This window comes from Ovis canadensis, chromosome 16 (assembly GCF_042477335.2).
Source record: "Ovis canadensis isolate MfBH-ARS-UI-01 breed Bighorn chromosome 16, ARS-UI_OviCan_v2, whole genome shotgun sequence".
Taxonomy (NCBI): Eukaryota; Metazoa; Chordata; class Mammalia; order Artiodactyla; family Bovidae; genus Ovis; species Ovis canadensis.
Genome location: NC_091260.1, coordinates 63171841 through 63316019, shown reverse-complemented (window position 1 = coordinate 63316019; position 144179 = coordinate 63171841).

Here is a 144179-nt window from a genome sequence, read left to right as displayed (position 1 = left end):
AGATCTTCAATAAAATTTTTCAGAGATTATTTCCAGCATTTTTCTCCTGAAATTGACTAGACCCTGAACTTGTACTGAAAGTTAGGAAAGAATAGCCTATTGGACAGTTGAGGGGTCTCTTTAACATCTTTAGACAGCATTTTTCTCCCAGTATCACAAGTTCTTAAGAAGATAAAATGATAAAATTAAATGACCCTTGTAAATATTTAATGATTATACAAATATGACACTTTGCTTGGCAACACTCTAAAGTGTGTCAAAAATTGATCATCCAGCCCAGGACACTTGTAAAAGTGGCAATACTTATATATTGCCTAAGATACCCAGCATAAAAGGCAAATATACCAGGCAGAATCATATGCATCACTACTCAATTATTAGTATAAATTCAGGTGTTGTTTTCATTATGTAGGTAATGAAACAGAGCTCTTCACCACCACCACCACCAACAGAAAAATTCTTCCTTTTGGAAGAATCTCAGGGAAATGACTTCTGATTTAAGTTAAGGACCACAAAATAAATTCATATAAAGCACCAAAAACATCTAAATAAATTTGAGGTATGTTGACTCCTGACATCTCAGAGTATGTTTTGTTTTTTTTTTTTCCTCTTATAGCTGGGACAAGTAAACCAAATATGTATATAGATAAAATGTAGCTAAAATTTCCTTTGGTGTTTAGTTGTGCTCAGCCTCTTCACTAAACTTCTAAACAGAGAAATTAAGAAATGGCTAAATATAGAAAAATATTCAAGTAAGTGTGGAAAAAATGAATGGTGAGAAAATTTAGACATGTGCTATAAATGATTTACATACTAGAGAGCAAGTCCCTGACAAATAGAGTTTCCATTTTATTTTGTTTTCGTTATTTCATTGTGCATAATTTAAAAATTGAGTTCACTTTGTCACACACAAGGATACTTAATCTTCTTTAAAGTGACATTGTTGAGCAGTATAATATTTCAGGTAGAAATTGAAACCAGGCAGCTGAAAAATAACACACATCATGAAAATGTTAATCACAAAATATCTTCCAAACACTAGAACTTAAAAATAAGGTAACTAAAACATATATTACATTCTGATCCTTTTTATACCTTCATATTATAAATATTATCAAATAGTGTGTATATATAAATATATATATAAAGAATTTTATTGCTTGATTTTAAGTTGTATGATAAAAATATTCATGGAGAATAAAAAGTCACATATTTGAGTGTTCCAGAATGCTCTTTTCTATTTTTCAATGATTTTCCACATTGGTAAATTAACAACACAGTTGACAAACATGAAGTATGTTTTAATAAGTGCAAATTCTTTAAGAAAGAGCAGAATACATTAGAATACTACATAGCAGATTTTTAGGAAAGACTGTATTATTAATAAAATCATGTCACAAACATCCAAACTATTTAGAATAAATACCGTATAAAATTTCTGTGAGGTCAGTAGCACCTAAGCTAGAAGAGTCACTTACAAAAACAGTTCAAAAGTCTGTCATACAAAAAAAAAAAAAATCCTTTGATTAGAGTGTGCATGTGGGTGTGAGTGATTGTAACAAAGTGGGGTCTGTCTGGCTGCCCGCCATTCAAAAAACAATAAAGAGACCAGGTTGGTGGAAAGGAAAGTTTGTTTTACTTTGGATGCCAGCAACCCATGGCAAGGGAATGGGGGTGGGGAGGAGAAGTCTGACCAAAGGCCAACTCTCACCTACATCCTCCACGACAGGCAAGAGATTTTCCAGGCTGAGGGAGGGAGTACATGCAGGAACAGCAATCAGCTCTGACAGTTTGCTGGAAATTGATCACTAGTGGTCTGACCAACATCATCTTGATTTAAATACAGTTCGCCTTAGTTCTGGGTCAGTTTTTTCCCATTTTCTGAGTCCAGTGTTCATAATTGTGGCAGCTTATGTTGTGGCTTCAGTCTGGTCAGCCTGTAGTTAACTTCTGCACTAGGTGGAGGCTTCAATATCTCTGAGACAGCTCAGAGGATGTGGCTCAGAATACTATCTATAGTCTTTGAGAAGAAACTAAAGGTCTTTGACTTTGCTTAGTGACTATATTATTATTTACTTGGTCTCTTTTGACTATTTTCCTTTGTTCATGCATTTTCTTACTTCTCTGAAAGTTCAAGTTTTTCTCTAGACAAAAGAAGGCAGAAGGCATGGGGGGCAAGGACCATGCCTCTCTGTTTTGTTATTGAGAAGGAGGGAGGAAGAGAGAGAAAATGGTGAATGAGGAGGGAAAGAAGCAACCCAGAAGGTTAAAAACAATCCAAATGTGATTAAATACTATCATAAATATACTAAGAAATACATAAAGTGTCTTACTACATTTAGTAATAATTTCTATTTAATGAGTAGTTTACTGAAAATTTATCACAATTTTTCTTAGATGAAGTATAAAATTGAGATTACAAATATCCTTTGAATATATTTTACTATTGAACTCCACATATCTGTATCAAAATAGAGTTAAACATAGATTTTATATATTATTCTAATTTTTAAATTGCTATTTATCTGATTAATGAAAACAAATGTTATTGCTTCTCTTTTTTTCCCATTAAAAAAAAAAAACCTGACATACAAATTCTTCCTTCTTTTAAAAATATTCCTCTTAAAATGCTAAAATCTAGATCAAAGAATTTTTAGTCAAACTGGTTTCTACCTAGATTGTACAATTGAATATGTGATATTTAAAGTGCTGACATTATCTCTAAAACCTATTTAATCACTGAGAGATTATTGAAACTTTTAGCTGCAACTCTGATTTATTTAGTAAGAAGAATTCCACATTCCATGTGTTTGATTGACTAACATGATATTTCTAGAAAAACTGTAAATTGCATTACTATGTTTTGCCCTAGCAATGATGCTTGTAATATTATTCACCATATGAAAACCAGGTGCAAAATGAGAAAGAATTGATTTCATTTTTTTTAGCACACAATCAAAAATAAATAAAAACACAATTCTTCAGAAGACTGGAAAATGTGCTATTGTGGAAATATCCCTGGAGAATTTAGGCTTTGAAAACATTTCACATTTTATAATGGCATGATATTATAAAACTCATTCCTAAAGAGACTAGTGGCAAAATATACATGTGTGTGTGTGTGTGTTTGCTGCTTTTTACTAATTTGTATTTTAAATTAACATCTAAAATGAAAGCTCATAGTCCTTTTCTTGTATGAACAAAGGGGGAAAAAACTTCAATTTTACATTTTAATCCTAGAAAAGTAAATTCATTTCTTTCTTAAGATAAAAAAAAAAAATGACTGCTGGAGAAATAGAATTCTTCCCTTTTTGTCTGAAATGCAACAGGAAGGTGGCTTCTGAAGAAACTGCTTCAAAGAGAATAAGCAGGGAGGGGTATTTATAAGACATCAAGTGTGTGGAGTCTCTCTGAGGAGCACTAGCAAAAAATCTGAGAAGAGAGACCCCAGCAGAGTTTCAGGCATGTGCATTTCCAAAGGGCACACACACAATGTGAGTCAGAAAATATGACGGCATCTATATTGTTACCTGGGGGAGGTACTGGATATTTTTTCCCAGTCAGTCAGGTTTAACTCAGGGCCAAGTGGAATTTTCCACATAGGTGCCAGGGAAAAGAACACAGAACAGTCAAGATAGTTCAGGAAAATAAAGCCTTTCATATTTAATTATATAAGAATTCATAACTGTTTTTGAGCCAATTTGATTGTTTCCTTTCTTTATACAGTTCAAAACTCTATTCAGATAAGAGTGATTTTGAACTTTATGACATTGAGCTTGAATTTCAAAGTTTTATGTTATAAATTCTGATTGTTAAATCCAATATGTTGTGATTGCCTCTCTTATTTTCCTACAGGAGCTGGTAATTTCACTGAAGGGATTCAATGGCAAATTGTATAAAGTGATTCACCTTAACAATTCTATTATAAGACAATTTATAAAAGTTGACACTTGCTCAGAAATATGGTTCAGAGGGGGGGAAAAAGTCATTTTTTTTTTTCACTGTATGTGCTTACAGGATGGTTTTTCCATATTGAGTTCCTGTTCCCAATATCAATTGAACAGTGATATTTCACAATACATTTTTTTAAAGAATAGAATAAGTATGATTTGTTTGCCAGGACAGTTTTCTTTGATACCAAGATCCCAACAGTGTAGAATTTCTGAGTGGACACTGATGTGTAGTGAATTCCTGAATAGATGGTATCTGTTGATATTATCTTTTCTATGACACCAAATTTAGATGCCCTTGATATTACACCTCAAGGTTTCTCTGCTGTAACCTCAAAGCTGATTTTTGTCACTAAGCCATGACTGTTCTATTGTTTCTATTTCTATATACATTGGCTGCCTGCACAATAATGAGATTAATTTTTCTGTGTGCTGAAGGGAATTTGTTTTATATGAAAGGAAAAATAATCTTACCCATCAAAAACTGAGAGGCTCTGTATCTGTAGATTTCATTCCTGGATTGACTAAACACATATTTTTGCCATTATATTGTGGTCACCACTATGCTGCAGACATAAAAAGTTCACGACAGAGACTGAGGTGTCATGCAGGCCACTAAATAAAACAAGAAAATCAAATAGCTATAAAATGATGTGATAGTTTCAATGATCACTTGTCTGTTTATACTTTTGTCTGGTTTGGGCAAGCAGAGGGAGGGCCTTCCCTAAAGAGGAGAATCAGGAAGACTGTAACCCCCATCGTGCTGGTAGACCCACTCTTGGCTTTAGATGGAGAAATAGACATGGGAAAAGTGAAAACAGTGGCAGATCTTTTTTTTTTTGGGGGGGGTGCACCAAAATCACCGCAGATGATGAGTGCAGCCATGAAATTAAAAGATGCTTGCTCCTTGGAAGAAAAGCTATGACAAACTTAGGCAGCATGTTAGACAAAGACATCACTTTGTTGACAAAGGTCTGTATAGCCAAAATTGTGGTTTATCCAGTAGTCATGTACAGATGTGAGAGTTGAACCATAAAGAGGATGAGCACCAAAGAGGTGATGCTTTTGAACTGTGGTGCTGGAGAAGACTCTTGAGAGTCCCTTGAACTGCAAGGAAATCAAACTAGTCAATCTTAAAGAAATCAACCTGGATATTCAGTGGAAGGTCTGATGCTGAACCTGAAGCTCCAATATTTTGGCCATGTGATATGAAGAGCCAACTCACTGGAAAAGACCCTAATACTGGGAAAGATTGATGGCAGGAAGAGAAGGGGATGCCAGAGGATAACATGGTTGGATAGCATCGCCAACTCAATGGACGTGAGTTTGAGCAAGCTCCAGGAGATAGAGAAGGACAGGAAAGCCTGGCATGCTTCAGTCTGTGGGGTCACCAAGAGTCAGCCATGGTTTAGCAACTGAACAACAACAAACCACTCGGCTTTAGTGAAGCAGGGTGCAAAGCTGAAGAGGTCCAGTAATAGGGAGCTAAGAGTAATCTCTGGATAAGGGTCAGAGATTGGACAGATCTCAGTTTCACACCCAAAAGGAACTTCAATTCTGCCAACTGTGTGAGCCTGAAAAATGACCTTTTTCCTAGTTGAGCCTTAAGGTAGAAGCAGCCTCAGCTGGCATCCTGTTTGCAGTCTTGGAAGAGACCTTGAACCAGAGAACTCACCTAATCTGGGTCCACAGACACTGTGAGGTTTTAATATGCATGTGTGTTTTTAAATTGCTAAATTTGGGACACTTGTTATGCATCAATAGATAACTAATACAGATTTTTACAAAATACCAGTATTGATTGAGACACTGAATAAAGGGTAGACTTTATTGATGGCAGTAAAGGTGCAGTGAAGAATAAAGCTCCAATTGCAGCACAGTTAATAAGGCACAGAGATGAAAAGCGACAGTACTTGCAGAGGGGACTGGGAGAGGTTTATGCTGCAGGAGCAGGTGTTCAAGAAAGTTTCAGGTGCAGAATGAGGAAGCAGCCAGAGAAGAGGTTATATATCACTTCAAGGCAGCCGGGCTTTTAATCATTCTTGTCATATAAGAATGTAGATGGAGCAGAGGAGAGAGAGGTTTGGGTGTAATTTAGAGAGATCACTCTTATAAAGAAGAAGAATTTAGCACAGGCAAGATTAGTAATATATTAGTAATAGCTAATATTTATAGGGCATTTATGTGACAAGAACTCTTCTACTTCATTTAACAGCCACAAGCCTCCTCCTTATATTTTATCTGTTATCATTTCTAATACTAGGAAGTTGAGGTAGTGAGGAATGAAGTCAAATTACGAAGGAAGCGGAGCCAGCCAACTGCAGAGCCAGGATCTCAACCCAATCAGGTACGGGCCCTAGCCCCTCTACGCACTTGACTGCTGTGTGCTGCCCCCATGTGGTGGTTCCGGAAGCTGCTGCAGTGATAGGCTGGATCTTACTTAAAGGGAAGCAGATAAAAAACCATCCTTTCTACAGAGTCTATCATACAGCCTGAAGTAAGTCAGAAAGAGAAATGCAAATATTGTATATTAAAACATGTAAGTGGAATCAAGGGAAGTGGTACAGATGCGCCTGTTCCCAGGGCAGGTATTGCTGGGAGAACAAGCACGTGGACACAGGGGAGGAAAAAGAGGGTTGGGTGAATTGGGAGAGTAGCATGAACATATATACACTGCCATGTGTGAAAAAGATAGCTAGTGCGAAGCTGCTGTATGGCACAAGGAGCTCAGTTTGGTGCTCTACGATTACTTAGATGGGTGGGATGGCGAGTGGGAGGGCGGTCCAAGAGGAGGGGATATATGTTTACTTATAGGTGATTCACTCTGTTGTACAACAGAAACTAACACAACATTGTAAAGAAATTATATTCCCATGACAATTTAAGCATTAAATTAAAAAAAAATCATCCATTCTACTACCAACTTCCTGATTTCATATCTAGCCATTGGGCCCCCTCCCTTGTGACAGCATGGATGCGTCTCCATTTCTTATCTTTACTTCTCTTCTCAGTTCTGTTTCTTCTCTCTTTCTCTGTATTCTTTCCATTAAACATCACTCCCACCTGAATCACCAAATTGTCCGTCTGTTTTTGTCTCTTCCCGTAAGGATGTGGGCATGTGCGTGCTGAGTCGCTTCAGTTGTCTCTCTTTGTGACCCTATGAATTGTAACCCACCACCTCTGTACATGGGATTCTCCAGGCAAGAATACTGAAGTGGGGAGCCATTCCCTTTTCCAGGGGATCTTCTCTGCTGCTGCTCTAAGTTGTTTCCATCACACTAATTTGGTTGTTTGAATTTGAGTAACAGATCTCCTGCTCATCAGCAATATAGCTGTGAGTAAATTTTATGTTCTTGACCTCAATTTTGCCATCTTATAATAATACCTACCTCACAGAATTTAAATGACAAAATATATAATAATGCTTAAACCAAGCAGTTAAATATTAAAACTAATAAAAGAGGTGTCGAAGCTCCATTCAATTTAAAATGAAGGTGTTTTAATATCATAAGTTAGACCAATTAATATCTTCTGTTTTGAGATCTCTCTAGGTAGATATGAGCAGGTGGAGTAAATTTTTGAAGGTATTTTCTAAAAATCAGGAGATTTTTATAGAAAGCTGTATAATGAATTTAAGAAATCACCTACAATGTGTTTAAGCTAATTACAGCTTATCAAGTTGAACATATATCAAAATTGCTATCAAGACAAAGGTTTCCCTGGTGACTCAGATGGTAAAGAATCTGTCTGCAATGCAGGAGACCTGAGTTCCACCCCTGGTTGGGGAAGATCCCTTGCAGAAGGGAATGGCTACACACTCCAGTATTTTTGCCTGGAGAATCCCATGGACACAGGAGTCTGATGGGCTGCAATCATGGGGTGGCAGAACCAGACAGGACTGAGCGAGTAACACTTTCACTTTCATCAAGACAACTTTCTATTTTAAAAAGGACATATATTTGCATGTTAAAATACTTTATTATTTTTATGTTTTCATGGCAATTATAGAATGTTTGGGGAAAATTAGATATTATGATAAGCATCCTTGCAATAGGATTATTTTTAAATGTGTTTATAGCTCATAAATATATTCCTCTGGTTGATTTTATGATCTCAACTATATCCTTACATGTGATTTGGTTATAGTTTCTCACTTATTCAACCATGAAGCAGGATTAAGAAAAAGAGGAAGCCAGTGAGTTAGCAACATATAATCTTTGGCATGCCTATTTTAATAGTTGAATAGAATAAAATTTTATTGAAAATTCAGACCTGAGGCAGTATAAGATTAATATGAGACTGATATAGAACCTCCTACACCCACTCTTTGCAGAAAGTGACTGAACCTGGTGCTCCCTCAAAGGACAGGTCAACCAGAGCTCCAGCGTATCCAGCCACTCTTTTATTCACTATTCTGGACCATGGCTATTTGATGTATCACACAGCTAGGTTATACCCCACTACAAACTTCATTGGGTTCAATCCCTGGGTTAGGAAGACCCTGAAGAAGGAAATGGCTACCCACTCCAGTATTCTTCCCTGGGAAATCCCATGGAGAGAGGAGCCTGCCAGGTTATAGTCCCGGGGGTCACGAAGACTCTTACATGACTGAGCATAAACTTTGTCACATTTATTTAACTTTGCAGGCTTCAGTTCCTTGACTGGTAAAAAGAAGATGATAATTGAACTACCTCATCACATTGCTGATAAAATTCAATCCTGTAATATGTGATGTGTTTGGCATAAAGCCTGGCATAAAGTAAGAAAGTATAATAACTATAATTTAAATCAGGACACAGAAATGTAGCTCTCTCAAATAATTGACAATCCCTTCCATTCCAGTTCTATAACATGGAACACCAACAGGTTTCCTCTGTGTGGAACAACACCTCAAGAATAGAACCCAGCCATTGAACAAAGTGGGGGAGGGGAAACAAAAAAGGGGAATGGGATGAGAATACGTAGAGATGAAAATACACCTCGGTTAGAGTGAAAAAAAAATAGTATGAGAGAGAGAATGCTGATAGCTTTTCACAGTAGAAGTTGAATTCTAACTTGTCAGGCCTTGTCATTTGTGTTTGTATTGAAAAAGAAACAACGCTTCATGAATCATCCTACAGTGAAGAACAGAAAAACACCTTGCATGCAGATATGATATTGTAAACCACTTTGAAGTTTAATAGCACCATGCATGGGAAAATTTGATTTCTTTTTACATAATCATAAATTATTTAAGATCTTTCTTCTTTAAAAAGTTTACATAATATATCATGTAAGAGGTGCTCTAATCTAACAGAACATGGTATAGTGAGGCAGTAAGTCTTGCAGCTAAAAATTACATACCTGAAATAAAACTCCCTAATGTTTAGAGATGATGAGCAAAGAATTGGATAAGAGAACATTTTATAGGATGACCTACAGTGACTTTGTATTTGGTGCAGAGGACATAAATGAATCATTTTTGTGAAACTTATTCCAAGGCAAAAATATAAAAGGATAGATATGAACATACTTGATGATTTTCTGATTTTGTGAACATTACCATGGAGAGCATATTGATGATTATAAGCAGTCCATTAATTTTTACATACTTTTTCTGAAAATCTGTGCATAAATTGAGTATATGAAAGACAGACAATAGACTCACATGTTATTAGAACAAAGGAATATCTCAGCAAGCAAACTAAAAATTATAAAATCTCTGGTTACACCCTGCTGCTCAGGCACAAAATAGCCCAATTTATATATTAATTTAAGTCATGTTTCATCATTAATCAAATGCACAGCCTCCCAGGTTTAGATCAAATATTTCCAAAAAGGAATAAAGATGATTCATTTTTTCAAGTTTAATGTTTTAATTTTATTTTAATTATATTGTGCTATTAAGTTCTATTTCACAAATGTGAAAACTATCATTCTCTCTCTTATCTTGAGTTTTTAAACTCTAAAATTAAATCATATTTGTTACTTCCAGTTTAAAAGTACAGAGACATAGAAGAAAACAGGTGTTCTCTTGTGTATATATATATATATATATATATATATATATTTGCACACACTGGTAATATCAAAATACAACCAAGTCAAGTTTGGTATTTTTCCTTTTCCCACCATCTATCTGAGGCTGAAATCTGCACCTTCTCTCACTTCTACGTGCACTTTCATCTTCAGGTTTTTATTTCACTTGCTGCTAACAAAAAATTAATTATTAAGATAAAAAATACATATTAATACATGTATGTAAAATCTAGAAAAATTGTACAAGTGATCCTGTCTGCAGAGCAGAAATAGAAACAAGCTTCCCTGGTGGCTCAGATGGTATAGAATCTGCCTGCAGTGTGACAGACCCAGGTTCGATCCCAGGGTTGGGAAGATCCCCTGCAGAAGGGAGTGGCTACCAACTCCAGCATTCTTACCTGGAGAATATCATGGACAGAGGAGCTTGGTGGACTACAGTCCATGGGGTTACAAAGAGTCAGATATGACTGAGCAACTAACACTGTTTGCTGTACTGTAATAGAGAGGCACAGATGTAAGGAAGAGACGTGTGGACACTATGGGGGAAGGAGAAGGTGGGACACATTGGGAGATTAAGATTGGCATACGCACTACCATGTGTAACATGGAGAGGGAGTGGGAAGCTGCTGTGTTGCAACTGTAGCAAGGAGAAAGTCCCAGTCTGTGGAGACTCACATCCCAGAGGAATCTTGTAATTACCCCAAGAGAAGTACTCCTTTCCCCAGTGAAGATTTCCAAGTGGTAATGCTCACAGGGACAAGAAAGGGAAAAGATATTCACCAACACTTCACTCTTCCTTATTAGGAACGTACCAGTAAGCTAAGTAACAGCTTTGCTACAACCATGATAGTTCCCATTTTGACCTGCTCAGGATCATTTACATTTTATTCAGAGCCCAGGTCCTTTCAATTGTTCTGTGTGGAGTCAGTCTAAATATCCCTTGCAAATTTCGCCCTCACACTTGGCCTTGACTTAGCGCTAACTAGATTTATAGGTCACCCTACACCCACTACTGAAAGGATCAGTCTCCAAAGGGGATGTTCTAGTTGTTGGAATGTAGCTCTATCTGGACTTAGCTCAGTTGTGAGATAGCAAGAATATAAGGTCACCTCAGCCTTCTCTAGTCTTAGGTTCTGTCAGTCACAGGTTTTATTGGAAACTACCAAAGAGAAGTACTAAAATGTTTATTTAATGTATATTACAAATTATCTATTTAATATACGTCACAGATTGAATGGCCTATGTCATATTATTACACTTTATTTATCATTGTGTGTGTGTGTGCTCAGCTGCTCAGTCGTGTACAACTTTTTGAGACTCCACCTTTCTCCTCTATCCATGGAATTCTCCAGGCAAGAATACTGGAGTCAGTTGCCATTTCCTCCTCCAGGGGATCTTCCTGACCCAGGGATCAAACCTGTATCCCTTGCATTGACAGGTGGATACTTTACCACTCAACATATTTTATATTACACTGATAAAATTTATATTACCTGTTAAATACACATATAAAACAAAATAGTTCAATATGTATTCCCCTCTAAAAAATCATTTCCAAATACATGCTATACTTAATATTGAACTTATATATCCTCTCAAATTAAGGAAATAAATTTTACACTTAAACAAAATTGCCCATAATTAAAGAAGAAAGATAGCGCTTCTTCTCATTGGTTTTAATTACAACTTTCCTTTCCCCTATAAAATCAGTTTATGATTTCAGAATATTAACTTTATTATGCTATATCATTATAAAGGTGATTCCACTGACGGTTAGTTTAATTCAAATCACAGAAATAGTACATATAATGTCATAGCTGTCTTCTTGATTTATAATTTGTTTTAAATATTTGCTTTCCTAATAAATTTATACCATCTATCAATGGTGAAATCTACATTATTTTTTAATGGCACCATACACTCTGCACAGACATAGTGATTTGAAAAAACATGATTTTCTTATAGAGTTGACTCTTCAACTACTCAGGTCCACTTATATGCAGATTTTTTCACTAAATACATGATACAGTTCAAAAATACATAATATATAAAATATGCTATATACATGTGATTGGTTTTTATACTTCCATCTTTCCCTTAGGTCTCCAGTGTCTGTTTATTGAATGAATTTGTATATAGACTCATTGCAACTGCATTGTTAATTGCATAAGAATAGGAATTTTGCATAGGGCAGGGTTGTTGAGTGCATTTGCCAGGGCTATTCATTTCAGACTATCCAATTTCAAGTATGAATATTAGAGTTAATTATGAATAGCAGAACTGAAATTAGAATATGTATTATAAATTTTTCTCTTGATAAATATTTCACATAAAAATATCTTCATCAGCTGGCTGTTAATACAGCCCAGAACACTCAATATATATGAAATAATATAGATCAGCAATGAGTTATTATGAGAATTAAACAAAATGATATCAATATGTATAAGTCACGTGGCACAAAGTTCTGCACTGAATAAATCTTGCTCTCTTTCCTGTAAAACAGATTATCCTTGTGATAATTTGTAACTGGAGAAAATAAAATCTAAATGTTGAATTTTGTATTCCACTAGGACTAAATAAAATCGTGTTTATGTTTGTGTGTTTATTGTGTTCTCCTCAAATCAAAGTTGTTAAACATATCATATAGATCATTTTTTTTTTCTGATAGGATACACTATCATTCCTGAAATGTGAAAATTGGCATTATTTTTGTTTGTTTTTAATTTAAACCATGTAAGGCTTTTCTTATGAGTGCAAAGAGAGCATGTAATTTGTGAAAATCTCAAAATATTTTTGTGTGATTTCATTCTTGTTCTTAGCTTTTATAATGTTGCTTTAGGTAGGTTAAATATATATGTAAAACATGTTTTAACAAGGAAAATTCCTTATTTTCCTAAACTTTAAAATGAGTGCCCTGGGGTACTCTGACTGACCATTGGTGGTTAAAGACAGCAACAAACACTGAAATCAGTACAAAGGCCATCTCATATTATCCTTGTTCAATTAGGAGGCAGCAGTCTTTGCCATAAAAAAAACAAATAGGGATGCTGTGGGTCACGGTTTGCTAAAGAGAACAGCTACCTCATGGGAGAATATAGGTCCTATCCCAAAATAGCCTCAAAAATGAATATACTTCAGAGAAAGGTGCTGAGAGCTGGAGAACACTGCTTCTGTGCCTCACTCCTTCTCTATACATCCTTGTTTCAGGCACCGTTATATTTAGGACTCAAACTTTATCTCCATATCACAGTTTCTATGATTCTTGAACCCACTCCAGTACTCTTGCCTGCAAAATCCCATGGACAGAGGGGCCTGGTGGGCTACAGTCCATGGGGTCGCTAGGAGTTGGACACGACTGAGCGACTTCACTTTCACTTGATTTTGAAGTTCCAACTAATATAGTATATTCTTTCTCTCAATTTGCATGGTGGCATAACAATTCAATGCTCAGTCTCCAGGGTTCAAAGCCAGCATGCAAAAGAACTTCTTTGTATTATAAATAACAGTTCCAGGAGTTTCTCTGATTAGACCTATTTAGGACAACGTTGTTTCTCTGAATCAACCACAACTCTGTGTGTGTGTGTGTGTGTGTGTGTGTGTGTGTATACAGAATGAAGTGATCTGAATCACTGATGGAGTTGTATGCTCCAACTCTGGGACTAGCGCTAGAGCCCCACCCAGGGCTCAGAACTCTATCATGTGCAGGCAGATGCTCCTGTAAGATAATCTAGGGTATGTCACGAGCAGCAACATGTGATACACTATGAAAGGAAAAGACAAAAGATGCTTATTATTTCTAAGTGAAGGGTTTCCCTTCAAAGTGAGCTGTGCTAACTTCTTCAACAGTTTTGTTCAAGTGTCTTTAAGGAGGATGATTATGTGTGATATTTGAATTATCTCCCAAATTTGGTCCTAAATGGAACTTCTGTCAAATTGTATAAGATGAGATGGTGTTTTCCAGGTGGCGCTAGTGGTAAAGAACTTGCTTGTCAATACAGGAAACATAGAAGACACAGGTTCAATCCCTGGGTGGGGAAGATCCCCTGGAGGAAGGCAGGGCAATCCACTCCAGTATTCTTGCCTCGAAAATTCCATAGACATAGGAGATTTGTGGCCTATCATCCATAGGGTTGCAAAGAGTCAGACATGACTGAAGCGACTTAGTATACCCATGAGATGAGATTATGGAAAATTTAGAAGTCGATAAGAAGTAGGTTTACACTATAATTAATTATATAAATATAATTATGTATTGTAAATGTTGCTATAAAATTAAGAAATTTACTTTTAGTTTACAAAGTCATCATTATACTTTTACTACATCTAGTTTAATAAGAAAATCAGTTCATTATAACATGAAATAACTGCTTTGGTAACTATGATGTAGTTTTGTTCTAATATATTCTGACCTCAAGATCACGCTTTGCCGTGGATAGACACCTATGTAAAAAAAAAAGTATTATAATCAACTATGTCATAATTTATATGTATGAAAGTATCATATAATCCACTTCTAGTATTGCATTTATCCAATTGGGTACTATGAAAGAAAGTGAAAGGTTGCTGCTATAAGCCGTGATCAACACTGGGATTCATGCCCTCTGGAAGAGAGGAATTCTATCCAGGGCCAGAGACAAGTCTTGATCACTTGAAACTTCTGGTGGGGCAAAGTTATATTGAAGTACAAATGAGATAGTGAAATCAGAAGGGGACAGAAAGAATGATCCCTTGCTACTTTTTAGCAAGGAGTTGCATACCTATCAGCAAGCTGCTAATCAGAGAAAGGAAACATCTCAAAACTGAGAGAGTTGCACCAGGCCCCTCACCCACAACATGCCTTTTGAGATAGCATTGGCAAGGTGAGTCAACTCCTGCCATAAAGTGATTAACATGAATCTTGAAGAAAGACAGATCTCCAAGCAAATACACAGTTCATTAACATAACTTAAGAAAAAGCAGTCCCATAAGAAAAATGCAGTGGTTAGCTCAAAGTTTGAGATAAAATTAAGTTCAGGCTGAACCAGGTGTCACCATGACAACACAGGATTAGAAGAGAAAAGAAAGCCCGCCACTTACAGTTTATTTCCTTCTTCTGACTGGCCTCTCTCCTTCTGGCCTCCCTGCTGAGGCTCTAACACTATCAAAAGTGAGCTCTGTCGTAGCTAAGTGTTTTAGATTGCACAGGTTGATCAATTTCTCTGTACATAATTTATAAATGATAAGAAATAATGCTAAAAATAATACATTGAAGATCTCAAAATCCTCATAAAGAATGTATACACCTGATGGGAAAGGCTGTTTCCATCATTAGGGAAATCCAGTAGACATTAGAAGGATAATAAAAGAATATTATCAACTCTGTATCCACAAATTTGACAAGCTACACAAAATGAACCAATGTCTTGAAAGACACAAGTTGCCATACTCCCAGAAGAGGAAGTAGATAGTCTGAGTAGTCCTGTATTTATTAAAGAAATTGAAATTAACTAGTGAATTCAGAGACATATTTAAGAAAAACATTAATAATTCTCAAGTTTATTTCAGAAGATAAGATACAAAGGCAACGCTTCCTAAATCATTTTATAAGACCACTATTACCGTGACAATGAAACCGAAGTCACAAAAAATACTTAAGCACAAATCTGGTAGAACACGTGCAAAACATATGAATAAAATTGCAAAACTCTCAAGAAAGACATCAAGGAAGGCCAAATAAATCAAAAAATATTCCATCTTATGGATAGGAAGTCTCCGTGTTCTCAAGTTCTTCCAGATTTAACAGATAGAATTAATGCAATCCCAAATAAAATCTTACTTAGCAAATTATTCTGAGGAAAAATTGAACCTAGCCACAGATCTTACACACTTCACAAAAATTAACTCAAAATAGATCATAGACCCAAATGTAATACACAAAGCTATAAAACTCCTAAAGGATAACACAGGAGAAAATCTGAATGATCTCAGACATGGCAATAAGTTTTTAGATCTAACACCAAAAGCATGATTCTTAAAAGAAACATTAAGTTCATTAAGGCTAAAAACCTGCTCTGCACAAATTGAAAAAGTGAAAAAACAATAATGAAAGATATGGATTTTTTTTTTTTGCAAATTGTACATCTGAAAAAGATACAAAAATATACAAAGAACTCTTGTAATTCAATAATAAGTAAATGAACAACCTAGTTTATACGTGGGCTAAAGACTTGAACAAACATCTCACCAAAGAAGATATACAGATGGCAAGGAAGTACATGAAAAGATGCTCAACATTATATGTCACTGGAAAATTAAACATTAAACAATGGAATATCACTACACATCTATGAGACTAGAATGTCCCCAAAACAGTGGGAGCAGAATACTGCTAAAAATGTGGAGCAACAAGAACTCTTATTCATATCTGGTGGTATGCAAAATGGTGTACCTACTTTGGGATGTAGTTTGGGAGTTCCTAACAAAACCAAACATACCCTTACTATACAATACAGCAATCATAATTCTTGGTATTCACTTTGCATTGGAAGTTTATATCCATATAATACATGAAGACTTATGTCTATGGTAGTTTTATTCATGATTGCCAAAGTTTGGACAATGCCACACAGTATATAATAGATAGGTAAAATGTGATTAACTCAGGAAATGGAATATTAAGTTCAGTTGTGTTCAGTTGCTCAGTCGCATCCAACTCTTTGTGACCCCATGAATTGCAGCATGCCAGGCCCCTCTGTCCATCACCAACTCCCGGAGTTCACTCAGACTCATGTCCATCAAGTCAGTCATGCCATCCAGGCATCTCATCCTCTGTCATCCCCTTCTCCTCCTGCCCCCAATCCCTCCCAGCATCAGAGTCTTTTCCAATGAGTCAACTCTTTGCATGAGGTGGCCAAAGTATTGGAGTTTCAGCTTTAGCATCATTCCTTCCAAAGATCACGCAGGACTGATCACCTTTAGAATGAACTGGTTGGATCTCCTAGCAGTCCAAGGGACTCTCAAGAGTCTTCTCCAACACCACAGTTCAAAAGTATCAATTCTTCGGCGCTCAGCCTTCTTCACAGTCCAACTCTCACATCCATACATGACCACTGGAAAAACCATAGCCTTGATGAGACGGACCTTTGTTGGCAAAGTAACGTCTTTGCTTTTGAATGTGCTATCTAGGTTGGTCATAACTTTCCTTCCAAGGAGTAAGCATCTTTTAATTTCATGGCTGCAATCACCATTGGCAGTGATTTTGAAGCCCAGAAGAATAAAGTCTGATACTGTTTCCACTGTTTCCCCATCTATTTGCCTTAAAGTGATGGGACCAGATACAATGATCTTCATTTTCTGAATGTTGAGCTTTAAGCCAACTCTCTCACTCTCCTCTTTCACTTTCATCAAGAGGCTCTTCAGTTCCTCTTCACATTCTGCAATAAGGGTGGTGTCATCTGCATATCTGAGGTAATTGATATTTCTCCCGGCAATCTTGATTCCAGCTTGTGCTTCTTCCAGTCCAGCGTTTCTCATGATGTACTCTGCATAGAAGTTAAATAAGCAGGGTGACAATATACAGCCTTGACGTACTCCTTTTCCTATTTGGAACCAGTCTGTTGTTCCATGTCCAGTTCTAACTGTTGCTTCCTGACCTGCATATAGGTTTCTCAAGAGGCAGGTCAGGTGGTCTGGTATTCTCATCTCTTTCAGAATTTTCCACTGTTTATTTTGATCCATACAGTCAAAGGCTTTGGCATAGTCAATTAAACAGAAATAGATGTTTTTTTCTGGAACTCTCTTGCTTTTTCAACGATCGAGTGGATGTTGGCAGGTTGATCTCTGGTTCCTCTGCCTTTTCTAAAACCAGCTTCAACATCTGGAAGTTCACAGTTCACGTATGCTGAAGCCTGGCTTGGAGAATTTTGAACATTGCTTTACTGGCGTGTGAGATGAGTGCAATTGTGCGGTAGTTTGAGCATTCTTTGGCATTGCTTTTCTTTGGGATTGGAATGAAAACTGACCTTTTCCAGTCCTGTGGCCACTGCTGGGTTTTCCAAATTTGCTGGCATATTGAGTGCGGCATTTTCACAGCATCATCTTTCAGGATTTGAAATATTATTTAGTGCTAAAAAGAAATAAACTATCATACCCTGGAAGGACATGGAAGAAAAATTAAATGCATATTACTGTGTAATAAAAAGTTAATATGAAAGAGCTAAAAGCTATGTGATTCTAACAATCTGACATTCTGGAAAGGCAAAATTATGGATATAGTGCTGAGTGTGCTTGGTGACTCAGTTGTGTCCAACTCTTGGCAACCCCATGGACTGGACCCACCAAACTCCTCTGTCCGTGGGATTCTACAGGCAAGAATATTAAAATAGGTAGCAATTCCCTTCTCCAAGGGATCATCCCAACCAAGGGTTTGAACCCAGGTCTCTTATATTTCAGGTGGATACTTTACCATCTGAACTACTTAGGGATGGATACAGTAAAATATTAGTTTACTGGTTGCCCTGGATTAAGGCAGAGAAAAAGAGTCATAGAACACAGATGACTTTAATGGCAGTGAAATGATTCTATACAATACTGTAATGATGATACTTATCATCATTCATTTCTCAAAACCCAAAGAATGTACAAAAGCAAGAGTGAACCTTAATGTAAACTATAATCTTTGCATGATTCAGTTCAGTTCAGTCGCTCAGTCGTGTCCGACTCTTTGCGACCCCATGAATCGCAGCACGCCAGGCCTCCCTGTACATCACCAAATCCCGGAGTTCACTCAGATACACGTCCATTGAGTCAGTGATACCATCCAGGCATCACATCCTCTGTCGTCCCCTTCTCCTCCTGCCCCCAATCCCTCCCAGCATGAGTCTTTTCCAGAGTCAACTCTTCACATAAGGTGGCCAAAGTACTGGAGTTTCAGCTTTAGCATCATTCTTTCCAGTTTGATCCACTGATTGTAACAAAAGAGCCCACTCTTGTTTGGGACTTTACCAGTGGGGGAGGTTGTGGGTGTGAAGGGACATGTGTTATATGGGGACTCTCTTCACCTTCTGCTCAATTTTGCTGTGAATCTAAAACTGTTATAAAATTTATATTTTAATAATTAAAATATTAGTAGTAATATTTACAATCTTGTTTCCATCTCAACTTCTAGTATGAAAATAGAATTAATCAGCTTCCTCAGTAAAAATAGTCAATATTATATGTTGATACAAACAAGCCCTCCTGTGTTATATTATCCTTCTTTGTCCCCATCTCCACTCTATGACTTCCTTAGGTAGCCATTATAATGTGACACATACATGTTTACAAATATGCATGTGTTGACAGAAAAATATAGCCACAACATGAAAGTAGAGAATTATTTTATTTTGTGAGAATGTTTAGGATTTTGAGTCCAGGAGATGGTATCTCGTAGCTCTGAGAAAACTGCTGCAAGGAGCAGGAGGGGAAGTCAAGCTATAGACAAGTTTGCAACAAAAAGAGCAGACAGTCTGAACATCAAAGATCAGGTATTGAATTAAAGAATGTAGCATGCTATTCATGGGAAGATACCAGCCTCGGGGCTCACAGAATTCAATCCTTTCATATGCATCTCAACTATCTGGGGCCAATCCTGTTTCCTTGTTTGCCTTGCTTCTCACATTCCCCCAGCTCCTCTGCAATCACTTTGGAGGGTGGCAGCACCCTCTGGATTGCAGTTTTGGAAACTCTCACTGACATTTGGAGGCCAGAAACTGCCCATGGCTGTGACATTTCTTGTTTAATAATATGGCAGGAGATATTTTCATTTCACCTGTTTCATGGAAAAAAAAGTTTTTCGATGTGTATATATATATATATATATATATATGTCAATTTACATAAAGTTTATTTAGCTGTGGACCCTGTTATCTTTCTTATGATTTTTACTCTATAGTAATATCATTTTGTTGTGTTGTGGTAGATTTATCAAAAATAATTTGGTAAAATTTATTTTTACTCAAGTAATCTGTTATCACAAGCAAATAAAGAAAAGCAGCACAGTATTTTGTTTAGATATTATTTTTGTTAGGTTTTGTCTTACTTTGGATGTTTTGTTTAGAGACAGTAGGTGGGGTGGAAATAATATTAAGAAGACAAGGGATATAATCCCATATCTTTTACATTTGTTGTCATTTAATTCATTAGAATATTAGTTATCATCATCACTCATTTCATGTCTCTCTACAAAACAGTGGTTGACTTTTTGCAGCATCTCCATGATTTAGCATAGTGCCTGATATGTCATACACACACACAACACACACATACATGTATACATATATGCATAAATAATGGAGTTGGACTAGACAATCTCTGGACCTGCTTTCCTCACTTCAGCTGCAGTCTTGTCAATAATGTCCATGATTCCTCTATTATCAGAGCCTCATCTTGTGCCAAATGTTCAAATCAGTATATTTTCCATAATTTGCTGTAATCATGTAATTAATATGTAGTTATATGGCAACAATTGCTTGAAAACACAGACAAGTTCTTTTAATTTAGCAACAACAGAAACAAGAAGGAAAAACAAAAGCCAATCCCCTCATCATTTTATTAGCAAGCAATAGTTACTGCATTTGAGGATTTTTAATGGCACTATCTTAAAATATATTATTATTGCTAACCTTAGTAACCTTTCTGTCCCTTCAATTGCAAATTAAAGAAATTTGCAGTAGTGAGTTTTTATAACAATTACGTTTTTCCTTTTCTTTCTTTTTTTTTAAACTCTTCTCTTTTACAATCAGATACCATATGTGAAGGAGCATATTCAATTTTGAAAAACCTGTTTGCTTACAATTCAAGCCAAATGCAATTCTCACTAATTGCTTTAAAGTATTCTACAACAAGGAGACTTTAAAATTTGTCCCAATATGTGTTTAATGTGAAAAGCTAAAATGAAATTTTAATATAAGATATCTCTATACTTCAATCCAGGAATAATTAGCCATTTTTATTTGCAAAAACCCAACATAATTAACCCTACCACACAGTTTCAGATTCAAAGAAAAGAATAATTTTTAAAAAGGTAGCATTAGAAACAGTAAATCAAAGTTAATGAAGCAACATTAGCACTTTTATGTTGTAGGTTCTAATTAGAAAGTCTGTTAATGAAATTGGGGCATTTACTTAATTGCTGTGAACAATTATTTTCAAATTAAGCTCAGCAATTAAATAGCATGATTAAGCTCAGAGTAGTGGAGTTAGGTAGGGTATGGTAACTCTTTTGCATGCTGTATTAAGGATAACAGTTTAAACTCTTAGTATGTGCTGATTAACAAATGTAAATGGCATGCAGTACTTCTTGGTCTTGGAGATTTATGCAAAGAATTTTCCTATTGCTTTAAATACTTGCTTTGCACAGTAACTTGGAAAGACTAGAACCCCAACCTCCAACATGTCCCACTTAACTGAAATAGATTCTTTCCTTCCTATAAATGTCAAACTTCCTGAAATATGCTTCTACACTTACAGGCTCCATTTGCTCACTTTTCATTTAGCATTCTAAGTCTTGTTCTTAGTCTTCAGAACCATCACTAACAAACTGATTGTCACAAAATGGGTGCTTGCAATTGACTCAGTACTGGTAGATTACTTGATCTTTCATAGCAACCTTTGAGATCATTATTATTACCACTTATCTTCTCCAGGTAAATCTGAAATAAAGAAAGATTGTTTGAATCATTTCGAAGACACACCGTTGATAAATGGCAGAGAGGGAATTTGAACACAAATTCACTAAGGGCAAATCTCATGCATCTAAAGTAAAATGAGCTTCTCATTATGTCTGCTAGGACTATTTCTTCTCCTTGAATTATAAATGTTTTTCATTATCCTCACTCTACTGGATTTCTCAGCATTGAATACAGCTGACCATGCTCTCATTTTGAAGTTTCCTTTACTTTCAAATCACCAAATATCCCTCTTTCTCTTCAATTTCTTCTGTGTCTCAGTTCCATTTGTTTTGTCAAGATTTTTCCCCATTTCAACTATTACAGGCTGTTAAAGCAGCATCTCAAACTTTGTATTTTCTTTAAATGAAAATCTTCAAAGTGTCATAATCATGTTCCATAATATCATTACAATTTTACCAAAAGCTTATGCAGAATTTTTAGAATTAGAAAAAAACTTTAATAGTATAGAAGAATTCTATAAAGGATTGATCTCGTTTAGAATGGACTGGTTGGATCTCCTTGCAGTCCAAGGGACTCTCAAGAGTCTTCTCCAACACCACAGTTCAGAAGCATCAATTCTTCGGCACTCAGCTTTCTTCACAGTCCAACTCTCACATCCATACATGACCACTGGAAAAACCATAGCCTTGACTCGACGGATCTTAGTTGGCAAAGTAATGTCTCTGCTTTTCAATATGCTATCTAGGTTGGTCATAACTTTCCTTCCAAGGAGTAAGCATCTTTTAATTTCATGGCTGCAATCACCATTGGCAGTGATTTTGGAGCCCAAAAATATAAGGTCTGACACTGTTTCCCCTGTTTCCCCATCTATTTGCCATGAAGTGATGGGACCAGGTGCCGTGATCTTCATTTTCTGAATATTGAGCTTTAAGTCAACTCTCTCACTCTCCTCTTTCACTTTCATCAAGAGGCTCTTTAGTTCCTCTTCACTTTCTGTCAAAAGGGTGGTGTCATCTGCATATCTGAGGTTATTGATTTTTCTCCCGGCAATCTTGATTCTAGCTTGTGCTTCTTCCAGCCTAGTGTTTCTCATGATGTACTCTGCATAGAAGTTAAATAAGCAGGGTGACAGTATACAGCCTTGACGTACTCCTTTTCCTATTTGGAACCAGTCTGTTGTTCCATGTCCAGTTCTAACTGTTACTTCCTGACCTGCATATAGGTTTCTCAAGAGGCAAATCAGGTGGTATGGTATTCCCATCTCTTTCAGGATTTTCCACAGTTTATTGTGATCCACACAGTCAAAGGCTTTGGCATAGTCAATAAAGCAGAAATGGATGTTTTTCTGGAACTCTCTTCCTTTTTCCATGATCCAGTTACTTATGTTGTGTCCAATTACTTGCGACCTTAAGGATCATATCTTATTAGGCTCATCTGTCTATGTGATTCTCCGGGCAAGAACACTGGAGTGGGTTGCCATGCCCTCCTCCAGAAGATCTTCCCAACTCAGGGACTGAATCTGCACCCCTTGTATCCTACGTTGGCGGGTAGTTTCTTTACCACCAGCACCACCTGGGAAGCCCTATCCCCTTGGGGTATTTATAAAATTATTACTTCATAGTTCCAAGTTTACCCTTTGTTCCTTATCTGAAAATATAGTTGGGACCTTTAAATATTTGTATTTTGTTAACCGACATGATTTTTAAATTGTCAGTAAAGGAACCTTAGAGGAACAGTGAAGGAAAAATAGATATTTAACTTCCAGGGTCCTTCTCTCAGCAGGTTACTGCAGTGCAGTTTCTAGGACATTCAATTCCTTCAGTAAATGACTTTTTCAGCACCTGCTTCCTGCACTGTTGGGTAGCTAGTAGCTTAGCCCAGCAAAATCTCAAGCTACTTCTCTAAGAATTTCAAGGTATGGCATCTCCTTTTGGATACCTTTTGCAGAACCACAGAGAAGCAGTTCTAACCTCTGTTGGGACAGAGCCTCTGTTTACTCTGACATTCAAAGAGCCAAGATCACACCTTTTCCATTGAATCTCAGATCTGGGGCTTGTCTGTGAGCAAATCCTCTGTTAACTTCAACCTTCAGAGGATGAGTATGCTGCTGCTGCTGCTACTAAGTTGCTTCATGTCTGATTCTGTGCAACCTCATAGACGGCAACCCATCAGGCTCCTCCGTCCCTGAGATTCTCCAGGTAGGAACACTGGAGTGGGTTGCCATTTCCTTCTCCAATGCATGAAAGTGAAGAGTGAAAGTGAAGTTGCTCAGTCGTGTCTGACTCTTCACAACCCCATGGACTGCAGCCTACCTGGTTCCTCCGTCCATGGGATTTTCCAGGCAAGAGTACTGGAGTGGGGTGCCATTGCTTTCTCCAAGAGGATAGGTATGCTACTGCTGCTAAGTTGCTTCAGTCGTGTCTGACTCTGGTATAGATGATAGCTATTTATGCTTAACTTCCCCCTGTCAAAAGTAGGTGTTGTTTCTCTCTTCTAGTAGGATCCAGAATAATGTATCCACAGATTAATGTGCTGTGCTGTACTAAGTCACTTCAGTCGTGTCCAAATTTTTTGTGATCCCACTGACTGTAGCCCATGTGGCTCCTCTGTCCATGGGGTTCTCCAGATAAGAATACTGGAGTGGGTTGCCATTCCCTTCCAAGGGATATTCCTGACCCAGGGACTGAACCCACATTTCTTATGTCTCCTGCAATGGCATGCAGGTTCTAACCTTCACAAACTCAAAATTAAACTCATAAACCAATCCCAAGAATGTTGAAGTTTCTCTTCTGCTTCCTATATTGCTAGTCATCCAAGAAAGAAGCTTTACATAAAATTTGGTTTCAGTTAAATTAAACCCTCTCAATTAAGCCACATTCCCATATAATATGTCGAGTTGTATTCACACACACACACACACACACACACACACACACACTCAATCTTCAGGTTTTGTCAATTTCAGAACCATTCTCAAATTTACTATATGTGATAGAAGCTACAGGTCATCATTTCTTTCAAAGATCATAGCCTTTTATTTACTTACTTTTTCTCATTTGACTCACTTATGTCAATAACTTGTCTCTTTGTTCTACCATCAACCCATTTTAACCAAATCTATCCTAATGGCATTCAAGTTTTCTACCTTCTCCATGACTATAGCTCAACTTCTGAATGCTGCCTGAGAAAAATTATACAATTAGGCAGTTTGATACAAAAATAAACTATTGATCATGCAGCTAAACTGAGCTCTCTACAATGCAATTCCAGTTTCACATTCACCACAAGAATGTTGGAAAATTCTCTCCAAAATTTTCAAATCTCCAACACATTCTTCTCTGCTCTTATTGCCTATCACACATGAAATATAAGCTATTCAGAGGGAGTATCAGTGTATCACTATCTCCATGAAATTATCAGCTCCATATAGCTTTTTTCCTGATGTGTCCCCATCGCATTTTTTTTTCATTTTATTGATATTGTAGATGAAGTATCTCAATGTTAGATTCTTACATAAAACCAATTTCTGTTTTATAGTAACATTTATTTCCCTTTCTTACCACTTAAATGATTTCCTCTGAACCCATCCCTTCCCATCAGCATTTATATGTTTTCAAGTCTATACTTTTATAAAAAAAAAATTTACAACCATGAACACTGACACAATAGTTATCCTCTTTATCTTTTTCATTTTATTCAACATTCTTTTCCTCCCAAAATATCACTACCATAAATTTTTTGATCACCCCTAGAAATCTGGGATGCTTTTTCTCTCACATCTGAATGATGGTAGAGATTCTTGGATCTATTTAATTCTCTTCATCCCCACACCAATATTAAAGTCCATCTCCCATCAAATTATTCTTCTATTCACTTTAATTAACAGATTCATTTTTGAATCATTAAAATTGCCTTAATGAAATGGTAATTAGATCATAGTTTCAGTTTAATAGCCTTATATTGTTTCGTGATGTTTACAGGGAAAAATACTAGAAATTTAGGATTTAGAAATCCCTCATAATTTCTGCTAAATTTTCATAATAGCTATTTAGAAGCTCTTTCAAATTTTTAGACACAATAAAATAGCTACCTTTTCAGTATATCTCTTAAACTAACCCCTTATCTCCTTCTCTCCTGTACTTCACTGCATTGAATTCCATCTCTCCATATCCAGTGTTTCTGAATCTTTGATTTTTTCCCACACACCTGTATATTTGCAAACATGCTTCATTGGGTCCATGTTTATAATTACATCTATTTTATTTTTTTAATAATTAGAAAATTAATTAAATTATACTGGAAATATTTTCAGATTAAAATACAATACTATGGAATCTGAGTGAATATTAAGTAAATGTATGTAAAGCTTTGTTGAATTCCAATGAGCTTGCCAGTCACTCAGCCAAGTCATTTGAACTCTCTTATTATCTGTGTCAGACTTCCCAGATAACAGGGAAGAATCCACTTCTAAGACAGGAGACACAAGAGATGAATGTTCCATCCTGGGGTCAGGAATATCCCCAGGAGTAGGAAATGGCAAGCCACTCTAATATTCTTGCCTGGAAAATCCCATGGACAGAGGAGACCACCAGACTGTCCATGGGGTCACTGAGCACACACACACACAGAGCACATTATCTGTGTCCCTTTATTCATATTAGGTCGTTTTTTATTTCCTTTCTTTTTAAATGTGTTTAATATATTTCCATATTTAACTCTTGACTGAAGATAGAAAACATAAACCATAATGATGTGAAGAAAGCTGAGTGCCGAAAAATTGATGCTTTTGAACTGTGGTGTTGGAGAAGACTCTTGAGAGTCCCTTGGACTGCTAGGAGATCCAACCAGTCCATTGTGAAGGAGATCAGCCCTGGGATTTCTTTGGAAGGAATGATGCTGAAGCTGAAACTCCAATACTTTGGCCACCTCATGCGAAGAGTTGACTCATTGGAAAAGACTCTGATGCTGGGAGGGATTGGGGGCAGGAGGAGAAGAGGATGACAGAGGATGAGATGGCTGGATGGCATGACTGACTCAATGGACATGAGTCTGAGTGAACTCCGGGAGTTGGTGATGGACAGGGAGGCCTGGCGTGCTGCAATTCATGGGTCGCAAAAAGTCGGACACGACTTAGTGACTGAACTGAACTGAACTGAATGATGTTGGATTATAATAAGTTTAAAATAATTCTTCAAATAGACAAGATAACTTTTATTATATCTGTATGTTGCATTCATATTTTTATGTCTTTTTAAAATTATTACTTGGGAGTAAAATTATGCACCCATGAGATGTTAATGTGCCATTTGTACTTCTAACACTCTCTGTACTATCTCATTATTTATAAATGAAATGTAAACTTTATTAAGATGAAACATTTATTTTAGCCAAAAACTGAAAGAAATCCAAACAACAGTCTATGAAGGCATTTTATCTGTGCTAGATATCATACCATATAATTATATTTCAATTTATACTTTATTATATACCCAGTTCCTCTCCCTCCAAATAAGCCATACATATGCATTATGCATTACTATATTATTCTTATTTTTTCATAGATAATTATTCAATGTAAACAATATGGCTCAGAGGCTCAGCATTGTCTACCTAAAATATGTATAAATACATTGTTTTCATAATGCTGTTAAAGATTTTATTAAAACCCATTCACAATACAAACTTTAATTAAAAAATTTCCCTATAATTTATAATGTACCACATAAAAATGACAAGAATTCTTAAATTTGTAAGAGGATTTATATGATTACATTGTACTAATAAAGAAATCCTCCAACCAAAAATTAAAAATTACTTCAAAAAACTATGTTTCTTCTTGCCTTAGGGCTTGCAGTGACTGTGTTTTCTCTGCCTTGAAAACTCTGCTCCATTCTGCTTCCAGCCTTCACCCACATAAATTCTACTTATTTAGTCTAAACACAAATATTTCCTTCAAGCCTTCCCTTGAATGTTCCCCAGTTTCAGTTAAGTCAGTGTATATTTGCGCTGAAATACCTAAAACTGTCTTAAAAATACTCAAAGAAAGCGTTGAGGCACCAAGAGGTCAAAGGACTTATCTGTTTTTCTCCTACTCAGCTTGCCCATCACCTATCAGATTTTTTTCATGTGAATAAATAAATGGCTTCCTAATTTTTCTACCTGCTTTCCAATTTGTCCCCTATGAATTCTTTTTCTAGTCATCACTAAAATCATCTGCCAAAAATACTAATTGTTTACCCGATGACTCCATCTTACCTACAGCAGAAGCTGACTTTCTGTCTTTTAAAAAATCAATGGGGATATTATTACAGGAGCAGATTCTTAGCTCAATATCCCAAAGTTTCTGATTCATCTAAGTGGTTTTCTAAGTAATCTTTGAGAAACACTGACTTGTTGAATGAAACCAAAGTTCCTTTGAATGATGCAAACTAATTTTTCAGAGTCAGAATTCATACTAAAAATAGATATTGTCAAATATAGTCATAAAGTAGTTAGCAATGTTTACTATGATGTTAAATGCTACATGCAAAAATGCTTTCCAACTTGAGATATGTTTAAGAAACCACATTAAATGTCATTCTATTTGCATACATATTAGGCTGATTATAACATTCAGCTCAGTTCAGTTGCTCAGTTGTGTCTGACTCTGAGACCCCGTGGACTGCAGCATGCCAGGCTTCCCTATGCATCACCAACTCCCAGAGCTTACTTAAACTCATGTTCATCAAGTTGGTGATGCCATCCAGCTATGTCATCCTCTGTTGTCTTATGTTTTATTGATTTTATTTTGACAGTTATCTTGCTTTTCAACTAATTGTAATAATTTTCGGAATTCATTAATGTCTCCTGAATATTTTTCTTCAGAAAAGCAGTAAGGTGTTTCATATAACCATAGTATTTTAGAATCATTAAAATTTGAATCTAAAATCAAGGCCCTAGTATTTATTATCTGAGAATGCTTTGGTTGTCTTGGACTGGAGTAAGATCTTATGGTCTGTCCCCCATGTCCTCTGCCTGCCTGTTGTCTGTGGAAAAACTTTGGCCAAAGAAAAGTTTTAATCAGAGAAGTGAGGAAATGTAGGAACAAAGGAAAACAGTCAGAGGAGATTAAAAAAAAAAAAAAAGAAACTAACTAATCATTATGTGCAGTCAAGGACCTGTAATTCCTTCTCAAGGACTACAGATAATATCTTGAGCCATATTATATGAGCTGTCTTATAGATACTGAAACCCCCACCATGTGGAAGAAGTTAATTACATGATGGCCAGACTGTAGCCATGACATAACCTGTCACAATCCTGAAAATTGGCCTCAAGAAAAGGAAACAAACTGCACTCCCCCATTCTGGTTGCTAGCATTCAAAATAATGCAAGTTTCCTTTTCACCAACCTGGCCTCTTTAAAGGCTTTTGAGCAGTGAGTGGCTGGATTCCATTTTCAGTTTCAATCTCCACACATTTGAGCCTCAGTTTCCACATTCATATAATGAATATAAAAGATAATATGTGTACTGAATATTAATTATCATTCAGGGAGGAATTACCCTGTATCCAACCTAGTATTGAGAGATGTTTGAGTTTCAGAGTTCACAAGTCCAGGTGATCTTGTTCTAGTTTGGAGGCCAAGTTCACATCACCATCTAGCAAGTGAGAAGTACTAGGGATTAAAGTCCCCCAGGTTCTGGTCTTAACACCTCTTGACTGTGAACTCAGACATTATAATTGACTCCCTACATTTTCGTGTGTTCATCTTCAAAATGGGGAATAGAATAACACCTCCTAAAGATGTGGTGAGGATTAAAGGAGTAATATATGTGAAAATAGGCAAGCCAGTGCCTTTTAATACAGAGTAGATGTTAGAAACTTTTATGATTACAACATATATCTATATATATGTATATACATGCAAAATTATATTCTCCTAAGGAAAGTTAGTACATTTTATTTGAGAAAAGGAAATGCTATATTAAAGAGGTAAATAAATATTGGGGACAATTCTCTATAATTTTAACCTGTCAACATGTCTTACAAGCAAAGGCATGGGCTGCCTGTATTCTGGGCTGTTTCTTTCAGGACTGGTTTAATGAATAGCCTCATAAGATAGAGATATTATCTCCTTCCAGAGCAAAAATAAATTGGTTTATTTACTGTCAGATGTTTACGAAGGGTAGCATCATAGACCATTATAACAAAGAAAACAAACTTTTTTTTTTTTTAATGTTTGAAGTTTCTTTCCTGTAATCTTGGAGGATTAGCACACATGCTAATGCTCTACCATTGCTGTCTATATATGTAACACACTGTCCCTTTTCTCTGTCTCTCCCTGCTCTCTGCCAGCATCCATGAAACTGCAACAGGCCAAATTGTTAGCTTTCTCATAGATAAAGTCTCATATCCTTCACAGTTGTTGACAGTTTCAACAAAATAGTTAATTTAAAAAATGGGCTTCTGGAGAAAGAAGGATGAGGAACTTGGGGCCAATTATCAGGATTTGGAGAAAATATATGAAAACATGTAATAAATATGTCAACCAAATTGTATAGTCAACTACTGCACAGAAAATGGTCCTTCACCCTCGGCTGTTTATGAGGAGTAACTGAGTAGGTGCTTGCAGCCACAAGAAGATGTGGATTCAAAGATAGCTATTAGAATGGGCTCTGGTTATTAATCATGCTCCTTTGGATGAAATCTGGCCAATCCAGTAGTCTGACTCAAGTCCATTTCTCTATAAAAATTATTAGTAAGGTTCCTCTTTCACTCAATAGTCAAAAGAATGTGCACCTATCCTGAGCATTAACAAAGGGAAATTCATGACTTTTGTGGGTAGAAACCAAGTCATTAAAACTTTGGCAGGTTTAACTGGAAGATGAGAGGACAGAGCATGTGATACCTGTTAAGGAGTCGCAACATCCCAGTAGTCTCAAAGATCAGCACCCCCTGCAGTCCATCAATTTGACCAATTCAAACAGGACTTTAGACCAATTCAAACAGGACTATAAAAGTCTTGAGTTTTTGTGCTGTGGTTCCTGGCTGCTATAAGAGAGATTTAGCCCACTAGGGAAGATTTCCTTGAGGCAGAAGAACTCCAGTGGGAAATCATGGACAGGGAATTAATCTGTGTTCAGTATTTTACAGTCCCAGTGACCCACTGGAGAATGACACACTTACCCAAGGAATTCTAGTTAACTTCTTAGGGTCAGTCCTACAGCTTCAGAAAAATGTTCTTGCCCTTATATTGAAATAAAGCAACAGTGTAAGAGAGTTATGAAAATGGAGCAGCACAAGTCCTGAATTAAGGTAGACCTAAAAAATTACCACTGGATGAGTTGGATGGCATCACCAACTCAATGAACATGAGTTTAAGCAAACTCTGGGAGATAGTGAAGGACAGGGAAGACTGGAGTGTTGCATTTCATGGGGTTGCAAAGAGCCAGACACGACTAAGCAACTGAACAACAACAAACCACTTTTAACAGTATGACATGTTTTTCACCTGTTTTTCACAGGGTCATTGTGTAAATTCCTGGAACTATATTCTTTCTGTGGTAGTTAGATATCAATCTGCCTCCTTTCCAATTACACAGCCATTGGCACCAGCAGGGCGGTCATGAAAGACCTACAAGTATTGAATATTTAAGCAAACACTGCCAGTAGATCATGTGACTCTCAAAAATATGCATAAATTTATCCAAAATCAGACTACCGTTCCTGACTAAGGGATGTGTCTAGGGGAATAATTGACTTATTTGTGTGCAAGGTGTAGGCAGTTTTCCCAGAAAGGGAGACATCCAATTAGAAAAGACTATGTGAAATTTATTCTTGACTTTAGCTCAAGTGATCAAAGACACCATCTTGACCATGGAAGGGTGTTCAGGTCATCTTCAACTCACTATCAGTGTTATTATAGATCAAAAAAATTGTCTTAGATTTTCCCTTTGCTGGACAATATGCAATCACTAACTTGAATTAACACCTTGCACCAAGTGGAAAAGTCAGTAGAAAGACTTGAGGAAGCCATGTGGTTTGTTAAGGTAGATCCTGAATTTTTGAAAATTTTCATTTGGGTAGTTTTAGGACTCCAGAGAGCATATTTATGGTCAATGCTTCAGACAGACATCAGGCTACTCTTTGCAGTATTGTTAGCAGTAAAATTCATTTAAAAAGTGTTGGGACATATTGAAAGAATTTCTGTCTCAGCCTCTGTCAGTAGGATTAATCACAGAGTCCAAAGTAATTATGGAAAAATTCACTGGAAATCAAGATGGCTTAGAAACAAGGAGCAGATATTACTGTGTAACAATTTTCAATGGATTTCTCAGGCATCAACATGCCTTGCTACAAAACTTGTCTGACTGTCTTCAGGACTATCTTTTCCAGGATGGCTGTAGAGTAACTTTGGAAAATGGAAATAGTGTGTCTTCCTATATTTAGAAGGTAGATTCGCTTGCAGTCTAGTATAACAAGATAATAAAGAAATACCAGGTAGGTTTATGTCCAGTGTAATAGATCTGATTCCCTAAACTAGACTTTCTTCTCCTGTAACACAATGAAATTCAAGTGTAGATATCATATGGCCTTGTTATTCTCACCCTGTAGGTGAGGAAAACATACAGGGTGACAGAAAATCAGTACAAATACTGGTGTTCTGGCTACTGTTGTTTCTATGAATAGCAGATGGTCCTTTGTCTCTGGCTCAAGAGTCCACTGAAGGAGGACAGTAAAATAGCTGGCTTAAAACTCAACATTGAAAAACCAAAGGTCATGCCATCCAGTCCCATCTCTTCATGGCATATAGATGGGGACAATGGAAACAAAGATTTTATTTTCTGGGCTAAAAATTCACTGTGGATGTTGACTGCAGCCATGAAATTAAAAGATACTGCTCCTTGGTAGAAAGGCTCTGACAAATCTAGACAATGTATTACAAAGCAAAGACATCACTTTGCTGACAAAGGTCTGTATAGTCAAAGTTATGGTTTTCCAGTAGACATGCATGGATGTGAGAGTTTGACCATAAAGAAGACCGACCAATGAAGAACTGATGATTTTGAATTGTGGTGCTGGTGAAGACTCCTTAAAGCTCCTTGTACAGCCAGGAGATCAAACCAGTCAATCTTAAGGAAATAAACCCTGTATATTCACTGGAAGGACTGATGCTGAAGCTTCAAAACTTTGGCCACCTGATGCAAAGAGCCAACTCATTGGAAAAGGCCCTGATGCTGGAAAAGATTGAAAGAAGGAGAAGGGGATGACAGAGGATGTGGCAGTTGGATGGCATCACTGACTCAATGGAAAGGAGTTTGAGCAAACTCTGGGAAATGGTGAAGGACAGGGAAACCTTGCATGCTGCAGTCCATGGGTTCACAAAGAGTCAGACAGGACTTAGCAACTGAACAACAACTGGAATCTTGTGTTTTCTTCTACTTCCCATGAAACTGTGGAAGGGTATACTAGTCAGCTGGCTAGTAGGATGAAATCTCACACCTTTCACAGTTATGGACATCAAATATAATATCTAAAAGGTGTGAGGTGAAACTCCATTCCTTCATTACATAGTCTAGGAGAGTGATTATCAACATGGAATTTAAATATAGACTGCTGAGTTCCATTGATTTTAACTTTGTGATATGGGGCAAGTTACACCTTTTTTCTTTACCTTCAGTTTTATAGTAGGCAGAGACCTAAGATAGTCCTCAAGATTTCTGCCCTTAGCATGCGCATCCTATTCAGTCCTCTTCCTTTGAGTGCATGAGAGACTTGTGAATATAATGGAATTCTGTTCCCTTAATTAAGTCACTATTCAGTTGTCTTTCAGTTATCAAAAAGGGGGATCATCCTAGAGGACTCTGCCTAACACAATGAGCCATTTTAAAGGTGGCCAAGAGATCAGATGCTTTGATGGTTCTAAATTGTGGTGTTGGATAAGACTCTTGAGAGTCCCTTGGACTGCAAGGAGGTCAAACCAGTCAATCCTAAAGGAAATGAGTTCTGAATATTCATTTGAAGAACTGATGCTGAAGCTGAAACTCCGATACTTTGGCCACTTGGTGCGAAGAACTGATTCATTGGAAAAGACCCTGATGTTGGGAAAGATTGAAGGCAGTAGGAGAATGGGAGCACAGAGGATGAGATGGTTGGATGTCATCACGGACTCGATGGACTTGAGTTTGAGCAAGGTCTGGGAGTTGGTGATGGACAGGGAAGCCTGGCATGCTGCCTTCCATGGGGTCACGAAGAGTAGACAAGACTGAGCAACTGAAGTGAAGAGGTTAGAGAAAGGAAGTCAGATTGATCTGGAGCAGCAGTTGGAATTTTCTTTTTGTTTTGGTAGAGGAGCAGCAGGATAGCTAGTCAGCTTGCCAGGGAACGTGATGGTGAAAGATAGACAGGCCTAGTGTGCTGCGATCCACGGGGTCACAAAAAGCAGGACACGACTTAGCAACTGAACAGCAGCAAAGAGAAGCAGTCATATTACAGACTTTCTTTGAGAAGGACCAGCCTCTCACAACACCTGAGAGCTTCAACCCTGTAACCACAAGACAGAATTCTATCAACACCTGAATGAGCTTAGAATAGAACCCTGAGCCTGCGATGAGAACCACAGCATGGCAGCACCTTGATTTTAGCCAAGTGGGTCTCTCAGCAGTGGATCCAGCCAAGTCGTGACCCTCAGACTTCTGGTCCTCAGTTACAGGGAGATAATAAAGTTGTGTTATTCTAAGCAGCCAACTTTGTGATAGTGTGTTACATAGCCCAGAAAGCAAATGCTGTTTTCTTGTATCCTTAAAATGTAGTTAAAAACAGTTATCTGCCTTTGAGGTTCCCTGGGAGGATTAATGTAGTAAATATATGTTAAAATGATTTCAAAAGTGCCTGCACATAGTAAGAGCTAAATGAAGGCTGGATCTTATTATTATACATGATTGTTATAAGCTTGCTAACATTTGCTTTTATATCCTAATAATTCTAATTGGGGGCACCAGGATAGAGCAGTTTTTCACTTATATAAGAAATTCTTGTAACTTTCTTAAATCATTTATAATACACTGTGAAGAAATTTGGCTACAAGTAAAATGTTAAGTGGAAAACTATTTTTGTTTCTTACAAGCTTCCTGGAACTCTGCAAAGCAGGCACATGCTTAACATGGCCCAATGCAAACTGTGAAGTAGGCAAAGCTGCTCCTTTAGTTTTCAGACCTCTGCATTCCCCTCACCATCCTTTAAAGCTTTTTTTGTATTCATATATACGTATATGTATATCCGTACATGCATATATGTATAAATATATATGTGTGTATATATATATTTATAAAATACCCACACTATTGCATAATTTTAAATTCATGCATAAATGTGACAAAAATATAGATGCTTTCATTTCAGCCTAAATTAACTCCCTTAGTCTTGGGTTTGATCTTTTTCTTCCTTCCACCTCATCACCTTGTCTAAGTTACCTAACCTTCTCAACATCACATGCTCACCCGCATGCTCACCATGAAAAGACTAATATGTATCATCTCTCTCTCACACACACAGACACACATGCATACAAACACACAAACATATGGGTTGTCCCTTCATGGTTTGAGAAATGTATTCAAACTGTGCAGGCATGCTAAGTCATTTCAATTGTGTCCAACTCTTTGTGACCCTCTGGACCATAGCCCACCAGGCTCCTCTGTCCATGGGATTCTCCAGGCAAGAATGCTGGAGTAGGTTTCTATGCCCTCCTCCAGGGGATCTTCTCAACCCAGGGATGGGACTCACGTCTCTTTTCTGCATTGGCAGATGGGTTCTTGACCACTAGTATCACCTGGAAAGCCCTCAAACTATGGATATGATACATATTATTAAAATATGATTTTATGAATATGTATGTATAATGAATATGTATTTTCATATACATAGATACATGTATGTATATGTAACTCATATATTTTGCTTTTCGCACTGAATAATATCTCATCCAAATACCTTCATGCCACCTGCAGATCTCCCGTTTACACTGCATTTTTGATGTCCACTTTCCTCCTCCCAAAACTAAGCCCATCCTTCCCAATGGTCTCTTAGTGGGGAGGTGGGCAGGATGCATCATGGGAAGAAGGAGGTGAGGAGGTTGGAGAGAACCATTTGGAGCTCTGTGCACTACACATACTTCATGCTTAGGATGTGTCACTGTTAAGCAAGTGAGTGTCTTCAGAAGAGAACCAGGGCATCTTCAGTCTTGAAGCCTGGGGTGCTCTGTACATCTTTAGATTAGATGCTGTTGAAATGATGAAGTATATGGTCCCAAAGCGACATTTCAACTCTGAATCTCTTGACCTAGCCAGCCAATGACTCTGATTATAGGGATGACCCATAAAGAGAAGATCAAAGGAAAATACTTCTGGTGACCATGATGTTAAGTGACACAACTATTTGTCCAATTTTTAGGAGAGATAGCGTGAGGTGCAGCCCTATACTGATCCATTAGCAATAGTCAAAAGATGACCAATTGGTCAGGAATTTAACAGAATGTCTTTAGAAAATTGACTGTCAGGAGGAGAGTTTGGATTTACCCTGTAAGTATTAGTGAGCATCTTTCCTCTTCTAACCTCAAAGGGCCCCTGTACGCAAAGTGGCTTATGGCAGCAACAGAGGAAATGTATCAGCCCAAACTGTCCTTTCACAGAAACAGATCTGCCTGTAACTAACTGCTAATTGGTCAGCTTCCCAACAGTTAAGCTCAGTTCAGTCATTCAGTCAGATCTGACTCTTTGCCACCCCATGAACTGCAGCATGCCAGGCTTCCCTGTCCATCACCAACTCCCAGAGCTTGCACAAACTCATGTCCATCGACTCGGTGATGCCATCCAATCATTTCATGCTCTGTCCTCCCCTTCTCCTCCTGTCTCAATCTTTCCCAGCATCAGGGTCTTCTCCAATGAGTCCATTCTTCACATCTGATGGCCAGAGTATTGGAGTTTCAGCTTCAGCATCAGTCCTTGCAATGAATATTCAGGACTGATTTCCTTTGGGAATGACTGGTTTGATTGCCTTGCAGTCCAAGGGACTCTCAAGAGTCTTCTCCAAAACCATAATTCAAAAGCATCAGTTCCTTGGTGCTCAGCTTTCTTTATGGTCCAATTCTCACATCCATACATGGCTATTGGAAAAACCATAGCCTTGACTAGACGGCCCTTTTTTGGCCAAGTAATGTCTCTCCTTTTGAATATGCTATCTATGTTGGTCATAACTTTCCTTCCAAGGAATAAGCGTCTTTTAATTTCATGGCTGCAGTCACCATCTGCATTGACTTCGGAGCCCAAGAAAATAAAGTCTGTCACTGTTTCCACTGTTTCTCCATCTATCTGCCATGAAGTGATGGGACTGGATGCCATGATCTTTGTTTTTGGAATGTGAGTCTTAAGCCAGCTCTTCCACTCTCTTCTTTCACTTTCATGAAGAGGCTCTTTAGTTTTTCTTCACTTTCTGCCATAAAGGTGGTGTGATTTGCATATCTGAGGTTATTGATATTTCTCCCAGCAATCTTGATTCCCATGTGTGCTTCATCCAGCCTGGCATTTTGCATGATGTACTCTGCATATAAGTTGAATAAGCAAGGTGACAATATACAGCCTTGACGTACTCCTTTCCCAATATGGAACCAGTTTGTTGATCCATTCCGGTTCTAACTGTTGCTTCTTGACCTGCATACAGATTTCTCAGGAGGCAGGTAAGACGGTCTGGCATTCCCATCTCTTGAAGAATTTTCCACACTTTATTGTGATCTACAAAGTCAAGGGCTTTGGCATAATCAAGGAAGCAGATGTAATAGGACTTGATTCAAGTTTACCAAAACCTACCCTGTGGGAGTCACTTAGCCACTTTGTGCCAAAGTGAATACAGCACCTTCGTATCATGAAGAGACAGTGCTTTCTCATTAGAAAAGCAAACCACTGAATCTGATAGAAATTTTCTTCTCCATGTGGTGCTTCTGTAACCTCACCACTTGTGAATTTATGCCACCATTTATGGCATCACCATGGTATTTCACTTAAAATCACTTTTGATAAATATCACTCCATTATGGACTAATGGAGATTCACTGAGATGACTCTCAGAATTCCTACTCCTGGCAATGTTAGACATAGGTTAGATCCCTGGGTCAGAAAGATCCCCTAGAGGAGGGCATGGCAACCCACTCCAGTATTCTTGCTTGGAAAATCCCACAGACAGAGGAGCCTGGTGGGCTAAAGTCCATAGAGTCACAGAGAGTCAGACACGACTTAAGCTACTTAGCATGCATCCATGCATGTAAAGAGAAACTCTCCAAAATTTTTATCATGAATCCTTGAGATGTTTTGATGAATATAACTTAATTAAAAATGATTTCAGCATCAGTTCAGTTCAGTTCAGTCGCTCAGTTGTGTCCGACTCTTAGCGACCCCATGAATAGCAGCATGCCAGGCCTCCCTGTCCATCACCAACTCCCGGAATTCACTCAGACTCACGTCCATTGAGGAGTCAGTGATGCCATTCAGCCATCTCATCCTCTGTCATCCCCTTCTTCTCCTGCCCTCAATCCCTCCCAGAGTCAAAGTCTTTTCCATATAATAAGAAAAGTTGATTATAAAATAGACTGCAATAAACTAAAAATGAAAGAAGTCTTTGAAATATACACATATATACATGAAAACATTTTAAAAGACATCTTTCTATTATTTTACATGTAAAACATTAAATACACGACTACTTAAAATAGTAATAACTTGCTTGAAATACTTATATTATACATATAACTTTCCATTTTTAAATATATTTTCCATAAACCTAATCAATGCTATAAACTTGAAGCTTTTTGTCTAAAGAAGAGAACATGGTAAAAGAAAGAGCAGCAAGAAGAATAAGCCTGACTCTGTAAGAAGGAAGTCTAAGAAGATTAATATAAAAACAAAATCCTAAAGACAAATTCTGAGATCAAGGGCACCTAGGAGGGTTGGATTATCTTTAAAAACACCTGGGGCTGAGCAAAAGCAAGAGTCCTCATTCTCTGAGAATATTTGCTTGTTGCAAGGGTATTTCTTGAGCAATGAAGGATAACTGTTTAATGAAAAATACAAGTTAAAATTGTTCTAGGAAACTACATCTATCCCCAGAAGTTTCTCCCCAGGCCCTATCATTATTTAAACTCCATCCTCTCATCCTTCCTGTCCACTGACTTGACAGACCTAGAATTCTATATTGAATTTTTCTTGTTTTCTTCTCTGTACTTAACTTAGTCTTTCTTAGCCCTGTTCATCAGAGAAGGAAATGGCAACTCACTCCAGTATTCTTACCTGGAGAATCCCGTGGACAGAGGATCCTGGTGGGCTGCTGTCCATGGGGTCACACAGAGTCAGCCACGACTGAAGCAACTTAGCATGCATGCATGCATTGGAGAAGGAAATGGCAACCCACTTCAGTGTTCTTGCCTGGAAACTCCCAGGGACAGAGGAGCCTGTGGGCTGCCATGTATGGGGCTGCACAGAGTCGGACACAACTGAAGCGATTTAGCAGCAACAGCAGCCCTGTTCATATAGATTGCTTATTAGAACCATTGTTTGTCATGAGGTTAAATAAATAAATACTGGCCAATTTAGCAGTCACACAGCCCACTTATCCTTCAGTTAGACATTTTGCCATTCCGGAAGGTCTTTCCAACTCATTATCTCCTCAAAAGATTGCATGATATGAAATGATGATTTAAAATAGATATACAAAGAGCTATGAGGGAAGCCAATCACCTGAAAACCAGCTGCTGAGAAATGGACATGGTTAAAGTGTGGATGAAGAGATTCTTTCGGCTGTTCTTCTGTGGAATGTGGTAGAACTTGGATTGGGACCTTCTCGCTCACTCCATGGCTAACAGTCAAACCTAAATCAAAATGAGAACAAAGGTCTCAGGTAGACAGTGTTCTTAAGAGGGCTGCTGAGGATTCTTCCAGTCTCCATGGGGGAGGGCAGTTGAACAGGTGAAGGAAGAGTTCCCCAAAGCAGAGGTGTCCCTAAACCAGGACAAGAGTCTCCCCTGCCCAGACAGCCACAGAGTTAGAGGGTCTGCTCTGACCCTGGTCAAAGCTAACTTCCCTCTTATTCACACACACACACACACACACACACACACACACACACACACACACACACAGAAACGCAGGCACACAAACACACACAAATACACACACACATGCATTGGTCCTTCAGTATGTGTTTTGAGAATATTTCTGTATAAAACTTAAGGCCCATGTTAAGTTACAAACTAAAAAAGATAAAATAAAGTTTTACTGAAAATAAGGAAGAAACACCCTCCCTCCCATTTCTTAGAGCATTTACTTTAGAAAATGCGTATGCTCTTAGTCACTTTGAGAGATGCATAATACTTTTAAAAGCTAGATAAACCTCTTGCTAGCTTTAGTATCCATGGAAGTCCTTCTCAAGTACCTGGAACCATCTCTGCAATATAAACATTGAGGAATATACTATCTCCTGGTTTCTCATTTCCAGTTGCAAAACTACTCATATCCTGTCATAAGGATATTAGAAGTTTGCTTCTCTTTTGGCAAAAGCCACTAAGCTAACACAGATAGTCACTTCAATAAGCAAGTGATTTTAGGATGAATTGCATATGACAAATAGTATTGTCAGGTCCTCTTACTTGAGGTCTATTTGGTTTGTTTTGAGGACATGTATGTATGGGTGATGTCTTCTTGGCTACATAAAAATTCCTTTCTTTTTGAAAATCTTTTACAGAACTGCCTGCAATGCAAGTCGCACTCCAGTTTAATATGTATTCAATGTTTAAACTGCTTTCTCTCTCTTCTGCTTTAGTGGAGAAGTTTTCTGGGTTGGGAGGAGATTTTGTTTTTAATTAAAGTTCTCAGCTGCCCAACTGACCATTTTCTGGGTATTTTTCAAGAAGTTGAAACCACATGTAATTCTCAGGAAAAAGCCCTCACACCTGTATTACAGTTTGAATGAGTCCGCGTTTCTTCCCAGGAGCTTGCCTGGTGGCTCAGCAGTAGAGAATCTGCCTGCAATGCAGGAGATGTGGGTTTGATCCCTGAGTCAGAATGATCACCTGGAGAAGAAAATGGCAACCCCTCTAATATTCTTGCCTGGAGAATTCCATGGACAGTCCATGGGGTCGCAAGAGGTAGACAAAACTTAGCAAATAAACCACCACTACTATCATGTTGCTTCCCATAATCTGATCTCCCCGGGGCAGGTCACAGGGCAGGAAGCACAAGCCTAAGCAGACTAGGTGCCCAAAGACTGTCTATTTGGGAGATCTTGTGCACATGTACGTGCTTTATTATATTCATGAGGCCCCTCCACGTGGTGGGAGTCACCTCAGTGTGAGGAAAGGTAGACAGGCCATTGCCTGGCACAGAGGGGCTCTTTGCTCCCAGCCTTGTGCCAGCTCTTGGGAGCAGGTCTAAGTTCTCAGTCATTCTTGCAGTCCTAGATTCCTGTAAAATCCCAAAGGTGGGAGGGGAGAGTTTCTGTAGGACACCAGAGAGTCAGGTATTTCTTGGCCTTGACCGGAAGTAAGAAGAAACTTCTTGATTTCTGCCTTTGGACTCCTTTTGACGTCCCTGAATGGTGGAAGAAGCGTTCAGTTCAGTTCAGTCACTCAGTCGGGTCTGACTCTTTGCGACCCCATGAATCGCAGCACACCAGGCCTCCCTGTCCATCACCATCTCCAGGAGTTCACTCAGACTCACATCCATCGAGTCCATGATGCCATCCAGGCATCTCATCCTCAGTCGTCCCCTTCTTCTCTTGCCCCCAATCCCTCCCAGCATGACTCTTTTCCAATGAGTCACCTCTTCACATGAGGTGGCCAAAGTACTGGAGTTTCAGCTTTAGCATCATTCGTTCCAAAGAAACCCCAGGGCTGATCTCCTTCAGAATGGACTGGCTGGATCTCCTTGCAGTCCAAGGGACCCTCAAGAGTCTTCTCCAACACCACAGTTCAAAAGCATCAATTCTTCACCACTCAGACTTCTTCACAGTCCAACTCACACATCCATACATGACCACTGGAAAAACCATAGCCTTGACTAGACAGACCTTAGTCAGCAAAGTAATGTCTCTGCTTTTGAATATACTATCTAGGTTGGTCATAGCTTTTCTTCCAAGGAGTAAGCATCTTTTAATTTCATGGCTCCATCACCATCTGCAGTGATTTCGGAGCCCCCAAAATTAAGTCTGACACTTTTTCCACTGTTTCCCCATCTATTTCCCATGGAATGATGGGACTGGATGCCATGACCTTCGTTTTCTGAATGTTGAGCTTTAAGCCAACTTTTTCACTCTCTTTCACTTTCATCAAGAGGCTTTTTAGTTCCTCTTCACTTTCTGCCATAAAGGTGGTGTCATCTGCATATCTGAGGTTATTGATATTTCTCCCGGCAAACTTGATTCCAGCTTGTGTTTCTTCCAGTCCAGCGTTTCTCATGATGTACTCTGCATAGAAGTTAAATAAGCAGGGTGACAATATACAGCCTTGACGTACTCCTTTTCTTATTTGGAACCAGTCTGTTGTTCCATGCCCAGTTCTAACTGTTGCTTCCTGACCTGCATACAGATTTCTCAAGAGGCAGGTTAGGTGGTCTGGTATTCCCACCTCTTTCAGAATTTTCCACAGTTTATTGTGATCCACACAGTCCAAGGCTTTGGCATAGTCAATAAAGCAGAAATAGATGTTTTTCTGGAACTCTCTTGCTTTCTCCATGATCCAGCGGATGTTGGCAATTTGATCTCTGGTCCTTCTGCCTTTTCAAAAACCAGCTTGAACATCAGGGAGTTCACGGTTCATGTATTGCTGAAGCTTGGCTTGGAGAATTTTGAGCATTACTTTACTAGCATGTGAGATGAGTGCAATTGTGCGGTAGTTTGAGCTTTCTTTTGCATTGCCTTTCTTTGGAATTGGAATAAAAACTGACCTTTTCCAGTCCTGTGAAGAAGGGTAGTAAATTGGAAATCATTGAGGCCTCAGGAAGGAATTGGAAAGAGCCCCTCCACATAGTGAGTGTTAACAAAAGTTTATCCTAAGGATTTCCTAAGTGAGAAAGGGAGACTGAGACAGCCAGTGATGTGGTTTGTTGCTTTCCTTTTCCTGGTTTATTTTGTCTTATGCAGACATATTTATTACACTAGAAGAAGAGAATATAATCTATATTCACAGCCAACTTTCTTAAAATGAAACTCAACTGTTTGACAGATGATTGAAGGGATTCAGCATGACTATTGCTCATTAAACAATACTGTAAGGGCAGACCTGTCCAAGGGAACCATCACAGATGAGGGGCCATCCTTGTGCGAAATAGAGTCCAAAAGTTCTGAGGCTTAAAAACCAACAAGTCCTCCCAAGGAGGATATTGAAGGAGGAAGAGCAATGGAGAGAGACTCCTTGAGGGAGCTTGATATGTGGGCCCTGGTGCCATGGCTCCTAAGACAGATTAGAACCTCATGACTTGTCCACAGGTTTAGGAAGGAGGTACCTATGTTACTGTAATTTATAAAGACCTAATAAGAAAGGAAAATGAAATCCATGCCCCCCAAACCTCCCAGCCCTTCTTTGAGGGCACAAAAAAAGCCTTGGTTTTTCCAGTGTCCACCTGTACAGGAATCAAGAAGCTAGAGGAGGAGGTAGGAGCATAGAGCTGCTCCAGTGACCCCAACAAAGACACACAAACCACCACCCCCCACACAAGAGTTGGTTTATGTCAACAAGGACCTACTGTACAGCACAATGCTATATGGTAGCCTGGATGGGAGGGGAATTTACAGGAGAATGAATACATATATATGTATGGCTGAGTCCCTTCACTGTTCACCTGAAACAATCACAATATTATTGACCAGCTATACTCCAATACAATTTTTTTTCTTTTTTTTTAAAAGAAAAGTGAATTCACACAATACTGATGCATTTAGGAGCGCCATGGTTGCACTGTGAGGTGTGTTGTCAGTGGGACAAGTGGCCAGGGCAAGCTGAAATGACCCAGAGAAAACCACACACCCTTCCTGTGTCAGAGAAGATATAACAGTCTGAGCTTCTAGCGGGAGACAGAATAACTCCTACTGAAGCCAGGTGTGACTACTTATATAAGAGAATCTCTCTCTAAAACTCCACCTCCCTTCTCCTAAAACTAGATACTGCCTGACTAAATGAATAGTTAGAAAAATTCTCTTTAGAAAGAATGCACCTTCCTCTGCCTTTCAAGGTCCTGAAATGTGAGGAGTGAAAACACAGACCGAGCTATGCTCTGTCATTTAGGTACCTTGTCCACAAATCAAGTCTGTGCAGAGATTACGTCTTAAAAATGGAAACAGCCACGATGCCATAGAACTTGGCAAGAAAATGAGTGATCTTTTTTTTTTTTTAAGAGAAAGAGAAATTTTGCAAAATGCAGTTAAAATTCGTAAGTTCAGATAAATAAAGACAATATACCTCAGTAAAGCAGAAAGGTATTTATTTGTATATAAAAATAGTATCACATGAAAGCATTGTTTTGCTGTATTATTTTATATTTTTGTCATGTTAATAGATGTTTGGTTCCTCTATGTTTCTTAGAGAAATTATTTATATTTTTAGTTTTCCTGAGGAAGTGATTTATTTCAAAGTGATTTCCATATTACTACAGTAGCATTATACAAACATGCTACCTAAGGATCTCTCCCTCATACAATGAAAAAAGAATATATTTCTATCCACATATAGGATATCTTGCTTTGAAGAACCTTCCTTACTGCTCTTCGTGTGCTCAATCACTTAGTCATGTTCAGCTCTTTGGAACTCCATGGCCTGTAGCCTGCCAGGCTCCTCTGTCCACAGAATTTTCCAGGCAAGAATACCCCTATGAGTTGTAATTTCCTACTCCAGAGATCAACTCTGGATCAAACCCAGGTCTCTGGCATCTTTTGCATTGATGGATTTCTTACCACTTCACAACCTGGGAAGCCCAGCTTTATTGCAACCTCAACACAATCAAAATTCAAATCTTAACCTCCTTATCCCTTCTATCTCCTATCTTCCTAGAACTACTCTTCAACCTAATATCTCATGTCTGTGAGCATGCACTAGTGGAAAGAGCTGCCATTGTGAGGGTTAAAAGCAACAGTTTGGGTAATAATGAAAAGAAACAGGGAGCAAGGAGCCTTCTAGTCCCTAGGATGACTTCTTACAGGAAAAACATTTGGTTGAGTCTGCTGAAATAGGAGAAATATGATATGCAAACTCCAAGACTTAGCATTATAAAACAATATAGATAGAAGGGTGATTTTTCAGTTAAGAAGTAGTTATATAACCTGTACACTCACCAAGCTTTAGACAGTAGGAAAATTTATCCTAAACTATGTATTTGAAATTTTAGTCTTGTTTAGAGACTCAGCAGATAATGTCTTATATAATATTATAGTTAAACCTATGTAATTATAAATATTTATAAAATTAAAACAAAGCTTATAAAAGCAATACCATATTTCAGTTGACAAACTAATTAAATCCATAGTATATCTTTCATGCTATTTTATGTATTTTCTTCAAGCTCAATCACTCTCTAAACTCTATAAGATCGTGATTTATGTATTGCTTGATTATCTTGAAACCTTGGAGTTGTAGCACATATATAATTAAACTCTGACTTTAGAAGCTGTTCCAACAGTATGTACATCATCAATAACACACCAGCCTTATTGGAGAATTCTGGAATTACCATCTGAACTCCTCAAAAAGTTTTAATAGTTTGCATTATGATATAGTCACCATTTTTAATCCTATCAGTAGTATATGCCCATAGGGAATATATATTTTAAGATGTGATATTAGATCATTTCAGGCAATAAAATTATAGTAATGTTTTAATGAGAGTACTAAACAGTTTCATTTGGCATTCCTGCTGTCACAAGGTCATTTATTCACCCTCCAATAAACTTACCTAATGTCATTTTATTCTATCTCCTATGTATAGTACAAAATAAACATGTCCAGCTAAAACTTTCTCCTCAAATCTAAGCTGATAAACCAATATAAGAATTATATACTTTTGTTTATACATTAGTAAAATTTCTCTTGAGCAACCAAACCAATAGAATATGTAAAAATCTTTATTGTAAGAGTTTTATGTCATTAAAGAGGCTGAGAAGGTCCAAGACCTACAGTCCACAACCTGGAGACCCAGGAGAAGTGATGGTTTAAGTTTCAGACTCCAGACTCAAGAAGAGCTGATGTTTCAGTTCCGGTCCAAAGTCCAAAACAGATCGCTATGCAGGCTATGCAGACTGGAGGAATCTACTGTTATTAGCAAGTCAAGATTTTTATTTTACTCAGCCTTCAACATATTGGATGAAGATCGGCCACATTAGGGCAGGCAATTTTCTTTTTTTCTTTAAATTTAAATTTATTTATTTTAATTGGAGGCTAATTACTATACAATATTGTATTGGTTTTGCCACACATCAACATGAATCCACCACGAGTGTACACATGTTCCCAATCCTGAACTCCTCTTCCACCTCCCTCCCCATACCATCCCTCAGTCTGCTAATTCAAACATTAATTTCATCTAGAAATACCCTCACAGATGCACTCATAAATAATGTTTAACCAAATATCTGAGCACCCTGTGTCCTATTCAAGTTGGCACTTGTTATGGAGCAGATGATACCAGTTTAATGGCAGAAAGCAAAGAGGAACTGAAGAGCCTCTTGATGAAGTTGAAATAGGAGAGTGAAAAAGTTGGCTTAAAATTCCACATTCCAAAAATGATGATCACGACATCCAGTCCCATCATTTCATGGAAAATAGATGGAGAAAAAGTAGAAACAGTGACAGAGTTTATTTTCCTGGGCTCCAAGATCACTATGGATGGTGACTGCAGCCAAGAAATTAAAAGATGCTTGCTCCTTGGAAGGAACACTAAGACAAACACAGATAGCATATCAAAAAGCAGAGACATCACCTTGCTGACAATGGTCGATCTTGTAAAAGTTATGGCTTTTCCAGCAGTCATGTACAGATGTGAGAGCTGGACCATAAAGAAAGCTGAGCATGAAAGAACTGATGCTTTTGAACTGTAGTGCTGGAGAAGACTCTTGAGAGTCCATTGGAATGCAAGGAGATCAAACCAGTCAATCCTAAAGGAAACCAACCTTAAATATTCACTGGAAGGATTGATGCTGAAGCTCCAAAATGCTGGCCACCTGAAGCAAAGAGCTGACTCATTGGTAAAGACCCAGATGCTGGGAAAGATTAAGGGCAGAAGGAAAAGGGGGCAACAGAGGATGAGATGGTTGGATGGCATCACTGACTCAATGGACATTAGTTTGAGCAAACTCTGGAACATAGTGAAAGACAGGGAATCTTGGCATGCTGCAGTCCATGGGGTCACAAAGAGTCGGACACAACTTAGCAACTGAACAACAATAAAACTTAGTATGTTGAAGTCCTAACTCCCAAGGTGATGGTATTAGGAGCTGGGACTTTTGGAGGTTAAATAGGGCCAGAGTAGGTACCTCAGGATGGGGTTAGTATCTCTATAATAAGAGAAACCAGAGTTCACTCTTCCTCTCTACCTTGCAAGGAGACAGCAAAAAGGAATCCATCTGCAAGCCAGGAAGAGCTCTCGCACTAGGAACTGAACCAGCTGGCACTTTGATAATGGACTTGCAAGTCTCTAGACTGTGAGCAATAAATTTATGTTGTTTAAGCTACCTACTGTATGGTTCTTTGTTATGGCTATGATATGCTTAGTCACTCAGCAGTGTCTAACTCATTGCGGGCTGTGGACTGTAGCCTGCCAGTCTCCTCAGTCCATGGGGATTCTCCAAGCAAGAATACTGGAGTGGGTTCTCATGCCCTCCTCCAGGGGATTTTCCCAACCTGGGGGTTGAACCCATGTATCCCACATTTCAGGCATATTTGTTAATTGTCTGAGCCACCAGGGAAATGTGAGCAAACTAACCTGTAAGTTAACCATCAAAATATGTCATTATATACAAATAAGGAGAACATGAATGTTTAAAACATCAATATCAGTGTGCTCAGTAGAAAAGCTTCTATGGAGGTCATCTAAGGGCTGAAAATATTGAATTATCTGAGGTTCTAAGCCTCAAACAGAAGATTAAAATTTATAGATTCTTTTGTTTATAAACAGAACATGATCAAAATTCAAACCCTATGGAGTCTTTGATTCAGACTCATTCTGGACTCACTCACAACTGACAGTAAAACCAGATTTGTGGTACCATTATTAAAACGGGTCTATATGTAAAAAGAGAGCTATACAATTTGCCCCAGCTTGGTTCCCAGAATGTCTGTCTGCCGGGCAGATTTATGCCCCAACTGCATTTTGCATGGCACGGGATTGGAGAATTTCTTTCTGTGAAAGCTCATTTACCAAGGGAAAATGACACCAGAAAACAACATAGGGGCTCCTCTAATAAAAGGGCAAATTCCATTAGTCTTTCCAAGTGTGCAACTAGCATTCTAGCATCTCATTTTTGTTGTTTAGTCAGTAAATCATGTCTGACTCTTTGGGACCCCATGGACTGCAGCACATTAGATTTTCCTGCCTTTCCCTATCTCCCGGAGTTTACTCAAATTTATGTCCATTGATTGGGAGATGCCATCCAACTATCTCACCCTCTTCTTCTTTGACCCTCAATCTTTCCCAGCATCAGGGTCTTTTCCAACAATTCACTCTCTGCATCAGGTGGCCAAAGTATTGGAGTAATTATGACAGTGCTGTTGTGCATTGTTAAACATTTCTTCATAAACTTTCTTTTTTGGGGGGAACACATGTACACCCATGGTGGATTCATGTCAATGTATGGCAAAACCGATACAGTATTATAAAGTAAAATAAAGTAAAAATAAAAATTAAATAAATAAATAAATAAAAAATAAAAATAAAGACACACTATTGTGGGTCCACAGAGATATGTGATTTTGTCAATTGCAGCAATTTTGTTGATTAAAAATTCTGTAAAACAAAACAAACAACAACAAAAAAAAACACCTTTTCTTTTCCCTCTCTCCTCAGCATGTGAGAAGGTTGTATTTTCCTACTTTGTTGAATTTAGGCTTGCCTGGCAAACCCCATGGACGGAGGAGCCTGGTAGGCTGCAGTCCATGGGGTCGCTAGGAGTCGGACACGACTGAGCAACTTCACTTTCACTTTTCACTTTCATGCATTGGAGAAGGAAATGACAACCCACTCCAGTGTTCTTGCCTGGAGAATCCCAGGGACAGGGGAGCCTGGTGGGCTGCCGTCTATGGGGTCGCACAGAGTCGGACACGACTGAAGTGACTTAGCAGTTAGCAGTGTGACTGCTGTGGTCAATAGACTGTGAGTAGTGGATTTTTTTCATTTCTGGATGGAAACTTTAAGGGCTTCTTTCTACCACAATTGCTGGACATCATCCATCACGGCCACTCAATTTGCATCGTCATACAAGGAGGACACAGAGCAGATCCCCAAAGCAAACTTTGAAAAACAGAAAGAGACAGCAATTAGATTTTACTTCCTCATTAAATTGTAGAGACTGTTTTTTTTTTTTTTCTCATTTCAGTGTAATGGAATTATCCTCAGTGATATAACCATGACAATTCCCAAGATATTTGAGGAAAATCTCCAATGAAAGACATATATCAAAGCAAATAAAAGGGAAATTAATAATTTAGAGAAAAAAGCACATATGCTTTGAGAAACACTTTTTACAAAAATAGCAATGTTTTCGGAGTCATAGAGAAAATACCACATCTATGATGAAAAATGATAGGTAATAAAGAATTGTCAGATAACAAAAGTATATCTTTCAAAATTGAAAGTATCAAAGAAAATGCAAAATATGATTGTATTATATAATATGAGTATAAGAATTATATACTTATGTAAAATATATAAAAATATTTATTAAGATATATAAGTTGTAAATTGAGGAATTTCACAATGGATTAGAAAAATATTTTTAAACATAAGAGTAAATTTACAAATGTAACATTCTCCAATACCTTCATAAATATGTTTCAGAATATAGATTAAAGAAAAGGGAGAAAAAAAACAAGACTAATTAAATAAGAAAGCTTTCCTAATTAAAAGAATGAAAATTATACCATACTGAAATAAAATGACAATTTAAAAGTAAAGTCAGATAAACAAAAAAAAAATGAATCATATCAAGGCAAACCATTGTGAAATCTGAAATTTCAAAACAAGGAAAACTGATTACTAGGAAAAGGATTAGGAATGGAAGGGCTTCAGATTTCTTCAGAAGACAATAGTAATGAATGTCAAGAAATAAAAACATCTACCATCCCGAGAGGATATTCTATACCAAACAGAAGTATGCATGTGATGAAACCATTAGCCATTGTAAAGTTGTAAAATTGTTTTATCCAGTGAGTTTCTCAAAGCAGATATGTTACAAATGCCAATGTGAGTTTTCTCAGGAAGACACTAGAGAAAATATTTGATCCAATTGATGAACTAAACTAAGAAAGGGGAGGCTAAGGAGTACTGTCATTGGAAACAAGTGATACAGCTTAAGAAAAGGGCAAGAATATATTAACATCAATGTATAATATGTAAATATGTAATAAAATCAAGAAATAGTGGTTAATTAGAAGTATGGAAGCAAATAACATAAAAGAAATTTTAAGAGTGATTGTCAGGGAGGAGGACAAATTTAAAATGAGGTAAGATGAAAAAGAAGTTGATGTTTATAATTAACTGTAAACCAAAAAGTAAATTTTGATTCTTCATAATCTAAATGTATGTTCTTCTGAAAAAATACCAAGTAATAACTAAATGCTAATATAAATGGTTATTATTTATGAATATAGAAATAAATATATAAACATATTATTTTATTATTCCTCTTGAGAAGAGATTGTGAGAAAATATAAATAAATAAAAATAAATGTACTAGGGAAATTAACAAGATATTTTACTTTTTACAATTTTTGAATGTCATTATACAATTATTCTAGCAGTGGATTAAATGTGAAAAATCAGTTGGATAAAAACAGATGTAAAATTATTGAACAAAAGTGATAAAACAATCTATACAGAAAACCCATAATTAGATTTACTAATTCACAGACAAAAGATTTGGAATTGTAAGTTCCAACTATTAATGATGCTTACAGGTGTTTGAGTACTGAAGTTTTATATCTTTATTAATATTTGATATAGTTTGTATCATCATGTATATTTCTAATGAGGTAGTTTTACATCTCAAAAAATAATGTAAAATGTTTTAAGAATCAAAAAGAGAACCATAAACTTAAAAGTAAACCTTCAAATTATGGGGAATTTGTGCTCTCTTATAAACCTCAAAACTCAGGAAAAACCAGTGGCCTTGAAAGGATCAATGGACATTTCAGTAATGACAGTGGACCTCTGACTGCAGTCTCAGATATAGCCTTAACCTCTGCTCTCAATCTCTGATGTTCTGTAAAACTCCAAAGCTTAGAGACAATACTGAGGAAAATAAATCTAACCAAGAATGAACTAGAATTATGTTTATATTGTATCTGAAGTAAATTAAATTGTTATAGAAAATAAAGTATAATAAATTATATTTCTTAACCAAACTCTTTTCTAATATAGAATTACACCTGGTAAACTTGGTTCAATTTGATCATTAATTTTTAATTCAAGTTGTTAACAATGGATACACTCAGGTTTTGTATAAATGAAACCATGATTGGTTGCAGTGGGATATTCTGGATATAATACATTCAATGTTTATGCCATGTTAAAATTTGTCCGCATGTAGGTACTTATCAAAGTAAATAGTGTTTATCATTTTCATATTAGCAATTAAATTATAAAATGTGTATTAGTATTCTAAATGAAGTATTGTCTCAAAGGATTACTACTGATTAACCTGGCTTCAAAATGATATACATTAAAATGATAACTTTAAAATGAGCACATTCAGTAATTCAGCTAATATTTCCCTTGGTCAGCCTGAATGAGGACAAATACTGTGACTGCTACTGGAATAGTTATATTATTTCCAGTAAATTATTCAATGTGTAAATATACATATTTTAATGGAAAGAATGCCATGTTACACAATGACTAATAGAAAAAAAAAGTAATAGAAATCAGAATGCAACAAGAAAATACATGTATTTCTAGACCAATAATATTTTTTGCTACAGAGATTCAAAAGTCAGAGTAAACATTTGCTTGTAATGGGCTTCCCAGGTGGCAATAGTGGTAAAGAACTTGTTTGTCAGTGCAGGAGACATAAGAGATACAAGTTCGATCTCTGGATCTCTGGATCCCCTGGAGGAGGGCAACCAACTTCAGTATTCTTGCCTGGAGAACCCCAAGGACAGAGGAGCCTGGCAGACTAAATCCACAGGGTTGCAAAGAGTTGAGTGCAATTGAAGTGACTTAACATGTTATTGAAAAATGGTAATCTGAAATACAGAGGCAATATAGATTTGCTTCTGATATGCCTTAAAATATTTTCGTACACAAACATCTTGCAATTGTGTTCTTATGTTTGGCAGGCAAAATTTCAAGAGTTATGGATCTGTTTGGTCAGCACTGGCAATGCAGATAGTTAATACAAAAGATATACTCATCTTTGATACCTATTTTTTCTTTAATTGATCTCTATAAATATATCACAAAATATATTATGACAAGATCCACCGAAAATGTGTTCCTGAAACAAACATTACTCTTCAGTAAATGTATGTGTTTGCTCACAGTGCTCTCCTATTCTCCACTTCGGTATTGTGCTTCTCTTCTCCTTAAAGCTTCCTCAAATGTTTCCAGAAAATTGTCTTTACAGCTTTTTAGTAACATGCAATCAATTAATATTTGAGTTTGAAATGATGGTGAACATTTATTCTGCTTGGGAAGTGCCCATTGGCTTTTGAATGTTCCCACTATTTATTTCATTATATTATGATAGTTTAACAGCCTTATTCAATGGTTAATTAGCCAAACTAAGAGTGCCTTAAAAATCCTGTGTTTTTACTTACTCATATCTATGTTTTATTTGTGTGTTTTTATGTTTATTACTATGCATATTCTTCATGTGTTATGTAATATAAACTACAAAGTGACATATACATTTAAGGCATTTATAGTCACTTGAAATTAAATATTATTGATTATTACTCACAACTGATTTTGTGTTTCTAAAGCTGAGCTTTTTAAAAAAATTGATTTATTTTAATTGGAGGCTAACTACTTTACAATATTATAGTGGTTTTTGCCATACATTGACATGAATCAGCCATGGGTGTACATGTGTTCCCCATCCTGAAGCCCCTCCCACATTCCCTCCCCATGCCATCCCTCAGGGTCATCCCAATGCACCAGCCCTGAGCACCCTGTTTCATGCATCAAACCTGAACTGGTGATCTGTTTCATATATGGTAATACACAGGTTTCAATACTATTCTCTCAAATCATCCCACCCTCGCCTTCTCCCACAGAGTTCAAAAGTCTGTTCTTTACATATATGTCTTTTTTGCTGTTTTGCATATAGGGTCATCATGACCATTTTATGTTGTATTTTAACAGTATTCTATTTATAACCAACTTCCATCTTGCCCATCAGAGTCCTGGAGTGCTCAATTTAAGGATGTATATCTACTGTGATGCTAGAAAAGACTCCTGAGAATCCTTTGGAAAGCAAGGAGATCAAGCCAGTCAATCTTAAAGGAAATTCACGCTGAATACTCTATGAAAGGGCTGATGCTGAAGCTGAAACCGAAGCTCCAATACTTTGGCCACCTGATGCGAACAACTGACTCTTCGTGAAAGACCCTGATGCTGGGAAAGACTGATGGCAGAAGAGTGGGAAAGAGGATGCTATTGTTGGATGGAATCACTGATTCAATGGACATGAACTTGGGCAGACTCCAGGAGATGGTACGGGACAGGGAAGCCTGGCATGCTGCAGTCCGTGGGGTCATGAATAGTTGGGCACGACTTGGTGACTGAATGACAACAACAACAAGAGCATATCTACCTCAAAACAACTACCAACGATCTAGAATGTGGCATAACTGTAACATCTGTTAAAGAAGATAGATTAGTTTCATAGGTTTTCTAAAAAATTACTAATAGTAGTTTAAAAATATCAAATGAGTGATTAGATTAATATTTATTTGCCTATTGCTGAGGAACGCTCGTGACCTATTGCTTGGAAGGAAGAAAAATAGTCAAGTATTGTCATACCATTGACCCCTATTACCTTAGAGTGTATAATGATACATCTTTGTAATGAGTTAGGGGAGTGCTGTGTTTCAGAAATGGTCAAAAAGTTGCATTCTGATAAAAGGTCAAGGAAGATGATGGCTTGCATTGTTTGTAAATGCTTAATTATAATTATTTGTAAAGGCCATTGGGTTTAATAATATGGAGACTATTGATAGTTTCAGCCAAAACTTTTTATTTTTTATTTTAATTTATTTTAATTTTTTTATTATTTTATTTTATTTTTTATTTTTATTTTTACTCTATTTTACTTTACAATACTGTACTGGTTTTGCCATACATTGACATGAATCCACAACGGGTGTACATGCGTTCCCAAACATGAACCCCCCTCCCACCTCCCTCCCCATAACATCTCTCTGGGTCATCCCCATGCACCAGCCCCAAGCATGCTCTATCCTGCATTGGACATAGACTGGCAATTAGTTTCTTACATGATAGTATACATGTTTCAATGCCATTCTCCCAAATCATCCCACCCTCTCCCTCTCCCTCTCCCTCTGAGTCCAAAAGTCCGCTCTACACAGCTGTGTCTTTTTTCCTGTCTTGCATACAGGGTCATCATTGCCATCTTTCTAAATTCCATATATATGTGTTAGTATACTGTATTGGTGTTTTTCTTTCTGGCTTACTTCACTCTGTATAATTGGCTCCAGTTTCATCCATCTCATTAGAACTGATTCAAATGTATTCTTTTTAACAGCTGAGTAATACTCCATTGTGTATATGTACCACAGCTTTCTTATTCATTCATCTGCTGATGGACATCTAGGTTGTTTCCATGTCCTGGCTATTATAAACAGTGCTGCGATGAACATTGGGGTACATGTGTCTCTTTCAATTCTGGTTTCCTCGGTGTTTATGCCCAGCAGTGGGATTGCTGGGTAATAAAGCAGTTTTACTTGCAATTTTTTAAGGAATCTCCACACTGTTCTCCATAGTGGCTGTACTAGTTTGCATTCCCACCAACAGTGTAAGAGGGTTCTCTTTTCTCCACACCCTCTCCAGCATTTATTGCTTGCAGACTTTTGGATCGCAGACATTCTGACTGTTGTGTAGTGGTACCTCATTGTGGTTTTGATTTGCATTTCTCTAATAATAAGTGATGTTGAACATAGATATAAGAAAAAAATCACAAAGTTAATAATTAATCATAATAATAGCACACTTAATATTGTATGGTATTACTGTGTAATATTGCAGGTAGAATTCTGAGATAAGCCCTTAGATTTCTGTGTGCTGTTAAACATATTCTGAATAATCCCTACTCTTTGAATGTAAGAGAAGCCTGTAAACAAGATGTGATAGTCACTTTTAGTTCAGTTCAGTTCAGTTGCTCAGTAGTGTTCAACTGCGACTCCATGGACTGCAGCACACCAGGCTTCCTTGTCCATCACCAACTCCCAGAGCTTGCTCAAACTCATGTCCTTCGCGTCAGTGATGCCTGGGGACCATCTCATGCTCTATCTTCCCCTTCCCCTCCTGCCCTCAATCTTTCCCAACATCAGGGTCTTTCCCAATGAGATAGTTCTTATCAGGTGACCAAAGTATTGGAATTTCAGCTTCAGCATCAGTCTTTCCAGTGAATATTCAGAACTGATTTTCTTTAGGATTGATTGGTTGGATGTGCTTGCAGTCCAAGGGACTCTCAAGAGTCTTCTCCAACACCACAGTTCGAAAGCATCAGTTCTTCAGTGCTCAGCTTTCTCTATAGTCCAACTGTCACATACACACATGACCACTGGAAAAACAATAGCTTTGACTAGATAGACCCTTGCTGGCAAAGTAATGTCTCTCCTTTTTAATATGCTGTCCAGTTTGGTCATAACTTTTCTTCCAAGGAGCAAGCATCTTTTAATTTTATGACTGCAATCACCATTTGCATTGATTTTGGAGCCCAAGAAAATAAAGTCTCCCATTGTTTCCATTGTTTCCCCATCTATTTGCCATGAAGTGATGAGACCAGAATGCTCAAAATTCTCCAAGCCAGGCTTCAGCAATACAAGAACCATGAAATTCCAGATGTTCAAGCTGGTTTTAGAAAAGGCAGAGGAACCAGAGATCAAATTGCCAACATCCACTGGATCATTGAAAAAACAAGAGAGTTCCAGAAAAACAACTGTTTCTGCTTTATTGACTATGCCAAAGCCTTTGACTGTGTGAATCACAATAAACTGTGGAAAATTCTGAAAGAGATGGGAATACCAGACCATCAGACTTGCCTCTTGAGAAACCTATATGCAGGTCAGGAAACAACAGTTAGAACTGGACATGGAACAACAGACTGGCTCCAAATAGGAAAAGGAGCGCTTCAAGGCCTTATATTGTCACCCAGCTTATATAACTTATATGCAGAGTACATCATGAGAAACGCTGGGCTGGAGGAAGCACAAGCTGAAATCAAGATTGCTGGGAGAAATATCAATAACCTCAGACAGGCACATGACACCACCCTTATGGCAAAAAGTGAAGATGAACTAAAAGCCTCTGGATGAAAGTGAAAGAGGAGAGTGAAAAAGTTGTCTTAAAGCTCAACATTCAGAAAACAAAGATCATGGCATCTAGTCCCATCGCTTCATGGGGAAACAGTAGAAACAGTGTCAGACTTTATTTTTTGGGGTCCAAAATCACTGCAGATGGTGATTGCAGCCGAGAAATTAAAAGACGCTTACTCTTTGGAAGGAAAGTTATGACCAACCTAGATAGCATATTCAAAAGCAGAGACATTACTTTGCCAGCAAAGGTCCGTCTAGTCAAGGCTATGGTTTTTCCAGTGGTCATGTATGTATGTGAGAGTTGGACTGTGAAGAAAACTGAGCGCCAAAGAATAGAGGCTTTGAACTGTGGTTTTGGAGAAGACTCTTGAGAGTCCCTTGGACTGAAAGGAAATCCAACCAGTCCATTCTAAAGGAGATTAGCCCTGGGTGTTCTTTGGAAGGAATGATGCTAAAGCTGAAACTCCAGTACTTTGGCCACCTCATGCAAAGAGTTGACTCATTGGAAAAGACTCTGATGCTGGGAGGGATTGGGGTTAGGAGGAGAAGGGGATGACAGAGGATGAGATGGCTGGATGGCATCACCAACTCGATAGACATGAGTTTGGGTAAACGTCAGGAGCTGGTGATGGACAGGGAGGCCTGGCATACTGCAATTCTTGGGGTCACAAAGAGTCAGACATGACTTAGTAACTTAAATGAACTGAACTGATGGGACCAGATTCATGATCTTAGTTTTCTGAATGTTGAGTTTTAAACCAACTTTTTCACTCTCCTCTTTCACAGAGCAGAAGTAGATATTTTTCTGGAACTCTAATGCTTTTTCAATGATCTAGCAAATGTTGGCAATTTGATCTCTGGTTCCTCTGCCTTTTCTAAATCCATCTTGAATATATGGAAGTTCACAGTTCACATACTTTTGAAGCCTGACTTGCAGAATTTTGAGCATTTCTTTGCTAGTGTGTGAGATGAGTGCAATTGTGCAGTAGTTTGAACAGTTTTTGGCATTGTCTTTCTTTGGGATTGGAATGAAAATGGACCTTTTCCAGTCCTGTGGCCACTGCTGAGTTTTCCAAATTTGCTGGCATATTGAGTACACTACTTTCATAGCATCATCTTTTAGGATTTGAAATAGCTCAACTGGAATTCCATCAAGTCCACTAGCTTTGGTTATAATGATGCTTTCCAAGGCCCACTTCACTTCACATTCCAGGATATCTGGCTCTAGGTGAGTGATTACACCATCGTGGTTTTCTGTGTCAGGAAGATCTGTTTTGTATAGTTCTTCTTGTATTCTTGCCACCTCTTCTGAATATTTTCTGCTTCTGTTAGGTCCACACCATGTCTTTCCTTTATTGTGCCCATCTTTACATGAAATATTCCCTTGGTATTTCTAATTTTCTTAAAGAAAATTTTCTAATATTCATGGACCACAGCCTTGTCTAACTCAATGAAACTATGAGCCATGCCATGTAGGGCCATCCAAGATGGACAGTCATGGTGGAGATTTCTGATAAAATGTGGTCCACTGGAAAAGGGAATGGCAAACCTCTTCAGTATTCTTGTCTTGAGAACCCCATGAACAGTATAGTCACTTTCAGAGTTAGGTTATGTTATATACCAAAGATGATTATATTATGTTATATAAGAATTAGTAGCAGACTAGGAGAAGGCAATGACACCCCACTCCAGTACTCTTGCCTGGAAAATCCCATGGATGGAGGAGCCTGGTAGGCTGCAGTCCATGGGGTTGCTAGGAGTTGGAAAAGACTGAGCAACTTCACTTTCATGGAAAAAGCAAGAGAGTTCCAGAAAAACATCCATTTCTGCTTTATTGACTATGCCAAAGCCTTTGACTGTGTGGATCACAATACACTGTGGAAAATTCTGAAAGGGATGGGAATACCAGACCACCTAACCTGCCTCTTGAGAAACCTATATGCAGGTCAGGAAGCAACAGTTAGAACCAGACATGGAACAACAGACTGGTTCCAAATAGGGAAAGGAGTACATCAAGGCTGTATATTGTCACCCTGCTTATTTAACTTTTATGCAGAGTACATCATGAGAAACACTGGACTGGAAGAAACACAAGCTGGAATCAAGATTGCCAGGAGAAATATTAATAACCTCAGATATGCAGATGACACCACCCTTATAGCAGAAATTGAAGAGGAGCTAAAAAGCCTCTCGATGAAAGTGAAACAGGAGAGCAAAAATGTTGGCTTAAAGCTCAACATTCAGAAAACGAAGATCATGGCATCCGGTCCCATCACTTCATGGGAAATACATGGGGAAACAGTAGAAACAGTGTCCGACTTTCTTTTTTTGGGATCCAAAATCGTTGCAGATGGTGACTGCAGCCATGAAATTAAAAGATGCTTACTCCTTGGAAGAAAAGTTATGACCAACCTAGATAGTATATTCAAAAGCAGAGACGTTAGTTTGCCAACTAAGGTCCGCTTAGTTAAGGCTATGATTTTTCCTGTGGTCATGTATGGATGTGAGAGTTGGACTCTGAAGAAGGCAGAGCGCTGAAGAATTGATGCTTTTGAACTGTGGTGTTGGAGAAGACTCTTGAGAGTCCCTTGGACTGCAAGGAGATCCAACCAGTCCATACTGAAGGAGATCAGCCCTGGGATTTCTTTGGAAGGAAAGATGCTAAAGCTGAAACTCCAGTACTTTGGCCACCTGATGGGAAGAGTTGACTCATTGGAAAAGACTCTGATGCTGAGAGGGATTGGGGTTAGGAGGAGAAGGGGACGACCTAGGATGAGACGGCTGGATGTCATCACTGACTCGATGGACAGGAGTCTGAGTGAATTCCAGGAGTTGGTGATGGACACGGAGGCCTGGCGTGCTGAGATTCATGGGGTCGCAAAGAGTCAGACACGACTGAGGGACTGAACTGAACTGAACAGTCCAATTGCTCCCTCTGCTCAATTATGCTTTTGTTTTTCTTCTCCATAGGTGTTGATCTCCAAAAAACTGGGTAATAAATACACTGCATGTTTATTTTCATCTCAGAATGCATTTCCTTTACTGAGAGTCAGTGATGGTTCCAGTAGTAAGGTGAGAAAACAGACGTTAAGACAGGATTCAGGAGTTGCATCACTACTTGAAATCTGGTAAAAGACTCTATCAGTAGCAAATCAAACAGGGACAGTGCTTATCCCTGGTGTGTTTTAGCAATATTTTCGTTAACATTTTAATCAGTGGTGAACATAGTCATATGCCTCTGTAAAGACATGTCTACTACCAGTTGGTCCATATCATTCATTTGAGAAACTTTGAGAATTATAAAGAAAATGGAATTATAAAGAAAGTGGAAATGGATAGCTGTTGAGAAGACAAAAGAAGGCTGAAGATGTCTAATCATTAATTGAAGCCTTTATGTAGTAACCAATGATAAAGTTGGCAATTTATTAAATAACATCCATCTCCATCAGTTAGAGAACAGACAAAGTTTAGGAGCAGACACACAACTCAATCACAGAAGGCACTGAGTTCTGTTTTCTCAACCTAAGGATAAAGTGAAAGCATTTGGTCACTGAGTCATGTCAGACTCTTTGCAACCCCATGGACTGTGAGAAGCCCAATCTAAGTATTCACGCATGTAATGCTGAGATCCAGTCCATGAAATAGGAAAGAATGAGCCCAGTCTGTGTTGATCAACAGATATTGGATGAAACACTTAATACTGAATCCTCAGAATATCTTGAGTCCTCTGAGTCTAGAAAAATGGCTCCTTCTTCTTTTATAGTCATTGGAGCCTCCTTGCTTAAAACAAACAAACAAACAAACAAAAAGCAAACAGATGTCTCTGTCCTGAGAGTCAAAATAATTTCCTCGAAATATGCCTCCATTTGCCCTCTTAGCCATAAGGTTTGTGACTGGTTAAGCCAAAACATAACTTGTCTAGTGGAATGTTGAGTATATTATGGTTACAAAAGACCCTTAAGGAAACCTACCTAGATATACAAAAATTAACAATTTACAAAGTATAACACCCAAGTGAGGACCCTAGGACACAGGTCAAATATGCTGCTCAAATGTCCTTAAAACTTGGGCAAGGCAATAGCCTACAGGAAATGTAATAGACGTATGAGGTACTCCACTGCAGAAATTGAAAGTCTCAATCAAAACGTTCAGAGAATAGGACATAGCAGAATGATTATGTTAATACTAGGGAAGACTAGAGTGATTGTGATGATTGTGTCCTGAACGGGGAACCAGGAGATATTATAGTGACCAACAATATAAGACAAACACTAGTGAGAGTGTCTCCAGTGTCACTGAGAAGTTCAGTGGTCAAATGTATTAGTTTCCTTGCTTGTGTGGTATATATATGAGTATATACAAATGTATATGTGAGTTTCACTTTGTTCTTTACCTGAAAGTAATAAAACATTGCAAACCAACTATACACCAATAAAAAATTGAAAAAAAGTGTCACAATATAAAATCACAAATAAATAGTACCCTTAATTGCTAATCATTCAATACAGAATCTTATCCAACCTCAGATATATGGTATGTGACCATTTAACTGTGGTATGCAATCTTTTTAAACCCTATGAAAAAGAGGAACAGAAACAGTTCAAATTTATACAGGATATAAAGTGTTTATACAGTCTTGCACTGGGGCTATACAAGACTCTCCTCTCCTCTCTGTTTAGAGGTAACTGTTCTGTTTGTACATCCCCGAGGAATTCAAAATGATCCACTATACTGATGACATCATGCAACTAAGTAAAATGAGGAAAAAATAGCCAGTTCATTGGAGGCCTTTGTAGGACAAATGTGCTGTAATAGCCTTTATAAGTTTTAGTACTGTCACCTGAATAGAAATCCACTGCTCTGGACTATGCAGACCAACGTGAAGAATGAATCACTGTTTCTCACACTTTCATCATATAAAAGTAAGCATAATGCTTTGTGAAACACATTAGGTTTTAAGGACATTCTATTTGACAGTTGGGAATATTGTGCTAACTCATATGTAGGGTATAACAAAAGCAGCTAGGTTTGCTGTGTGCTGTGCTGTGCTTAGCTGCTCAGTTGTGTCTGACTCTTTTTTGACACCATAGGCTGTAGCCCTCCAGGCTCTTCTGTCCATGGAGATTCTCCAGTCAAGAACCCTGGAGTGGGTTGCCATGCCCTTCTCCATGTTTGCTATTAGTTTTTTGTTTTTTTTTCTTTAGTTTAGTCGCTCAGTTGTGTCCGAGTCTTTGCAACCCCATGGACTGTAGTCTACCAGGCTCCTCTGTCCATGGGATTTTCCAGGCAAGAATACTGGAATGGGTCGCCATTTCATTCTCCAGAGGTTCTTCTCGACCCAGGGATCGAACCCAGGTCTCCCACACTGTAGGCAGGCACTTTACCGTCTGAGCCACCAGGGAAGTCTATAGGTAGATACAAATATAGAGATACAAATATAGGACATGGACATAGACATAGATAGACGTAAATATAGATATATAGAATACGTGTGTGTGTGTATACACACACACCAGAAATACTAGTATGGAGATGCTATAATAGTCTGTATGGCCAACAAGCCTAAGTGCCAGCTATTTATTCATCTGAGAAGATGAATTGTCTACCTACCTCTGTCTACTCTCCTGCCCTATCCTCTCCTGTTCTCTTTTCTCCTCTCCTCTCTTCTTTCTCTCTCTCAAAGAGATTGGGAGGGAGAGATTGTACAATGGGAGCTTTGTGACCCCCATTGGAAGTTAATTTAAAGCAGATGTAGCTTAGAATTGGGGTAGCAAAAGTAGAAAAATAAAGCAGCAAGGAATAAAGTTGTATATTGTTATCATTGTTATTGGTCTGTTTGCTTTAATATTTCCAAATAATTTTTAATAGTCCACCCCCAGTTGTTTTCAATGGTACTAGCATGACGTTGGAATTTGCAAATTCATAGGCACCACCCCAGACATATTATATCTGAAACTCTGAAAATGGGATCTAACAGTCTTTCAAATGAGACCTTCAGGTGTTTCTGAGGCAATGCCAAAATTTGAGACCACTTACATAGATAACACAAATTTTCTTACTGTTTATTATTATTTTATGACTAACCTATTTTTTATCCAAATATAAGTAACACTGGTATGAATGATTAAATTCTCAATTTATATAGTTATTTTAAGGGTCTGGTAGTAATTTATGTTCAACAATAAATTTTATTTTTCAGGACAAATATAGTATATAGATCATTGCATTTTAATATAATTGAGTATGTTACTATAATGGGGATTGAGTTTCCTCAAAGATCTGTGCAATAATTGTTTTTCTATCATTTTATAATTGGCTGATTCTAGCCACTTGATTTTTTTTTAAATGGTTCATAAAAATAAATGTAATTATATTCAAGTAAAGAAACACTTTCTAGTACTATCAATACTACCTTGACTTACAAAAGAAGAATAATAGCAATTAAAAGAAAAGCAATTTAGATTTTTAGTTTAGCAGTTTAAATATATTTGATGTGAAATAAAACAGAAGTACCTCATAGAGAAATCAAAGTTAGAAATAATGAGAGTATGTTTCAGTTCTACAATAGGATCCTCAGCTATACTGTGTATAAACACCAAACAAAAGCAGGAAAAAAATTCACCTTTATTATCCACTGGGAGAAAAATTCATGCTGTGTCATGTCAAGACAAGCCACTACTACTCTACAGTAATTGGCAGCCAACGGTGTGATCCTACTGTTTGTAATCTTTGTTATTTTCGAGTTGCTGAGCCTTTTCTGAGCCTTCAAATTATTTAAATTAAAAAAATCTTAATATAATGGTTTTATTGAATCATTATACAGTTTAGGTCCTTTTTAGGTCTATAGATATCATAGAATAAATCATACTTATTTTCATTTTTCAAAATATACAAGAAAACTAATTCTAACCCAGCTTACAAACATTTTCTGAAACATTAGGAGGGATTATGTTTAACCCACGTTTTTACTTTCACCAATTACTGCTTCCTGTTTTAAAATATCTTTACAGGTTCATTGGTCTTTTAGCCCAGTTAGAAGTTGAATTACTTTTATATGGAGCCTACATCTCTAATTGTGTATTTGTATTCCTTATGCTCTTGGTCATTAATAAAGACCATTGTTTGCAAAAGTAAGTAAGTGACAGTCACTTAGTCATGTCCCATGCTTGCGAACCCATGGACTATACAGTCCATGGAATTCTCTAGGCCAGAATATTGGAGTGGGTAGCTTTTCCCTTCTCCAGGGGTTCTCCCAACCCCAGGGATTGATCCCAGATCTCCCACACTGTGGGTGGATTCTTTACCAGCTGAACCACAAGGGAAGCCTAAGAATACTGGAGTGGGTAGCCTATCCTTTTTCTCCAGTAGATCTTCCCGATCCAGGGATTGAACCTGGGTCTCCTGCACAGCAGGCAGATTCTTTATCAACTGAGCTATCAAGGAGGCTGTTTGCATAAAGGGGATAGGCTAAAAGGTGGATTTGTCTGCATTCTTTCCTAAAGTATTTAATTATTGTAGTGTAGGCATTCTTATTCATGGGAAGGAGAGAGGACTCAAAGCTCTCAAAATATCCTCCCAGAAAACAACTAATATAACTAAAGAAAAGCATGAATCACAAGAAGAGCCATCATCATCATAGTGATAGCAGGGCTCAGGAGAGGGAGAGGCTGCAGTGTATTTAAGTAGTATTTTCTGGTGCTTTGAGCAAAAGATATGTTATTACATGCTGACATTCATCTTTGATGAATCCATAGGGAACTGGAGGTTTGCTTTACCATTTTAAATAACCCTTCACAGATTTGCACATAGATATATGGCAAAGGTTAAAAAAAATAATGATATAATTATGAGGGTGCAAATATTGTTAAAAACCAAGGAATAAAATTGTATGGTTCTTATTTCTTTATTTTCCTCTAAATATGAAAAGATTTGGCTGTTTCTTATACTGATTTTCTTTCATAGAAACAAAATAACAACTTATGTTAAAATCACTTAATAAACCTAGCTATTTGAAAATTAGACATATCAAAGAGAAAACATTTTTGCAATGTATCTCAAGATTTGATGATTGGACAAGATCTAAAGCTTTTATCTGAAGTCAAACATTCTTAAAATATTCAAGATTTTTTAGTAGGCATGCGCTTTATACTGGTTTGAGGCTGAATCCATTTTAAAGAATGTTGTGGCAGTATAGTAATTTCCATGTGGTAATATGACAAGTCCAGTTTTCTAAACTATTAAATCTACAGTGCTTAGATAATGAAAAGAATAATTCACTTTTTTATGATCAGACAAGAAATGGCAGAGTTGACTTAGCAGTATGTGGTGCTGATGTCAAAGGTGGTTTTTTCCTGATTTTACTTGGGTATAATTGACATATGTAACTTTGTGTAATTGTGTCAATTCAAAGTATGCCAGGTGTTGATTTGTTCGGTTCAGTTCAGTTCAGTTCAGTAGCTCAGTCATGTCCGATTCTCTGCGACCCACTGGACTGTAGCATGCCAGGCTTCCCTGTCCATCACCAACTCCCAGAGCCTATGCAAACTCATGTCCACTGAGTCAGTGATGCCATCCAACAATCTCATCCTCTGTCATCCCCTTCTCCTCCCGCCTTCAATCATTCACAGCATCAGGGTCTTTTCCAATGAGTCAGTTCTTTGCATCAGGTGGCCAAAGTATTTGAGTTTCAGCTCCAGCATCAGTCCTTCCAATGAATATTCAGGACTGATTTCCTTTAGGATGGCCTGGTTGGATCTCCATGCAGTCCAAGGGACTCTCAAGAGTCTTCTCTGACACCACAGTTCAAAAGCATCAATTCTTCAGTGCTCAGCTTTCTTTATAGTCCAACTCTCACATCCATACATGACTACTGGAAAAAACAAAGTTTTAATTAGATTTGTTTTGATCTGTTACCTTAAATATTGCACTATGATTAGTGGCTTCTTTAAAAGACAATCCTGGAATTCTTTTTGATGAGTGTAGGGACCATCTGATTTAGTGTATTTCGCCATGTGGATGAATACGTAAATGTACATCAACAAATTTAGAGTTGAGAAAGGCTTTGCAGGGTGTCATTTTTACAGGCAGACCTGCAGGTATGGACTGCAAGCACTTTTCCTGTTCTGTGAATCACTCATTCTCTCATCTGTTGTTTGAAAAATTTGAGTCATCAGTTGCTTCTTCTCAACTACAACCTCCGTGGGTAGAGGAGACCTTTGAGACTCATTTCTGAGGTTACAGTTTGATGTACTGGGTTCATTTCTTCTAAGCATTTGTTCTGATTTTCTTTAAAATGTATTCTGAGCATCAAGTTTAGTGATCAACTTGGGATCTGAAGGGATTTCTAGTTGTGAAAGTGTAACTGAGCAGGATTCTGTGGATCCTTTTGGGGACACTACTTTCCCATATACTCTACTTTAGCTCCTCTCTGAAGTACCTAGAAAATAGTATCTTATGCATATTTCCTGAGTTTTTCAGATGCTAAAGCCACCACCAAATGGAAGAAATTAACTGCTGTATGATTGGGAGCATGTAACCCCCCGCATCTTCTAGTACCAAGGATGAATCACCATTATCGAATCAGAGATAGTGCACCAGCTGATCACAGACCCTAGGATATACTTCTTTCACCTTGCCTTTATAAATGCTTTGCTGAAACCCTTCAAGGAGTTTGGGGTTTTGGAGTACAAGCCATTGTTACAGGAGGGAAAAAAAAAAACAAAAAAATAAAACAAAAACACCTGACTCTATGTTGGATCTGTTTCTTTTACTTTAAACTTTGCTTCCCATTGTTTTTGTTCACTAAAAGGATATTATCCATAGATAATGACTGTGCTTCAGAGAACCTGACCCATCCCTTTTGACTAAATGCTAAACCAAAATGCCTTTGTTCAGGACCCTGTCCACCTGTGTAAGGCTACAGGAAGGAAGGAGTAAACACATCCCCTCCCCAAGGTGAGTCATTTCAGGAGATATTTGTAAGATCAATGGCCTTTTTATTTTACTCCCTCATCTCCCTCTCTCTCTCTGTTCTATAAAAGCACCTGGCCTCCAGACCTCAACAAGATGGTTGTTTTGAGACACAAGTCTTCCATCTTCCTGGTCAGCAAGCCTTCTGAATAAACGCATATTCTTTGCCTAAACACCTTGTCTTCAAATTATTGACCTGTTGTATGGTGAACAGAGCAAGCTTGGACTCAGTAACATCATCTGTTACCCTTACTTGACCATGCAATAGGCCTTGAATATGAAAGTGAAGGTGAAGTTGCTCAGTCGGGTTTGACTCTTTGTGTCCCCATGGACTGTAGCCTACCAGGATCCTCCACCCATGGGATTTTTCAGAGTACTGGAGTGGGTTGCCATTTCGTTCTCCAGGAGATCTTCCCAACCAAGGGATTGAACCCGATCTCCCACACTGTAGGCAGACACTTTACTGTCTAAGCCACCAGGGAAGTCGATAAGCCTTTCTCTGTTCTAAGCCCGAAGGATTTGGTTTGTTAAGTTTCACTGTGCAATAGGCACAGGTTCTTGCATTTGGTAACAAAAGGCTTTATGATGTGTCAGTTCTCCTGAAAAGTACCTAGAGGCTATTATCTGTAGCTGTCACCCAGAATCCTGGTGTGTAGCATCACTACTATTTCCCTGAGTAGCTTCTGCAGAGACCAGGAAGCACATATCATATTAATCTCATGTTAGTCTCAGTGGACTGAAAAACTACACACAACCTTAAAGTTGAGAATTATATTTTATTTGGTGAAAAATTTTAGGACTTCAAGCCCAGAAGACAGTATCTCAGGTAATTCTGAGAGAACTGATCCAAGGAGGTGAGGGGAGGAGACAAGTTATATAGAAGTTTTGCAAAAAAGCATAGGTAGACTGAATATCAAGAGATTACTGTTAATTAAAGAAAATAAGATATCCCGTTAAGAAATGACTGCTTTTCTACGTTGGAAGATGCAAGAATCTGCATTCACTAAAATCACTCCTTTGATATGTATTTCAGCTATTTGGGGCCAGTATCCTTTGTTTGTTTGTTTGTTTGTTTTTCACATTCTGGGCTCTCTTGGGTTCACCATAGGTATTGGCTGCAGTTTAATGGTTATTGACCCCAGATATTTTTTTCCTTTTATACAGTTCATTAAATTCTCATGGCAAGTACACTGGGTTGATTTGCCATTCCCTCCTCCAGTGGATCATGTTTTGTCAGAACTCTATGCTATGACCTGTCTGTCTTGGGTGGCCCTGCATGGCATGGCTCACAGCTTCACTGAGTTATATAAGCCCCTTCACCACGACAAGGCAGTGATCCATGAAAGGGAAGAAGACATCAGGGGATGAGATGGCTGATTGGCACTACTGATGCAATGGACATGAACTTTGGCAAATTCTGGGAGATGGTGAGGGATAGGAAAGCCTGGTATGCTGAGTCCATGGGGTCATAGAGAGTTGGATATAACTGGGCAACTGAACAAGAACATTCATCTCCTACCTAAGTGCCGTTAGGGCTCACCACTTCAAATTGGAGGGCTGGAATCACTGGTGACTGTGACATCCTTGCTTACTGATATGGCATGAAATTTCCATTTGTCATCTCCTATGTGATTTCATAGCTATAGCAAATGTTTTATTTCATTGTTCTAAATCTGCATTAAGTGAAGTAAGAATAATTAGTTTCATATTCAGTAAATCATTTATTTTCTATTAATTAAATGTATGGTAATGCAGGGTACCCAGGAGTCATTAAAAAAAAAAAAAACAAACTTGGAATCAAGAAAAGGCAAAACTCTCATTAATGATGGTCATTGTGGAAAATAAGCATGCTTCAAGTACTATTAAGGACAGCAAGATATTCAATGAGCTATTTAAAGCCATCTGTTATAGCAGAGAAACTGATAAATTGTTCCCTGGAAATTATCATGGAAAGGTTAAAATGTGTGTATGTGTGTGTGCTTGTGTATATATATATGCAAAATCACTTCGTGTCTGACTCTGTGCGACCCCATAGACAGCAGCCCATCAGGCTCCCCCGTCCCTAGGATTCTCCAGGCAAGAACACTGGAGTGGGTTGCCATTTCCTTCTCCAGTGTGTGTGTGTGTATATATATATACACACACACATATATATATGTGTGTATATATATATATATATACACACACACACATATATATACACTGTATACTGTATATGTATATATAATATATATATATATACACACACACACACTGAGGAAGACTTTCTTATCTCTCTTTGCTGTTCTTTGGAACTCTGCATTCAAATGGGTATATCATTCCTTTTCTCCTTTGATTTTCACTTCTCTTCTGTTCACAGCTATTTGTAAGGCCTACTCAGACAATCATTTTGCCTTTTTTGCATTTCTTTTCCTTGGGGATGGTCTTGATCTCTGCCTAATATACAATGTCATGAACCTACATCCACAGGTCATCAGGCACTTTGTCTATCAGATCTAGTCCCTTAAATCTATTTCTCACTTCCAGTGTATAATCGTAAGGAATTTGATTTAGGTCATACCTGAATGGTCTAGTGGTTTTCCCTACTTTCTTCTATTTAATTTGCCAATAAGGAGTTCATGATCTGAGCCACAATCAGCTTCCAGTCTTGTTTTTCCTGACCGTATAGAGCTTCTCCATCTTTAGCTGCAAAGAATATAATCAATCTGATTTTGGGTGTTACCACCTTTTGATGTCCTTGTGTAGAGTCTCCTCTTGTGTTGATGGAAGAGGGTGTTTTCTATGATGAGTGTGTTCTCTTGGAAAAACTCTATTAGCCTTTGACCTCCTTTATGCTGTACTCCAAGGCCATATTTGCCTGTTACTCCAGGCAAAAAACACTCCAGGCAAAAACTTCTTGACTTCCTACTTTTGAATTATAGTTCCCTATAATGAAAAGGACATTTTTTTTTTTTTCGGTGTCAGTTCTAGAAGGTCTTGTAGGTTTTAACAGAACTGTTCAACTTTAGCTTATTCAGCATTATTAGTTGGGGCATAGATTTGGATTATCATGATATTGAATGGTTTGCCTTGGAAATGAACAGAGATCATTCGGAACATTTTTATATTGCATCCAAGTACTGCATTTCAGACTTTTTGACTATGATGGCTACCCCATTTCTTCTAAGTAATTCTTTCCCACAGTAGTAGATATAATGATCGTTTGAGTTAAATTCACCCATTCCAGTCCATTTTAGTTCACTGATTCCTAAAATGTTGACATTCACTCTTGCCATCTCCTGTATGACTGCTGCCAACTTACCTTGATTCACGGAACTAACATTCCAGGTTCCTTTGCAATATTGCTTTTTACAGCATCAGATTTGCTTCTATCACCAATCACATCCACAGCTGGGTGTTGTTTTTGCTTTCGTTCCATATCTTCATTCTTTCTGGAGTTATTTTTCAGCTGATCTCCAGTAGCGTATTGGGCACCTACCAAACTGGGAAGTTCATCTTTCAGTGTCCTATCTTTTTGCCTTTTTATACCGATCATGCAGTTCTCAAGGCAAGAATGCTGAAGTGGTTTGCCATTCTCTTTTCCAAAGGACCACAGTTTGTCAGAACTCTCCACCATGACCTGTCCATCTTGGATGTCCCTACACGGCATGGCTCATAGTTTTATTGAGTTAGACAAGGCTGTGGTCCCTGTGATCAGATTGGTTAGTTCTCTGTAATTGTGGTTTTCAGTCTCTCTGCCCTCTCTGGAGAAGGATAAAAGACTTATTGAAGTTTCTGATGGGAAAGAATGACTAGGGGGGAAACTGGGTCTTGTTTTGATGGACTGGACCGTGCTCAGTAAATCCTTAATCCAATTTTCTGTCCATCGGTGGAGCTGTGTTCCCTCCCTGCTGTTTACCTGGGCCAAACTATGGTGGATGTAACAAAGATAAGGGGGCCTCCTTCAAAAGTTTCCATACATGTGCTGTACACTCACTGCCCCCAATCCTGCAGCAGGTCACCACCAACCCACACCTCCGCCAGAGACTCCTGGACACTCCCAGGAAACTCTGGATTAGTCTCTTCTGGGGTCACTGCTCCTTCCCTCTAGGTCCTGGTGCACACAAAGTTCTGTTTGTGCCCTCCGAGAGTCTATTTCCCAGTCCTGTGTAAGTTCTGGCAGCTCTATGGTGGGGTTAATGGAGACCTCCTCCAAGAGGGCTTATGCCATAGCCAAGTCTGCTGCACCCAGAGCCCTGTTGCTGTAGCAGTCCACTGCTGACCCATACCTGCACAGGAGATGCATGAACACAATTCTGTCTCAGTCTCTATGGGGTCCCTGGTCCACATGTGCACACGGTTTGTTTGAGCCCCCTGAGTGTCTCCTCGGTGGAAAGAAAGTCTTCCCCAGAAATCAGTGCAAAGAGGTAGAGGAAAACAACAGAATGGGAAAGACTAGAGATCTCTTCAAGAAAATTAGAGATACCAAGGGAACATTTCATGCAAAGATGGGCTCGATAAAGGACAGAAATGGTATGGACCTAACAGAAGCAAAAGATATACAGAAGAGGTGGCAGAAAATACAAGAAGAACTATATAAGAAAGATCTTCACAACTCAGATAATCACGATGGTATCATTACTCACCTAGAGCCAGATACCCTGGAATGCGAAGTCAAGCGGGCCTTAGGAAGCATCACTATGAACAAAGCTAGTGGAGGTGATGGAATTCCAGTTGAGCTATTTCAAATCCTGAAAGATGATTCTGTGAAAGTTCTGCACTCAATACGCCAGCAAATTAGGAAAACTCAGCAGTGGCCACAGGACTGGAAAAGCTCAGTTTTCTTTCCAATCCCAAAGAAAGGCAATGGCAGAGAATGCTCAAACTACCACACAATTGCACTCATCTCACATGTTAGCAAAGTAATTCTCAAAATTCTCCAAGCCAGGCTTCAATAGTACATGAAACGTGAACTTCCAGATGTTCAAGCTGGTTTTAGAAAAGGCAGAGGAACCAGAGATAAAATTGCCAACATCTGTTGGATTATCAAAAAAGCAAGAGAGTTCCAGAGAAACATCTATTTCTGCTTTATTGACTATGCCAAAGTCTTTGACTAGGTTGATCACAATAAACTGTGGAAAATTCTGAAAGAGATGGGAACACTAAACCACCTGACCTGCCTCTTGAGAAATCTGTATGCAGGTCAAGAAGCAACACTTAGAACTGGACATGGAACAACAGACTGGTTCTAAATCAGGAAAGGAGTATGTCAAGGCTGTATATTGCCATGCAATTAAAAGACGCTCCTTGGAAGAAAAGCTATGACCAACCTAGGCAGTATATAAAAAGCAGAGACATTACTTCACCAACTAATGTCCGTCTAGTCAAAGTTATGGTTTTCCAGTGGTCATGTATGGATGTGAGAGTTGGACTATAAAGAAAAGTTAGCACCAAAGAATTGATGCTTTTGAACTGTGGTGTTGGAGAAGACTCTCGAGAGTCCTTTGGACTGCAAGGAGATCCAATCTGTCCATCCTAAAGGAAATCAGTCCTGAATATTCACTGGAGGGACTGATGTTGAAGCTGAAACTCCAATATTTTGGCCACCTGATGTGAAGAGCTGATTCATTGGAAAAGATCCTGATGCTGGCAAAGATTTAAGGCAGGAGGAGAAGGGGATGACAGACGATGAAATGGTTGAATGGCATCACCAACTCAATGGACATGAATTTGAGTAAATTCTGGAAGTTGATGATGGACAGGGAGGCCTGGTGTGCTGCAGTCTATGGGGTTGCAAAGAGTCAGACATGACTGAGTGACTGAACTAAACTGATGTATGTGTGTGTGTGTGTGTGTATCAGGGTAGTTTGTAATTTCCTTGGTTCTGTCTCATCACAACAAAAGTTTGAAGTGAGACACAGACCAGGGTTACAGCCCTCAGACAGATGACTCTTACAATTCCATATTACAGCTCAGTTTTAGTTAGAAAGTAAAGGAAAATACATCCTTGAAGCATGAGGGCATGCCAACCCAAAAGGTGGGAAGAGAATAGAGGCCCCCAGGCCCAATTTTGGCACCTCCTTTTATATGATTTTTTTTTTCTCTTTCCCTTGCGCCTTCCCTATGTAAGTTGGGCTAGACAGGAGAGCTTTTTTTTTTTTTTTTTTTTTACCTGAGGTTCTCACTATTCCTAGGACCTTCCTTTGTTCTGTTTTCATGAGCTTTTCCCTTTCTTGTCTTTTAGCCACTGCCATTCTGGACTCTTTTTTCCTATTCTAACTGCCTAATATATTTATACATTGTCAATATAAGCATATTATGTGATCCAAATTTTAGAAAATACATTGCCTTTCATTAATCTGACAATTTTACTATTTATACTTAACTGCTTATTATGTGGTCAACTGAAAAAAAAAGACATATAATCTGAAAGTTGAGAATTATATTTTATTTGACAGATTTGCTGAGGACTTAAATTTGGAAGGCAGCCTCTCAGACAGATCTGAGGGACTTTTCCAAGGGGTAAGTGAGGAGCCAGAATTTTGCAAAAAAAAAAACAAAAAAACAACAAAAAAAACCAACAAAAACAGACTTTGCAAACACGCACACACACACACACACACACACACACAAGTAGTTGAACATTAAAAGAGTACTGATAATTAAAAAAAAAAAAACCTCAAGTTAAGGAATTTAGTGTGTTTTTGTGTATGGGGAGATGCAGTCTGAGCTTAATAAAACAATTTCTTTGATATGCACCTTAGCTATCAAGGGCTAGTATTCTGTTTATCTCCATCCCCTCAGTGTGTACCATTAAACGTGGTTGCAGTGGTTGATGTCGTGATGTCACAACATCTTTTGTTTATTGATATGACAGGTGACATTTTTCACCCACATTATGCACACCAATTTCATCCAACTTCTAAGAAATGCTCTGTTGCCTAATAGTTATGGAAATAGAGTCAGAAAGTTTACATATAATACTCATTATTATGTTATTAAATGAGTTTTCTATAATACTAGTAACTCCTGAGGACAGTTTGCATTGTCTCTACTTGTCTTTTCAATATTATTTATTTTATGTTTACGTACAGAAATCTCTTTATAAAAAGTCCAAGTTTGTAATATTTGAGGCAAACATATAATTCAGTTATAATTATTAGATAATTTTTAAAAATTAATGCAAAAATTATTTCATGTTTTAGTATACTTTCAAGTTAAGAATTCACTGTTACCATGACTGAAACAGCAAAAGAATTTGGAAATTTGTCTTAAAAATAAAGTAAAACAGTCCATGTACCACTTAATGAATCATAATTAGATGTCAGGAAAATTCATAGGTTTTAATATAACCAACCCATCTTGAAAGTTGATATTTATTCAACAGATAAAGAGAAGAAACTTGAAGACAATATATGTATTTTTTAAAACTTAACATGTTTATCACCCACAAAGAATAGTGTGAAACATCATTTCCAGGAAGTGGCTCAAACTACTTGCAGATTAAAAGAACTCTAAAATATAACTTTATTATGCTTAGTGCAATAGTTGGAATTTTAAAAAGTGAAATCACCTTTATGGTGGTGAACAGTTGCACCTTAAATGAACTTTTTATTCAAGAGCAGTCACCATTGCAATACAAGGACCATTAATGCATTAAAGCTTTTTCCTTCCAGAAAGATTTTTCTGTGAAGCACCATCCAAGTTCTAGTGAACAAGATTAACAGCAATGTTCTTATAAAGAACAACAACATTAAAAGAAGAACTGCTGGGAGAGATAAATGGCAAATTTTTTTTCTATAGTAATACATAATTTCATTATGTGATGTGTTCCTGAAGAGATAAACACTGGGAAACAGAACAAAATGTTTAGCAATGATTTTTGTGTTTTCTTATATAAGGGTCTGTATTTAATATAATTTAATTATAAACACTAACCATTTTAAAACAATGTTTTGTGTTGAATGAAGGGTCTATTAGTGGCTCAGCTGGTAAAGAATCTGCCTGCAATATGGGAGACCTGTATGCAATCACTGGGTTGGGAAGATCCCCTGGAAAAGGGAACAGCTACCCACTCCAGTATTCTTGCCTGGAGAATTCTATGGACAGAAGAGCCTGGAAGGCTACAGTCCATGAGGTGGCAGAGTCAGACATGGCTGAGCAATATCACTCACTCATTCATTTTTAGTATGTCTATTATTGCTTCCTAACCTTACAGAGAAATAGATGTATAGACACATAAGCCATTCATTAAAAAAGTTGCACATACTTTAGAATATTGGTTTTTTTCCTTTTAATAGCTTTTATTTTTATATAGATTTCTTTATTTTAATTGGAGGCTAATTACTTTACAATATTGTATTGGTTTTCCCATACATCAACATGAATCTACCATGGGTGTACACGTGTTCCCCATCCTGAACCCCCCTCCCACCATATTGTTTTCAGAAGCAAATGTAAACATTTTGAAGACACATTCAAAACTTTGTTATAGGGTATAGTCAAGTTCTTGGGTTGCCTTATTTTTAGTGTCTTCCCAATTTATATCCAATAGAACTCTTCTATATATTAAAGGTGAGTTTTTATACTAGAATTATAGTTAAAATTACATCAAATGATAAATAACAAATGACATCAAAATTGGATTAAAGATACATTATTAATATGTTTCCAAATAGCATGCTGTTCGTAATTGAGCTGAAAAATGGGCATAGAACTCCTGAACACAGTGAGTGCCATTTGTTCTAACAACAGTAGATGTCATTACTTGAAATATCTAAAGAAGACACTGGGAACAGAATGATAGAATCCCTCTGTGAAAGCCAAGATTTATATTAGCATAATAATGTTGAAAGCCTTCTCAGAAATCTCCTACCTAAGCACAATACATTTATAACAAATTGTTGATAGACTTGGGAATGGAAGTCCCTTTGGAAGACTCAGTGTGTCAAGTTCCAGAGAGAGCTAATGGATTACAGAATGAGTCCTGTGTTCAGCATCTTAAGTTTCTAATTTTGAAAATGTCTTATCAATCATTTTTAGACTTTAACAGTTTCATCACTGTCAAAATCAAGTCATACTTAGACGAAATGGAAAGCCAGGGTCCTCAACAGAATACAGAATTCATTCAATTCATAAATGACAAAAAGTTGATTTCAATATGGCATGATGGAATAAAACTTAAGAAATCAAGAGAAACAGATGGGCAAGTATCTGTCTATTAGTGGCTTTAAAATAAAAATAGGGCATTAAAAAAAAATGAAGATTCCCAGGATCTAGTTGCAAGGATACTGTTTTGCAGTGGGGCTCAAGAATTTGCATGCTTAACAATCATCCTACATAATCCTGATGTGGGTGCCCATTGGTAACATTTTGAGGAATGATAGATGATATATGTATTGAAGTTAAAACAACTACTTTATGTAAAATTCTGTCTCTACAAAAATCCCTCGTTAGTACCTCTATTCCTTCATTCATCATTTTTCTGAAACTCATTGCTACCTTTTTTGCTCAAGATTTCTGAAATCAAGATGGTTTTTCTGTATAAAATTTCCTGAACATTAACAGTGGAAGTAAAATTGATGAAACATGACATTTGGAAGGGAGAGTGTCATCTCACAGAGAACATAAGAGAGAGGGGCCTGGGAAAAGAGACAAAGGGCAAAATAGATCTTGAACCATAATATAAAGAGATATAAAGAGAAATAGGGCTTCCCTTGAGACCCAACTGATAAAGAATCCACCTGGAATGCAGGAGACCTGGGTTTGATCCCTGGGTTGGGACAATCCCCTGGAGAAGGGAAAGGCTACCCACTCCAGTGTTCTGGCCCGGAGAATTCCATGGACTGTATAGTCCATGTGGTTGCAAAGAGTCAGACATGACTGAGTGATGTTCACTTCACTTAAAGAGAAATAAATTCAGAAGGTAAAGCTCTAGGCAAAGACCTCCCCATATGCAGATAGAGACAGGGAAAAAAGAAAAAGAGGAAAACTCTATCCACTTGCCTGTTGCAATGGATCTGCCAGTATTTGTTGAGAGAAGCAGTTAGAGAGTGGAGGGATCAGTGATATGTGTCCTGCTTCTTCCACTGAACATCATTGGCCTAAGTTTATTCATATTTGTTCATCGTTTAAAAAACAAGTTGTGACAAGTGTATAAAAAAATGCAATATATATACTCCACAGTCCAGGTCTGAGAATACTTTATTTATTTATTTTAAGATTATTATCATTTTATTTTAGTTTATTTTTTAATTAAATTTTTATTTTTACTTTATTTTACTTTACAATACTGTATTGGTTTTGCCATACATTGACATGAATCCACCACGGGTGTACATGCGTTCCCAAACATGAATCTTCCTCCCACCTCCCTCCCCATAACATCTCTCTGGGTCATCTGCTATGCATCATTCAGAATTCACTGTCTTTGAAATAATCAATAATATTTAATTTCAAGTGAACTTAAATGCCTTAAAATTATATATCACTTTTCAGTTTGTTATATAACACATGAATGGCATGTGCATCAATAACCATAAAACACATACACACATGTACAACAAAGATATGAGTAAGCAAAAACCCAGGTTTCTAAGGGGCTCATAATTTGGCTAATTAACCATTAAATAAGACTGTTAAACTATCATACTGTAATGAAATAAGTAGGGGAAGTATTTAACAATCATTGGGCACTGCCCACAGAGAATAAATGTTCATCATCACTTTGAATTCAAATATTAATTGACTGCATGTTACTGCAAATTTGTAAAGACAATTTTCTGGAGAGATTTGAGAAAGCTTTAAGGAGAAGAGAAGCACAATACCACAGTGGAGTAATAGGAGAGTACTATTTACAAACACTTATATTTACTGAAGAGTAATGTCTATTTCAGAAACACATTTTTGGTGGATATACTCATATTAATAACTTCTGTGCAGTGGTCATGAAGTGAAGGCACAGAGTCGTGTCCGACTCTTTGTGACCCCATGGACTGTAGCCTACCAGGCTCCACCATCCATGGGATTTTCCAGGCAAGAATACTGGAGTGGGTTGCCATTTCCTTCTCCAGGAGATCTTCCCAACCCAGGGATTGAACCTGGGTCTCCCACATGGTAGGCATTGTAGCCAGACGCTTTTACCATCTGAGCCACCAGGGAAGATAATGGTCATAGATGGTGATAAATCAAAACTAACATCTCATTGAATCTTCACATTAAGCTCAGAGGAAGGAATGAAAAAATCCTATGGAGGCAGAACACTGATGGATCATGCTTTGCATTTCAATAGAAAGGAAGTAAAAGAAGAGACATAAAGGAAAGTGTGGGACTTACACTTCCAACTTCTCCATATGCCATCACTGATCTCCCAGGAGGAAAAGGGATTTTAAGGACTTCCCAGGTGGCACCACTATATCTATTACTGTGGGATACAATCCCTTAGAAGAAATGTAGTAGCTGTCATAATAAAATAAAATAAAATAAAATAAAAGAGTCCAAAATGCAGTACTTGTGTGCAATCTGATAAACGACAGAATGATCTCTGTTCATTTCAAAGGGAACCCACTCAATACCATAGTAATCCAAGTCTATCCCCCAACCAGTAATGATAAAGAAGCAGAATTTGAATGGTTCTATGAGGACTAAAAAGACCTTCTAGAACCAACACCAAAATTAGATGTTCTTTTCATCATTGATCTTCCCTGGTGACTCAGCTGATTAAAGCTTCTACCTCCAATGCAGGAGACCCAAGTTCCATCCCTGAGTCAGGAAGATCCCCTGGAGAAGGAAATGGCAACGCACTCCTGGAAAATTCCATGGATGGAGGAGTCTGGTAGGCTACAGTCCATGGGGTTGCAAAGAGTGAGACACAACTAAGCAACTTCAGCTTCATCATAGGGTACTGGAATTCAAAAGTAGGAAGTCAAGAGATACCTGGAGTAACAGGCACGTTTCAACTTGGAGTACAAAAAGGCAGGGCAAAGGCTAGCAGAGTATTGCCAAGAGAATGCCCTGGTCATGGCAAACACCCTCTTCCAACAACACAAGAGAGGACTCTACACATGTACATCACCAGATGGTCAATACCAAAATTAGATTGATTATCTTTGCAATCAAAGATGGAGAAGCTCTATACAGTCAGCAAAAACAAGACCAAGAATTGACTGTGGCTCAGATCATGAACTACTTATTATAAAATTCAGGCTTATATTGAAAAAGTAGGGAAAACCACTAGACCATTCAGGTATGAACTAAATCAAATCTCTTATGATTGTAAAATGGAAGTGAGAAATAGATTCAAGGAATTAGATCTGATAGAGTTCCTGAAGAACTATGGTGGGAGGTTCCTAACATTGTACAGGAAGTGCTGATCAAAACCATCCCCAAGGGAAGAAATGCAGAAAGGCAAAATGGTGATCTGAGGAGACCTTACAAAGAGCTGAAAAAAGAAAACAAGTGAAAAGCAAAGGAGAAAAGGAAAGATATATCCATCTGAATGCAGAGTTCCAAAGAATAGCAAGGAGAGATAAGAAAGCCTTCCTCAGTGAACGATGCAAAGAAGTAGAGGAAGACAATAGAATGGTAAAGACTAGAGATCCCTTCAATAAAATTAGAGATACCAAGAGAACACTTCATGCAAACATGGGCACAATAAAGGACAGAAATGTTATGGACCTAACAGAAGCAGAAGATATTAAGAAAAGGTGGCAAGAATACACAGAAGAACTATACAAAAAAGATCTTCATGACCCAGATAACTATGATGGTGTGATCACTCACCTAGAGCCAGACATCCTGGAGTGTGAAATCAAGTAGGCCTTAGGAAGCATCACTACAAACAAAGCTAGTGAAGGTGATGGAATTCCAGTTGAGCTATTGTAAATCCTAAAAGATGATGCACTGAATATGCCAGCATATTTGGAAAACTCAGAAGTGGTCACAGGACTGGAAAAGGTCAGATTTTGTTTCAATCCCAAAGAAACGCAAAGCCAAATAATGTTAAAACGACCACACAGCCACACTCATCTCACCCACTAGCAAAGTAATGTTCAAAATTCTCCAAGCTAGGTTTCAACAACACTTGAACTGAGAACTTCCAGATGTTTAAGCTGGATTTGGAAAAGACAGAGGAACCAGAGATCAAACTGACAACATCTGCTGGATCATAGAAAAAGCAAGAGAATTTTTTTTAAAATCTACTTTATTTTCATTCACTACGCTAACACCTTAGACTACGTGGATCACAACAAGCTATGGAAAATTCTTAAAGAGATGGGAACACCATACCACCATATCTGCCTCCTGAGAAATCTGTATGTAGGTCATAAAGCAACAGTTAGAACCTGACATGGAACAAAAGACTGGTTCCAAATTGGGAAAGGAGTACATCAAGGCTGTATATTGTCACACTGTTTATTTAACTTATATGCATAGTACATCATGTGGAATGCCAGACTGGATGAAGTACAAGGTAGAATCAAGATTGCTGGGAGAAATGTCAATAACCTTAGCTATGCAGCTGATACCACCCTTGTTGCAGAAAGACAAGCAGAACTAAAGAGCTTGAGGAAGCTGAAAGAGAAGAGTGAAAATGGCTTAAAATTCAACATGCAAAAAAGAAGATCATGGCATCTGGCCCCATCATTTCCTGGAAAATTGATGGAGAAACTATGGAAACAGTTACAAACTTCATTTTCTTGGGTTCCAAAATCACTGCAGATGGTGACTGCAGCCATGAAATTAAAAGACACTATCTCCTTGGAAGAAAGCTATGACCGACCTAGAGAGTATACTAAAAAGCAGAGACATCACTTTGTCAATAATGGTCTATCTAGTCAAAGCTGGTTTTTCCAATAATCATGTATGTGAGATTTGGACTATATATAAAGATGAACATTGAATAATTGATGCTTTTGAAGTATGGTTTTGGAAAAGACTCTTCAGAATCCCTTGGACTGCAAGGGGATCAAACCAGTCCATCCTAAAGGAAATCAGTCCTGAATACTCATTGGAAGGACTGATGTTGAAGCTGAAACTCCAATACTTTGGCCACCCGATAAGAAGGGCTGGTTGTCAGAAAAGTCCCTGGTGCTGGGAAAGATTGAGGGAAGGAGGAGAAGGGGATAACAGAGGATTAGATGGTTGGATGCCCTCACCAACTCGATGGACATAAGTTTCAGCAAGCTCTGGGTGTTGGTGATGGTCAGGGAATACTGGCAGGCTGCAGTCTGTGGGATTGCAAATTTTTTGGACAGGACTGAGAGAGTGAACTGAACTCAAACAGGTGGTACAGTGGTAAAGAATCTGCCTGCCAGTGGAGGAGATGCAAGAGACATGGGTTCTATCCCTGGGTCAGGAAGATAAGGACAATCCCCTGGTGGAGGAAATGGCATCCACTCCAGTATTCTTGCCTGGTAAATTCCAAGAACAGAGGAACCTGGCAGACCCCAGTCTAAAGAGTTGTAAAAATGTTGAACAGGGCTGAACATTCAAACCACTGAATACAGGAGACCAACTCAGAAAAAGAATCCATTCTCCAGGCACTTACTTTTTAGCTTCTTTTATTTAATGGGTGCTAATGTAAACTTGCTGGATCAGACTTTGCATTAGACATAATTGTAATGTAATGGAGTTGACTTTAATTTAGAAGAAATTGTTAGCACAACCATTTGAAAGAGTTTATAAAGCTATTTCATTCAATTAAATTTATTACTATTATGAATTACACTTCATCAACATTTGCCTCTTCTCATACTTCTTTATTGAGTTTAAACTAGAAAAGAATTAAGTGATGGTACATATTGACTCCTGCAAAGTTCAACAAATGTTACTCTTGTTTTATTAATGCAGAAACAAACTAATATCACCTCTCCTATATTCCAAAAAGATTGGACTTGAGCCTATGTCTTCTGCTCCTGGTTGGTTTTCAGAATGATGAAAATTGTATAGAGCAATAAAACCACATAAATTATTCAAATAAAGATGAACTTCATATGCAAATTTTTCATTCAGAAAAAAAGTCGTATTTACAAGTATCATCAAAAATCCAAAAGTAGTTTTAATGTGTGTAACATTGAACTCTCATTATAAAGTATTTTTATTGAACTGATAAATAGATTACAAATAGCCATGAGGTTTCTAACTTTCAAACAAGACCTCAAAATTACAGTAGTTTCAGAGAGAATTTAGTTGTAGGGACAAATATATTTCATAGAGTGGTCACAAGCAATATGAAACAGCTTCTAGTCTTTCCTTGTCATTTGACTGTTACTATGTTTGTGACCAAAATTAAGCATATTCTGCTGTGTTTGCTTTGTTTTTGAAATTAATCAAATGAGTAAAGTGAATTCTCCTGAAAATATACACCAGTTTATTAATTTGGAATATATTGATAGCTCAGGGGTAAATAATCCACCTGTGGTGTGGGAGACTTGAAGATGCTCGTTCAATACCTGGGTCAGGAAGATCTCCTGGAGTAGCAAATGGCAAGCCACTCCAGTATTCTGGGAAATCCCATGAACAGTGGAGTCTGCCAGGCTACAGTCCATGGGGTCACAAAGGGAAGAACATGATTGAGTGACTCAATAAAAACAACTATAAAAGTTAGTCACCATCTTTTGAGAACATTTGGAAGGCACAAAGGGAAAAATACACCTATAATCCTCACTGCCTTAAGTCACCCATTATAACATAATATATTGTGTTAGTATAATTTCTTTGTATTGCCCTCCAATAATTAATATAAGGTACCCAGTAATGTATTACACACATCTATATGTAAAAGATAGTATATTTATAGTCTATATCTCTTTTAATGGAATACTTTACAGTAACCATTTTTGCTTATTGTTATATATTACTCAAAACTTTAAAGCTTGTATTATATTACTTTCTGTGGTTGATTGAATAATAGATTTCCAAATATACGTCCCATGAATGTGATATTATTTGGAAAAAAAAGTCTTTACAGATGTAATTTGATTAAGAATCTTGATATGAGATCATCATCAATTGACTGGATGAGCCTCAAATTCAAAAGGCACATGTCCTAGAAGAAAGAAGAAAAGACACAGAGACACACAGGAGAGGAACCATTGTGAAGATCAAGGCTGAGATTGGAACCATGCACCTATAAACCAAGAATTATGGAACAGGTTTTCTCTGGGCCCTTGAAAGGAAGCATTCCTGCCAATGCCACGGTTTCCAGGGTTCCAGACATGTGAGAGAATAAATTTCTGTTGTTTTAGGCTACACAGTTTGAGATGGTTTGTAATAGCAAACTCAGAAAATTAATATGCATCCTATGGATCGACTAATATTTGTTATAACAATTATTTTCAAGACGTTATGCATTAACCATACAAAATTATCTTTAGAAGACTTTATGAGCATTCCTGATGATGCCTATAAATTAGATACCTAAACACTGAATTTGAATATCTTTTAAAAATTGAGATTTTTAAATTATCCCTCAAAATAATTTTACACTCCCACTATTAGTTAATTATGGGCCTTCAAAAAGACCAAGCAGTTTTTCTTTAAATAGTTTGCACAGATTTGCTTTTGGAAATGAAAAGTTGACATTATGCAATTTAATATTCATAATTCCATCAATATCATGATTTTTAAAATTTTTTCCTATTCCTATAACTTAGAATATCAGCTGAAAGCTGATTATTAAGGAAAGAACTTCAGTGAGAGCTTATACTTCAGAAGATATGACTCCCACTAATGTTTCTCTTCATTAGCTAGGATGATCAAAATTACCAGTAAAATGTATGTATCTTTGAGTAATCTCATAAACATGTAGAGATAATGGAGATAATAGAGAATTTAAGTGTGTTTTTCATAACTTTTCCCTAAAATTGACCAATGAGATTCCAGTAGGAAAATTTTATATGACTAGATACACAGTAATTATATAATAAATCCATTTGAATAAGTTTCAGCAAGATTATCAAGATAAAATTTTAAAACTCAGATATTTATTGCACATATTAATCAGTAGTAGTAGTAAAAGGAAACATAAAAATCTTATTTTTAAATATATACTATCTTTGCTGAATTCTTTGAATTAATTTATATAGGCAAAATAAAATAATAAAGGCAGCTAAAAAGAAAATTTTAATTTTATGTTTTAAGATGTTATTAATATGGTCAAAGCCTTTCACTGTGTGGATCACAATAAACTGTGGAAAATTCTGAAAAATATAGGAATACCAGACCACCTGACTTGCCCCTTGAGAAACCTATATGCAGGTCAGGAAGCAACAGTTAGAACTGGACATGGAACAACAGACTGGTTCCAAATAGGAAAAGGAGTATGTCAAGGCTGTATATTGTCACCCTTCTTATTTAAATTATATGCAGAGTACATCATGAGAAATGCTGGGCTGGAAGAAGGACAAGCTGGAATTAAGATTACCAGGAGAAATGTCAATAACCTCGGATATGCAGATGACACCACCCTTATGGCAGAAAGTGAAGAGGAACTAAAAAGCCTCTTGATGAAAGTGAAAGAGGAGAGTGAAAAGATTGGTTTAAAGTTCAACATTCAGAACACGAAGATCGTGGTATCTGGTCCCATCACTTCATGGGAAATAGACGGGGAAACAGTGGAAACAATTTCAGACTATTTTTTGAGCTCCAAAATCACTGGAGATGGTGATTGCAGCCAAGAAATTAAAAGACGCTTACTTCTTGGAAGGAAAGTTGTGACCAATCTAGATAGCATATTAAAAAGCAGAGACATTACTTTGCCAACAAAGGTCCATCTAGTCAGGCTATGCTTTTTCCAGTGGTCATGTATGGATGTGAGAATTGGACTGTGAAGAAAACTGAGTGGTGAAGAGTCAATACTTTTGAACTGTGGTGTTCGAGGAGACTCTTGAGAGTCCCTTGGACTGCAAGGAGATCCAACCAGTCCATTCTAAAAGAGATCAGTCCTGGGTGTTCTTTGGAAGGAATGATGCTAAAGCTGAAACTCCAGTACTTTGGCCACCTCATGTGAAAAGTTGACTCATTGGAAAAGACTCTCATGCTGGGAGGGATTGAGGGCAGGAGGAAAAGGGGACGAAGAGGATGAGATGGCTGGATGGCATCACCGAGTCGATGGATGTGGGTTTGAGTGAACTCTGGGAGTTGGTAATGGACAGGGAGGCCTGGCATGCTGTGATTCATGGGGTCGCAGAGAGTTGGACATGACTGAGCAACTGAACTGGACTGAATATGGTCCCAAGAGGAATAACATATAGAAGTTTTGGTTAGTTTTTGCTTTTTTTATTTATTATTCATAGCAACTAGTGAGTTCACATAAAGTCCTGTCTCTTAAACACTTTAAGAGTAGAAGGTATATCTAAGAATTTGCTTCTTAAGGGAAAAAGTTCTTAAGGACAATTGCTATGCTTGTAAATTCAGAAGAGACTGAAATTTTGTATATGGTGACAAGACATAATATAATAACAATCTCAAAATCTTCTTAGTTTTGTCACTTCTACAGAGAGAAAAGGGAAAGTTTGTCATAGGCAAATACAGAATTATGTCATTTAAGATGGACTGTCATTTATGAAGCCCCAAATTATTTATTTTTAATAGTATTTTAAGATATGTCAAATATAAAGGCAAATTCATTAAACATCTGTAAATTAATATTTTATTATTATAGTTTGTAGCACTCTAAGAAGTTTGATCTCTATTGAAATAGTTTTCTTTTTGTAGAATATATTAGCCATTGGCCAATATTTTAGCCATAATGGAAGGGAGTCACTCAAAACCAAAGTGACATGAAACCACAGAAGCATAACTGGAGGATATATAATACCAGAGATCCTGGTAGTTTATATTTATATTTGTTACAATAGGTTGGTGGGTTTTAACACCAGAATGGACATTATTTTAGAAAAGATAATATATTTTATTTGGTAAAGTTTTTATATATATATATTCATCACTTCTATAGTTTAATGAGATTTTAAATTTTGTGTGTTTTAGTTATGTTTAACTCATAGTTCTGCTTTTAAAAGTACCAGAAATACCTTCATTTGAAAAAGAAAATTGATTAATATATGTGATCAATTAATTCATCCAACAAAAGTTAGAATTGATAAAGGTATTTATACTCATCAAATAAGTGTAATATTTTTAAATGTTACAACTTGAAAAAATTTTTATAGCAGATAATATTCATATACAATTACTAACAGGTTGCTTGTAGTTAAAGTGTTCTTACCCTGTGTCAGGCACTATTTGAAGTGATGTTTCTGTGTTATGTTATTTAATTATTGTTCAAAAGTAATCAGGTTAATAGGACTTTTATTAGCCTCATTTGAAAAATAAGGAACATGATAGAATGAATGGAAAGTTATTCATTTACTTTAGGTAATAAAACTAGAAAAATTTAAAACTAGGATTTGAACTCAAGAAGTATAACTAAAGAGCTTGTGTTCTTATTATTACATTATCCTGGTACATACTTCTAGAAAGAATTACTAAGTTGAGCAGATATTTATAAAGTAGTATAAGTCATTGTGAAAACAGATTTAATGCAGTAACTGTCCAGTTTCTGAGGAAAGGTAAGATTTATATCCTTCTTTAGTAAGATGTTGTATATATTAATGATGATCTTTATTTAAACTTGTATATTTAGATATATGCTGCGATTCATGGGGTTACAGAGTCGGACACGACTGAGAGACTGAACTGAACTGAACTGATACATACTTCTCTCTTCTAGAGTGAAGCTTTTAGCAAATCTCCCATTCAAGCATGAACAGCTGGAAACTCTGTTTAAAATATACAAAATATTTCTTTTAACTCATCAGGGAGCTTCTAAGATATTTGTCTCATAGATGTTAGGTAGCAAGAGCATCAAAAGAAAGAAAGTGGAAAATAAGTTCAATCTCTATTTCCCCTGGAGGAGTTCACTGATCTACAAAATGCCCTGGAAGCCTGAGAAGACTAACAGGGCTTTCAGAGACACATGAAATCTAAAGTTAAATTTCAAGATTCTCTAAGAATAACATGCCTGGATGTTGCTTTGTTGTTTAATAGCTAAGTCATGTTTGACTCTTTGAGACCTCACGGATTACAGCACACTAGGCTTCCCTGTCCTTCACTATTTGCTGCAGCTTGCTCAAACTCATGCCCATTGAATCAATCCGTGATGCCATCCAACCATCCTAACCTCAGTCTTCCCCTTCTCCTGGCTTCAATCTTTCCCAGCATCATGGTCTTTTCCAAAAAGTCAGCTCTTCCCATCAGGTTGCCAAAATATTGAAGTTTCAGCTTTGGCATCAGTCCTTCCAATGAGTATTCAGAATTAATTTCCTTTAGGATTGACTGGTTTGATCTGCAGTCAAAGGGACTCTCAAGAGTCTTCTGTGGCACCACAGTTCAAATGTATCAATTCTTAGTCACTTAGCCTTCTTTATGGTCCAACTATCACATCTGTACACGACTACTGGAAAAACCATAGCTTTGACTGTATGGACTTTTGTTGGCATTTTAAGACTCTGTCTAGGTTTGACATAGTTTTCCTTCCCAGCTGCAAGAATCTTAATTTCATGGCTGCCTTCACTGTCTGCAGTGACTTTGGAGCTCAAGAAAATAAAATGTGTCACTGGTTCCAGTTTCTCCTCTTCCATTTGCCATAAAGTGATGGGACCAGATGCCATCATCTTAGTTTTATGAATGTTGAGCTTTAAGCTAGCTTTCTCACTCTGTTTTATTCTCATCACCAAGGCTCTCTAGTTCCTCTTTGTTTTCTGCCATTAGTGATATCATCTGCATATCTGAGATTATTGATATTTCTCCTGGCAATCTAGATTCCATTAAGCATTTCACATGATGTACTCTGCATAGAAGTTAAATAAACAGGGTGAAAATATAAAGCTTTGACATACTCCTTTTCCAATTTTGAACCAGTCCATTTTTCCATGCCCGGTTCTAACTGTTGCTTCTTTACTTGCATACAGATTTCTCAGGAGATAGGTAAGGTGGTCTTTATTTAGCATAGTCAATGAAGCAGAAATAGATGTTTTTCTGAAATCCCTTGGCTTTCTCTATGATCCTAAGAGTGTTGGCAATTTGAGCTGTTTCCTCTGCCGTTTCTAAATCCAGCTTGTACATCTGGAAGTTCTCAGTTCACGTACTGTTGAAGGCTAACTTGAAGGATTTTGAGCATTACCTTGCTAGCATGTGAAATGAGTGCAATTGTATGGTAATTTGAACCCTCTTTGGCATTGTCCTTCTTTGAGACTGTAATGAAAATGACCTTTTGCAGTGCTGTGGCCACTGCTGAATCTTCCAAATTTGCTGACATATTGAGTGCACACTTTCACAGTGTCTTCTTCTAGGGTTTTAAATAGCTCAGCTTGAATTCTATCACAAAGTTCCTGGTACACAACAGCAAATGAAAGTACTTTTGCTTGAAAGTAAAGCAAGCTACGCAAATTAGAACTAGACAAGCTCACATGAAGACTGAAACCCAAATCTGAATAATGCCAATTGGTGATTAGATGGATTTGGTCTACTTTAAGCCTAACTTCCTGATTTTTAAACTTCCTGGCACAAGCAAAGAAAGATTCAAAAATTTTGTGATTTTTCTCCACACTTAATTCCAGATTTTGATTTTAAAAAATCAGTTAAGTTCATATTGTTAACACTGCTCACAATTTCCCAAATGCTGCACATTATATGAGTCAAAGCATTCCTATCTGAGTATATCACAACCCATTTTGCTTCTTGTTACTTTTAGATTCACTACATCTAGCATTCACTAGCAGCAATGCGGTCCTTGGTCCTATCTGACCAACAAGATATGTGCAATTCCAAAATTTGTGACATTTTTCTCTCTAGGACCACTTCCTTTATTGATTGTCAAGGTCTAGATTTTCCCAGAATCAGTCCTTGACAAAAGGATTGAAATAGTTCATTAAAGAACTGTTTTCAGAAAACACCAACAGGGAATGAGAAATGAGATACGTAAATCCAGGAGCAAGTGCAACTTTATCTAGTGGAAAAAGTTAAACTGGAGCTTAATCTCATTGAGGAAATCTGTTAAATGGTCTAGAACATCCTTTTCAGAGTTACTACCCTGAGAAGCAATAAAGATGGAATATCTATACATGAGCCATTATATATTGTTGCCTGTGGGCTTCTCCCAGAAAATGTTAATTCCCCCATGTCTGGCTTGCCTCAAATGGAGACTGACTGTCCTTCCGCAGCTGATGAAGACCTCAAAGGAGGTGCTGGTCATTGAAAGATGGGCAACGTGTATTACAACAGCAATGGAAAGTATTTGTGATAGGATGGTAGAATCTGCTCCATAGTCCCAAATCTCCTTTATTCCAGATTCTTCCACATTACATCTGACTTAAGGACTTAACTATGTTTAGTCAACTCTATTAAAAAGAGAGACAATGAGTATACGTGTGACTGTCCTCTCTCTCTTTAATATTTTTCCCCAGAATTTGTTGTGTTTATTTAGAAGAACCACAACATTAGCTTCTTTTCCATAAGCATTGTACCTAATTGATATAACTTACTGGAAAGAAACAATCTATTCATTAATGTTTTCAATGGGTGTGATGGCCATGAGTCTTTTCAGGTGGTGTTAGTGGCAAAGAACATGCCTTCCAATGCAGGAGACATAAAAGACAGGGGTTCGATCCCTGAATTGGGAAGATTCTCTGGAGGAAGGCATGGCAACCCACTCGTGTTCTTGCCTGGAGAATTCCATAGATGAAGAGCCTGGTGGTCTACAGTCCATAGGATTGGAAAGAGTAGGACACAACTAAAGTGACTTAGCAAGCACACACACGATGGCCACATGATTTTTGGATTCATCACAAGGCTTCATCACAGAGCTCAAAGAGATTCTCAGCTTCACCTTTTATTGAGTGGGTTAAGAACCTGTCTCCTTTTTCAAACCTGCATATCTAGATTTCTCTACTTCCTTCCTACCATGTCTGATTCCAAACAGTGTTCTTTTATTCTCAGAGTTCCCTTTTTTATTGCACCATATTGTATAAACTGACTGAAGTTTCAAATGATGCTAAAATTCTGATTTTCTACCCTTTACCCCCAAAGTTCTGTGGAAAATTCTGAAAGAGATGGAAATACCAAACCACCTGACCTGCCTCTTGAGAAATCTATATGCAAGTCAGGAAGCAACAGTTAGAACTGGATATCAAACAACAGACTGGTTCCAAATAGGAAAAGGAGTATGTCAAGGCTGTATATTGTCACCCTGCTTATTTAACTTATATGCAGAGTACATCATGAGAAATACTGGGCTAATAGAAGCACAAGCTGGAATCAAGATTGCCAGGAGAAATATCAATAATCTCAGATATGCAGATGACACCACCCTTATGGCAGAAAGTGAAGAAGAACTAAAGAGCCTCTTGATGAAAGTGGAAGAGGAGAGTGAAGAAGTTTGCTTAAAGCTCAACATTCAGAAAACGAAGATCATGGCATCTGGTCCCATCACTTCATGGGAAATAGATGAGAAAACAGTGAAAACAGTGGCTGACTTTATTTTTCTGGGCTCCAAAATCTGCAGATGGTGATTGCAGCCATGAAATTAAAAGACGCTTACTCCTTGGAAGGAAAGTTATGACCAACCTAGATAGCATATTCAAGAGCAGAGACATTACTTTGCCAAAATCAGTCCATCCTAAGGTAGATCAGTCCTGGGTGTTCATTGGAAGGACTGATGTTGAAGCTAAAACTCCAATACTTTGTCCACCTGATGTGAAGAGCTGACTCATTTGAAAAGACCCTGATGCTGGGAAAGATTGAGGGCAGGAGGAGAAGGGGATGACAGAGGATGAGATGGTTGGATGGCATTACCGACTCAATGGACATGGGTTTGGGTGAAATCTGAGAGTTAGTGATGGACAGGGAGGCCTGTTGTACTGCGATTCATGGGGTTGCTGAGAGTCAGACACAACTGAGCAAGTGAACTAAACTGAACTGAACCCCCAAAGTTACAATTTCTTCTTAGTATAAGATTCAGTATTTGCCTTCCAATTTAAATCAGGCAAAAATATAACCAAATATTTCACCCTGGCAGGCTTATCATTTTTTTATTTTTCAGGATAACCATTCTTCTAGACTCACTATTATTATCCTTGCTGCCAAATTCAACTTTGCTGTGAATTAAACACTTTCTTCTAACGTCATGCCACTGCACACAAGAAGGTGAAATAGACATAATCAGGCAATAAGATATGGGGATAGTATAAGATGGATATAAGGCACGTTTGAGTTAAACAAAGAACAGAAGAGGTGATAAGACACTCCCATGTAAAAAGGTTCCAACAGGATTTGTTAATTAATTAAATTGTAGGAAAGGGAAAGAGAGATGTTAAGTGACTTTTAGGTTTTTCTTTGGCACCTCAAAGGACTGTCAATTACAATAATGGGGAAGATTGGAAGAACAGTAAGAGCTGAAGGTGTGGAAAAATACAGAGAGCTTTCTGGAGTTCTCAATTTTGGCAACTGAACAGATAGTTCAATTAAGTAAAGATAGAAGTTGAGAGCTCAAGAGAGAATTGAAATGTAGGCACATAAATTTGAAAGTTATGACTAATAGAGATCTCTTTAAGGCCATGTGCATTTATGAGACCTTGAAAGGAAAAAAAGTATAGGTGGAGGAGGGTAGTAAACCAAATCTCAAACCTAGTCCTTCAAAAATATTAGTTCTATCAGAGAAAAATGATATATGAAAAAAGAAGCTATAATAAATTGTCATTGGATAGTAGGAAAATAGAGTGCTGAAAAATGTTATTATCTTTATTTTCTCAGCATACCTGTACCAGAATGTACAATAAAAAGAAAAATACCTTTCCTATTCAGCACAATCGGAGAAGGCAACGGCAACCCACTCCAGTACTCTTGCCTGGAAAATCCCATGGTTGGAGGAGCCTGGTAGGCTGCAGTCCATGGGGTCGCTAAGAGTCGGCACGACTGAGCAACTTCACTTTCACTTTTCACTTTCATGCATTGGGGAAGGAAATGGCAACCCACTCCAGTGTTCTTGCCTGGAGAATCCCAGGGACGGGGGAGCCTGGTGGGCTGCCGTCTACGGGGTCACACAGAGTCGAACACGACTGAAGCGACTAAGCAGCAGCAGCATTCAGTACAATAAGGTATTTTCCAGTAGTTGTGAAATTTTAAATTTGTCATAATTCTCCTGTAACAAAAAATTTGCTATTCCTGTAAAAGACTAATTGTTATCCATTTCTACTAAACAGAAAATCATTTGAAAATGAATTGTGGGACTTCCCTGGTGGGAGAGTGGTTTGAAGCACACTTTGCAGGGAACCTGGGCTCCATCCATCATCCCCATCCATGGTCCGGGAAGACCACAGATGCCACTGCACAACTGAGCTCATGTAGCACAGCTATGAGCCTTTCCTACAGAGCCTACAAGCCACAGCTGAAGCTCGAGTGCCCAAGAACCTGTGCTCCGCAACTAGAGAGTAGCCCTAGCTTCTCTCAAGTAGCGAAAGACTGCGGACAGCAACAAAGACAGAGCGCATCTAACAGATAATAAATAAACATTTTTAAAAACTGAATTGCAGAATATGTAGGAGTACATTTGACCAGAATGAAAAGCTTCACTAAATTTAAATTTTGGAAAGATAAAACAATAGAGGCAATCAAGGGAAATTTTATAAGGTAAAATTTGTTTTCACAGTTATGTATAATTCCATGATAAATTTTTCGATTATGGTATAGTGTGACGTCTGAAGTGAAGGGTTAGCCACTCAGTCGTGTCCAACTCTGCGATCCATGGCTCCTCTGTCCATGAATTTCTCCAGGCTAGAATACTGGAGTGGGTTGTCATTCTCTTATCCAGAGGATATTCCCAACCTAGGGATTGAGCCTGGATCTCTCAGATTGCAGGAGACTTCTTTACTGTTTGAGCCATGATGATATAGCGTAGCACTTCTAAATACTCAAAAAGAGCAACGTGCATGAGTACTCAGAAACTACAAGGCTTTAGGTAAATACCGATATCATAAAGGTTTATAATATGTTGGGAGAATAAATCCAATGGTATTACAGTACACACAATATGCAAGTAATAATAACAAATAATAATAACAAATATATACGCGTGCAGGTTTCCCTGGTGGCTCAGTGGTAAAAAATCTGCCTATCAATGCAGGAGATGAGGGTTGAATCCCTGGGTTGGGAAGATCCCCTGGGGGAAGAAATGGCAACCCACTCCAGTATTCTTGCCTGGGAAATCCCATGGACAGAGGATCCTGGCGGGCTGCCATCCATGGGGTCACAAAAAGAGTCAGACCCAACTGAGTGACTAACCAAAACACAGCACACCACATATATGTACACATATGTATGTAAATGTATGTGTGCACATTTATTTGTGTATACATGTGCATGCATAGACCCGTAGTTTCACTTCTCTTTGTGTGGTCTGTTTTGCCACAACTTCAAAACCCAGATGAAAAGTCCTGTCTCTTAGTTTTCTGACTTTCCTTCCTCTGCTGATGATGCACATTTTTTTTTTTTCTTTCCTGTTCCCTTTAGAATCCAGCTATCTATGGTACAAATATGCTTCGAGGTAGTAAATGCAACCGATTGTTCTCTATTAATTCATTAGCTAGATAATGTGTTACATCTCCAAGGAAATGTAATACCTAGCTCTCTATATACATCTCCTGTAAAAAGCCCACAGGAAGAAGCACTAATGCTGGAAATTTAGAAAGATCCAACTGGGAGTTAATTTATTCAGGGGAGACTTTCTTAGAGTCCCTTAAATCTCATTAATAGAGCAGCTGCCTAACCTAATAATGCATAAATCAATCCCACATGCTAAAAGTTGCTCAAGGAATGGGAATATTTTCAGTTCAATTTCTTCAAGAGTGACAGCAAACAAAATGCCTCCTGTCATTTGGGTGATAGCAGTTTTTCCACTACTAAGGTTTCAATACATAGAATTAGACTGGAAATTTAAGTGATAAGGCACATTTGTAAATAAGATCCCTACTTTTATAGTTATGCACAATAATCTATGCATAATGTTTTATGTGGGAAATATTAAATGAAAAATAAAAACATACTTAATTCATTTTTGTTTGATAGATAATGTGTAACCAGTCTCATGGTCACAAGATTTACATGTGAAAAATGGCTGGACCCCAGGAAGATAGCTATATTAATATTTTTGTTTGGCTGTTTAAATTCTCTATTGTTAGAATTTCAAACCTTATAATCATCTCTATGCAAATGACCACTCATCTGAGTTCAGGGTATGTTTTTCAAATTGTGGCTGGACAATCTATTTATGTTGCTCATCAGGAACTTAATATGGATAAAACTTGTATCATGTTTATTAAATTCATTTTAAAATCAGTTTTGTTCTTTTGCTATACCAATCAAAGTTATTCATTGTTAATTTTTTATTCTACTTTCTTGGTCATGTTCTATACCCAGGCAGTTCTTAAATCAGATTGAAATTATGGTTTAAATACTTATTATCCATCTTTCCTCTCTCTTCTATTTCAATTACCATTTTCTATGTACTCTACATGCATATTCCCTACTGGCATGTTTTCTCAATCAGCTATGCCTTTCATAGTGTAGTCTGTAACATAATCAAATGTGAGCTCTTAGATCAACATTTCCCAAATCTAAAAAGAGAAGTGTATATGTAAGTCCTGTTTAATAATTAAGATAATTAACACAGTACTGGGAGGAAAAGATGGTGTTTTCAATATGAAGTCAATTGGATATCCATCATGAAGGGGTATCTATCTTGGTCACTACTTTATACCATATAAAAATTAATTCAAGATAGATTTAAATCTAGATGTGAAAAGTAAACAACAATAACTTAGATAAAAATAGATTTTTTGGACCTTGGAGTGGGCCAAGTTTTCTTAGAAAACAAAAAGTGCTAACCTAAAGAGAAAAAAATATGATAATGTGGATTGTGTTGAGATTGAAACTTCTATTTCTGAAAAGACATAATTAAAAGAGTACAAACCATGATATTAGAGATAATGATACTGTGCATAACTTCAATAAAGTATGTTCATTCTGTACAAAGAATTTCAACACATGGGTATGAAAAAAGAAAGTATAATTTATACTTGGACAAAAGACAAGGGATTGACAATTTTATGAAGAAAAGACAAACTGAAACCACAATGATATACTACTACCTGCTCAACAGAATAACAAAATGAAAAAGAAATGCCAAGTTTGGTGAGGTGGTGGGAGACCTGGAATCCTCTGTGATGGTGGGAGAGTACACTGATGCAAGTACATTGGGAAGGTCATTGTATGTACCTAATGAAACAGAATATATGATCAGAAATTTCACACTGAAGTATGCATCTTCCAGAAAAAAAAAATTACCATAAGCCATAGCAGTAATAGTCATAGTGGTCCAAATTTGTAATTTGCCCAAATGCTCAACAGTGAAATAAGAAAATATGCTATTTCTATGAGGGAATACTTTATGGCAATCAAAACAATTTCTACTAATGATATAGAAATACAGCCACATATCTCAAATATAATATTGAACAAGATAACCAGACACAAAAGAGAAAATTAGTATGATTTCATTTAGGTAAAGAACAAAATCAATATGCATACAGTGGAACATTAATCAGCCATGAAAGGGTGTGAAATTCTGAGACATGACCTGAAATATGGATGAGCCCTGAAAATATTAGATTAAATGCAGTGAACCAGACAGAAAAGGACAGATATTGTATGACTGTACCTATATGAAATATTTAAGCTAGTAAAATACATAGAGATAGAGAATAGATTAGAATCTATCAGAGGCTGAGGGGAAATGCAGAATGAAAAATATTTGCTAAATGTCACAGGGTTCTAACTGGTGTGACAAAAACTTTTGGGAAATGAACATGAGTGATGGTTGCACAACATTGCAAATATATTTAGTACCATTCAATTGTATTTTGTAACATAGTTAAAATAGCAAATCTCATCCCATATATATATCACGGAGTGTATGTATATATATATATATATGTGTGTGTGTGTGTGTGTGTGTGTGTATATATAACAATAAAACAATTTAAGAAGAAAAGAATAATCAAGAAAATATTGATGCTTTTGAACTGTGTTGTTGGAGAAGACTCTTGAGAGTCCCTTGGACTGCAAGGAGATCAAACCACTCAATCCTAAAGGAAATAAGTCTTGAATATTCATCAGAAGGACTGAGGCTGAAGCTGAAGCTCCAATACTTTAGCCACCTGATGTGAAGAACTGAATCATGGGAAAAAAACCCTGATGGTGGGAAAGATTGAAGGCAGGAGGAGAAGGGGATGACAGAGGATGAGATGTTGGATGACATCACAGACTCGATGGATATGAGTTTGAGCAAGCTCTGGGAGTTGGTGATGGACAGGGAAGCCTGGCCTGCCACAGTCCATGAGGTCGCAAACAGTCGGACACAACTGAGTGACTGAACTGGTGCTAAGATTTAACTACCAAATGGTCATTATGAAATATTGTTAAAAGTAATACCACTCTTTTGTTTTACAAATTAGATGCACATCATTAAAACAGAAAGATTTATATCAGAATATTTTTCTAGGGGGTGAATTTTATTTCCTTTCATCATTTATTGTATTTTCTCCATTTTCTACAATACAAAGGCATACTACTTTTCTATGCAAAAAAAAAACACAAAAGTTTTAGAGTCAGACAAGCAAACAAACGAATTCTATGCCCGTAAATGTGTGCCTAGTTTATCCATGGACCTAGATAATGAGCGAAAGAAAGCATCAGAAGTGATATTTTGATTTTGCTTTTTGATGGGTATTGGTCATTCAGGGATATTTGTCTTCAACTATACACTTATGTATTTTCATGTATGCACATTGCATTTGAAGAGTATTTTTTAAATAAGTAGGGTATTCTCTGTTAATTTAATAAGGGGCATTCATAAATAATGAAAAGGTTCTAATTACATTTTAGATATATTGACTCCTTTTGTAATAAGCAGCCTTTTCATTTTTCAAAGGGAATACTCTCTAAAAACATCTTTGCTCATCTTTCTGAGCTTATTTTCATGGCAGCAAGGGAGACACGGACTCAGAGAACAGAATTGTGAACACATGGGGGGATGAGAGGAAGAGACAAATTGAAAGAATAATATTGAAACATATATATTACCATGTGCAAAATAGAAAACCAGTGGAAATTTTCTATATGGTGCAGAGAGCTCAAAACCAGTGCTCTGTGACAAGCTAGGGGAGTGGGTTGGGGTGGGAGGTCAGAGTGAGGTTCAAGAGGGAGGAGTCACGCATACGCCTATGGCTGATCCATGTTGATATGTGGCAGACTAACACAATCCTGTAAAGCAATTATCCTTCAATTACAATCTTTTTAAATGATAATACTTATGTATATTTTGCAGAATGTTAAGAATCGTCAATAACCTGACTTTTGTGGGCATTCAATAAATACTGATCAAATGAGAAAAATATTTTTTCATCTTTTAAACAGAAAGTTCTCTTAAATATTCTGTGTCTCATTTTACTCCCTTCTCTCTACTTGTCTATATAATTTTAAAAGTTCTGACATATGATGGGCAGATACTGCATCAGTTTCAAGATATAAAGGCTGATGATTTGCTCCAATATTGTCTTTACTGGACTCTCACATTAAACAAAAAAAAAAAAAAGAAAGAAAGAAAAGTTAGAGCTTAACCTCCAATAGCAGAAAGAGACAAAACTTCAGATTAGTTATAAGAAAGTAAAGCTTTGTATATTAAGAGAGATGACAGAGGCAAAGCATATTGGTACATTAGCATGAAAGCTTTTCTAAGAAGTATTAAGCTACAGTTTAAAAGTTAATAATTATTTGTCATGCAAAGAGTGTGATGAGAGTGGGGTGGGAACATCTGGATAAAGATACTTCACATGATCAAGTGTGACAAGAAAAGAAAATCAACTAGAGGACAGTTACATGAGAGGTGGGTCAAGGGTAAGGCAGGAAACTAGTTTAGGTCTCATTGAAGAGTGTGATTTGTCTGGAAGATCTTTAATATTTTAATATTAATAATAATAATATAATAATAAAAACATATTATTAATAAAGGAGGGCATGGCAACCCATTCCAGTATTCTTGCCTGGAGAATCCCATGGACAGAAGAGCCTGGTAGGCTACAGTCCATTGGGTCTGACAAAGGGTTGGACATGACTGAAAAGACTTGTCATGCATCACTCACACATTAATAATAATAGTACTACACACACTAACATTTCTCAGAATAATGTATGGAGAACAGATTTAAGTGGACAAGTGCAGATCATGGAGAATGAATTAGAAAACTTTGTGCCTATGTAGCTAACAGCGATTGATGTCATTGACTTTGGTAGTGCAGATCCAGAGAAATATGTATGCTCTTAAAGTATTCTCAAGTATATGTGTGTTTAAGGTATATGGGGTGAGGTTAAATGAATAGAAATTAGTGACAAAATAGAGGCTTGATAAATCATAAGTTGATGGCATGGGAAGATAGCTGATAATGGAAGACCAAGAAAGGAACAGATGTGACAGTGAGAAGTTTAATAATAATAATAATAAAAAATCTTAGTTAAATCAGCACCTCTCTAAAGACTTGTGAATGCTTGCCATGCATCTAAACAGAGATATCAAATATGAAGTTGGCTGTATACGTAGGATACCCAAAAAACAAAAGATTGAGTTTATATCTACATCTATCTATCTATCTATAGAATTATAAACAATTTTAAAGAACATGGTCTGGATGATATAATTTAAGAAAGACAGCAGAGAGATAAAAGAAGAGGGCTCACAATCTGAAGTGTATAAACAGCAAAACAAAAATATAAACAAACCAGAAACTGAAAACATTCATTGGTCAAGGAGAGACAGAAAAACAAGAAAAAGAGAAGTGACTAGAGAGGCAAAACTCAAACTGAAGAGTACTGTTGTCATAGAAACTTAAGGGGGAGAAAAAAAAAAAACACTGTGGTTCAAGATAGAACTAATGGCCCTCTGCTGTGAAAACTCTAAAGAAGGCAAGGAAAAGGACTGTGAAAAGCAAAACAGAAACTTCTTCTGCTGTTTTCATGGATGGTTAAGTGTGCACATAACATCTCAGAGTCAGCAACCCCAAATCCACACCTAAAACAAACAAAACACATGGTCCCCTTGTCTAGTTATGTGTAGTCGTTCAATCAAAGCAACTCAGAGTCTTCTGTCTTACTTCATAAACTTATACTTTGACTTTTGTAATGCTGATCTCCAAAGATATGTGACCACTTATGCAGACTTGAAAGGGCTTCCCAGGTGACTCAGTGAATAAATAATTTGCTCGCAATGCAGGAGATGCAGATTTGATCCCCAGATTGGAAAGATGACCTGGAGGAGGGCATGTCAACCCACTCTAGTATTCTTGCAGGGAGAATAGTATGAACAGAGGAAACTGTCAGGCTACAATCCATAGGGTCAGAAAGAATTGGACACAACTGAAGTGACTAAGCATACACAAGCATGCAGATATAATAATAATGTGAATCTTTTCCTTTTTTTAAATCATGAACAGAATTCTTATAAATCTGGTAATTTAAGTAGTCTCGCCACTGCTACTTTAAATAAAGATTGTATTTCTTATAATTTTTTTTGGTACCAGGTTGTTACTACACTAAAGCCTTTAACTGTGTGGATCACAAGAAACTGTAGAAAATTCTTGAAGAGATTGGAATACCAGATCATCTTACCTGCCTCCTGAGAAACCGGTATGCAGGTCAAGAAGCAACAGTTAGAACTGGACAGGAAAGAATGGACTGGTTCCCAACTGGGAAAGGAGTATGTCAAGACTGTATATTGTCACCCTGCTTATTTAACTTATATGCAGAGTACATCATGAGAAATGCCAGGCTGGATGAAGCACAAGCTGGAATCAAGACTGCCAGGAGAAATATCAATAACCTCAGATATGCAGATGACACCACCGTTATGGCAAAAAGTGAAGAGGAACTGAAGAGCCTCTTAATGAAAGTGAGAGAGTAAAAACGTTGGCTTAAAGCTCAATATTCAAGAAAACTAATATTATGCGATCTAGTCATCTCACTTCATAGCAAGTAGAAGGGGAAACAATGGAAACAGTAACAGATTTCATATTCTTGGTTTCCAAAATTACTGCAGATGGTGATTGCAGCCATGAAATTAAAAGACACTTGCTCCTTGGAAGAAAAGCTATAACAAACTTAGACAACACACTATAAAGCAGAGATATAACTTTGCCAACAAAGGTCCGTCTAGGCAAAGGTATGGTTTTTCCAATAGTCTTGTATGGATGTGAGAGTCAGACTATAAAGAAAGCTGTGCACTGAAGAACTGATGCTTTTGAACTGTGGTATTGGAGAAGATTCTTGAGAGCCCCTTTGACTGCAAGGAGATCAAGTCAGTAAATCCTAAGGAAAATCAACCCAGAATTTTCACTGGAAAGCCATACTGAAGCTGAAACTCCAATACTTTGGCCATGTGATATGAGGAGCTGACTCATTGAAAAAGACTCTGCTCCTGGGAAAGGTTGAAAAGAGGAGAAAAAGGGAACGACAGAGGATGAGATTATTGGATACCATCACCAACTCAATGGACATGAGTCTGAGCAAACTCTGGGAGATGATGATGGAAAGGGAAGCCTAGCATACTGCATCCACGGGGGCACAAAGAGTTGACATGACTGAGTGACTGAACAGCAAGTCTTATTACTATTCTGATCTTTCTCTGTAGGTAAATCTCTGCCTGGTGTCCTTTCTGCCGATAATTTTTCATCTTCATTGACAGTTATACAGGGTCTTCCAAAAACCCATGTGGACTAATCTATCAGAGTTGATTAAACTCTCCTTTTTCAGTAAGGCCACTAAACGTGGCTTGCTCCAGGGCTGGGTGATTCAGGTGGACTTCTTGGGAGAGCTATTACACTTATGAACTGGCTATGGAACTATTCTAATGTGACCCCTTCTTTAAATTGAGCCATTCTATTTAGAATTAATGTGAATATTTATATCCAAGAAGCCCTAAGCTAATATTTAGTGATTGCAAAACAGTTGGTAGTAACTGAAAATATACAACAATACAATTTTACAGGATGCCCTTGACTGGCTTGCAAATATTTTCAAGTATAATAATTGGCAAAGTTGAAAATTTTCATATTCATTGGCTTAAAACATTTTATTGAATAAACATTTCATTACCTGTGCCAATAAATATTAATAAGAGAATTCTGCTTTTAATTTTTTTATATTATTTTTAATTTTTTTTATTTTTTTACTTTTAAAATCTTTAATTCATGCATTCCCAAACATGAACCCCCTCCCACCTCCCGCCCCATAACATCTCTCTGGGTCATCCCCATGCACCAGCTCCAAGCATGCTGTATCCTGCGTCAGACATAGACTGGCGATTCAATTCTCACATGATAGTATACATGTTAGAATGCCATTCTCCCAAATCATCCCACCCTCTCCCTCTCCCTCTGAGTCCAAAAGTCTGTTATAAACATCTGTGTCTTTTTTCCTGTCTTGCATACAGGGTCGTCATTGCCATATTTCTAAATTCCATATATATGTGTTAGTATACTGTATTGGTGTTTTTCTTTCTGGCTTACTTCACTCTCTATAATCGACTCCAGTTTCATCCATCTCATCAGAACTGATTCAAATGAATTCTTTTTAACGGCTGAGTAATACTCCATTGTGTATATGTACCACAGCTTTCTTATCCATTCATCTGCTGATGGACATCTAGGTTTTTTCCATGTCCTGGCTATTATAAACAGTGCTGCGATGAACATTGGGGTACATGTGTCTCTTTCAATTCTGGTTTCCTCGGTGTGTATGCCCAGCTTTTAATTTTTTTTTTAATTTTTAGTAATGGTACTTTGCTCTATTGGGTTAAAAATATTGTGATACTTTCTTCTACAAAAATTACTATTCACTGTTCCTAAATATTTTTTGCTTTCTGTTATGTATTTTAAAAATTCAGTCTTAAAATTAATATTCAAAGACATATTGCAGACTGTGAGACAATAGTTTCTGTTCTGTCTTGCAAAAAATATATGCTGCATTTTGGGTTTTAAAGGTGTGAAAATAAAAAAGGTCTGAAATCTCTAATAAATGAATATGTAGCAAGTAATAGTCTTGAGGTTAAATAGATATTTTCTAACCATCATGTAAACATTCTTGTTTGTGATGGGAAGTCTTTTTCCAACTTTCAAACATAAAAAGAAAACAATATTCTCTGATAATAATTTATTGCTATTTCCTTCCATGTTTCAAAGCATTTTCAGAAAGTAGTCTCTTTCTTCCTCTCTTTTTTGCTAAACTGCAAAATAACTCCCAGAAAAACAGAATAAATGGTAATTACCCAACATTATCAGTGGTCTAAAACCCTAAGCCTACTACATAAAGTGTTTTTTCTCTGGCTGTGCTGATCCTAGTCTAATTATAAACACATACATACATTTATACACACACTTACATACATATATACATACACATATACATAATGTTTTAGTCATTATTTCCAAAATATTGTATTAAAGAAACATCATCCTCATCATGCTAGGAGGAAAAGCCTGTTAAAATAGCCCCTTAAAATGGATTTAACATAATTGGAGATGAAAAGTGTCCTTAAGTTTCAGGCATGATCTGCATGGGAATCTACTCACTGTTACTGAAATTTTGTAATAATAGACTATGAGATTTAGTACATCACACTTCTTTCTTGTAAAATATAAAATGAAATTGTACAATATAAATGAGAAATATCAGATTTCATTGGTTATAAAGCTTTGCTTGTATAAGGCAATACTAATATTAATTTTAAAAATAACAATAAAGTATTCAGATGGAGGAAAATCTGTGGGAGAGGGAGATGATACATAAAACATTATTCTCTTTTATTTAAATGATTCTTCAATATAAGAAAATTATTTTCTGAGACATTTATTTATAGATCTGTGCACCTACTTTCAAGAAATGCTATTTGCTTGTTATTGGGTAGATTTTAGAAGACACCAAGCTTATATTAATCTTAAACCTAACTTTTTAATCTAAGAACACCAGCATCACAAAACAAATGTGGCTTATTGTGTATTAATTTCAAGAAATCACCCTCCTCAGACAGTGAGCACGTCATGGCTGCATATATTTCTATGTACAAATGCAAAACGAGGAGAAAACATTCCAACTTTTGAAACACAAGCAGTAGCAACAAAAGCTTTGGCTACTTCTACTTTCAGGTATATGGATTATGAGCTGCAGCAAGTCATTTGAAATATGCTGTGTGATTTGTTAGGGCCATCATGGCTTGTAACTACCAGAAAGTTAATGTTCCAATTTCCTGTGGTTTAAAACCACCTTAAAGTTGTCAGATATCAAATGGTTCATCTAATTCAGTGAGTTACTGGCATTTAAAACCTTCACTGTGAGTTCAAAACTAGTCTTGAATTTAACATTGATGTCTTTTTAAAATTTTACTCTGAATTGAACACCACGGAAGCAACTAATCTCGATATTTAATAGTTAATTTATTTCTACCCATTACACCAGGAATACGAGTTAAATTTATCTTGTGAAGGCTGTATATCCATTAAAAATTTTATAAAGTGCAAATGTCTAATAGTTGCTGATGATGACAAGCACATTATTGCACTGCTGGCCAGAGAAATTACAAAACAGGATTTCATACGTGAGTTCTGTGTGAGCTGCTTAGAGATTCAGCTATCTCTACTTGATGATTCTGCACTGCAGAATTTTCTCTGTCCAAAACTACAGAGCGCTAATGTGTGAACTTAAGATTTTTAATGAAAAGGTATTTGGGAGGCTCCACCTTCCATGAGAAAGAGTTCAAAGACCTCACTTATTGATCTGAGCAATCGTCAGTACTGGTGACTCAACCAATACTAGTGATAAACATGGGCTTCCCTGATGGCTCATTGGTAAAGAATTGAATACCAATGCAGGAGACACAGGTTCAATCCCTAGGTCAGGAAGATCCCTTAGAGTAGGAAACGGCACCCCACTCAGGTATTCTTGCCAGGAAAATTCTGTGGACTGAGGGGCCTGATCGGTTACATTCTATGGGGTCAAAAAGAGTCTGACATGAGTAAGTGACTGAGCACAACATAGCTATAATAATTCAATATTTCCTTACTAACATGCCAGGCATTATGCAGCTTAAAAACATTATCTCATTCAAGTCTTCATACAGTCCTACAGATAGATTTTATTACTGTTGCCATTTTATAGATAAGGAAAATAAGGCTTAAAAATTAAGTAGCATTCCAGTGGTCACACATCTGATAAATTGTGTTTTTGGATTACAGTTACACTTTGTTTCCTCTAAAATAAATTGACTGTGCTTGCTGTACTTCTCAGAACTCCATATTAATATCTAATCTATTTATCTATTTTATTAATTACCAGACAGACTTCTATAGCATGTATCTTCAAACACTGCAACTGACTTAATCATAAAAGATTTAAGGCTATTTTTATATTGGAGTAAAACTCAGTAATAAAATATTATCTGGAAAAAAGCTTGGATTTAAACATTATAAAGTTGAATGAACAGAATACCTGAATATGCATAGTAGAATGTGTACATACATCAAAATACCTTATTTTTTTTTAGTCTACTCTGAATTTGAAACATGTATGCACTCGGATGGACATTTATAATTTCTTCCACACTTATTGTACCTCTAATATGTTATAATCATATTCTGTGATTTTTTTATACATTTGAGGCATAAATATAAAATATAAGTATAGTAAATAAGTATAAGTAAAATATAAGTATAATAAAAATTTAGACCACTTGAGAATATTAGAGCATCCTAGAGAGGATAGGTTTCGTATACACTACAGAAATCATATGTGTAGCAATTATCTTTATATCTATATTTATATTTATAGATCACACAAATTATCTGAACTGAACAAATCTTTCAAAAATCATATATTGAAATGTTACTGGCTAAGGTGATGATGTTAAAAGTGGAGCTGTTGGGGGTTAATGAGGTCATGAGGATGGAGGCTTCATGAATGGAATTGTAAAAGACACCCCAGAGAGCTCCCTCACCCTTTCCCTACGTGAGGATAGGATAAGAAAATGGCAGCATGTAACCAGAAAGAGGGCATTCACCAGAAACTGACCACACTGGTATCCGGAGTTTGCACTCTCAGCCTCCAGGAGTATAAGAAACAAATTTCTGCTCTTTATAAGTCATCCAGACAATGGTACTTTGCACCCAGAACTGCCAAAGTTGATGTCTATGTATACACAGATATACTACTTCCCCAGTAACCTATTAGTGAGTTTCAGTTCAACCCCCATGTGACCCCATGGAATATACATTCCTTGGGACTTTCCAGGCCAGAATACTGGAGTGGGTAGCCTTTCCCTTTTCCAGGTGATCTTCCCAACCCAGGGATCAAACCCAGGTCTCCCACATTGCAGGCAGATTCTTTACCAGCTGAGCCACAAGGGAAGCCCAACACATGTACTAGTGATGCATTATTTACAGTTAAATCACATGATTTGACTTGGTTCAACTATACTCTGTCTTTTCCTTTTGGAAATTTTGAGTTGATATTGACATGAATGGGAAGCATTTGAAGATGAGTCAGTACCTAGAAGAATACAGACATGAATTTCTTTCTCACAGAGTTTTTATGTCCTTTCTGAAAAGTGTATTTAATAAAATGCATCTATATTATCTGAAGGCTTTCCTATTTATCATTCCACTACTTTCTTTTCTTTTCTGGAAGCCATATTTTCTGCTATTTAAACCCCAAATATTCCACTGACACAACATACCATAGAACACAATTTTACTGTTTTCAATTAAATATACCTCAAATTCCTTTAATTAACATTTATTAAACACTCATATAGGCAAAACTACCAAATAGAAATCCATTACTTAAATCCATTAATTGAGCTTAAATCCATTCATTGAGAGTAAGACCTGAGACTAAAATGAAAGAAGCTGATATCAACAAACATGTTAATTAGGTTAACAGGCAATTACTAAGCCCCTATTTTGCTCCAGTTGTATATTTAACCTATACTTTTGTGATAAAGCAATTTATTTATAGAACAGATAATTTGCATTAAGGGATGTTCTGGAGATCAATGATTATGAAGTTAGTTTATGCAGGTATAAATTTAGTAAGCTTTCAGTTAAAAATACATTATGTCAACAGGTATACATTAATTATCTATTATATAGCCCAGAATTTTAAATGTAGCTTATGAGAAAAGCAGACTGCAATTCATTTATTAAAGTATGCATTTAGTGTTTTATGGAAAACAATATTTCTTCCATAATCCTATATAATGTACACCACACCAAAGTATAGACACCATATATCAATTACTTTTATATCTATAATTATATACATTTGACGTTGTTTTGCATGATCAGAGTTTAAGGGAAGTGAGGTCTGCTTGCAGCATTGAGACAGATCTCTAAGTGGGAGCACATAAAAAGCAGCAAGCACAGTTAAACAAACCTCATTTTGAGGTTATCACAGTACTTCCCTGTCCCTGAAGTCCTGATATCCACCCTTCTGGGGGAAGGGAATGCGAGGCAGCCACCAGGCACCACTTTTCCATTCAAGGATTTGCTCTGAGGAAGATGGGAAGCTGAGAAGCTGAGCAATAACCTTAAATTGAGAGACTGACACACTTAGCAGAGTGTTAGAAGTCGCCTAGGGTTGATGAGAGGGTACAAATTAGAACTCAAGGCCAACCTTGGAGGAGGGTGCAGGATTACACATCAAAATGGAAGGTGGGGCACTGAACCAGAAATTGGCCAGCACTCATAGTTATTAAAACTGACTTTAGATCAAGGTAGTCTCACTTCAGCTTATCCACTACTGCTAAATTGACTCTCAGAGCAGACGTTTTTGGAGAAAAGTAAATCAGAGTTTTAAACTGTCACGCAATGTTTCACACATAATTTCTGGATCTTATGCAAAAATAATCAGGCATGCAACAAGAAAATAACTAAAAGCAAACCAAAAGGGAGGAAAAAAACAGGAACAGAAATATCATAGTGAAACTGCCAAAAACAAAGACAAAGCAGAAAATTATAAAGGCAGCCAGAAAATAATTTAAAAGAAGCCAGAAAAAAAGGTGTCTTGGCTTCAAAGAAAGACTCTCCAAAGAAACAATAGCAGCCAGCAGACAATGGACTGACATCTTTGAAATGCCGACCTAGAATTCAATACTCTGTGAAAATATCATTCATAAATGAAGACAAAGTAAATTTTCAGAAAGACGCAATTGGGAGAACGCAGCTGTGTATGATTGTGATTAAAAGAAATGCTGCTGCTGCTGCTATGTCGCCTCAGTTGTGTCCGACTCTGTGCGACCCCATAGACGGCAGTCCACAAGGCTCCCCTATCCCTGGGATTCTCCAGGCAAGAACACTGGAGTGGGTTGCCATTTCCTTCTCCAATGCATGAAAGTGAAAAGTGAAAGTGAAATCGCTCAGTCGTGTCCGACTCTTCCTGACCCCATGGACTGCAGTCTACCAGGCTCCTCCGTCCATGGGATTTTCCAGGCAAGAGTACTGGAGTGGGGTGCCATTGCCTTCTCCAAAAGAAATGCTACAGGAATATCTTCTTGTATTGAAAACACTCAAAGAAAGAACCATGGAGATAAAGGAGAAATGTCATAAGTAAATATGAAGGTAGTTCAAATGAAATTTAGCTTAAGAAGTATTTATGTTTGTGCAGCTTTATATATGCTATTTATGCATATAATACATTAAATACATATACATATGTGTATCAAGAGAGAGAAAAAAGATTAAGGTGTATGTACACAATAAAACAAAAGTTATAGGGAAATAAATGAATACAAATTATTCTACCAATTCTGAAATTCTTACATTTCTATAGTGTGGAAACATTCTAATTTCATTTTGCGTTTAATGAGTCAAGGGTGACTAAAATTTTAGATGAACAATCAATTAAAATAAAACAAATAATAACTCAAATTATCAACATCTATTTTTATTATAAACCACTAAAATTACATATTTGCAATTTTATTCTCTGGATTTCTTTTTCATTCTCTATCTTTTACAATGTTTATCTTTTCCCCACATTGCTTATTCCAGAATATTCTCATTCTAGAATTATCTGACATTGATGTAAAAGTTGACATTTTTTTAGACTTCTACAATGATATGTTTCACAAGAAACCCCAAATTTCAATGGCATACAAAAATAAGTATTTGTTTTTCTTACCAACAGGTAAATAGTGGATTGAGGTGTACCTCACAAGTCACTCATCCTGCAATTTACAGCAATGTGGGTTACACACTTTTCAAGGTACATGGCAGAAAGGTAAAAGCTGAAAGTATAAAATTAGAGCTACAAAAACACATTGTAAGTAGAGGCGCCTGTGACATCTCCTAACATCTTATTATTTGCCACACTAAGCATGTGGCCATGCCCTCTTCAGTGTGGTTCTACTTTAAGATCTGCATTATCTTCACGAGGTACTTTAAAGTCCCAGGCAAAAGATGCAAATATATAATATTATTTTTAAAAGGGAGTAGTTGATTCAATTTGCTGTACAGCAGAAACTAACACAACATTGTAAAGCAACTCTACTCCAATAAAAATTAATGAAAAAAGAAAGGAGCAAAGAGACAATAATACAATCTATCATGCAGTTCAAACTCACATGTATGTACACTTGATTCCTTGTTACTTTCTTGAGGAATCATACCCAGGATTCCACAGTCTAAGTACTATAATTCAATATATTCAAGTACTTAGCATTTTATCCTCCGTTAAAGCCACATACCGTTTTATCACAGATGTTTTCTTGTTTTCCGTGCCCATTAATATATGCTTTTTCAGGACAAGCTTTCAACATGTATATGTATACGTGTATAATTTATATATGTTTGTATAAGTTGCATACATTCAAAATCTAAGTTGAACATGTGACTCACAATAAGTATTCATTTAATATTTGCTGAAGGAATGAATGGAAAAATCCTGGGTTTCTACCTCAATATGGACATCTGTAGAAACTTGCACTCTAATGTAACATTTTCCTTTTCTTAACTTACAGAAATATCTATACTATGAGACACATTTGCTATCCTAAATTTAGGGGAAAACATTGAAAGTCTGAGCAGACAATCCAAAGATATAAAATTAAAAACGCAATATCAAAAATTAGAGAGATATAGATTTTCTTATAATGAATTATCTCATTACACTTTTCATAGCTTATAGGGATATTTGGAGAAAATTATAGTATACTATTATGAATATATGAGCTTCCCAGGTGGTGCAGTGGTAAAGAATCACCTGCCAATGCAGGAGACACAAGAAAAGTGGGTTCAATCCCTGCCTTGGAAAGATTCCCTGGAGCAGGAAATACCCCATTCCAGTATTCTTGCCTGGAAAATTCCATGGGGAGAGGAGCCTGGTAGTCTACTGTACTTGGGGCCATAAAGATTCAGACATGACTGAGTGACTGAGCACATACACACAAAGAAAGTATATTGTTAAGAATCAAATAGTTAATACTTTAAAGCGTGTCTTTAAATACTTTGTCATAATGACGCAATGAAGTTCACAAAAGAAGACTGGAGAAGGAAATGGCAACCCACTCCAGTATTTTTGCTTGGGAAATCCCATGAACAGAGAGTGGTGAGCTACAGTCCACAGTGTTGCAAAGAGTCAGAAACAACTGAACAATAAGTGCACATGTACACCCCCACACTCGCAAACGTCATGTACATATAGTTTCCCTGAATTACAAATAAAAGCCTAAAAACTCTCATTAGAAGACTAACAATATAAAGTAATAAAATTAACATGTCTGCAGTTAGAAAAATGAAAATTTTGAAATATTTTGCAATCTGCTGGAATTGCTTTAGCATATCTATGCACCCAGAATTTTTTAGTTGATTAAAAGGAGTGAAATTCTTAGGAAATGAAACTTTATTTGCCACAATAATCTAATCCTGTACAATGCACTTTTTATGTAAAATATTTTCTTTATTTTTTAGCTTATTTTCTTCTGTTGTCCTTACCATTTGACCCAGAGAGTACCTAAATACATGTGTACATACAATTGATTATTTCTCTCAAAGATCTATATGCTTTAAGAAGTGAAGTCTGTGTCAACTTTCAATAATTTATTTCTTTATATTTGAGTAACTTTCAGCTTTAATAATTGTCTTGAAAACATGGTGAATATAAACAAATAGGGACCATATTTCCTATAGGTATGTATAGACCCTTCAGTTTATATACTTCTGAGATTGGTATTTAACATCTAACTCTTATACTATTAGGCTCTCCTTTACACTCATAGTCTCATTAGAGCAGGGAATAGTTATGTTTGGTGCATCCTTAATGCCTAGCACTGAGAAAGGGGCATAGCAGGGACCCAATAAATATTTCAAAGAGGATTATATCTGGCTGCTTTCCCAACATGAATTTTAAAAATTCCTGAAACTATGGGCATTCTTAGGTGTCAAATGAATTTTATAATTTATAGAATTAAGCAATATAAAACTATTACACATATCTCCCTTACCTATTTTCATTTTATAAAAAAATTTGAATATATTTTTGAATTTTTACCACATGCATTTTTTTGTTGCAGCTGCCAATGGTGTGAGCGATCATTTTTCAGTTTGGTGGTAGTGAGGTCACTGAATGACCAATCAGAATGGTCCTGAGCTTGACACCATAATTACAGAAATCAGATCTGAATAAGAGCAAACAGATATTTTTAACACATATAACTAGCAAAAGCTGAGCTTTCATGATTCATAAATAGCTCTTCAAATTGATTAGAACAGTAAAAACTGTCTAACATAAAATGAGAAAAGAGTGTGAAAAATAAATTTATATACATGGAAATCTGAAATTTTAATAAACACATAATAATTTTTCATCAGTAATCAGCAAAATGTCAACTAAATGAGATATCATTCCATATCAGATACTCAAAAACTTCAAGTCAGTCAAAAGAATATCTTTGTGAGCTGTAGCAATGTCAACTCAGATACTGATTGAAGCATAAATGTATATAATTTTGGTAACTATCAGCAATATTTAGTAAAGATGAATTTCTACAGATTTTTGATATAGAAAATCCATATATATGTATATAAAGATGGATTTATGATATGCAAATTGTCCATGTATCAAATTTTGCAATAATTAAAACATGAAAACAACTTAAAATTCATCAACTACAGAACTGAAGAGTGTGTTGAACTCTTTATACAAAGTTGACATAAAGCCATTCAAAGGAATAAACAAAAGCTCTTTATATGAACATGGATACATAAAACATGATAAAGAGAGAAAGAAAAGTGATCAATGAACACACTTTCTATATCAAGTTAAAACATTTTTTGTGGATAAGCTCACATGAATGATCTATATCAAAACACTCATGAAAACCATACATCAGACACTGAGAACTGTTCTTGAGTTCTGTGTTCCATGAGAGGTGAACGGCATAGGGAAGAATAGGAGAAGCCTACTGTCTCTACAATTGTTCAACAATCAGTTGAATCATCAGTAGGACATATGTTGAGAGCTTCAATCCAATAAAGTTATGTTGGGTAGTCAGGATTACATACTTCTGTCAGATAATTTGAATAATGATCCTGTCCTGATTTGGAACCAGTCTGTTGTTCCAGGTCCAGTTCTGTTGCTTCTTGACTGGCATACAGATTTCTCAGGAGAAATAGAGGGAAAAAAGGAAAGAAATAGAAGAATACAATAGAATGGGAAAAACTAGAGATCTCTTCAAGAAAATTAGAGATACCAAGGGAACATTTTATGCAAAGGTGGGCACAATAAAGGAAAGACTTGGTATGGACCTAAAAGAAACAGAGGATATTAAGAAGAGGTGGCAAGAATACACAGAACTATACAAAAAAAGATATCATGACCCAGAAAACCATGATGAAGTGATCACTCACCTAGAGCCTGACATCCTGGAGTAAGAAGTCAAGTGGGCTTTAAGAAGCATCACATATACTCAACAACAGGATTTTTTAACTGTGGCACTGCAGTTTAGGCCGGATAATTCTTTTTGAAGGTTTATCCTTTGCCTTGTATAGTAGCATCCTTATGTTCTATGCAAAAAATGTCTTTGGCATCCGTCCCCCCATGGCAGCCCCAGTGACACCATATGCGAAATGTCTTCTGGAGGGCTTGTCTGCAGTCGGGCCATGTTGTAGGAAAATTAACCAAAAACAGGTTAATATTCATGTTAAATAGATTTGGGTTATGGAATATGTGTATATTATTATCATTTGAACTGTACCTTGACTAATGGTACTTTTTTAAACTCTTGCCACAGATTTTTTTCACATTTGAGACCTTAAGACTGCTTTATTATCCTTGAATGCTATTAATTTCAGGCAACACTGTAGCAAATGTTAACTTTATCTAACAATAAAAATAAACATAAATTACAAAAAAAAAAAAGTAGCATCACTATGAACAAAGCTAGTGGAGGTGATGGAATTTCAGTTGGGCTACTTCAAATCCTAAAAGATGATGCTGTGAAAGTGCTGCACTCAATATGCCACCAAGTTTGTAAAACTCAGCAGTGGTCACAGGATTGGAAAAGGTCAACTTTCATTCCAATCCAAAAGAATGGAAAAGCCAAAGAATGTTCAGACTACCACACAGTTGCACTCATCTCACAAGCTAGCTAAGTACTGCTCAAAATTTTCTAAGCCAGGTTTCAACAGTATGTGAACTGTGAACCTTCAGATGTTCAAGTTGGTTTTAGAAAAGGAAGAGGAACCAGAGATAAAATTGCTAACATCCGTTGGATCATGGAAACAGCAAGAGAGTTCCAGAAAAACATCTACTTCTGCTTTATTGACTATGCAAACACCTTTGACTGTGTGGATCAAAACAAACTGTGAGAAAACATCTACACATGACTACTGGAAAAACCATAGCTTTGACTATATGGACCTTTGTCAGCAAAGTGATATCTCTGAATATAACCATATAATACTATCACACCCACAATCACCACCATCACCAGCAACAAACAACAACAAAGGTTTCAATAATTTCAAGATAAAAGCTACAAGAAATTTTAAAATGCAGCCCCAGGACCCATAAGTGGGGCTCGAGGGGTGGAATGAGGTCAACAACATGAAAACCACTTGGCGTCAACAGTATGAAATGAAAAGCAGTAACAAAGCAGAAAATGGAGAAGATGGTAAAAATCCAACGCTGGTGCTACATAGTGCGGGCTACAAGCACAGAAATTCCTAGTGAGCCCCAACAGCTAACTGAAGATTTTATCTTCATTTCATCCTTCTTGCCATCAGCTGAATAGTTCCTAATTTTCTTGAAAAAAGTTCTTTTCTGCCTGTGCTTTCTAGTTCTAATATCTGTCTCTCTTTGTCTCTCTTTCCCAAGACTTCAATAGTGTCTATCCTCTATCAACTGAACTTTGATAGGAACTTATAATTCATGTACAAGACTTATTGTCCTCTCTCCAACTACAATTTTCAAGAATTTAAAGCAATTATTTCATTACTTTTATGTGGCAGAGTAAAAACGTTCATAATCTATCAATCCTTATATTTTCATGTTGTATAGCATTATAAATTGCATTTATTCATGTCTATAGTTCAATAATTAGCAGATTTTCACTTTTGCAACTGAGAATTTGGAAATGTTATATTAGTTTTGTTTGTGCTTGAGCAGTATTAGGGCGGAGGCTGGGAGGAGCAACATCACGTCCAAGGAGCGGTGGCTGCACTGGCACAGGAGGGCCTAGAGGGCTATTTCATGCTCAAGGTCAGGAGAGGCGGCAGTGAGGAGATACCCCTTGTCCAAGGTAGGGAGCAGCGGCTGCACTTTGCTGGAGCAGCCGTGAAGAGATACCCAACGCCCAAGGTAAGATAAACCCAAGTAAGACGGTAGGTGTTGCAAGAGGGCATCAAAGGGCAGACACACTGAAACTATAATCACAGAAAATTAGTCAAACTAATCACACTAGGACCACAGCCTTCTCTAACTCAATGAAACTAAGCCATGTCCGTGGGGCCATCCAAGACAGGCGGGTCGTAGTAGAGAGGTCTGACAGAATGTGGTCCACTGGAGAAGGGAATGGAAAGCCACTTCAGTATTCTTGCCTTGAGAACCCCATGAACAGGATGAAAAAGCAAAATGATAGGATACTGAAAGAGGAACTCAACATGTCAGTAGGTGCCCAATAAGCTACTAGAGATCAATGGGGAAATAACTCCAAAAAGTATGAAGGGATGGAGCCAAAACAAAAACAAAATCCAGTTGTTGCTGTGACTGGTGATAGAAGCAAGGTCCAATGCTGTAAAGAGCAATATTGTATAGGAACCTGGAATGTCAGGTCTATGAATCAAGGCAAATTGGAAGTGGTCATACAAGAGATGGCAAGAGTGAATGTTAACATTCTAGGAATCAGCAAACTAAAATAGACTGGAATGGGTGAATTTAACTCAGATGACCATTATATCTACTACTGCGGGCAGGAATCCCTCAGAAGAAATGGAGTAGCCATCATGGTCAACTAAAGAGTCTGAAATGCAAACTTGGATGCAATCTCAAAAACGACAGAAGGATCTTTTGTTTCCAAGACAAACCATTCAGTATCACAGTAGTCCAAGTCTATGCCCCAAACAGTAAGGCTGAAGAAGCTGAAGTTGAATGGCTCTATGAAGATCTACAAGACCTTTTAAAACTAACACCTAAAAAAGATGTCTTTTTCATTATAGGGGACTGGAATGCAAATGTAGGAAGTCAAAAAACACCTAGAGCAACAGGCAAATTTTGCCTTGGAATACGGAATGAAGCAGGGCAAAGACTAATAGAGTTTTGCCAAGAAAATGCACTGGTCATAGCAAACACCCTCTTCCAACAACACAAGAGAAGACTGTACACATGGACATCACCAGATGGTCAACACCAAAATCAGATTGATTGTATTCTTTGCAGCCAAAGATGGAGAAGCTCTATACAGTCAACAAAAACAAGACCAGGAGCTGACTGGCTCAGATCATGAACTTCTTATTGCCAAATTCAGACTTAAATTGAAGAAAGTAGGGAAAACCTTTAGACCATTCAGTTATGATCTAAATCAAATCCCTTATGATTATACAGTGGAAGTGAGAAATAGATTCATGGGACTAGTTCTGATAGATAGAGTACCTGATGAACTATGAATGGAGGTTCATGACCTTGTACAGGAGACAGGAATCAAGACCATCCCCATGGAAAAGTAATGTAAAAAAAGCAAAATGGCTGTCTGAGGAGGCCTTACAAATAGCTGTGAAAATAAGAGAAGTGAAAAGCAAGGGAGAAAAGGAAAGATATAAGCATCTGAATGCAGAGTTCCAAAGAATAAAAAGAAGAGATAAGAAAGACTTCCTCAGTGATCAAAGCAAAGAAATAGGGGAAAACAACAGAATGGGAAAGACTAGAGATCTCTTCAAGAAAATTAGAGATACCAAGGGGACATTTCATGCAAAGATGGGCTCAATAAAGGACAGAAATGGTATGGACCTAACAGAAACAGAAGATATTAAGAAGAGATGGCAAGAATACACAGAAGACTATACAAAAAAAAGATCATGCCCAAAATAATCACGATGGTGTGATCACTTACAAAGGGCCAGACATCCTGGAATGTGAAGTCAAATGGGCCTTAGAAAGCATCACTATGAACAAAGCTAGTGGAGGGGATGGAATTCCATTTGAGCTATTTCAAATCCTGAAAGATGATGCTGTTAAAGTGCTGCACTCAATATGCCAGCAAGTTTGGAAAAGTCAGCAGTGGCCACAGGACTGGAAAAGGTCAGTTTTCATCCCAATTTCAAAGAAAGCCAATGCCGAAGAATGCTCAAACACAATTGCACTCATCTCACACGCTAGTAAAGTAATGCTCGAAATTCTCCAAGCCAGGCTTCAGCAATACATGAACCGTGAACCCCTGATGTCCAAGCTGGTTTTAGAAAAGGCAGAGGAACCAGAGATCAAATTGCCAACATCCGCTGGATCATGGAAAGAGCAAGAGAGTTCCAGAAAAACATCTATTTCTGCTTTATTGACTATGCCAAAGCCTTTGACTGTTTGGATCACAATAAATGTGGAGAATTCTGAGAGAGATGGGAATACCATCTTGAGAAACCTATAGGCAGGTCAGGAAGCAACCGTTAGTACTGGACATGGAACAACAGACTGGTTCCAAATAGGAAAAGGAGTACGTCAAAGTTGTATATTGTCACCCTGCTTATTTAACTTATATGCAGAGTACATCATGAGAAATGCTGGACTGGAAGAAACACAAGCTGGAATCCAGATTGCTGGGAGAAATAACCATAACCTCAGATAGGCAGATGACACCACCCTTATGGCAGAAAGTGAAGAGGAACTAAAAAGCCTCTTGATGAAAGTGAAAGTGGAGACTGAAATAGTTGGCTTAAAGCTCAACATTCAGAAAATGAAGATCATGGCATCTGGTCCCATCACTTCATGGGAAATAGATGGGGAAACAGTGGAAAGAGTGTCAGACATTATTTTGCGGGGGCTCCAAAATCACTGCAGATGGTGATTGCAGCCATGAAAGTAAAAGTCGCTTACTCCTTGGAAGAAAAGTTATGACCAACCTAGATAGCATATTGAAAAGCAGAGACATTGCTTTGGCAACAAAGTTCTGTCTAGTCAAGGTTATGGTTTTTCCAGTGGTCATGTATGGATGTGAGAGTTGGACTGTGAAGAAAGCTGGGCGTTGAAGAATTTATGCTTTTGAACTGTGATTTTGGAGAAGACTCTTGTGATTCCCTTGGACTGCAAGGAGATCCAGCCAGTCCATTCTGAAGGAGATCACCCCTGGGATTTCTTTGGAAGGAATAATGCTAAAGCTGAAACTCCAGTACTTTGGGCACCTCATGAGAAGAGTTGACTCATTGGAAAAGACTCTGATGCTGGGAGGGATTGGCGGCCGGAGGAGAAGGGGACGACCGAGGATGAGATGGCTGGATGGCATCACTGACTCGATGGATGTGAGTTTGAGTGAACTCCGGGAGTTGGTGATGGACAGGGAGGCCTGGGGTGCTGTGATTCATGGGGTCGCAAAGAGTCGGACATGACTGAGTGACTGAACTGAACTGAACTGAAATATAAACATGTTTTCTTTTAATTTCCTAGCTCAGTGCTTAACAAAAGTGCCCCATCGTGTTTTTCGAGAGTGTTTTGCCTTTTAACCTTCCTACTAGCTGTATAAGTGGCTGATCTGAAACCTTTGCTGTTTACTTGAGACTTGTAATTTCATAATGAGGTTTCTTGGACCCCATGCTAGAGTGTATAAATCAGAATCTTTGAAGAATACATTTTCTTTCACTGCATTTTAAAGCAGCATCCTCAAAGATCCCTGTGCACACTGAGGTGTGAGACAATTGTTTTAAGTCTTGAATTTAAATTTTTATTATATCCTATTTATACCTTCAAAATTATATTCACAAACTTGTATTGATTATTCACCTTGCCAGTCTGCCACATTCACTGAGATAGTCACATAATTTGCTATTACTAGGACTATAAATGTAATTTTCTCAACATTTTGAAGAGATAATATTTTCAAGCAGATTTCTCTTTCCTGGGCTTCCTCAATTTTCATAATATTCTTATTATACTAAGATGGCAAGAATTTCAAATAGCTTTTCAAATGTGACTTCAATTACTTGTCACCTATGTGGCTTTCAGTAACTTTTCAACAAAGTAAATTTACTGTTGCACTTTAAAAAAATCTGTCATCAAATGAGTTTGATTATATTTATTGCTTTTTTAAAGAAAATAAAGAGAACAGTGGCCTTTAATTAGTATTATGTCAATATTACTTTATACATATAATTCCTAAACACTCTATTAGAATCATAGCAGAGAAGATGGCGTATTTAGAAAATAATTGCTTAAAATAGCTTGCAAAAAGAGCAAGGGAAATTGTAAAGTAATATTTAAACATTAACTCTATTGTACTGTGTGTATGTGTTTTAATTATTTGTATAAATCTTTTAAATATTCAGGAGTTAACAACAAAATGTTATGACAATAACTAACAAAAATATACAAAGCTTCTACCAAATGAAAAATATTTAAGTATTAAATAGTATCTATTTTTTTCAGTATTGAAATACATATATATATATATTAAATTTATATGAATTTTAAAGTTATTCTCTATTGGTATCCCCTCTTCAGGCAATATAATAATTTTGTTTCTGAGCATATAACATAAATATACCAAATGATATTTCATATTTGAGTGCCTAAAGAAGTCATTTAAAGTTTGTGTCCTTGTGGTAGTCAGGTGGGGTACATTTTTTTTCACTGGTCCATCCTTGGCTAGAGTGCCCGTCTTGGTATTAAATCCCTTTTCTTCTCTAATTACACTCTTTACCACACTTCTCATCCACTTATAATTAAAACATGATCTAGAGAACACTCTTTTGTTTAAAGTCATTCCAGTACTTTCCATACATACCCAGAAAAATGTAAAATGGACTCCTTGTTTCAGTTTAAATATTCCTACATGAATCTAAAAATCATTGACTTATCCAATAGATTTCATCTTTCTTCACTTCCTCACTCATTGTGATATTATAGTCTCACGGAAATTTTTCATATTCTCTTCTCAAAAGTCGTTTATTTCTGCCTTAGAGCTTCCACATTAGATTTTCTTCTTTAAAAGGTATTAGTGCATTCCATGTACTGACTTTCACATCACTATTTATCTTCCTTATCATTCACATATCAGCTTAAATGACATCTCTGTTATGAAGGCTTCCTTCACCATCTTTCACTTGTTACTTCCTACTTGATTATTAGCATCCCATCTAATGATTTTTGCTGCCGTTGTTGCTTAATCACTAATTTATGTTCAACTCTTTGAGACCCCATGGACTCCAGCTTGCCAGGCATCCCTGTCCTCTGCCGTCTCCAGGAGTTTGGTCAAATTCATATCCTTTGACTTGGAAATGCTATTGAATCATCTCATCCTCTGCTGCCCCCCTTCTCCCTTTTCCTTCAATCTTTTTCAGCAGTTCAAGGAACCCTCAAGAGTCCTCACCAGCACCATGGTTTAAAAACATCAATTCTTTGGCATTCAATCTTCTTTTGGGTCCAACTTTCACATCTGCACATGACTACTGGAAAAAAATATAAATTTGACTATACAGACCTTTGTTGACAAAGTGATGTTCCTGTTTTTAACACAGGTCTAGGTTTGTCATGAATTTTCTGCAAGGAGCAAGAGTCTTTTAATTTTGTGGTTGCAGTCACCATCCATGAACTCAAGAAAATAAAATATGTCACTGCTTCCACTTTTTTCCACTTCTATCTTCCATGAAGTGATGGAACCAGATGCCATGATCTTAGTTTAAAAAAAAAAAAATGTTGAGTTTCAAGCCACCGTTTTCACTGTCCTCTTTCACCCTCATCAAGAGGGTTCCTCTTCACTTATGACATTAGAGTGATATCATCTGCATATCTGAGGTTATTGATATTTCTCCCTGCAGTCTTAATTCCAGCTTGTGATTCATCCAGCCTGACAATTCACATGATGTACTCTATAGATAAGTTAAATAGCAGGGTAACATTATATAGTTTTCATATACTCCATTTCCAATTTGGAATCAGTCCCTTGTTCCATGTCCAATTCTAACTGTTGCTCCTTCACCTACATACAAGTTTCTTAGTAGGCATAAAATTGTCTGGTATTCCCATTTGTCTAAGAATTTTGCATTGTTTGTTGTGATATACACAGTCAAAGGCTTTAGCATAGTCAGTGAAGCAAAAGTAGGTGTTATTCTGGAATTCTCTTACTTTTTCTATAATCCAACAGATGTTGGCAATTTGATCTCTGATACCTTTGCCTTTTCTAAATCCAGCTTGAACATCTAGAAGTTCTCAATTCACATAGCTTTGAAACCTAACTTGGAGAATTTTCAGCATTACCTTGCTAGCATGTGAGTCTATAAGCCTATCACTACAGAAAGTAAGATCTATTAAAAAAGAAAAAGAAAAAAAAAAACACTCCACCTGTCTCCTTGACCTTCATATTCCTGGACCCTTCAATAATGTAGGATTAATAAAGATTCTGAATAAATAAACAATTATTTAGATTTCCATTCTCACCTCAAATATTCATAAATAGTCATAATATAAATATTTATAAGCACAGACATGTATATATTAATTGAGGTATCAATAGATACACAGGTTTGTTAAGATATTGATCCATTTCCATGCCAAAAAGCATGAATTGCTTTCGTGGGTAGATCAGTATTATAAAGAATCTTTGGAAGTCAGAACACACAGGAGGTTAGTGCGGTAGGACAAATTTCTAAATGAGTCATTTAAAGATTCCCCATCCTAATCCCCATAATGTGCGAATGTGGTATTACTCCTATGATCATGTTTTTAATATTATATTACATAGCCCATCATAAAACAGGAAGATATGCATGGTGGGCCCATTGTCATAATCTGAGCCCTTAAAAAGAGTAACTTTCTTCTGATAGGGGCAGAAGACAGTATTAGAGAAACTGGAAACACAAGTTTTCCAGGTACCATTACTGGGTATGAAGATGGAGAGGGGCAATTCAATGAATGTGGGTGATCTCTCAAAGTTGAGAACAACCGCTGCTGATATCCTCAGAGGCAATGGGGGCCTCGGTCCTAAACTCACAGAGCATCATTCTGCCAACCACCTGTGTGAGTGTGGAAGCTGATTCTCACTCAGAGCTCTCAGAAAGAACATGATGTAGCCAACACACTACTTTAGCCTTGTGAGACCGTAGGCTGAGGACCTAGTTAAATCTACTCAGACTTCTGAATTAGAGAAATGTCAGAGGATAGATGGATGTTTTCTAAGTGACTAGAACTGTTCCTTGGAATAGACCAGTAGAAAATAATACAGTCAAATCTAAGGAAGAAACCACTCTCCAGGAGAATCAGCATCCACACTCACACAGGTGGTTGGCAGTTGTTCATATAGGATCACAAGGGTGCCCTGGGGAAACTATCAGTATTTATTTTGGGCATTGAATATGGAGCATCAAAGATGTTTGGCCTTATTTTATTTTAAAATTTTTTGTTGGAGTATAGCTGATTTACAATGTTGAGTTAGTTTCTATTGTACAGGAAAGTTAATCAGTTATACATATACATATATTCACCTTTTTTAGGTCCTTTTACCATGCAAGTCATAGTTCCTGAGTTCCTTGTGCTATACGGTAGCCCTGACTATTTTATATATTGTAATGTGTATATGTCAAGCACTATCTGACTTATTTTAACCCCTATTACCATTGCTAAAGTGGCAGACTCCAGATAACACATGCCCTGTTCTTGAGAAACCAATATACAATTGTGAGATAAAGAGGGAGTCTGTGACTTTAAATGGCTGAAAACTAGCAAGAAAAATAATGTACCTGTATCAAAAGAACAGTTAGTCACGCGGATATTCCTCATGTGAACATGGCATACCTCTGCTTTTGTAAATGGAAAACAGACAGTAAGTTGAACAATGTCAAAGTCAGTGACACATATAAAACCATGAATCAGTAAGGAAGCAATTACCTTAAAAGAGAAGCAGCGATTCCCCCTTTGCATGCTCAGAGAACTAAGATTAAAGGAAACATCAATTGTGTGCTTGTCTTTAATAAATTATATCTTTAGAAGCATACTAAAGAGTATTGCATCCATGAAAGTGTAACAGGTTGTAAGAAAGATAACTAATTAGAAATAACACATCAGAAATGATTGCCAGGATCAAAGAGAGAGAAAAAAAAAAGACACCATATAGACTGACAGGCAGATTGTTCTCAGAGACATGATGAAGCAATGATAATGTGATGCTAAGCCAAATTATGCTAAAACCACAAGATAGCACATAAAAGCAGCAGATGGAGAGAATTCACAAGAGGAGAGCAAGGAAGGAGAGGGGTGAAGTAGGGTGTATTCTTTTGTGGGAGACTTTCTGGGTGCAGTCTTGGAGACTGTGTGATCAAACTTTGATAATTTCATGGTAGTACCCACCCACAGAAGCTTCTCCATGCAAGTATCTGGAAAATGCTTCACTTGGCATGGATACAAGTCACTAAGAGCCAGTATCATTCTCCTGAAATACTTTATTTCCCTAGAGCTGGAAAAGTTGCAAGGTGAAGTTTCTTTGAATTTCCACAGTGAGGATGAGGAGTAGCTAAATCATTATCACTTCCCAATTAGCCTGGGAAAATTTCCTTGATTGCTATGTAATTCTTTTCACAATTATCCTTCACATGATGGGTATTTGGTCACTGCAGAATGTGCTAGAAGACATCAATACCTTTCCCTTATTTTTGAGAGAAGCCTTCCTGGGTGGGCATTCTTACCAATGACTTCCCACACAAATTGATATCTTCCCCATGATGAATGGGCTTCTCAGATGGCGCAGTAGTAAAGTATCCACCTGCCAAAGCAGGAGATGCAGGAGACATGGGTTCAATCCCTGTGTTGGGAAGATCCCCTGGAGTAAGAAATGGCAACCCACTCCAGGATTCTTACCTGGAAAAGTCCATGGACAGAAGAGTCTGTCATGCTACAGTCCTTGGGGCTTCAAAGAGTCAGACATGACTAAGCATACATGCTGTGATGAATATTGGGTATGTTGATATAAAGCTTTGTTTTCTGAAATTTCAGGTATCAGTTCAGTCGCTCAGTCACGTCTGACTCTTCGCAAATCCAAGGACTACAGCATGCCAGGCTTCTCTGTCCATCACCAGCTCTCCAAGCTTGCTCAAACTCACGTCCATTGTCAGTGATGCCATCCAATCATTTCACCCTGTGTCATCCCCTTCTCTGCCTGCCTTTAATCTTTCCCAGCATCAGGGTCTTTCCAATGAGTCAGTTCTTTGCATTAGGTGACCAAAGTATTGGAGCTTCAGCTTCAGCATTGGTCCTTCCAATGAATATTCAGGACTGATTTCCTTTAGAATTGAATGGTTTGATCTCTTTGCTGTGTAAGGGACTCTCAAAAGTCTTCTCCAACAAAACAGTTTGAAAGCATAATTTTTTCTATATATTTTCAAATATACCCTAGTAAAAACTTTGAGGTAGCTGTTTTAGTTTTAACTGCTATGTAATAAAATTTAATGCATTTCCAGTCAACTCAGCTATTAAATTTGTCATGTATCTATCAATCCCTTTTCTTGTATGAACTAAGTTAACTGAAGACTAAAAGGCCCTTTGTAGGTAATAGTATGCTGCTAAAGCCTTTTTTGGTAATAGCTTAACATTTCTTGTAACAAACATAACTTTAACCTGTGAATAAAAATAAATAGAGAGAAGTAAGGATTCAAGTTTACCAAATACAGATCTCTGAAAAAATTATTACAGGACATACTCCAGAAAAATAAGATAAAACATGTGAAAGATAAATCACGGGGGAATTCATGAAATATAGGGAATGGTTTTGAATAGACCAATTAAATTCAGTTCAGTCACTCAGTCATGTCCAACTCTTTTTGACCCCATGGACTGCAGCATACCAGACTTTTCCTCCATCACCAATTCCCAGAGCTTGCTCAAACTCGTGTCCATCATGTCCATGATGCCATCCAATCATCTCATCTTCTCTTGTTCCCTTCTCCTCCTGCCTTCAATCTTTCCCAGCATCAGGATCTTTTCCAATAAGTCAGTTCTTTGCATCACTGGGCCAAAATATTGGAGCTTCAGCTTCAACATCAGTCCTTCCAATGTATATTCAGGACTGATTTCCTTAGAATTGACAGGTTTGATCTCCTTGGAGAGTATTCTCCAACATCACAGTTCAAAAACATCAGATCTTGGCACTTGGCTTTATTTATAGTCCAACTCTCACATCCATACATGACTACTGGAAAGACCATAGCTTTGAGCAGATGGATCTTTGTGGCAAAGTAATATCTCTGTTTTTTAATATAGTCTAGGTTTGTCAGCTTTTCTTTCAAGGAGTAAGAATCTTTTAATTTCATGACTGTAGTCAGCATCTGCAGTGATTTTGGAAACCAAAAAAATAAAGTCTGTCACTGTTTCCATTGTTTCTCCATCTATTTTCCATGGAGTGATGGGACTGGATGCCATGATCTTGGATTTTGAAAGTTGAGTTTTAAGCCAACTTTTACACTCTCCTCTTTCACTTTCATTAAGGGGCTCTTTAGTTCCTTTTCACTTTCTGCCATAAGTGTTGTATCATCTGGGTATCTGAGATTATTGATATTTCTCCTAGCAATCTTGATTCCAGGTTGTGCTTCATCCAGCCTGGCATTTCACATGATGTATTCTGCATATAAGTTAAATAAACAGGTTGACAATACACAGCCTTGATGTATTCCTTTCCAATTTGGAACCAGTCTGTTCCTTGTGTGGTTCTAACTGTTGCTTCTTTACCTGCATACAGATTTCTCAGGAGGCAGGTCAGGTGGTCTGGTATTCCCATCTCTTGAAGAATTTTCCACAGTTTGTTGTGATCCACAGCATAAATATTCCCTTGTTATGTCTAATTTTCTTGAAGAGATCTCTAGCCTTTCCCATTCTATTGTTTTACTCTATTTGTTATTTCTTTCATTGATTACTGAGGAAGGCTTTCTTATCTCTCCTTGCTATTCTTTGGAACTCTGAATTCAAGTGGGTATATCTTTCCTCTTCTCCTTTGCCTTTAGCTTCTCTTCTTTTCTCAGCTATTTGTAAGGCTTCCCCAGACAACCATTTTGCCTTTTTGCATTTCTTTTTCTTGGGATGTCCTTGATCACTGCCTCCTGTAAAATGCCACGAACCTCTGTCCATAGTTCTCTGGGCACTCTGTTTATCTGATCTAGTCCCTTGAATCCATTTGTCACTTCAACATTATAATTGTAAGGGATTTAATTTAGGTCATATCTGAATGGTCTAGTGGTTTTCCTTACTTTCATCAATTTAAGTCTGAATTTGGCAATAAGGAGTTCATGATCTGAGCCACAGTCAGCTCTTTTTGTGTGTGTGTGTGTGTGACTGTATAGAGCTTGTCCATTTTTGTCTGCAAAGAATGCAATCAATCTGACTTTGGTATTGACCATCTGGTGATGTCCATTTGTAGAGTCTTCTCTTGTGCTGTTTGAAGAGGGTGTTTGCTATGACCTGTGCATTCTTTTTGCAGAACTCTGTTAGCCTGCTTTGTTTTGTACTCTAAGGCCAAATTTGCCTCTTACTCCAGGTATCTCTTGATTTTCTATTTTTGCATTCCAGTCCCTATGATTAAAATGGCATCTTTTTGGGGTGTTAGTTCTAGAAGGTCCTATAGAACGTCATTGAACAGTTCAATTGCAACTTCTTCAGCATTGCTGGTTGGGGCATAAACTTAAATTACTGTGATATTGAATAGTTTGCCTTGGAAAAGAACAAAAATCATTCTGAACTTTTTTATATTGCACCCAAGTACTGCATTTTGGTCTCTTATTGACTATAATGGCTACTCTTTCTCTTCTAAAGTGATTCTTGCCCACAGTAGTAGATATAATGGTCATCTGTGTTAAATTCACCCATTGCAGTCCATTTTAGTTCACTGATTCCTAAAATGTCACTCTTGCCATCTCCTGCTAGACCATTTCTAATTTACTTTGATTCAGGGACCTAACTTTCCAGATTCCTATGCAATATTGCTGTTTACAGCATCAGATTTTACTCCATCAACAGTCACATCCACAACTGGGTGTTATTTTTGCTTTGGCTCCATGTTTTCATTCTTTCTGGAGTTATTTCTCCACTCTTCTCTGGTAAGTAGCATATTGGGCACCTACCAGTCTGGGAAGTTCATGTTTCAGTGTCATACCTTTTTGCCTTTTCATGCTGTTCATGGGGTTCTCAAGGCAAGAATATTGAAGTGGGTGCATGATTCCCGGGAGAAGGGATAGGTTACCCACTCCAGTATTTTGGGGCTTCCCTGGTGGCTCAGATGGTAAAGAATCTACCCCCAATGTGAGAGCTCTAGATTTGATCACTGGTTGGGAAGATCCCCTGGAGGAGAGCATGGCAACCCACTCCATGATTCTTGCCTGGAGAATCCCTATGAACAGAGAAGCCTAGTGGAGTTGCAAAGTGTTGGACATAACTGAGTGACTAAGCATAAAACAGCATGAATTGTTCAGTGAATAAAAAAATCTTCATAAACATATAAATAACATGACTATGTTATTATTATAATTCTGTAATATATGTGTGTCTGTATGTGTAGATATAGGCGCTTACAGATAGATTCATTGATATAGGAAAACAATCTAGACATGTATATAGCAAATTATGATCTGTGGATGTCATTGACCATAAAATTAAACATTAAAATGTGCTTAGGTACATATTTTTAAAATTTTAATTGTATGCATTATAAAAAGTTATAGTTCAATTTTTATGCAATAGATTTTAATTTTATTATTCTACTATAGTCAATATTTTTTAAAATGTGGAGAGAAATTCTTTAAAAATATATATCAGATTATATGGCTTATAATGAAAAGAATTATATCTCTGCTTGCTTCATCTGCTTCTTCACTTAGAAGAGAAAAATAAAGTTTTGCATGGCATTTGTCTGTTGTGACTGTTTATGTAGAAGTTTAGAGAAGAAAGTTATAATGAGGGCAAACAAAAAAGAGACAAGGAGTAGATTTGGTTAACAAAGGATAATATTTTCTTTAAAAAAATTAAATATAGGAGTTGAAAGCTTCATATCAAATATATAACTTAAAATATAAAGCACTAAATATCCACCAACTTGGAGAAAATAATATATATACCTTATTTAGATCAGACAGTAGCCTGTGAATCTCTTGGGATCAGAAGAAACTCTAAAATGAGTTAAAGATTATATTTAAGTTGACACACAGTTATTGAATAAAGCAGGCCATATGCAATATATATATATATATTTTGAAACATATTTTTCAATTACTTACCATAATAACATTTGAGAATAAAATAGAAATTGAAAAGAATAAAAAAACTAAATGTTGGCCAAATTAGCTTTCACTAGTTCAAAGAATCTATTCACTTTGTATTTTAAGTAAAATAATTAAATTAGATTATTTCAAAGACTGACCTTCCAATATGCTAAGGTTGACTTTGTGTTTGTTTAAACTTCTTAAATCACTAAAACTATAATTTATTGCAAGATATTTATGTATAAAGAGCCAAATTGTTATGGGATTCCTTCATTTGATGCCAAGAAAAATACTTAGCCAGCATACAAATGTAGGTAATTTGTAGTCCTCTAATGAAAGATTTCACCACCACTCTACAGAGTATTGTTTTCCTGTTTTAAAGGAGAAATTCCTGCTTCTTATTGGAATACCTTTCAGAAATGAAATTATTTTTTTTGAGATGTACTATAGATTTTTTTCTTGATTTAACATAAAAATTATTAGATTAATACACTTGACTGAAATATATATATACATATATCTTTATATATCATATGTAATATATATTAATATTATGTGAATAATCTCTCCTATATACATTATATATAAATATGTACTTATATGAGAGAGAAGAATTTTGTCAAATCAAATAACTGACACCTGGACATAGCTTGTTAAAAAATGTTTTAACAGGAAGACCATTATGAGTATCTATCCTCATAACTTACACATTCATTTAGAAACAGTGAAAATTTTAGTTTATTCTTAGTTTAGTGCTGTTCATTTAGTTAATCATTGTAATCTCACCTTCATTTCTGCGTCTGCGCCTGGAAGTTCCAGATCACTTTGAGAGTTCACCTCGGAGTTTGATGTCATCCGTTCTCACAAACCAAACTGACCTGCCACTCTCCTTTGAGGTTTGTAAGTCTTCTGTTGAATGGATTTTGATACTAAGCTGGTTATTATATCTCTGAGAGGAACCACGTATTCCTATTTATTCTTTTCATTTTTAGTTTGAATAATAGTCATACTAGTTATAGCATATCGTATTGCTTTATTTAGCTTAGTCACTATAAGATTTATTTCTTTATTTTTTCTAACTGAATTTTTATTTTCTTTAAAGCACTCATCAGACATGTATTGTTTTTACTTGCTGTAGTGTCTCATTCAGTAGAAACAGAAGGGTATATAAATGCCTTTTAACATTGCAATTCAAATTTCTTTAGTTGCAATTCAGATTATTTTATTATGACTTTACTGTGGGTGTCATAATCCCCCCAGAAGAAGAAGTAACTAATTTCATATTTTTAAATAACGATTTTAACAATGAATTTTGTTTTTGCTAGTATTGCCAGTTGAATTTAAACAATCTAATGTCTGTCACTAGTTTTTGTGTCATTGATACTCATTTATTTAAGTTTTGATTTTGAAATTAATTCAGATTTACAAAAGAAGCAAAAATATTACAAAGAGTTTCCCCTATTCTTTATCTATTTTCTTCAAAGTTTAACCTGCTATACAACCAATTATGAACTCTTGGAAAATAACTAAAACAGTATTACATAAGAATTGATGCTTTTGAACTGTGGTGTTGGAGAAGACTCTTGTGAGTCCCTTGGACTGCAAGGAGATCCAACCAGTCAATCCTAAAGGAAATAAATCCTGAATACTTTGGGATTAGAAAAGACAATGATGTTGGGAAAGATTGAAGGCAGGAGGAGAAGGGGGTGACAGAGGATGAGATGGTTGGATGGCATCACTGACTCAATGGCCACGAGTTTGCTCAAGCTAGGGGAGACGGTGAAGGACAGGGAAAACTGGCAATGCTACAGTCCACGGGGTGGCGAAGAGTCAGACATGACTGTGGGACTGAACAATATCTAATCTTCCAAGACTAATTTAATTGTCCAGTACTTTCCCTTTGAGCGAGCTCCAGGAGTTGTTGATGGACAAGGAAGCCTGGTGTGCTTCAGTCCATGGGATGGCAAAGAGTCTGACATGACTGAGTGACCAGACTGAACTGAACTGAACTGAATTTCCCTTTTCTGCTTCTGTATCTGCTTCAGGATCAAATAAAGCATTTAGTTATTATGTCTCCTTAAGAGAATTGCAGCCATGAAATTAAAAGACAGTTACTCCTTGGAAGAAAAGTTATGACCAACCTAGATAGCATATTCAAAAGCAGGGACATTACTTTGCCAACTAAGGTCCATCTAGTCAAGGCTATGGTTTTTCCAGTAGTCATGTATGGATGTGAGAGTTGGACTGTGAAGAAGGCTGAGCGCTGAAGAATTGATGCTTTTGAACTGTGGTGTTGAAGAAGACTCTTGAGAGTCCCTTGGACTGAAAGGAGATCCAACCAGTCCATTCTGAAGGAGATCAACCCTGGGATTTCTTTGGAAGGAATGATGCTAAAGCTGAAACTCCAGTACTTTGGCCAGCTAGTGCAAAGAGTTGACTCATTGGAAAAGACTCTGATGCTGGGAGGGATTGGGGGCAGGAGGAGAAGGGGACGACCGAGGATGAGATGGCTGGATGGCATCACTGACTCGATGGATGTGAGTCTGAGTGAACTCCGGGAGTTGGTGATGGACAGGGAGGCCTGGCATGCTGCAATTTATGGGGTCGCAAAGAGTCGGACACGGCTGAGTGACTGAACTGAACTGAACTGAAGAGAATTCCAATGCAATCCGTTATCATTTCTTTGCTTTCATGACCTTACATCTTTTGAATAGTATTGGTCAGGTATTTTGCAAAATGCTTTCTAAACTTTATGTTACGTATTTTTAGTAAGAATAACAAAAGATAGAAGTAATGGTGTACCTTTCTTTCATAAACTATATCACCAGGGAGATAATGTCAGTATGAGTCATTACTAGCTATATTTACCTTGTATGCATGGTTAAGTTGATACAGGACAGGTTTTGCAACTGTGAAGTTATATTTTACCTTTATAATTAATAAATATCACATGGCAAAAAACTCTTAAGATTATACAAGCATACTGTTTTTTGTTATACTTGTGATAACTAATTTTGGAAACCGTTGATCTCATGCTGGTTTCTTTTTCTATTTTATTAAACAAAATAGTATTTTATCTTTCTTTACTGGATCACTTCATAATAAGACTATCACTTTGGCATGTTTATGTCTGTACATTTGTATCATCTGATAAAAAATCAATAGACTGAACCAATATGTCCAAGATCAATGAGACAGAGAGGTACAGTTTATGGTTTTGGACAACTGCATAGAGCATGTCTTAAAGGGACATTTTGAGAACTTGCTAAAAATAGACAATAAAGAGTCTTAATGAGAAAGAAAATTGAAGGTTAAAACCCATATGCTATGAAAGAAAAAAAATAGTTTACTATATTATTTCTGGGGCTTTCCAAATGACTCTGTGGTAAAGAATCTGCCTGCCAGTGTAGGCAACACAGGAGACATGGGTTTGATCCTTTGGCTGGTAAGATTCCCAAGAAGAGGATATGGCAATACCACTCCTGTATTCTTGCAAGGATAATCCCATGGACAGAGGAGCCTGGTGGATTACAGTTCATGGGGTCACGGAATCAGCCATGACTGAAAAACTGAGCATGCATGCACATTGTTTCTACTGCCCCATGGAACATTCACAAAACCAAATTACCTTATAAAGAGAATAATCACTTACAAATGTCTATGGGAAATAAGATGTTCCATAGTTTTTATTGCAGGAATTTGTTTCTAATAATGCATATAAAAATTTCATATTTTTATATTTAAAATGATATGCCAAATTTTGTGTATAGTTCAACAATATTATAAAAGAAAAAGTTTTTAAATCGATCTGAAATGTTAAGATCTGGAATTATGTTTATGGCTGTAATCAAACATTAAAGAAGTATGACAATATAACTGAAACTTAGTAGAGCAGCTGAAAATTACCCAATACACATATGCCCTCAGTAATAATGTTATTATTCTAGACAGCAATTCAAATTGCAGATGTTAACATTTCTCATACTCATGAAATGAATATCAACATACAATTTGATCATTTTAATTACCATTAATTTTTTCATTAATATTCCATCTTATTGAAAGCAACTAAGGAAGTTAGGATGCACTTGGCTCCCTTATGTTCATTGGGAATATGATCCATATTTTGCCCTTTTACTCAAAACTTAAGGAAATTATTGGGGTAATTTCCTAAACTATTCAAGTCAAGAAAAGTAAAAGAGGAAACATCAGAAGCAGTGTACAAGGAATGCCTAGCTTTTACAAATTATTCATATCTCTATTTTCAAGCCCGAAGAACTCTTGGCATCTCATTTCATGTCAGTGGCTTGAAGCAACAGCTTAGGCACACATGAGGGACATACTTTTCAATAAGTTGTTTTTCATCACACAGTTAATGCCTGCTTTGCCAGCATATATAGGTGGTTCTTGGCCACACCCTGACTGTTTTCTCTGTGAAGGGTTAGGACTTAGTGTTGTAAAGTAAGTTCATCTATTCTGTAAGAAAGTGAATGCCTTAGAAAACAGACTAAATAAAGGTTGCATATGGAACAGAATTAAGATGGATTAGAATAAGGTGGATAATGGATAAAATTCATATGAGAAAGAATAGATAATTAATTATGTTATTTTAAACATTTGACATTTTTAAACAAGGAATTTCATAGGTTGTTTCCATGAAATATATTTCTATAATTTTGTAGTAGGTTGAATAGTGTCCCCCTTAAACTCATGTCCACCCAGAACTCCAGAATGTCACTTTATTTGGAAACAGATTCTTTGCAGAGGTACTTAGTTAAGGATTTTGAGGTGAAATCATCTTGGATTTAATATGGGCCCTAAGTCCAAAGAGTTGGACATGACTTACTGAATGAATAACAACAACAACTAAATCCAATGATGGGTGTCCCTACAAAAAAGAAGTACAAAACATGACAAACAGAAGACAGTTTGAAAAAGGAGACAGAAATTGGCTTTGCAGCTATGTTGCCACAAGCCAAGGCATACCTGGAATCACCACAAGCTAGGAGAGGCAAAGATTCTTCCCTAGAGGCTTGAGAAGTAGCATGGGACTGCTGATATCTTAAGTTTGGACCTACAGCCTCCAGTGATGTGACAGAAGAAATTCATTTTTATTTTAGGCCACTCAGATCTTGGTGCTTTTTTACTAAGAAACTGATGCTGAATTTGGTACTGAATGTGGGGCACTGCTGTAACAAATGCCTGAAAATGTGGAAATAACTTTGTATTTGAGCAAAGAGTAGAAGCCAGACAAACTTGAGGCATTTGACAGAAATAACTTAGATTGCTTACCAAAGTCAATTAGTAGAAATATGGATGTTAAAGGTGATATTGACAAGAGTTTGTTGTAGGAAATGTGGTAGAAAATGCCTCTATTATCTTAGAGAATATATATATATATATATATATATCTCACCCCATGAACAGAAAACAGAATGCTTATGGAAAATAAATGAGCTTCTGCTGAGATCTCAAAAGAAAGTGAAAGTGAAGTCGCTCAGTCCTGTCCTACTCTTTGCCACCCCATGGACTGTAGCCTACCAGACTCCTCCGCCCTTGGGATTCTCCAGGCAAGAATACTAGAGTGGGTTGCCCTTTCCTTCTCCAGGAGATCTTACCAACCCAGGGATCGAACCTGGGTTTCACGCATTGCAGGCAGACGCTTTACCATCTGAGCCACCAGAGAAGACAAAAGAAAGTGAGAATCATGTTGTTTGAAACTTGGGGAAAAGAGATCTTTATTATTACAAAATGGCAGACAACTTGGCTGAAGTGTGTTCTACTATTAGATGCAACATGGAACTTGTAAGCAATGACCCTAGATATATAGTTAAGGAGATTTCCAAGCAAAATGTTAGCGATATGGCTTGATTTCCTTTTGTTGTCATATGTATGTGGTCTTAGGACCCTAGGTGGAGGTTTCAATAATTTTAATGTAAATTGATGAAAAGATGTATAAAGGCCAAGTCTATGGTGACTAACAAAGACAATAATATATCTATTTAAAATATAGAGAGCCAAGTTATTAGAATTTAGATTAAGTTTTCTTTACTCTTAATGAATGCTAAATTAATTATCAGATACAAAAATTTCTGAGAATTATTTTTTACTTTGTCATGAAGAAAGGATTTTGTTAGAGTGTTTTAAATAACATTTACAAACCTTCAGCATGAATTGTAAAGATTCTTTTTTCTTCAATACACTACATATAGCATTTGCTTCAGCAGCACATATACTAAAACACACTACATATTTAGGAGGCTAAAGAAATTATTTGAGAGATAGTTATCCATATGCACAATGTGAGTTGGAGTTCATTTGCAATATTCTCACCTGTTTTGGTACCATAATTTTGGAATAAAAATATGCCCATGCCCTTAACTAAAACAAATATGTCTATGTCTGAACATGGAATTCACAACTACTGTTTTCTAAACCATCTAGAATACACAGCATACTATTTGCACTAAGACATATACATCTACCATTTCTCAACTTGCTTAGTTATTATATGTTAACTAAGAAGAAAATCTTCATGTGCAAAACCAAATAAAAAATATAAGCAGTATTTGGGAACAATCAAGCAATATAGGAAAACTATTTTTACATATTGGTTTGAATTAACATATTTATTTTGTTTCCTCCTTAAATTGAACCATCATAAGAGTTATAAACTCTCAAAATACATGAATCACTTATTTAAATACATTTTCAGTCAATTATCATTTGAACTTACTAAATCATTTGCTCATATTTCTTCTCTTATTCTTCCTTTTGGTAAAATACATGTCTAATCATTCAGTCTGGGAGAAAATGGAGGCCATAAATATCTGCTTTTGTTTTAATATGTCTCAAATATCTTTATTTCATCATTACTTGAGAATTTGAGTTTAGTTGCTTTTGGATTTCCCATTGGACAAGGCTTAAAACTCATTATTTTATTAATCTCTAGCATTTACTGTTCTGGATTACAAATCTGTTACTGCAACATACATAATCTGTATATATTATTGCAGTATAGCACTTCTATTTTTTTCGTATTATTTTAGTTTAGCATTTATATTCAATTAAAATCAACTTTTGTTTAAAATTTTTCATTAAGGATAGATGGATCTCAAATCTGGAAAGAGAGAGCTAGTTGCTCACCAAAGCCTGTTTTATTTTTCTCAACGATACATTGTACAGTGCATTTCCCATACTTGATATCAAATGTAGCCATGTGTCTGATACAGTCAATCAGCAATGTACAGAAAAATACACCCACAACTTGCAGGCCTCGGCCATCAAACCTTCCCACATTAACTACTTTACTATATTGCCTTCTGTCAGCTTAGTAGATGTGGACAGTGAATTTCCATGCCATGTTTTGAAGGATGGCCAATCCCCAGAATAAAAAGATCCTTAATTTCTGAATCACCACTAGGATAGTAAAACTGTTTTAAAAATTGTGTGCCAGAAAAATAAAATTCTTGGTTTTAACCACTAAACATTTTGCTGTTTGTGGAACTGGCTGACACTACTAAGTACGGTTCTTTCCAACAGCTATAACGTAGTGATTGACTGAACAGGTAAGGAATTTCCTCAGATGTGTTTAACTCACAAGTTGTCTGGAAGTTGCAAGAGCACATATGTTACTATAGAAGTGATATTTTTAAAAATTTAAAATTTAATTTTTTTAAAAAACTAAAATTAAACAAAAGTAGTGCTGATAATTAAATACGGACATTATAATATGAGTGATGATTTTTAATATAATTTTAAAAATACCAATGTTAGGATATTGCTATTTCCTATCCAACAGTTACTTTGTATCTATTATACCTTTCAGTTCAGTTCAGTTAAGTTCAGTCACTCAGTCGTGTCCAACTCTTTTCGACCCCATGAATCGCAGCACGCCAGGCCTCCCTGTCCATCACCAACTCCCGGAGTTCACTCAGACTCACTTCCATCGAGTCAGTCATGCCATCCAGCCATCTCATCCTCTGTCGTCCCCTTCTCCTCCTACCCCTAATCCCTCCCAGCATCAGAGTCTTTTCCAATGAGTCAACTCTTCCCATCAGGTGGCCAAAGTACTGGAGTTTCAGCTTTAGCATCATTCCTTACTACAAAGAAATCCCAGGGCTGATCTCCTTCAGAATGGACTGGTTGGATCTCCTTGCAGTTCAAGGGACTCTCAAGAGTCTTCTCCAACACCACAGTTCAAAAGCATCAATTCTTCACCACTCAGCTTTCTTAACAGTTCAACTCTCACATCCATACATGACCACTGGAAAAACCATAGCCTTGACTAGACGGACATTTGTTGGCAAAGTAGTGTCTCTGCTTTTCAATATGCTATCTAGGTTGGTCATAACTTTTCTTACAAGGAGTAAACATCTTTTAATTTCATGGCTGCAGTCACCATCTGCAGTGATGTTGGAGCCCCAAAAATAAAAAGTCTAACACTGTTTCCACTGTTTCCCCATCTATTTCCCATGAAGTGATGGGACCAGATGCCATGATCTTCATTTTCTGAATGTTGAGTTTTAAGCCAACTATTTCACTCTCCACTTTCATCAAGAGGCTTTTTAGTTCCTCTTCACTTTCTGCCATAAGGGTAGTGTCATCTGCATATATATATGTGGTGATTCTTCTGTTAATCTCACCTTTAAAACTAATAAGGATTTTGTATATGGAGCATATCAGCATAAGTACCTCACTTTCCTAAAAAGGGATTCCATTCTTTTTTTATTCTCACATACTTAGACAGGTAAAACAGCATTATTGAAAGAGATACAAATAACAGAAAATTTAACAAGTGACAGTATGCAATGGAGAGAATTCTTGGAGTTTTTGTTTGTTTATTTGCTTTATTTGCTAGGACTTGACTAAAAATTATGTTCCAGCTTCCTTCTACCTAGGTGGTGATACATGAAGTGCTCACAGCATTGGAATGTCTGCAAAAGTAACATGGATTATCCAAGGTCAAGTGAGTAAAAAGCAAGTGTGTCTTTTCCTTCCTGTTCTTTTTCATCAGCCAGTTTCCTGTAGTGGGAGATGGTACCTAAGAACTTAGAAAATCTTCAGATAAGAAAACTTTTAGCCTCCTGAATTATTACTCTGAGCAGTAATCTTCTGGTTCCTTCCAGTACTGACCTCCACAGGACTGTAACACAAACAAGAAATAAAATCTTTCTTGGTGAACACACTGAGATTCTTAGAATGTGCTTATTTTAGTGCCTAGAATAACTTAACCAATTGATTACACAGTGCTTTGTTATGATGTAACCATTCAAAGGATAATATTGAATGCTCTATGACTTTTTAAAAATTAAAATCTAATGAAACCAGAAAAGTCAAAGTTTTATAGAAAAAAATACATGTATGTATGGGAAGAGCTGATATTGGATATAAAGCAGAACAGTGTGGAGATTCCTTAAATAATTGCAAATAGAACTACCTTATGACCCAGCAATCCCAATGCTGGGCATGCACAGCGAGGAAACCAGAATTGAAAGAGACACATGCACCCCAATGTTCATCGCAGCACTGTTTATAATACCCAGGACATGGAAACAACCTAGATGTCCATCAGCAGATGAATGGATAAGAGAGCTGTGGTACATATACACAATGGAGTATTACTCAGCCGTTAAAAAGAATTCATTTGAATCAGTTCTGATGAGATGGATGAAACTGGAGCCGATTACAGAGAGTGAAGTAAGCCAGAAAGAAAAACACCAATACAGTATACTAACACATATATATGGAATTTAGAAAGATGGCAATGATGACCCCGTATGCAAGACAGCAAAAAAGACACAGATATGTATAACGGAATTTTGGACTCAGAGGGAGAGGGAGAGGGTGGGATGATTTGGGAGAATGGCATTCTAACATGTATACTATCATGTAAGAATCGAATCGCCAGTCTATGTCTGACGCAGGATACAGCATGCTTGGGGCTGGTGCATGGGGATGACCCAGAGAGATGTTATGGGGCAGGAGGTGGGAGGGGGGTTCATGTTTGGGAAGGCATGTAAGAATTAAAGATTTTAAAATTAAAAAAATAAAAAAATAAAAAATAAATAAAAATTAAAAAAACTAAAAAAAAAAATTGTAGAAAAGGGAAACCTCTTTCAGATTTTCCCTACAAAATGAATAAAAATGATTTAATCGCGTTACATAAGAAGAGAAAGACACAAGACCAAAGAGAAAGAAACTGAATCCATTACAGAAAACTGAATAAATATTTCATGCAAAACACCAGAGAGCATAAAGTCAAATTTATAAGGTACAATAACGAGAGCTCCTGGGTTACTGGAGACTTTAAGATGCTGAATAGGCAGGCAGTGTGTTTGCAGAGAACACTGAACTCTTGCCCCTTCCCCAATACCTCCCCTTACACATCCCTTCCATTAGGCTGTTCCTGAGTTGAAGACTTTGTAATAAGCTGGTCAGAGAACCAGGGCTGCAACCACAAGTGCCAGGAGCAAGGATAATTGCTAAGAAGAATACTTTTTCAATCAAGGCTCACAGCTGTACTACTCTGATTTCCAGGGTAGGTTGCGTCCTATGGGCAACTATCCTAACAGTTGGACAGTAGTTGACTTGGACTTCATGGGGAAGACAAAAATAAGCTTTATGGGGAAGACCTCTGCATGTGTGTCTGGGGTGCATCATCACATTTATTGGGCATTTTCTTAATTATGGATAAACAGGAAAAATCCATTCCACTTGATCTATATATTTCCAAGGATCCCATGCCAAGAATGCAAACATGCACGACAAGGGGATGGCAGATCAATTTGACCTCAAAGCTTCTTCTTCTTTTTTTTTTTTTTTTTTTTTTTTTTTTTTTTACAGGATCTTCAAAAACGACAGAGCTCTAATGCTCCTGCCTCACTAAACTTCTTCCAAAAGGGACATGACTCCAGAAGTGCCTCTGAGGTTCCCTTCCTCATCCTGGAACATGCCAAGAAGGAATGAAGCATGCTGAATTAGAATCCATGGTTTATAATTGCTCAAGCCCTGCTAACACTGTTGAACCCTTGATTCCAAAACTTGTTTTCAAGTCTTTTTTTTTTTCCTTTTTGACGGAGAATTCATGGATGTTATCTTCCTCTTGAAAAATTCAAACCATGGCGATAGCAAGGTGGGGGAAATGAAAGCAATATTCCATGTGGGTAGTACAGAATTCAGTCAGGTTTAAACCAATGAAATGTAGAAAGCATCCTTGAAATTGGTAGCTGAGCATTCCCAGTTAATGACTAGAGCTGGACATATTCTTCAGACCCAAAGCAAAGCTGGGATTCTACTCTTACTTTCCAAATCCAGTGAAAAGTTAGAGAGCTCTGTATTTAATCTTCCTCTACCTCAGTGCATGCCTGATCTATATGCGTCTCACTCATGAGCTCGTATTTGGGATAAGATTCCTATAACTGCACACGAGATAGTGGGCCTGTCCTGGGCAGACCATTCTATCATTCACATGAAGGAAATGTATGTTTGCCTCTCTCTTGATGTGCCCTTGCCTTTCTGGATGGGCTTTCCTGATAGCTCAGGTTCGATTCCTGGGTCAGGAATATCTGCTGAAGGGAAAGGCTACCCACTCCAGTATTCTTGGGCTTCACTTGTGGCTCAGCTGGTAAAGAATCTGCCTGCAATGTGGGAAACCTGGGTTTGATTCCTGGGTTGGGAAAATTCCCTGGAGAAGGGAAAGGCTACCCACTCCAGTATTCTGGCCTGGAGAATTCCAAGAACTATATATATAGCCCATGGGGTCACAAAGAGTTGGATAGGACTGAGTGACTTTCACTTTCACTTGCCCTACTGATAGAGATGTGCTTGATGCATTTATATTGGATCTACTCTGACAATTAATTTGTTTTCTGTTGTGTGAAATACTTTCTGGCTTTTTTGTCTCCCAAGGAACTGAGAAGTTAAGAGAAAAAAAAGACAATAAAAAGGATAGGGTCAGAAGTGATATTTCAACCCATAAAGACAGAAAAATTTATTCGAATCTTACAAAAAATAAATGTATCATTAATAAAAGGATAAACAGGAAAAATTAACAAAAAGTTAATTTTTTATTTAACAAAAAAGATTAAGAATATGTTGACTTAATTAAAAAAGAATGTTTAGTTAAACAAACATATTACAAAATCAAGTAAATGGGTGTTTGATAAAATGCTTTTAGATATTAAAATAATTTTAAATAGTTAAAAAAATTTAAGTAGCAAAATCATCAATATAAAATTGCAAATTCACTGTCAGCAAGATAATAAAAGTAAAGTTTTTTTGGGGAAAAATGATACAGATCTGAATAAATTTCTAAAGCTAGTAACTATAATATTATGATAGAAAATAGGTTGAAATGAGCTTTTTTAAAATAATAGCAACAGAAAAATAAAAAAGAGCTATATTTTATAGGTTTATGAGATTGACCTAAAAAAATATGTACAACTTCTATGATAAAATAATAAAAACTTCTATAAGACAAAATGGAAACATATTTCATGTACCTTTATGGAAAACCCAAAATAAAGCATGTAAGTTCTACCCTGTTAATATATGTTAACAAATCTTGACAAAAGTAATCTTAAAAAGCTTGCACCAATTTTGTAATTTCTTCAGTCATTTAACACAACTACCCACAACCATGAACAATCTGGAAAAGAATTGCCAGTTCACTCTTTAAAAAGGCACTTAAATAATAGTTTAAATTTATACAGTAAGGATCAGTGATGGATCCATGCCAGACGCACTCATATTCTTTAAGATGTAAAGAAACTTTATTAAAATAATTCTTTCAGCTGCCAGTCATTTACTAGTGCTTCTAGAATTCAAATGACTTCCTTGGTGACTTTTCCTCAGACAGTAAAGCGACTGTCTACAATGCGGGAGACCCGGGTTTAATCCCTGGATGGGGGAGATCTCCTGGAGAAGGAAATGGCAACCCACTCCAGTATTCTTGCCTGGAAAATCCCATGGACGAAGGAGCCTGGTGGGCTAGAGTCCATGGGGTCGCAAAGAGTCCTACACGACTGAGCAACATCACTAGAATCCAAACCCAATCTCTGTTCCCAGAGTTTCAGGAGAAAACACTTAGTTTCCTACATTGTTACCAAAATATCAGCTGAAAATATTGAAAAGCACTGACAAAGGTCCAAGTTAAATTAAAGATGGGATGGATAAGATTGAGCTTAGCATAACAAGAAAAATGATCAATTCATTTAACTTAGTAAAAACCAAAGACAACTATCAGCAATCCATTACAAATAAAACAAAACAAAAAGACCGGAGGAAAAATTCAACAAAGTTTAATAAGCAAAAACTAAAAATAAGGAGCAGAACAACTAGGTATTTGGAAATAGCAAAATTATTTGTTATCATTTCTGAACAGAGAAATATTAAGAAAACTAGTATGCAAATAAAAAAGCAGTCATACAATTTATATATTTTTCCATCAAATTGGCAAAATGTTAAAATAGTTTAATGACAACACAAAATATGTTTATAGATGAGGAAAACAGTCACTCTTCATAGAAGAAAAAGTGGAAATATATAAACATTATGAAAAAGCTGTTTTCTTAGATTAAAATGATTATATTAATTGAGGAATCAGTGCCACTCATTAAGAAAATTATGAGAAATATATAGAGTTGAGACAGTAGTTTTATTACAATAAAATTCTAAGTTTCAGATAAATTAGCTTAAGTATTCTATAGTTGGAGATTAGTTAAATACTACACCTGCATCCATATAATAATGTACCTTGCAGTTACCAGAAATTATTATTTAATACAGTAAATAATATGTGAGTAATCCTTCAATTAATATTAAATTAGAAGGGTAGTGAAATACTGCATATAGATATCATATGTGGAATATCATTTGTTTATATAGTAGGTCAATAATGCAAGTTAATGATAGTAGATATATATCACTAGACACACATATAGAGAAATAAAGTATGATCACAGAGTTATGAGAGAGTAATTGATATGATCTTTTTGGTTATACATATCCCAATCAATGAGGAAAGCATTGCAACCCTCTCCAGTATTCTTGCCTGGAGAATCCCATGTACAGAGAAGCCTCTAGAGCTAAAGTCCATAGGGTCGCAAAGAGCTGGACACAACTCGAGTGATTTGCATACACACATCCCAGTCATTATTATGCTTAAAGTGAAAGTGAAGTCACTCGGTCATGTCCGACTCTTTGCCACCCTATGGACTGTAGCCTACCAGGCTTCTCCGTCCATGGGATTTTCCTTCTCCAGGGTATCTTCCCAACCCCGGGACCAAACCCAGGTCTCCCTCATTGTGAGCAGATGCTTTACCCTCTGAGCCGCCAGGGAAGCCCTTATTATGCTTAAAATTGGTGCTATTATTTTAATATTCAATTTTAGGATGATTTTCCAAGGAAAATAAGCATACAATGAAAAAATATGCTTCTCATATGGCTTTATATATAACATCAATTTCAAAAGTAAAACATGGATTAATTAAATCATCATGGTAAGAGAAATGCTATGTTATAGTCCAACCTTAAAATACATAGCAAATTGAAAAACATTCAGACTGATTTCACAAATATTTTAAGTAAAGCAAATGCTCATTAGTCATGTTAAAAATTAGGACTTAAAATTATGAATAATTGTTGTCATTGTTCAGTCACAAAGTCATATCTGAATCTTTTTGACCTCATGACTGCAGAATACCAGGCTTCCCTGTCTTTCAGTATCTCCTGGAGTTTCCTCAAACTCATCTCCATTGAGTTGATAATGTCATCCAACCATCTCATCCTTTATCACCCCTTTGGCCTCCTGCCCTCTATCCTTCCCTGCATCAGAGTCTTTTCCAATGAATTGGCTCTTCCAGCAGGTGACCAAAGTATTGGAGCTTCAACTTCAGCACCAGTCCTTCCAATGAATATTCAAGGTTGATTCCCTTTAGGATTGACTAGTTTGAGCTCCTCACTGTCCAAGAGACTCTAAATAGTCTTTTTCAGCACCATAATTCAAAAGTATCAATTTTTCCAGCACTCAGCCTTCTTTTATGGCACAGCTCTCACATCTATACCTGACTACTGGAAAAAGCATAGCTTTGACTATGGGGACTTTTATGGCAAAGTGATGTCTCTGCTGTCTAATACATTGTCTAGTTTTGTCACAGCTTTTCTTCCAAGGAGCAAGTGTCTTTTAATTTCGTGGCTTCAGACACCTTCTGCAGGGATTGTTTTGTCCAAGAAAATAAAATCTGTCACCATGTCCACGGTTTCCCTTTCTATTTGCCATGAAGTGATGGGACTGCATGCCATGATCTTCATGTCTTTGAATGTTGAGCTTTAAGCCAGTTTTTTCACTCTCCTCTTTCACCTTCATCAAGAGGCTCTTTAGTTCCTCTTAATTTTCTGCCATAAAAGTGGTATCATCTGCCTGTCTGAGATGGTTGATATTTCTCCAGGCAATATTGATTTCAGCTTATAAATCATCCAGCCCAGCATTTCACATGATGTACTCTGCGTAGAGGGGCTTCCCACATGGTTGAGATGGCAAAGAATCTGCCATCAGTGCAGAAGATCCTGGTTTGATCCCTTGGGTAGGAAGATCCCCTGGAGAAGGGAATGGCTATCCACTCCAGTAGTCTTTCTTAGAGAATTCCGTGCAGAGAGCTACCTGGCAGGCTACAGTCCATGGGGTCGCAAAGAATCAGATACGCCTGAAGCAAATGAGCACACAAGCATGCACTTTGCATAGAAGTTAAACAAGTGAGGGTGACAATATATAGGTTTGACATACTCTTTTCCCAATTTTGAACCAGTCCATTGTTTTATATCTGATTCTATCATTGGCTTCTTATCCTTGTCAGGTTTCTCAGGAGACAGGTAAGGTGGTCTGCTATTCCCATTTCTTCAAGAATTTTCTACAGTTGTTGTGATCCACACAGTCAAAGGCTTTAGTTTAGTCAATGAAGCAGGAGTAGATTTTTTGTTTGGAATTATCTTGCTTTATCTCTGACCTAATTGATGTTGGCAATTTAAGCTCTTTTCTCTGACCTTTCTAAATCCAGCTTGTACATCTGGAAGATCTCGGTTCACATACTGTTGAAGACTAGCTTGAAGGATTTTAAGCACCACCTGTATGGCATGTGAAATGAATGCAATTGTAAGGTAGTTTGAACTTTGTTTCTTTGATAGTTTCACTGGCATTTCCTTTCTTTGAGATTGGAATGAAAAGTAACATTTTCTAATACTATATACATTGTTGAGTTTTCCAAATTTGCTGGCATCTTCAGTGCAGCACTTTAAAGGCATTATCTTTTAGGATTTGAAATAACTCAAGTTTTATTTCAATAACATTTAGCTGCTTTGTTCATAGTAATGTTTTCTAAGGCCTACTGACTTCACAATCCAGGATGTCTTGCTCTAAGTGAGTGACCACATCATTGTTGTTATCTGGTTCATTAAGACCCCCTTTTCTTTGTATGGTTCTGGGTATTCTTGCCATCTTTTCGTAACCACTTCTGCTTCTGTTAGGTTCTTGCCCTTTCTACTGTGCCCATCTTTGCATAAAATGTTGCCTTTGTATCTAATTTTCTTGAAGAGGTCTCTAGTCTCTCCCATTCTATGTTTTCCCCTACTTATTTGTGTTATTTACTTAAGAAGGCTTTCCAATCTCTGACTCTTAAGAACTCCACATTCAGTTGTGTATATCTTTCCTTTTCTTCTTTGCCTTCCTCTTTTCTTCTTTTCTCAGCTCTTTCTAAGTCCTCCTCACACAACCATTCTGCCTTCTTGCATTTCTTTTTCTTGGGGATAGTTTTGTTCACTGCCTCCTGTACAATGTTATGAATCTCCATCCCTTCAGGAACTCTGTCTAGCAGATCTAATCCCTAGAATCCATTTGTGCCTTCCACTGTATAGTCATAAGGGATTTGATTTATGTCATACCTCAATGGTCCAGGGGTTTTCCATACTTTATTCAATTTAAGTCTGTATTTTGCAGTAAAGAGCTTATCATATGAGCCACAGTCATCTCCCAGTCTTGTTTTTGCTGACTGTATAGAGCCTCTCCATATTTGGCTGCAAATAATAGAATCAATCTGATTTCTATATTGATCATCTGGTGATGTCCATGTGTAGAATATTCTCTTGCCTTGTTGGAAGACGGTTTATGCTATGACCAGTGTGTGTTCTTGGCAATCTTTGTTACTTTTGGCCTGCTTCATTTTTTACTCCAAGGCCAAATTTGCCTCTAACTCCAGGTATCTCTTGACTTCCTATTTTTGCATTCTAGACTCCAATGATGAAAAGGACACATTTTTGGGATGTTAGTTCTAAGAGGTCTCGTGGGTCTTCATAGAACAGTTCAACTTCAGCTTTTTCAGCATTACTGGTCGGGGCATAGACTTGGATTACTGTGATGTTGAATGATTTGTCTTGGAAAGCAACTGACATCATTCTGTCATTTTTGAGATTGCACCCAAGTACTGCACTTCAGACTCTTTTATTGACTATGAGGGCTGGCTACTCCATTTCTTCTAAGTGATTCTTGTCAGTTGTAGTAGATATGATGGTCATCTGAATTAAATTTGCCCATTGTCGATACATAGAGTCTATAAAATAATTGGAAAGAAATAGATTAAAATAGAACAGTTTCATTTTATTAGTGAAATTTAGGGTCCTTTAACATACAGTATATTTGTTCAAATTAATTAGACTCAGTTGACCTTCGCTTCATAGCTAGAAATTATTACATTTATTTTTCTCTACAGGTTAAT